At 45.2% G+C, this 144,179-nt stretch overlaps 5 protein-coding genes and 1 long non-coding RNA gene across 7 annotated transcripts; 2 read left to right on the forward strand and 4 right to left on the reverse strand.

Moving 5' to 3' along the window:
• Positions 1–13,898: 13,898 nt before the first annotated feature.
• Positions 13,899–17,027, reverse strand: LOC136964042 (uncharacterized). Its single transcript, XR_010879040.1, has 4 exons — positions 16,805–17,027; positions 15,121–15,212; positions 14,830–14,868; positions 13,899–13,974 (listed from the first exon to the last, which is right to left on the reverse strand). It is a non-coding gene; the product is annotated as an uncharacterized lncRNA (long non-coding RNA).
• A 44,659-nt stretch (positions 17,028–61,686) lies between these two features.
• On the reverse strand, positions 61,687–65,166 carry txnl1 (thioredoxin-like 1). The gene is made up of 8 exons (XM_067258187.1): positions 64,965–65,166; positions 64,298–64,394; positions 63,895–64,068; positions 63,637–63,759; positions 63,445–63,514; positions 62,539–62,711; positions 62,145–62,249; positions 61,687–61,931 (listed from the first exon to the last, which is right to left on the reverse strand). The coding sequence occupies exons 1-8, from the start codon at positions 65,060–65,062 to the stop codon at positions 61,902–61,904; spliced, it is 870 nt and encodes a 289-aa protein (XP_067114288.1). The 5' UTR covers positions 65,063–65,166; the 3' UTR covers positions 61,687–61,901.
• Positions 65,167–66,016: 850 nt separating this feature from the next.
• Positions 66,017–73,071, forward strand: nars1 (asparaginyl-tRNA synthetase 1). 2 transcript variants are annotated; one of them, XM_067258647.1, is made up of 15 exons: positions 66,017–66,201; positions 68,992–69,074; positions 69,197–69,262; positions 69,528–69,620; positions 69,723–69,812; positions 69,969–70,047; positions 70,244–70,314; positions 70,439–70,525; positions 70,665–70,886; positions 71,053–71,252; positions 71,497–71,632; positions 71,869–71,982; positions 72,186–72,317; positions 72,453–72,584; positions 72,744–73,071. In XM_067258647.1, the coding sequence occupies exons 1-15, from the start codon at positions 66,159–66,161 to the stop codon at positions 72,873–72,875; spliced, it is 1,680 nt and encodes a 559-aa protein (XP_067114748.1). In that variant the 5' UTR covers positions 66,017–66,158; the 3' UTR covers positions 72,876–73,071. The 2 variants fall into 2 exon arrangements, with proteins under 2 accessions (XP_067114748.1, XP_067114750.1); XM_067258649.1 differs by having other exon boundaries at positions 66,017–66,180.
• A 493-nt stretch (positions 73,072–73,564) lies between these two features.
• Positions 73,565–81,063, forward strand: fech (ferrochelatase). The gene is made up of 11 exons (XM_067258247.1): positions 73,565–73,719; positions 74,304–74,433; positions 74,652–74,771; positions 74,895–75,043; positions 75,437–75,575; positions 76,173–76,275; positions 77,067–77,165; positions 77,632–77,739; positions 78,152–78,316; positions 78,808–78,867; positions 79,825–81,063. The coding sequence occupies exons 1-11, from the start codon at positions 73,680–73,682 to the stop codon at positions 79,957–79,959; spliced, it is 1,248 nt and encodes a 415-aa protein (XP_067114348.1). The 5' UTR covers positions 73,565–73,679; the 3' UTR covers positions 79,960–81,063.
• A 10,421-nt stretch (positions 81,064–91,484) lies between these two features.
• onecut2 (one cut homeobox 2) lies at positions 91,485–102,355 on the reverse strand. Its single transcript, XM_067258500.1, has 2 exons — positions 101,233–102,355; positions 91,485–91,771 (listed from the first exon to the last, which is right to left on the reverse strand). The coding sequence occupies exons 1-2, from the start codon at positions 102,353–102,355 to the stop codon at positions 91,485–91,487; spliced, it is 1,410 nt and encodes a 469-aa protein (XP_067114601.1).
• Positions 102,356–112,317: 9,962 nt separating this feature from the next.
• Positions 112,318–116,210, reverse strand: st8sia3 (ST8 alpha-N-acetyl-neuraminide alpha-2,8-sialyltransferase 3). The gene is made up of 4 exons (XM_067258486.1): positions 116,041–116,210; positions 114,701–114,823; positions 113,884–114,441; positions 112,318–112,600 (listed from the first exon to the last, which is right to left on the reverse strand). Exons 1-4 carry the CDS (start codon positions 116,202–116,204, stop codon positions 112,318–112,320), a joined length of 1,128 nt encoding a protein of 375 aa, XP_067114587.1. The 5' UTR covers positions 116,205–116,210.
• Positions 116,211–144,179: the final 27,969 nt, after the last annotated feature.

Below are 144,179 nucleotides of genomic sequence, written 5' to 3' on the forward strand. Positions count from 1 at the left end.
CTGTTATTAATTAGCAGGCAAATAAAAACAGCCTTGAACATTTCTTCTCCTCCGTCTGCTGAGAGAGCTAATCCCTCCATCCATGGAAATAATGCAGGCGGTGGGGCCTTTGAAGATTCACTAGCCTTCTTACCTGCTTTTGTTGGCACGTTCTGCCAAAATGAAGTCTTGTCACAACACTGGCCCCATAACTCACGTTATGGCTGTGCCTACTATTTCACACTGGAGACTAACGCTGGAGGAAATGTGTTCTCCAGTCCAGTGGTGTGGGGTTGTGGACTAGACAAGATCCTGTCCTGCCTGTACTAGAGGCCAGGAAAGTCAAACAGGAGAGAAAGCCCATTTCAAAACCCAAAGGACTGCATGTGGAAAAAAGAATCATAACCATGTCCTCTAGCCTAGGCCAACTTCTAGACGACGTAAACACACGGTGAAATAAACTGTAAACAAAAGGTTTCAGTTGACAACGTGGAGGCATCAGTTAGTTAGCTCAATGGCTGAACAGTGGTGCCCTTCTTCCTGGTCCTGCCCGCAAACGAGGATGTTCCAGAAGCCTGATGACTTAACTCGAACAACAGGCTGCCTCTATGATATGATGTCATCCCGTCCGCTTGAACAGCACAGGACTGCCCTGACAGGACCAGCTCTGCCGAACTGAGGAGAAGGACCAGTATTTGGTCCAAATGTATCAGTAGGCCTACTTCTTCCACTCATCCAGAATGTTCCACTACCTCTATCTCCATCAATCCAGACTGTATGACTATCTCTATCCCAATGATTCCAGAATGTGACCGGCATCTCTTTATCTCAACCATTCTAGAGTGTACCAGTATCTCCATCCCAATCAAGCCAGAATGTACCAGTACCTCAATCCCAATCATTTCAGTTATCACAATAAGTAATACACCATGTTCTTGTTGTTGCATACAGCCTATATGCACGTCTTTGTTGCCGGTTCGTACCATGAAAGAGGAGATTTATGACGTGCTACTGTCGCTGTCGTTGTCGCAGGCTGCTAAAGCCTAAAGGCCAGCCATAGGCCCAAGCAACACACACAGTAAACCCTGGCTAATGAGAGGGTTACGGAACTGCTGGCACTCGCACAAAAGAATCTTCGAACATGGCTGCCAGCATACTCTCCTCGTCTCCCTCTGCCGAGGCACTCCCGTCTCTCCTTTGCTTGCTTTTATAGCCTCGTATGATCAAGTGCAAACACGACTGACTTTCACACAGGGTTCGCGAGGGTCGAGCCCATCGTTTCTCCCCCCCCCCCCCCCCCCCCCCCCCCCCAAGTCATTCGGCGCTCGATAGCGTCTCTTAGCAAACGGGGGCTAACGTGCGCGCGTGACATCACATCCCGCCCGCTGATATGTTAGCGAAGTCGCGGGGTGCTTCAGCTCAAGAACATGAGTGAATGGAAATGTGCACATTGTTCATTCACACGCAGCAAAGGGCCCAGTGTGTGAAACAGTCGCTGGGATGTGGAAGGAGTGGGGGGAGGGGGAGGAGAACAGAAATAGCTACATAACACAAGTGTTTGCACCTGCAAAGGAAGATGCTTGTTTTGCACAAAATAGCTTGCTTGGCGAGAAATTACAGAAGTGAAAGTGAGCAGCGATTGGCCAGTGGCTCAGGTGATTTCCATTTCCACGAACCATCCAAAAGCGAGAGCCCTCCGTCGGTGTGACCCTCCCTGGTTCAAACCACCCACTAATTTAGCTCAGCTACAAAGTATGCACAAGGCCTCGGTCTGGACTTAAACAATTTGCTTCAATGTAGCTTAAATGCTGAACTACAATGAAAGGTTGTGAGCCCTTGTAAAGGTTTGGGGCTGTGGGTACCTTCAATGACAACACTTCCATGGCCTGATCAAACGATCCACAGGCCCAGGCCCCCATTCAAGACTTGTCCATACCGATTACTGTACAATAGCGCACAAACAGCATTCACCCGCCCTCTCTCCTTCTCCAAGAATCGCTTACCGGCGTGAACAAAGTCATGGGAGGAGTGACACGTGAATGAGTGGTTATATAAATGGTATTCTCCCTCCGAGAAAGGTGCCCTCGGGCGTCGGGGATGGGAGGGAGGCGAAAAGAGATGTAAGAGAGGTACTAGAAACGCAAGAAAAACAAGACGAAGGCAGCTGCCAGGATTCCTGGGAATGGGCGTGGTCGCGAGGCCCGGGCCGGGGCAGGTTTGAAGTGCGGCGTGGCGTCGTGTCTAGCCCTAAATCCCCCCTGGTCATAAACGGGGACTAATCCCGGGGCTGACAGGAAGTTGCCTCAAACACAGCGTCAACTCACATCTGGAGGAGCCGCACGGGGAAACTTCAAAGGGACGTTCTTGAGCTCCAGAAAGCGGGAGAAGACACGAGGGCTAGCCCACACAGGTCCCGGTAGAGGTGGGCAGCATCTCCTTCTATATATTGATTCTCCTGGCTGGCCGTGACCAACAAGGTTGCGAGGCGCTTACTGTGTCGTAGCTTAAGTTGTTGAGTACTTGTTAACCCATGTTTCATGTGGAAAGAAACATGGGTAGAAACCTCCTTTGGTCTCTCTCCTCCGCAAGTCTCGACATGATCTCAGAGCCGAGCTGGGGATGATATCAGTGTGGTCCGCTTCCACATACCGGTACAGATGCTAGTTTGTTTGTGCAGCTAGTTAGTTGCAGCATCTCAGCTCAGGGACTAAGATCCATGTACACACACACACACACACACGTCGTCATTAGATTGTCAGTCATCATCTACGAGGCCAGGAGGGGGGATGAGATCTGAAGAAAGGAAACGCTAACAGGTCGTTAACTGCTTCTGGTATGAGGAATGAGATGCTTTTGAAAAAAGGGGATTTGAGATTTCTGATCAGACAGGTGTCTTTAGTCCGCCTTTTGCGAGAATCCTTGTCTATGTTTCTGCAGAAAAAAAAAGCAAACTCTCTCTCTTCTTCAACTCTCTCTCTCTCTTCTTCAACAACTCTCTCTCTCTTTCTTTACTCTCTCTTTGTGTTTGAAAGCAAAGCTCGAGTGAAGCTTTTCTGTTGTCACGTTCTATTCTCTGTCAGCAGGGATGTGCCATGATCTGGTTGCTTTCCTAAGGCACACTTGGTGCAGCAGAAACATTTGCTCTAATTGTGCCCACACTAAGACAACAGCACAACAAAGACATTGTGCCCCCCCCCCCCCACACACACACACACCATCCTTCCGCCCCTCTCTCCTCTCTCACCCTCAGAGTGAATCTAACTGAAGCTGAAACTAATGTTCCCCTGCGTTTGCCTTCACAAATTATTCAGGAGTGTGTCCATCGTCGGAGGACACACTCAAAAAATTCAAATAGACATGTTTGTTTTTACTCCTCCCTCTGAATATTGAAGACGGTCAAAGCCGAGAGAAGGCTCATCGTTTGGAAGTCTGTGTGACCCTCGTGATGAAGGGGCTGGCTACGCCAAACAGAAAGTGCCTGAGGTGTGGGGTAGGTTGGGGGTGGGGGGGGGGATTTAATGTTGCCTCTATGAGCAGATTCAGGATCAGCTTGTTATACCAAACCACTAAACCACCTGCGCTGTATTGACCACCCCCTGGAACCCCTGAAAATACGCAGACGACCAAACCCAGATTGCAACGCTGCCACACTTGCTCTGGGCCTTTCCAAAGCGGCATTTTCAGCTGGTTTCTCTCTCCCATCCTAAAAAAGAATCCGGCTATTGTCACACAGACCCCTTCCCCCGTCGCTGAACAGCGGGGGCGAGACGTTTTAGCGGCTACGTCGGGATGGCATGGTGGGATTGACACCCTGTTCCAGGGTGCCCAGTGAGAGTGAGAAAGCGCTAACAAGTTAGCAGCCTGCGCGGGTGCTAGCGGAGCAGGCGTTCCCAGGATCTGGCTGAGAGGAGAGAACGAGCCCCCCTCGGGGCGGGGCGAGCTGGACTCGACCCTGTTGAGGGGTCGACGTGGAGCCGCACAGGCGTAACAGGAGTAAGGGGCTCTCTGTCTATCGGTGTTCCCACGTCTCAGTTCTGCGCCAATTGTATCCAATGTCTTTCACTAACCACGTTAGAAAGCAATCACGGCTTAATGGCTGTCGAAATCCATTATCGGCGTTCATCTAACCTTTAAATATTTTAAGATAATACCTATTTAATTTCGGAAATGTAATGGACTGCCTGGAAGAGTGCATGTCTATTTAGCTTAGCTTCCTCCCCCCCCTTTCATTCACTCTCTCTTTCCTTTCAGTCCCTCCACCCTGCCTCTAAATCTCTCTTCCTTCGCGACTCGCCTCGATCCCTCCCCCCCCCCGATGCCGAGTGGCGTTGCCCTTGACAGGAACAGGCTCGTTGGAGTTGAACCGAGGCTGTTAAAAAGCCAGCCCCCGTAACAAACTACAGGAAGCACTTTACATTTTCCAAATGCAATGCGCGACACCGCCAATTTATGTTTGCGGGGGCCTCTTTTGACATAATAACATTTGTTTTATGGCCGAAGTCGTCTGGGGCGCCAGCCGTCCCTATCCATCCTCGACACTCACTAGCCGGCCCGCCACGGCCGAGTGAAGTGCTCCGATTCACAAACAGAGTGAGTGACAAATGGCTCGTCTAAAAGGAAGAGGGAAGCAAACATGACCCCCCCCCCAACCCCCTACCCCCCCCCCCCCCCCCTCCCCCTATAGACTACACTTCAGCCATCGTGAAGGGCCCTCTCTCTCTGAACGACGAGGTGCGGCACGTGGGTGAAGCCTCAGCTGTCGGGGAATAGCGAGGACCGGAGGGATGAGGAGGGGGAGGGGGGGAACAATCGCTTCTAATTAGAAGCGTCCCACATAAAGGCGGCAGAGACAGAGGGAATGACCTCACGTTTCGTAACGCCCCCCCCCCCCACGTCCTTAATCTTAGTCTTGAGGAGGAATCGATGCCACCCAAAGACATTCGGAATGAAACCCTGGGCTCAATCAAAAAAGAGGAACCGCAGGTATTGTGTATGCCACACATAGATAGTTCTACATGAGACACTGCCTGGACTTCCGTAATCCGTCCTAGCCACTTGAAGAACTGCTGCTGCTACGGATCGTACAGGCTTGCCACTGTCAGAGCCGTGTGATCTCCAGGATGAACACACTATTTCATGTCTGATACAGTATGAGAGGTTTGACAGGTTTTGTTTTTTTTTGGGGGGGGGGGGGGGGGGGGACACAAGCCTTCATTCCACTGACTCCCTTACAGGAAAAGTCTCCCACTTTCGACGCAAACATATGTCCCAAAAAAGAAACCTCCGCGACAACACGGGTGCACGGGGGATGTATGGACTCATTAGAAAGAATGCGCTGGCTGAGCACACCTCAGCCAGCGAGGGTGGGAGATGGCGAGGTGACATATGGATGAGACTGGGAACGGGGGGGGGGGGGGGGGGAACGGGGGGCCCTGCGCGTGCACCGCGTGAGAGTGTGACGGCGTGCGCGCGTGTGTGTGTGAAGAGAGAAGGAGCGGTAAATAGATAGGAGGAGAGGTGAAGAGAAGAGAGGTGACAAAGAGAGACAAAAAGGAGGCGAGAGGGAGAGAGAGAGAGAGAGAGAGAGAGAGAGAGAGAGAGAGAGAGAGAGAGAGACGGATGCTTGTGCATTAATAGCCCTCTGAACACGGCGACAGATGATGGGATCATCAACAAATTAAGTCGAGAGCGCCCATGCCAGCCCCGCGTACGTTATATAATGCATATAACATGTTAATCACCCTCTGCTGTCTCCACGAACTCTGCACATGATAACAAGCCCATAAGCTTGCTGTTGACATGGGCCGAGCTGACCGCCGAATCTGCCCTCAGAATAACACCAGCAAACAAACCTTTAAATGGGACCGGCTGAGATATACACATTAGTCTAGACTCATTATGAAGTCTATCTATAACAGAAAAGGACACACGATCCAAGCTCACCAACAAAGTTATGCTGGTGCTAGCAGACAAGGCTGAAGGAACTGAGCGTGACTAGGTATTGGTAGGATGCTCAGTTGATTGGATTGACTAATGCCTTGTTCCATATCTAACAGCACGCTGCCCTCAGTGGCTTGTTCTCACCGAAGTAGGACTGGGCCTTACGGAGTTAGACCTCGAATCAAAGCTAAAGCGTCTGGAGAAAAGGACTTATATATAGGCTGGCAAACAGCCGTCCCCACTGCCAAGTTCTACTGTTAGCCCTCACCGCTACACACCTTCACCCGAGACTCCCCTGGATCGCTGACACTGTGTTTTCTCGCCACCCTCCCAGTCTGGGAGTAGCGCACACCACAAGGACTACCATGCACTTCCCCTGCTTGTGTTTGTTAAAGACCACATCACAACAAGTGCGAGTGAGAAAGCAGTCGTTTAAGTAAACAGGTAAACATTTTACGCACTTTAATTTGCAGCAGCTTAGCCATCATGAAAGCAATTTATATTGTTGTACGAAGAGGGGGGGAGGGGGGGGGGGGGGAATCCTCATTGAACCGCAAATGAGGCTTGGAATATGCAGTTGAGACAACAACAGCCACACAATTAATTTACACTTTTCTGTAAAACGTGCTAAGGAGGTTTCACTTTTTTTTGTTTCACTTCATCCAATCAGTGTAAGGGTATCTCAAAGGGAGCTTTTGAAAGAAACAACATCTATCTAGTGTTTGTTCTGCCTGTGAAATCTGAAGCGAGGCACTCGGGCCCGCAGATCTTCGGCGCCACTCGGGCCCCATCACTTAAAGCCTGATCCAAAGTCTTTCCTGATCACTTCCTGACACTCGCTATTTAACCGATTGGCCGTTCCAATCAGATGGACAGAGAGGGTGTGACAAAGCACCCCCCCTCCCCTCCCCCCTGGAGGTACGGGGGAGCAGATGTGGCATTCTCGTCAGGGACTGAGCATGAAGCTTGACTGGAAACAGGCTGTGCTGGACTGGGTGCAGGGCTGGGGTCTGGGAGGGGGTGGAGTGAGGGGGGGGGGGGAGTGTGTGTGGGTGGGGTGGGGGGGAGGGCGGGGGGGGTGGGAGAGGGGATAGTTGAAGGATTGGGGGGGGGCTCACTCTTCTCCAATGATTGCCTAATACACTTCTTTTCTTTCGACCTCCCTCGCGCACTCTTTTTCTCTCTCCCTTTCTCTCTCTCTCGCTCATGCACACACGCGCACACGGGCCTACATCGGCGTCGTTTGTTTGGAGCGTACGGAGAACCCGTGTGGTTCGTGTTCGGACATGTTTTTCGGTGTTGTAAACACAGGAAGCCTTCACTTGTGTACAGGTTTACCCTGAAACCACTCTCCCCAACCTCAACCATGTATCACACCGAGGCAAATGAATAAACAAATGCGCCCCTGCGGACTGCGGAGTCATGAATTTAACAAAACCAAATCCAATGAAATTAGGTCCAATGACTTCAATTGTATGAGATGTGGTATAAATTGCATTTCATTCAACACTTGATTCTTAGAAATGCATCACCGCCTCTGCAGGCCTTTAGCCACGATATAACTGGCTGTGTGTTCGGGTGTGTGCGTGTGTATGCGTGTGTGTGTGTTTGTGTGTGGGGGGGGGGGGGAGGCGTTGTCCCTAAGGTCTGTCACAGCACATAACTCGAGGGTGGGAGTTTACACTGAGCAGATCTCTCCGTTCTGCTATTCACATTACCCCCTGAGCTCCACACTTCCGCCCAATCACAGACCTCCGCCCCATGAGGAGAGGGGAGCCCCCTCAGCACACACACACACACGCACACACACACACAGCAACCTTCCCCCCCCCCCCTCTCTCCTCAATCACTGCTGGAAAAAGAGCAAGGCCCTACCAACACAGAGAAGAGTATGGCTGGGGCTGGGGCGGAGGCTGGGGCGGAGGCTGGGGCTGGTGAGGGGGCTGGGGCAGAGGCTGGGGCCTGGGGTTGAAGCTGTGACTGGGGCGGTTCAGGCTAAAAGGCAAGGCTTGTTTTATTACTCAATGCTGAACACCTGCAAAGTTTGGAGGGGAAAATGGAGAGGGGGGGGGGCATGGGAGAAGGAAGAAAAAAAAACGTGGTGTTCTTACGCCGAGGCAAGACAAAGGGCTTTCATGTGTAGAACACTTCTGTGGGAATGGCTTGGCCAAAGCTCTGGTTACATTCCGCCGTCCTGGCCCAAGCTGCTGAATGAGTTGGGCTGTGCACTTGCACGTACACACACACACACACACACATACTTCACACTTGCAAAAAAAATCCCACATGCGCCCCATTCAAAACACTGAGGTTATCATACCAGAATATTTAAATGGGGAAGCCCGGGGTTACGATCTGACACCCTTTGACAGGTTCCTTCCAACACAGCTTTGTCAAAATCAAATCCCGTTTTTATTTGTGTATGAAAATTCCCTTTCACATGCAATGTACCCGAGGGCTTTACATGGATCCTCGTGGATATCGATACCCAACCGAAAGACTTAGAGAAGACCAGGAAAACTCCTTAGATAAGGGGGGGAAACGCTTTCATGGGGAGAGAAAAAAGGAAGGAACATTGGAAGTAATTCGGTAGAGCCCAAAAGACGGTTGGGTAAAAGCACCAGGTGTTGTCCATGGGTAGGCCAAACGTCCATCGTGGGTTTTTTTTTTACCGTCAACTCTCGAAAAAAGCCTTTATCACAGTGTGAGCCAATTCAAAAGCATTTCCTCAGAACACAAACGCACACAAACACACACACAGTGGTGCTGTAGACCTCAAGCATCGCCCCGCGCGCTCTCTCTTGGTAATTCACTGAACCAGTTTGCTTTTACCCTCGGTTTGTTGAAGTGTTTAAAGTCAACGGTGAGCCTCTTGATGCCTCTCCACACCAAACGCAACGGAGAACAACTTCATAAATGCATATTTATTGGATAATTGGTGCTTACATGGCTTCAAGCTGTTGAATGATGGATGTCAAATAGAAAACTGTCAGAACAATGTCCTCATTACAATGCTTCATACAAGGGCAACATACTCGTGGAGGGTCGAGTACCTTTTCATTAAAGCTGTTGCACATATGGTTGTTAAAACCCACACACAGCTAACTTTCTTTCCTCCCTTTTCTCACTTTGTGTGTGTGTGTGCGTGTGTGTCTGAGAGAGAGAGAGAGAGAGAGAGAGAGAGAGAGAGAGAGAGAGAGAGAGAGAGAGAGAGAGTCTGTTTAGAGTAAGGAGTGCTATTCGAAGCCCTGACAGTGTGGAATGTGAGACAGAGATCAATGTAGCATCACAGACACAGACACACACTCTCTCTCTCTCTCTTTCCCTCTCACACACACACACATATTAACACAGCAATTCAAGAAGCAGCCAGATGTTCAGCAGCCAATGAGAACAGCGGGCTGGTCTCTCCAGGTCAACCCACATGAGTCTCAGAGGCGATGCTAGGCAGCCCAAAGCCAAGAGGGCATAGCTAGCTTTCACACACACACACACACACACACGTAACACGCACATTGCCTGCACATGTCCCGCACACACACTAACACTAACCCAACAAACACACGTGCACAAACACTCACTAATCCTAGCCCATACATTCCCATAACAAACACACACACACAAATGCTGTCCTGCATTTGTGTGTGTGTGTGTTTGTTACTTACACAAACCATAGCAAGCACACAAACACATTCCCACTTCCGGTTCCATTTTCTACCCATAGATGTTCATCTCTCCAGGTGTCTGATATTTCACTGGCTTCGGTTACCAACCAATCGCTCCTAGGGTGACTGGGGTTACTGGCTATATAATCAAAAAAAGAAATCCTGTTCGATAAACAGCTCACTATAAATTGAACTAGTCATTGTCATTTTACAAGAACAAACACATACTATGTCACTGTGTGTATATCCTGTTTTCACATTTGATTGTTGGTTTGTCAAAATGCCACAAAAGAGAACCATCTTTGAAATGCTGTTGTTACTTGCGTCAATGGGAGAACTCTTTAAAATCAGTCCAAAAAAATATATATATAAGTGATTACGATCTGGACTAGAACCATGAAACACAAAGACTCTCTCACTCACTCACACACACACACACACACACACACACACACACTTAGTCTCAACCACCATTAACTCTTCCCTTCCTGGCCCGTGACTGCGGCAGATGGCATTGGGGATGTTCCAGCAGATTTACGAGCGGGGGGCAGAGGCGTTTCCAAGCCCGACACCCTGCGCCCCTCGCCAGCACCAGCCCCAGCGCCAGGGCCACAGGAATACAGGGCACAACACAAAGCCAGGCCACATCACACTCCCCCCCCCCCCCCTCCACCCCCCTCAAGCCCCACCCCCTAACCCCCCAAATACATGTCATGGTTTTATCCATCATTGGTCCGATGCTGTCTTCATACCAATGTGTAAGATAGTACCCCAATGTTCGGCAGATATGCATTTGCGTGGTCATGTAGAGAATCGACAATCAGACTTGGAATTAAGTAGCCTACTGTGCTTGTAACCAAGCAATGCTGAAATATTTGCATCTCAATACGAGGACATTCACACGCACACTTGAGGCCTGCGATCCGAGTTATCCGACAATGTAGCCGCTCGGACTATAATTCAAGAAGGGAGGGTGAACCAGGAATAGTTAACGACAAGGCTACAAATACGCAAACATGTCTCCCTTTTTTTCTCTCTCTCTCTCTCTGCGTAATCCCTGTCTGAGGACTGACTTGTGTCTGCGAACAGGCACGGCAGTGTTCAAGGCGTCAGAGGGGGAAGGCCATGAATAAAGTCTCTGTGCTCCAGCCCCTGGCAGCCAGCCTCAAGTGGCGCTAACCCTACCATGTTGTCGAAGCTCTCAAAAAAAAAAAAAAAATAAACGGCTCGCTACACAACTTCCTCACCTCGGGCACGGCCGCGCGGTCGACGGCGGAGGCGGGAACTTTTCGAGCTGGGATCCGCCCCTCTTAGCCGCGCGCTAACATTAGCTCCCCGACGCTTCTCAATTACCGTCGCCGTTTCCCGCCAGGCGACGTCTCCAGCCCTTTTTCTCGCGACGGCAAAGCTCCTTCACAACGAGTCGGCGCCTTTAATTAAAGTTCTCCGTTTCAGAGTGTGTCGTTCACCTAGGGTGTTAATTGCAAGGCAGGTTGAAATACTTTTGTGTCTTTATCTTTAAAGGACTAATTACACTTTGTGACTCCGCCAGTGGCTCCATATGAGCAGGTGCATGGATGAACATAAACAGAGATGTTAAGACACTATTGAGTGCACACTATTGAAAGGCTACTGCACACAGCAACATCGGACCGTAAACTCAAACGTCACAAAAAGCTAACAGTGGACAAACAGCCCGAAAAGAAAAAGGATGTTCGAAATCACACAGTAGGCACGTGTTACATGTTATTTGCCACTAAGAGATGGCCATAGACATGGCTGTACAAAACACAACAGAGGGGAGACTCGTGGTGAAGCGCCTGGGCAGGAAGTCGTGGACTTGGGCCCACACTCCCTGCAGCTGCTGGTGTGTTTGGAAGAGCACAGTAACTAGGAATGTAGCCTAACCTTAAGAACGCAGCTGTAAATCCTGAGGATTGCATTTGGCCAAACAAGTGCTGATTAAAAGCCCAATATGTGTTATTCGGGCCTAGCCTTTCTCAATGGGAAACACGAAACCAGGTGAAGTCTCTGTGGGTCACATTGCTCGGTAAACTATCCTCTGTCTCATGTCTCATGAACTCATGTTGTCATACTTGTAGATTGAGTTACCTTCGTAATGGAATGTAAGCATGCTGCACAAAAAGGTTCTACTGGTACAAGTCCTTCTAGTCGTTGGCTACAATGCCATAAATCCAAACCATGTCTAATTGGAGAAAATTTGGTCTAGCAGTCAAGGCTAAAGAGTATATCTATCTTTGAAGCTTGAGCAGAGATGAGACTCAGACACAACCTTGAAATGAGTGCCATTATTAGCAGAGTAATTATTAGTATTAGTAGCAAATTCTGCTAATAATATTGCCATTATAGCTAAAATGCCTATTAATTCCTAATCCGTTGAACAATTAGAGCATGGCTGTTTTTTTGTAGTCCTTCTTGCTTCCACGGAACAAGACAATTTAACACTCTCTGAGGCAAAAAAAAAAAAAAAGAAGAAGATAGTGGGAGGAGGGAAGAAATCGAGTATTAAGCGACTGGTTCCCTCGCTTCATCTTTATTTTGAATGCAATCCGTCCGTTTTGACTGACAAGCATGACCAAAGCAGATTTGAATGAATAGAGGCAGGGAACAGTCAGGCTTGCGTTGGAGCACTTTATCTGTCTGGGTACAAGTGCATCAAATGGGAGGCAGGATATTATTAAAACATTCTTACTCTGAACTGTGACTTAATAAGCTATGCCGATTAAGAGAACAAAAATATGGCATGCCATCAGGCCATATCTGCCTTCACCCAAATTTCTCAAATGCGGAACACTGGCACCGACAGGACTGAGCTACACTGCTTGTTTGTGCGCAGCTTTTCTCTTCACAAAGGGGAAAATAAACGCTACAGATGGATTTGGTGATCGCCTCCTGAGCTGATGTTTCAGCTTGAAAAGATAAATCAAATAAATATAGCACAGGCCTACACATATGAGATTTAAGGTTTGCTGCTTGCATTTTTTTTATTTTTTTTTGTCAATTCACACTTTATAAAACATTTCCTCCTTATCGCTGCCAACTGCAAGTTGCATGGCAACAGGGTAGAGCAGTTTGGTACCCCCCCACACACACACACCCCACCCCCTCTCTACCCTACAACACAATTCACGGGAAAAACACAGGATCTGAGAGGTTACAAGACGCAGAAAAACATGGCAATTGCCAAGATCGTAAATAGCCGAGTTGAACTTGAAAACAGCGACAGCGAGGGGAAGGATAGGGTATCAAGCCCGTGAAAGAATGATGTGCTCTGTCTCTCTTTGGGTGTTCCCAAAATATCTAATCATATTCCCTCGTCCAGTTCCTGGTTTGGGCCTGCAACTGCATGGGCTTAGCAGAATTGACTGAGCATGTCAACTGAACAACCATGCACAACATAAGAAACAACTTCATAATGGGAAAAGGAACGTCAACAAAAAGCTCTAACTCGTTCTAGATTTTATAAAAAATAAATGTTTGTTTTCCAGCATGTAGGGCCTATTCTCTAGAGGAAGAAAAGCATGGTCATTTTAAATAGCCTTCTGGAACACTTTGGCCTACATTGCATTCTAGCCTAAAACACACAGGAATAGACACTCTCTGTAACTACAGTAGGAAGAAAGGGTGTACAGGTCATATGTTGCGAAAGAGGATTCAAAACCATTGTGGCATAAGGAAGCAGACCTATTTTTGTGTACTATACAATGTACATTTAGGCGTTACGTTACAGAAAAAAATGTGATAGAAAACTGATTTTTTTTTAAGCACAATACCTAATCTCAAAATGGAGTTTCAGAATTGTCCAGACAAAAGCTAGCCAGGAAACCCCATGATGCAAAAGACAACAAGGCCACAACCGAAGAGACAAAGAAGACATTTCAGGAGCTCTCTCTTTCTACCAGCCTGCAAAACGTCACATTTTGCATTCACGCAATCAAGTCTTGACACAAAAAACATGAAGCTAACCCCATTTTGCATTCACACTGATGAGTAGGAGATCTATTCAATGTTAGCATAACCTGACTACATCACTTATCCCTGCATAAGTTGACCACTAATATCAAACTCCAAAAACATAAAGTTCACAAATAAGCTATGATAACATGTGATAGATACACTCTGCCTCTCCCCAGGTTTATCTCTGATGTACAAAGCAACAACAACAAAAAGGGTCAATATCATCCACACTGCCAAAAAGGAGAAATTTGAAAAACGAAAACAAATCCATTTCACCACTCATGTACATGCAACACACCACTGTCATTCTGCTATTAAAATGAGCTATGATTGACGTACTTGAGCCTGAGAAATGTCCACTGCTGAGAGAGGTGGGTCCGTTCTTTCCACTGGTAACAGGAGGGGAAAACATCTAAAAAAAAATGAACAAAATAGAAAAAATAAAAAGACAAGGAAAAAGAAGGAAGAAATCAAACTTCACCAGAAGGACTCATGAATGGGGAAAAAACAATGACCATGTCATGGAATAAATAACATTTTGTGTAATGTACTGGTACAAACTGTTGCTAAGAAAAATCTAATATATTGTCTTTTCCAATACTAACATTATCCTTAATGCCCTTCAGCTCAGTAAGGATATGTGGCCAGTGGGACCTATTTCCAATTGTAAGATTACACCCCAAAATCTGGCCAAACATCCAAAAACTTCAATGGATCTAAAAACAATGTGAAATGCTAAGGTTTAGCTATATTCTTCTCAGAACTTAGTACATAAGACAGAGAAATCATAACATACATTTTTGGCATATAATCTATGACAGAAACTAAGAAAATGTATAAAACATTTTTGGGGGATTTACACTGTGTTGTTTTAAAACAGGTGTTTCATTTTCACAGACAAACGTTGACCATGAATGAGTGCATTATTGGTTCAAGAAAACATGGCCGGGTAGAGGGCCATTTCCTGTCCAAACTTCCGAACACTCTACTACTTAGAGTATACAAAAGGCAATTTAGCCAACTATCAGCAGGTCAGAGAAAGGTTGAATTAAACGCTATTCAAAATATGACACACATATTGGAACAGTGTAAAAATCTCTTTGTGATAAATTGATGTCTATCATTTCTCCTGTATGCACTTGACTGTCAAATCTGCTGTCAACGCTGCCGCAGCAATAGTGAGTACGACAGGGGCAAACTAATACAACATTGTGTAGTCTAAAACAGAATGAAACAAGAAAAAAATACTTAAAATGGGATATACTACCATTGATGTTGGGAACATTTTCAAATCGCTGTTTCGCATCTATAAGACAACAAAATTACTATTGCAATATCATATTTTTCTGCACATGTTTTTGGAGAAAACACTCAATAGACACCACAATTGCTATAACTTTCTTCAGTCAAATTGTTTACGTGATGTTACAGACGTATAGTGAAAAAAAGCACTTTTCATGTGCCTCAATGATGGCAAATTATGAGGCTATGCATATCAAAATGTAAACAGTCGACGTTAGGTCGGTTTAGTCATTGCTATATAGTAACAAATGCTTACCGCACTGAAATCCAATAAGTCGCTTAGTTCTTTGTCTGTCCCTAAGGCAGCCATTCGCTGTTGGTGATGCATTTTAGCAAAATCACACAAACCTAAAAACATGGAAACAAATTGCGGTCAGAAGACGCCAGTTCTCTCAGTGATAGGACGGGAACCTAATCACTATTTCAGATCTTCCTCAAAATCCACAGATGACCGGAGTCGCAAGATTCCACTTTGCGTTTGAACCTATTCTTTCTCAGCTCATCATTATGCAACAGGGGTTTCACAAAATTGACCATTCCAGTGAAATATAATAGTTAGAAGAAAATTACGTGAATCTTGCCCAGGTCCAGCTCAGTGCATAACGCAGTTTAGCCGTGAGATCAAAAAGTGGCAATCCCGTGCAAAGAAAATAAATAAATAAGGCATAACGCATAAAAGACAGCAACAAAATTGTAATGAAGCTGACAGTTTGCAGACCAATCAGACAACTGTAGTATAACCGAATGTCTGTAAATATCATTTTATGTAATGTAATATTTAAGAGGACTTTTTATTAGTTTGCTGCTTACACAGTGCCTAGTCGGGGTAACCCATGTGCGTGGCACCGAACAGCTTATACCGTCTATAGACAGCCACCTAGCTACCCTTTATGTATATCGATTGCCACCATTAAAACAGAAGTCAGTGTTAGTAGGCTAACATTTACTATCCACCGCAAATAAATACTATTTTATATTAGTTGTTGATTATCTGTTTATTAGTTGATGTTCTTTATATACATAAACAACAACCAACACACCCTGCATACATAAGCATATAACGCCTTATTCCATGGATATGTTTTGTACAACTCTAGCGTACATTTCCTCACTTGTTTTTCAAAGCGTTTGCAAGTAACGCCAGCAAAAACCGAGGGGCCGGAGCTCTAGGCTATCAACCTACAAGGACTTATTTGATATCGAGTCTACATTAGCCATCAAATAGACAAGCAAACCGCGGTTATTTAAGCGCACACATAATATTTAGCCAAACAATGTAATCAAACTTGCACCGAATGTGCAGGAACCTTGTTGCGAAAGAGCAGCCTGCAAGGCTGCGTTTTAGCAGACGACATTTCGGACTGCCTTACTACAGCTGTTTGGCATGACATATATTTATTCTCCGTGATAATTCGCATGGTAGATAAAACAACGAATGCAAAATGGTATTTAACTGGTAAGCATGCCTGGCAGCTGGCACTAGGCTTTCTGGACAAGCTAACTTTTTGTCGCGTAATAAATGAAGCTTGTGCGTGTCTATTTGGGGGGACAACGGAATTCTTGGGGTTGCTGTGGACGTGAACTGAACTTCACATGTGCCAACTCCAAACTCAAGCAACTGTGTATGACAGCCCGTATTGATCTATTATAACTGGAGACATGATCATCCAAAAGTTTGCCATGGTCATGAAGATGCTTTGATCATTGCATCCCACTTTCGATGTATGAAAAGCATGTTTAAAACTATATCTTGCTATCTAAAAACAGTTAAGAATGTACACAAAATAATGAACTTGGGGAAATGCGGTGATTTGACTTGGTGGCTAACTTAGCTGCAATATACTTCCATGCACTTCAACACAGCCCTATCAACGTACTTCGTAGTAGCGATGTTCATGTTAGGAAGTTGCACCAACATTATAAAAATAAATGAAATTTACCTTTCTTTGTAGCTACTGTAATCCACAAATGTGTATGTCTTTTATTTGCTCAATAACTGTGTAATAACTAAGGTATAGCTGACGACTTTGACTGCTGCTAGCTGGGGCCAGCCAAAATCTATATCCGACAACGATGTTAGCGGCTACATTTGCTTGAAAATACCACAGGCGTTCCAGTTAATATCAACTTGCAGCAAAACGTAGATGTACATCCAGAAATCGCCTTATATGACACTGTTTCCCTTGTTTTCGGGTTCCAAGTAGTTAGCTACCAAGCTAGCTGGCCACTTTCCATTGCTTTAGTCTAGCTTGTCGCATGTGTCACCGAGGCGCATGCATCACTGTCCCTGGTTCCGTCCACATCCGGGGCATACGTCATCCTCGAAGCCAGGTGACGTCAACTAGAAGCAGAAGATTGGTCTTCAGGATCAGAGGCAGGAGATACTTTGCAGTAAATGTTCAAACGGTCTGTTCACAAGTTTTAGTTATTTTATAGGATATGTTTATTACACCTTCGGTAAAAGGTATAGCCAAGTGATTCTCTGTCCATCTTCAGCACTGTTTTATGAATTTCTTTTTTGTAGACATAACTAAGTTTATTCCTGATTACAACAATGACTGCTCACTGTATTAAGACAAATCTATAGATGTGTGCCCACAACATTTCACCTGCTGTAGACTCTTTAAAAACAAACGCCATATTTCTAACATCCAAGATGGTCCATGAATCAAATGCTCTTGTATAAGGATTATATTTGGATACAATGTACAGCTTGATAAAGAAATCCTTATCTGTACTTCAACATAATAAAAAAGAAGGGCTGCATGTAGGATATTGAATAGCCACATCTATTTATAGTTATGTTACAACAAATGTTAAAAAGCAATACCTTTCAGCTTTTTAATAAGGACATGCCAAAGACTCACACTAAGCCTTTAAGCCTGTGGCACAGAATCTTGACAGAAAGCGCTCCTCTGCAAAGAAGATTTCAGGTTTTCATCATCAGTGTTTTGATAGTTATACTTCATCATAAAGATGGGCGGTAAAAAAAAAAAAAAAAGTTTGGTGGTGACATGACATTGGGTCAATGCTATTGGTTTTTTGAGATTTGTGTCAAAGGCAGGGACAGGCGGTCATTTAAATTTGAGGTTGGGCTCCCATAACAGAGGCACTCGACTGATGTTTGTGTGTGTGTGTGTGTGTGTGTGCATGTGCATGTTGTGCGTGTCTTGTGTGGTTCTAGGGGGGGGCGTGGGGGGGAGAGGGCAGCGGCAAGGGGGGGGGGGGGTTGCGTGGCTGAAAGATTTAATCAAAGGCTACAACATTGAATCTGTGCTTATTAGAGTCTGTGTTGGGTCTTAGTGGGTCAGGGGTATTACATGGGTAACCTTAGGTTATTATACCACAATTAGTGGCCAAATAAGCACTGCCACTGAGCCGTCTCTGTAAAGTATTAGCGGTCACATGGCAAGACATAAAAGGGACAGATCTTTTATAAACATTGTAGTTTCACAGTGTTGGTTCAAGTAAATATCTGTTATTCCCCCATAATGTAAAATACAAGACCCCCTTGGGCACCAGTGCATTATGGCACACTAAATGCCTGTTTGATGAAAGCTAAAGACAAAACATTATTTGGTATGTGAGCTGAGATAGTAATATAAACAAGATGAAGAACAAGCTAGCCCTCGTGGTTTTGCAAACATGTGCACGGTTGGTCATGTTTTGTCTGTACTGAGCTGTGAAAGTGTATTTAATCAGTTTGACACAGAACATTCAGTTGTCTTTGACATATGGAAGCCACAACCCTTCCCAGCCTTACCTCTTATTTAGGCTTGATGTTAGAAGTAAGGATGTTGTTCGTCTCATTTCAGGATGTTCAACGAGCTGATGAAGAGAATACTAGACCGATAAATCAACGATTCACTATTTGCAAAACACAAAAAGTAACAAGCCTAGAGATATAAAGATGGAGAGAAAGGGAGAGAGGGGAGTGCATTTTTAAAAACTGGATATTGTGGTACTCAGGGTTGAGTCATTGGAATGAATTAATGATATAAACACATACAGCCCCTCTGCCTTCAAAACATTTGGTTTGCCAAACACCTGTGGAAGACCGCAGCTGTGGAGAGCAGTGGGAAAAGAAGAGGAACAGTAAAACAGGGCTAATACCCTTTGATAACGGCCAGGGACTGTGCTAGGGCCTGCACTCAGGGATAGAGTTACACCACATTCTTCCCCTAAGGTCCTCCCAGGGAGCACTGACCACAGGCATCTCCAGTCTAAGCAATGAAAGAAATGTGTCCTCTTCTACAGGCTTTGGTCATTCCAAAATGGTGGTCAGCAGCCCACAGCTTTTTCAAGACGTTTTCATCCCTACAAGGTGTTCTTGGGAACAGGATGCCAAGCAGATGGCACAGTGGTTTGTACAGGTATAGTGCTGTACCACTGAGGTCAGGAAATAGGTTCAATTCCAGGGCACACTTTTTTCTCTCAATAGTGCACTGGTCATGAAAAGGAAGTACTATTTTAGAGAAGGAGGAGTTGCATGAGGATGGAACAAATCTAGCCATGAATGAGTGAAAAACAGCTTTTAAAAGTCAGGGATTTAAATGAAATCTGTCGTGTTGCCGAATTGCCAACAAATGCAATATGTCGAGGTGTTAAAACCAATGAGTATCTTGCAAACTAATCCTAAGTATTTGGGGTTCAAATTCATTGCATTTGAAAACTACATAGTATGTTGGCAAGCACACACTCTCAAGTAATTTGTACAGTGAATGAATGAATAATTCCAGGTCAACTTTCCTTGTGATGCAAATTCTAGCATCCAGTAAAGTTCTTGTACTGTACAGTACCTTCACTTGAAGTTACCCCAGAATTGTTGTAAAGAGTTCTTTGACTGTGACCATTATGCTGAAGGGAAGTCTTGCTAGCTCAGCAGGGTCTGGCTCAAAATAACACTGGTGTGGAGAAATGCCACAGACCTCAGAAAGATCTGGAAGCGGATGAACAGGAGGCTATTCTGATGGATCCTCTGAAGAAGCTTTTATTCTGACCACATGCGATCCAATCGTGGGGTGTGTGGTCTTTTCTGATGTTCTATTAAAAGACAGTTTCCACTTCAAAGCAGGCTCTGGCACTCCTACGTTAGTGTGTCAGCTGACATAGGCGGTTGCGTTTTCTTCAGACCACAACTCCTTTAGAACTTTTTTTCAGATGGGGCGATGACTAAGATGACTTCAGAGGGGCTAATAGAGTTTGAACGTTATTTTGGTTTCGATGAAAAGATACCTTTCACGTTATAACAGCGTACACACTGTTACACCCAAGACATGTTACTTACGATGGAGTTGATATTTTGGACTCTCATAAAACAATGTGTTAGGAAAGCATGTGTACCTGCCACTCCTGGGTATATACTGTACACATAGCTACGGTAGCTGAGGGGAGAACCATCCAGGATGCTCTTTTGCTTCAGTGTTTTAGAGCAGGTGTGCTGTGCACCCCCTCTACTCTGTTCAAGTGGGAGGGCCTGTGAGGGAGGGAGGGAGGGGGGGCAGGCCAGTCGGAGTCCACCCAACCCTGAAGGACACACGTTCCCCGATACCTTCCAGGTTACTCCGACTGCAGTGAATGATCCAGCTCGATGAAGCGTTCAAACGCTGACTGACTGACTGCTAAATATTTATTTTTCGAGATGGTAAATGAATCTGAATGGATGTGACGCTCGGGCCTGCTGCTCGATTTGCCGACCCCTAGCATGTCCAGTTCTGTGATGAAAACGAACGTGCCGGCCACTCTAGACACAGAAGCATGGCTCATGGCACAGAAGACGCTCCGTTCCCCTCCACCTGTCTGTCTTTATGTCTCCCTGTCTGCCTGCATGTCTTCTCACCCTGTTTGCCTTTCTGTCTGTCTTCATCTCTCCTTGTCTGCTTGTCTGCCCGTTTCACCTCCCACGGCCTTGCCTGTCTTTGTGTCTCCTTGTCTGTCTGCCTGTCTGTCTTCAGCTCTCCCTGTGTGCCTGTCTTCATCTCTCCCTGTCTGCCTGCCTGTCTCTCTTCATCTCTCGCTGTCTGTCTGCCTGTCTGTCTTCAGCTCTCCCTGTCTGTCTGCCGGGTTTCTGCCTGTCTCGCTGTCTTTATTTGTCCCTGTCTGCCAGTCTTCATTTCTCTGTTTCTCCATTTTTCCCTAGAGGACTGTGCCGTGGGTTTTGAAATCCTTTGTGATATAAATAAATGTTTAAGGGAGATTTCACCGCAGTGCTCATAGTCGCACACGTCATTTTTTAAATTAACAGCTAAAATGTCTTACTTGTTTTAATGAATATGCATCATTAACTGTTGGATGCAAATGTATTATTTGGCACCACCGTCTAAGTACCTTCTGTGGGTTGATATAAACAAAAGGTCATTCATGGGGAGGAATTAGCGCCCAAATTTAATCAGCACCTTTAGTGAGCAGATTGTCGTAATCTCTGTCTGATCCTACATTGCATAACAAAAAACACCGCCCAGGAAAGAAATATCTCTTTACGGGGGTTTTGTCAACAATAAAGTTGTAGGAGCTGATGGCTGACATTTTTCGGGGTGTGTTTGATGAATCTGTAGAGTTCACCAGTCCTCTCCTTAGTGACTTCGGGGTAGGCTGCGGGTCTAGGTGGGTGGTTAACCCTTTGGTGGAGGAGGAGCTCAGCTGGGCCTTGCCCCGTAGGGTGTCTGCCCCCCTTCCTCTCCTGCTTCAGAGGGCAGCTTGGGGAATCGACCCAAACCAATTATCCCTCCTCCACAAACCCCAGAAGCCTGCTGCTAACTGTGGTCCCGCTGTAAAATTAGACACATCATAGTCAACATGGGTGACACCTGTGAAACCAACCGACACAGCCAGTGAACGGGCTCTGTGTTGTTCCTGCATGTTTTTCCAGGTCAGGGTGAGCAGCGAGGCCCCAAGGCCTTCTGACAGAGGAAACACGGAGGCCCCCGAGGTCCTTTGAGCACACAAACACCACAATCACAGATACAAGTCAACCCGTGGCAGGGAGGAGCAGAGGATTTTCACTGGACGACAAGAAGATTCCGGAAGTTCTTTTTCCTCCTTCTTTCCAGTTGGTTGCTCTGTTCGTTGACTTCCAAAGCGGGCGAGATCGAACTTGCGGCCTCGATCGAAATGCGGATGGAGAAATGCCTTCCTCGTTCCGTTCCTCGAATTACTGCCTCAATATTTGAAGGAAAAAAACTTTATTCGTAACATGTGTCAACATCAAAGAGAGAACGCCCCCATCACCCCATGGGGGGACCGTGCGTGTCTGGGTTCAATGTTTGCTGTTGTTTCTCAGGAGTGGGGCGAAGCTGTGACTGACTTCTTTTTAATGGAGTGAAGCATGAAGATGTTCGAATAGTGATAAATTGGAGATCCATTAGTGACACATCAAGCAAACCATGGGAGGCAAATCACTGATGAAATCGCACGCAAACACCAAGAGGGTGAGGGAGACTGGCTGTTCGGTGGTAAGGACGGAATGTCCCGATAGCGTCTTTCGATTTTGCACTGTAGTTCTTTCTTCATCTGACCAAGGTGAGATTCAAACCCTGGTCTCCCGTTTGGAAATGTACCATCAGCATGAGCTAAAACCTTGGTGAATGAGGCCAGTGCGTGTCTTCAAGCCTTATCCTTGTTATTATTACTAAAAAGATCAATGAATACATGAAGAAAGAGAAGAAAAAAGAGAGAGAGAGAGAGAGAGAGAGGGAAACTTTCCTCATTCAAATTTTTCATTCAAGTACAGTCCTCCAACCACCTCCATTGCACTTGCACCACTAGTGATCATGTGCCACCTTTCGGAAAGGAAGGTTGAGGTGGGGGGTTCCAATGAAGTCCTCGGAGCGTATCAGGTCTCTCAGACTACCTCTGCTTGTTTACTTTGGTCAAAGAAATACAGCACCGATGATCACACAGCAAGGTCATCTGAAAAACAAAAGCTGGAATATTTTAGATGGGGTGGGGGTGCGGGAGTGTGTGTGTGTGGGAGGGGGGTGGGGGGGGGGTAAGCTGTGAAAACAAGACAGGCTGTATCACATGGCATGTTTCGACAGTGAGATGTCGAGATGTCTTCCAACAGGAAGAAGCTCAAAACGGCTCGGCGAACTCTCTTGCTCCAAACAGCCGAAAGACCCAAAGTCAACACAGTCAACAAGAGATTTAATCTCACAGGGAAAAACAACAAAAGATAAATCCTCTCAGTGGTTGCGCCACTTCTATGTGTCAAATAAACTGTGTGAAATCATTTACATTTGATCTCCCTATGCAAATTATTTCTCTGAACAAATTGCCTAACGATCCATTGTGTGGCCCGTGACGCTTACTGGCAGGCTCTTGGTTGGTTGTTTGCCTGTCTTGGCACTCGCACCACATTTGCAGATGTTACCCTTATCCCTCTTCATCATTTGCACCTTCAGAGCGGAACAATCCTTTAATTACACACATTTAGGGTTCCCACATTTTTCTCCCGCTGCAGCAGAGCTGATATTGTGGTGTGGTCGCGATTGGCGTGGACCCGTGGCATCGTGGGGGAAACAGGGAGCCACCGGCTTCAACTCGGGGTCCCCTGGAGGCCACCGCCTGCGTCCTCCTCGAGACCGACGAGGCTCGACTCGAAAACCCGGAGAAACCGACGTCCAAAACCCTGAAGAGAGCCCGGGCCTTTCTCTCTGTTATTCAGCTGCGGGCTGGGGGGAAGGTTGTATAATTACAGGTCAGAATGCTTTTCCCCCGCTGCCGTCTTGACTATATCTGCCAAGGGCTGAGGGTGGAGCTGGCTACCCTCGCCCTCCCTCTCCACCCAGCTCTGGGCCGGTGCGGTAGAAACAGCCTTCCCTAAACAGCCCTGCAGGAGTAACCTTGAGAATGACACAGCTCCTCTCTGTTGTCTTTTGCTGGAGAGTCGCTCACCAGAACCCTGTTGTTGTGGTGAGAGACGGACATTTTAATTACCCACAGGCCTCTGCCAGGGTGACGTCATCTCATGGTTGGAATCAACCATGCAGGGACATGGTCACTGAGAGCTGGGTGATGGAGGGCAGTTGGGGATATCCTCAAATGGTCAAAGCGGGAGATATTTTGTGAACCCCTTCCACGCATGGTTCCTTACATGGGATGTGGTCATGTGTTTTAAACTCTCACCATTTTTTCATTCATGAACTTGACAGAAGTTTCCCCTCCCTCACAAGGTGGAGACGGCATCGGCCCCGCACCTCACAGACAGTTTGAGCCGGTTTGCATGCCTCGCTCAAGAGGCACGACTATTACACGCGGAGAAGGTGAAAGACTGTGAGAGAGATGAGCTCTGACAATCGAGTGGTGTAGCCTTCAGAGCCTCATAACAGATGCACTTCTGTCACTGTGGCCGTGTCATCCTGTCAGTCATAAAGGGGTTGACACAGGTGTGTGAGCACCGAGGCACTCCTGAGTGCCCCCCCCCCCCTTCCCTCCCCCCTTTAAACACTGACGAGCTGCTGAAATACCCCCGGGCTCCCCCCCCCCCCCCTCTCCTCCCGGAGATTTAATAACCAGGGATTACAGTGGTACTGTAGTTGTCAGGTGACGGGCCGCGGGGCCAGCGAGGCCCCCTCGACGCAGGTTTATCCAAGCGGTCCCGGGTGTGGCACAAGGCAGCGACACCGGCTCTGCAGGTTGCTAAAGCTGCGTTGGATTAGACGCTTAGCGTGAGAGAGAAGGGGGGGTTGAAAAAACCTCAGCGCTCCCTTGTTGGCGCATCACTGCTCGCAACCTGCAGCACTGACACATCTGTTAGTTTAAAGACCTTTTTTTTTTGCCTCCAAAGTCCAGAGACCAAAGCCACTTCCCAGAGAATGGAAACAGCTGCTGGGAAAATACCTTCACACACACTCATAAACATTATTAAAACCATTAGAGGCTCTGAAACAATGCACTCTGAGGGGGGCTGCGCTTGCGGCCATTGGCGTTTTTACAAGCGTTGGTTTAGAAGAGACACTCATTACAACCAATACTCCAAAGGTTAATAATGAACGTAAAGTGGCTGTTTTCTAGTTGTTTTAATGGGTGTGTTTGAACCCCTAAAAAGTGCTGAGGTACAAAAGATGGAAAGTCTCAACTGACTGGCGAGTGGGAGAGGGAGTAACGACTTTGGATCGATGGGATGGTTTTTCGTTTTTTTGGCACGGCAATGATTTTCTTCAGGACGACCTGATCCTAAGAAGGATCAACTCGTTTCTGGGTCGAAGGAACGGCGTGAGATGCAAAAAGGCCTGTGTGTTCTTTTTTTTTAAACATTTAGTCATTTAGCAGACGCTCTCATCCAGAGCGACTTACAGTAAGTACAGGGACATTCCCCCCGAGACAAGTAGGGTGAAGCGCCTTGCCCAAGGACACAACGTAATTTGCACGGCCAGGAATCGAACCAGCAACCTTCTGATTACTAGCCCGATTCCCTAACCGCTCAGCCACCTGACTCCGTTTTTACGTTACACAGACACCTCTTCCGGCATGTTTCACTCCTCATCAATTCCTGAAATCCTTGTTGTCATTAAAAGCAAACTTGGCAGAGCGACGCCTATTTGAAGAACGCCGTTCACAATACAAAGACCCTTAACACCAGCAGGAATAAGGTGCTAGCCTTCCCAGCTCTGCGGTATGGAAGACGATGGTGGATTGAAGGTGTGAGGATTGTCAACGGCAGACCCCCCTCTAGGGAAAATCTTCACTTGAGAATGATCAGGATATATATGTATATATATAACCTCAGAAGCATCCTGATACAAGACACATGTTGGGGGGGTTCAGAATGGGGGAGGGGCGCAGTCACTGTAAGTACATGAACATCCCTGTTTGCACGCGGACATAGTGGAGAGCGATTCCGGTGCTAGTCACCGTCCTCGAAGCCGACGTGAGTAACAACAACCTCTGATGAAACCAAACCTAATGGCAGTAGCTGACGGGCCATCTGCGGTCAGACTGCGAGTGCAGGAGAGGTGGGCTCCCGTCCACATGAGCTCTCTAATGGGCCTGTGACGGGATCAAAAGGCCAAGCCAGCCAATCGTGAGCGCTCTCCAAACCCACGCTCCCTCTCCTTCATCTGCGGCTCAGGACACTTCTGTGACTGTGTGTGTGTGTGTGTGTCTCGGTTGCTCACCAGGTGTAAACTACACACGCAGATTCTACCGCGTGACAACCAGGGGGGCTCCTCCTCTGACCATATCTCCGTTTTGGGCTCCTCCCACTGTCTGCCATGGTTACAGGTGGCACCTTTTGGCTCCTCCCACAGTGTGTGTGTCTGCAGGGTAGTACCCTCCCATCCAGCCCAGCTGGAGTCTGGCGGTGGACAGATGTGATCAGGTCTGTGTGCCAGACAGGGTCTACTCGGGTGCCCGGAACACCCAGCAGATGACTCCCTCTCACACGATGTAAAAAAAAAAAAAAAAAGATTACAAAACGGTGTAGCAGTCAAATGTTACGAATGTCGAAAATACAGACAAGATGTAGTACATACACTTCTGTGCCTTATGACGATAATAAAATACTCTTTTATAAAAAATGAAACAAATCTGCAGGCTTCAGGGTGGGCGTGTAAACATTGCAACGTCGAAGCGGAGTCAGTTGTGGACGTTTAACACACTTGTCTGTTTGTGGTTCTGGAGTTCCACTGGGGGTAAAAGGAGGAGAGGTAGTGCCACAGAGTGGTGGGGTTTAGTGTTGTTTTACAGCCTGGACCAGGAACACAACACAGTAACCCCTGACAAGCTGTGGAACACTGGGAAAATACTTCCAGGAAGTGAGTGATTTATTCAGCTGCTGCGGAGCAACAGAGAGGCTGGAACCATAAAACAGCAAACATGCTTGACACGTACAGTAATGTAAGGTGCGTTGTTAGTTTATGTTTTTCCATCCTGCAGCCTTTTTAACGCGCCAACATGACCCCTGGACGACTTCTAAACTTCCATTAGCGTTGTTATCATTTCAGTTCCCAGTGGGAACTGCTTCAGACAGCGAGGGGAGCTTTGAGGTCCTCTATTTCATCAACACTACTGTACATAACCTAACCTCTGCGCTAAACAGACAGGTGCGCAGTATTCTTACGTGGGTATTTTCCGTCCTAATCCTTTACAGCTACTCTGTTCACCTGTCTTTGGCATCAACAATGCAATGAGTGTTTAACAATTTTTTTTTTAAACAACAGTCCTTTTAAACAACAGTCCAGGTCCTTTTTAAATGGTTTGTGTGTTTATGTGTGTGTGTGTTTGTATACTGTACACGCCAGCTTGCTCCCTGCTGCTCCACATAGCGATTTTTCACCATATCGGCCAACTTACTTGTTCACAGGTGGCTGGCTGGAACCAGAGAAAGCGCTTATTTTAGATTCCTGTCAAGCTCTCCCCGGATTCCGAGCGCCGCGCGTCGCCACCACAAAGTCGGGCAGCACCTGCGGCAGGCGGCAAGGTTTTCCAGGAGAGCGCCCCCCCCCCCCTGCTGACCCCCGTCCCCCCCCCCCTTTCCCCCTCCACCCCGCCCGGGGGCCAGGGAGTCACGGGGTCTTGTGGCCTGGAGGGTTCTGACTGTGTCTGGTCGAGCGCACGACAACACAAAGAGCGGCTCTCCTGGTGTACGCCGTGCAGATGGGGACCAAAAGCCTCCGGTGGCGAGGGGGACGCCCGCATGCCGCGGTGCCCGGTGCAGTCCTTGGCACCCTGCGCTGCCCACAAGTTACAGTTAGGCCTTTGAAGGGCTTCAGCTGGGGTTTGGGGAGCAAGGGGGGGGGGGGGGAGGTGGCAATGGATGGGATGGTGGTGTGTGTGTGTGTCTGTGTGTGTGTGTGGGGGGGGGGGGCTGTGGGTTAGGGTAGGAACTGGGGCTTGTGTGTTTGAGAGAGATAAATAGATAAAGGAGAGAGAGAGAGGGAAAGCGAGGCAAAATAGGGACAAATAGAGGAAGCGACAGAGAGAGCAGAAAACCGGTCATTTTTTCTTCACGGCTGAAACTGAAAAATATACCTTCACAATGCTTCTACTGGTTACTACATTATAGAGTTGCTCTGTCTCCCCCCTTGCCTTCTCATTCACCTGCCTCTCCCTGTGCCCCATGGAGCGACTTGGGTTTAACCTTCAATGGAGGAAAGAAGTGTGTGTGTGTGTGAGAGAGAGAGAGAGTTTGTGATTAGTAAGAGAGGGAGATGGGGATGACTGTCACTGTCAGGAGTAAGGTTGTCCCTAATGCACAGTCCTCCGCCCCGCTTCTTCCTCCTCTCCCCTCCCCCCCTGCCCTCCATCTGCCAGGGTCCCTGTATTCCTTACAATATTAAACAGCGGATCCCTTCTCCTTCCTGCCCCAGAGAGCTGCCCTGGATTGGGGAGGGGCCCAGAGGGGACAGGGACCTTCTCTTTCCCCCCTACTCCTCCCAGGCCTCGACTGGAAAGGTTTATATACCGTGTGTGCCGTGTTTTTTCAAAAAAGCCGTGTGCGATGTGCGTGTGCGCTGGCGTGCGTGTACAAGTTGATTTACTTCCTCCTTTATGGTGTTAGTGGAAGCCCTTATGGAGGATAGGGTTAGGAAGTGGAGTCTGGAACAGTGAAGGACTAACACTGCCCCCTGGGGATGACTCACTCTCTCTCCGCTCCTCTCTTCTTCCCTCCTCTCCTCTCCTCTCACAAATGCACAAGAGGCTGAGGGAGAGAGTGGACAGCTGGCCGGAGAAAACACACCTGCATACATCTACAGAGGGGTAACATTCTTCGAAGCAACCCCCTCCCTCCTCTCTCTCTCGCTCTCTTTCTCTCTCTCTCTCTCTCCCTCTCCCGTGCACGCGTGTGTGCGTGCTGCACCTCTCATCCATATGCATGGTCAGGTACAGAGGACTGGGGGGCAGTCAAGCCTCTCTCCCTCAAATTGACACTGGCACCCTCCTAATAATACCCACCTGCTTTTTTTCACTTTCCCTTTTCACTGCAGCGCTGCCTCCATGACCCCTTTGATTAAATGTCAGTGGCTCGGCCGCCATTTTCACACCCGGGGGGGGGGGGGGGGAGAGACACCTCTGTAGCTCCCGCACAATCGGAAAGGCGAGAACATCGGAAATGGAGATGGAGAGAGGGGCACGGAGAGAGAGAAGGAGTCCGCATGAGAACACCAAAACTGGGAAGAGAGGAAGGGGAGAAAGGGGGTGTACAACAAAAAAGCCTTCCTTCCTAAATAAATTCCACTGGCATCTTGTAAATTTTTATTTTGTGCGTTTGGCTGGAGGCCCCATCTGCAGCCCAGCTGTTGGTAGAGGGAAATGCCGGCCCTTCTGCACTACAGAACAACAGTCAGTGGTAATTGCTAGTGGAAGAGATTAAATGTAGTCGATGAAAATGTTTACTGGCAATGAATATGCATAACGATGAGTAGGAAATGGCACCGCAAGATTAAAAAGAGAGGGGGCTTGTTTACCGGGGCTCGAGGAAAAGTGAGAGAGAAAATGGCGAGTGAGGGAGGTAAAGAGGGGGAGGGGGAGAGGGGAGGGTGTGAGAGAGAGAGAGAGAGAGAGAGAGAGAGAGAGAGAGAGAGAGAGAGAGAGAGAGAGAGAGAGAGAGAGAGAGAGAGAGAGAGAGAGAGAGAAAGGAAGAGGAATGTCAGTTGGCCCTGTGCCTGAAATAGGAAGGAGAAACCTTTGGGCAAGGCATTAGGGAGAAAAACAGATGGTTTGTGAACCTTTTATTAGGCAGAAAAAAACATTAATCAAACTGAGCCTGGAAATGGCAGGCTTTTTGTTGCACTGCAATTTTTCAGACTATTTGTTTGTTTTTTTGTGTTTTAAAGGTGTAATGGTTTATTTTTTTGTCACGGTTTTGGTAAACTCTCTTCATTTAGTTAAGCCCCTTCTCTAACGTCAGGGTGAATGTTTGCAGTAGACCTGTGCGGGGTTTGGCACAGGTTTCAAACAACAGCAGCATTGTGGTTCCTTTCTCAAAATGGTCCCCTATCCCCAAGGCTATCTCGCTTTGCCAAGGTAACAGCTATGTCTTATTATTACCAAGCATGAAAATAGGAACCAAATTCATTTCAACCCTTTCTGGGGCTGAGAGTAGACCAGCTGTGATTTTCTGCAGACAGAATGACAGCATTTTAGTCAAGAGTGTCCTGTATTTGCAGTAAAAAAAAATAAAAAAAAATAAAAAAGGAAGTATATGCTTCACACTGGGAATTAAAACAGTTTTTGCATTGGCAAAAACTCTGGCCTGGCTGGAGACCGTTGTTAAGGGTGACCTAGTTTAGAGAATGGACCCATTTGGAAAGAGAGCAGCTCCTGTCTGTGCGCTCTAGCGGGAAGCGAACACAGAGCCCAGTTGCCGAGGGTTCATCACGCCGGTGCTGGTTATGGGGCTCCTACTTGTTTTGCAGGCGTGTCAACTGATGAAGATTGGCCAACAAGCACATTTACAGAGACGCAGCGAGCCAGTAAACACACACGTCTGGGGATCTATACCCAATCATGAGAAGGTTGCCTGACTTTTACGCCAATTTCTTTCACGGGTTGCGTCACCCGTTTCGACTGGATCTTTTCCATCGTTTTTTGACGTTTCAATTGATTGATCATCGGTTCATAATCAATTCCTACATTTTGGGGGGGATTTGAAAAAAAGGTTTAAATGATCTTCTCACTGTAAGAGTTTCTCTCTGAGGAGAATCTGTCGTGATAATGTGAATGGAATGAGTGAACAAGCGAGGGAGCCTTCTGTTACCTGTAGCATCCAGACTTTCCTTTACCTTCTAGAATCCCAAGACAAGATGGGAAACAAACCTTTTTCCCTTTTTTTTTTGGAAAAACATAAGAAACAATTATTCCTAATTAAACATCACAGAGCATACTGGCATATTTGGATTTGAAAAATAGCTATTTAAGTTGCACTGAACCTTGGCATTGCTACAAAGTCTATTACAAATGAGGGTTCCGTTTACATTTGGCTGGCACCGCCTGGTCCATGCTGGCAGTGCCAGGTCTGCATTAGAACAGCGCCGCTGCTCGACGTCAGACGTTTCTTCATGGCACCAGATCTACTCTCCCCTCTCCTGTCCTGCTTTGAAGCGCTTCCCAAAATAATTTACCGTTAATCCACGCTTTCCATTGAGCCTTTTCTCAGGTGGTGTTACCACCCTGACATTGGATGCCACTCACCCATTATTCATGCATTGGAATGAGGAGGCCCAATATTATTGTTAACTCTGATCATTATCGTAACGTAGTCGCGTGTCAATATGCGTTTTGGACATGTGCGTGTGGAAATGCGTTTGTATGCATGCGTACGCGCGCGTGGCTATGAGCGTGAGTGTGTGTTCGGATACCCACGTGAGTTTGCGTGTCGACATGAGTATGCATGTGCAGTCGGTCGGGGCGGAAATGGCAGTGAACATTCCCTAGTTTGCCCACGTCCCTCAGCATGAAGCCTTCACCCAGGCTCTCAAGTTGCTTTTATAGGTGCTTTATGATCCCAGGCCTGCTGTTGGGCCCATAAACAGAACTCCCAGCTTTGTAATTAATCTGTAATAACACCAAGCGTGCGCCACTACCTTGTTGTCATTCTAGACAAGAGCATCTTTTGGCTCCCTGAAGCACCAGCAACTGGATCGTCAATGAGGTATGTGTATTTGTATGGCCAAATGTGCTTTTGCGAGCCACTCCTTGTCACGGTTAACTATAGACTATATGTCCGACATGCAACATTCTCTAGAGATTCCTTGGAGTCAACGTTTTACTATCTCCAGTGCGGCCACTCTAAATTCCTAACTCCCCATCACACCACCACTGATTCAGCGCTCGAGCGTACCTGACTGGAGTCCAACTGTGTCCACATGCACCAAAAAAAGACTTTCAGCAGGGAAATATTTACCTTTCGACTAAGATGGCTGTCATGTGAAGGCGGGATGAGGGTGAGAGTTCCCGTGTGCCAATCTGATCACGGTGTTTGTCTCAGGTGGCTTCAAACCCCTGCGAATCAGACGGATTATGCGATGCCCCTAAAGACAGCCGGGACCTCATGTGGTCTCTATTGGCAGCTTGTGAAATGAGGTGTCATCAAGCTCTTTTGCCACTTGGGATGGAGGCGTTACCCCCGGTGCACTCGGCTCTGCTGGAGGACACACACACCTGCAGATCCTGTGGACCATCTCAGTGCTCCACTCCCACACTGGAGAGCTTTCTGGAGTAATGACCCGTCAGTAATCACCCTCTCCAAGGTTCCGGCACAGAGGGGCACCTCACACCCTCCGCTGTAGCCTACCCCCCCCACCCCCCCTGCAAGACACCTCACACACTCGCTCTTCTCTCTCTCTCTGCTGACTCACACGCACACATATGCACATACATTGGTAGTAGTAGGTACAATTATTGATCCGTGAATTGGGGCACACGCAGCAGGGAGCTATATATCATCACAAGCTGCCATATGAATAAGTGGCAAGTTGGCAGTGGCAGCACAATATATTAAGTTCCTGTCAAGGCTTTTAAAATTTGGTTTGAACTGTTGTCCTTTTTACATGAGCATTTTTGAGCATTAAATAGGGCACGTTGATAAACTCTGAACAATGGACACCCATTTAACGTTTCTTTCTAATGGTAAACGGTCTTCTGAATGTCGAGCAATCTGAGCGTCAATGGCTCACGCGCCAACACATTTGTTTTCCTCCATCTGTAATGGTGTTGGCGTTGCTTCAATCAATAACAGGCAGACCTTGCTGTTTTGAAATGGGAGACTGCGCCATATACATTTTTGCGTGCTGTGTAATGCCTAGCTAATGGAACTCAATCGCGGGCGACCTTTCGACAGGTGCAGAGGGCGCTCGGCGAAAAACTGGGGGCGGCGTGGGAAAGGCAATTTCCTGTTTTCGCAAAGTGGGCTGCTGTTAGCAAGCCAGCCAATTGCACGCTTTAGCTGGGCAGGGCGAAGACTTTAAGGGCAACTATCAGCTCCTGCCAAAAAGGTAATTAACATGACTGATTTATAAACAGTCATCGCCATGGCCAGTGTTCCCTGCATTTGCACTCGCCCCTGTGTTTAAATAGAAGTATTAGTTGAAAGGTTAATTACTAATGCAAGACTAAGCATTTTGGGATAATCGCTGCCTATTACATCGCTACTCGTAGCATTCTAATTAAGAGATTCACAAAACAGCGCTGTATGTTTTCAGTCTTAACTTTCTGAATGTTTTTTTTTGTGTGTCAGTCCATTTGAAGTTCATTTAGTTACATCGAGAGGAATGAGATTGTCACTCTTGTCTTGGGGCGAGAAAAGGCCCACCTCATTTACAACACCTGGAAAACGGAGGAAGGTTGATCACACATATGGAGCCATTGGGTTCCTTCCTCTCGTTGTTCAGAAGACATGTCTGTTTTGACTAGTCAGACGTGTCGAATTACATTTTTATATCTACAGTATATCTCACGACTCAGCATGACAGCCTACAACCGACTCAGCGACAATCATCAATAAATAGATCTCAATCTGTTACTGAATCCTGTGCCCGACAATGTGGTAATTAAAAAAATATACAATCTATAGTGCATCGAATATTTTTGTTTATATTGTTTCTAAAATATGTTTTTGCATGTAACATGTCATTGTAACAGTATTCTTTGTCTGATCGTTAGTAGTTTGTGTAACTCATTTAAATAGGGGACGGGTTATAAACGTTGCACACCCCACAATAGTTTGCATTGACTTAGTCAAACAGATCTTACAGTAGACTTTTCTGGATCAACTAATTATGCTGCTGTTTAAGGATTCACGCGGGGTGGAGGTGGGGGTGGTGCGGCGGGAGTTCTAAAGGTGAGCCGCTTCATCAAAGCGACTCGCGGCCTCTCCTGTGCCTGTGTGTCCTGGACATCTTCCAAACGCCACCGCCAACATTCCGTCAGGCCTTGATGTCGGGGAGCAGCTCCACGACATTATAAACTGCATTCGCCCAGTTACCGCACCCAACCAAATTAGCATTACCTTCAAGTGTGTGTGTACGTGCGTGCGTGCGCGTGCGCGCGGCGTGTGTGGCTCTCACCCTCTCTCTTCCTGGATTATTATTCATTAGGCTGAGAGGGCTGTGAGAGAGTGCTGACATGTTTCCCTCATGCTCTTCGGAGGGTCACAGCGCCCTGGTCCCAATGGAAGCCAGGTGGAAACAAGCGGGCCATCTGTGTATCAAAGGCGGAAATATTGCCACATATTAAAATATCCTCAGACAGCAGCAGATCATGGGGGGAACCTCTGGACCCCCCCCCCCCACCCCACCCCAAACAATGTATCAGTGGGACTATGTGTGTGTTTGTGTGTGTTTGTGTCTGTCTATGTGTGTCTGTGTGTGCCAGAAATAGAGGGATTTAATCTGGTAACATTCTCACCACTATATGATTATAACGCCACGATCAAGGTTCATTCGTTTATTAATCATTCATCTGATTTAATCAGAGGCTTTCTCCCTCACCGCTTTATATAACCCATTCGGTGGCCATATTTTTTACCAAAGTTATATTAAGAACATAATCACACTTGAGTATTAAAGTACTCTCTCATGGTTCATTTGATTGAGCTTTATTAATTTGTTGACAACAAAAACCACTAGGGCACAGAATCTTCTAAGGAAAACGTCTATGTCTAATTCATTGACATCACTAATGAGTGGCACTCCGAGCGCATCGCTTTCTTTACTTTTTACGTTGTGTTAGCTTTTGAATATGTTATCACGTGATTGAAGCACAGAGGTGTGTGTTTGTGTGTGTATGCGTGTGTGTGCGTATATGTGTGCGGACCAATCATTTTTCCTGATAATCTGCTGTCCATTTTTTTCCGATGCCCACTAATCAGATCAAGCTCCTAATTAACTGATTGGCAAATGAATGATTGCAACTATCCAGTAATAACAATAATGGAGTAACAGCAGCTTTGGAGTGAAAGTCTCATTGCAACTCGACAAAGAATTTAACACTATCATCTAATCTGGGAAGGCGTGTCGTGAATAGGTCATTAAGACTCCTTCTTCAGTGATCTGTTAGATGAACGCTAGTGAGAAGATCTTACAGTAAGTGATAGACAGAGAGGTGTGACTGTTACCTGTATTTCTAAGTCTCCGTACCAGGAAATTGACTTCTAAGATTAGTCTTCCTAATTACATCTTCAGGGAGTGTGACCTTACATGTGGCTTTCATACCTAGACATAGATCACAAGAAGTTTTCGCAATGGGGGTTTATGTACTATAAATATCTAGAAATCCAACTTTTGACAACTTTGGAAAGGCTTCGCAATAATGGAGATTCAGTTTATAACCGTTTAGTGGCAGTGTGTGTGTGTGTGTGTCTAAAGCCCCTGCTCTAAGCAGGATAAAAGGATGAATAGGCCCCTGGAGAACAGAACTGGAGGGGGAGAGGGAAGGGGTCACACGGGGCCAGCTCTCTGATTGAAACACACGGGTTCTTAACATCTAATACTTTAATGAAATATTAATCGAGTCAATTGTAATTACATTAAAAGGATAAGTGACAAAAAAAGATTACCGGACATGTTTCCGTCGCTCAACGAACAAGCCGAGAGATAACCCCCCAAATTAATAGGAGCAGAGAGCGTACTGCATTAGCAAGTCACTCAACATTTAATGCTCAAATGACAAGGGGAGGGACGGAGAAAAAACTAGGTTCTAGGGATTTTGAGGTGCATGGTTAGTATTTGCCGCTAATCAAAATGGGTATTAGTGTATAATCATAACTAGTCCAAATACAAAGGCCCAAAACATCAGTAATATCACAATATTGGGTAAGCACTGTTAATACTATATTAAAGGTCCAATTATGCAGCACAATCTGATCTGCAATTACCAGTTTGACCGTGTGGCCCTCCGCTCATCTCCCCGTGTTTCACTTTCTGGGTGTTTGTGTGCTGTGTCTGAAAGATGAGAGGATGAGGGGGACAGATGAAAAGAGTGAGATGGTCCATTTGCTTGGATAAAATAATCATAATTAATAACATAATTGTAACATTTATGTTATTGCTATTACCATAATCATCGGCACCGCCATTTGTGTTGCTGTAAAACTGGCATTGTTGTTGCCGTCATTATGAAAATAATTGTCATTATAATGATCACTAATAGCTTCTAATCTTTTCCAACTCACTTTTCAGTGTTGGGATGTCTGTTTGGAATTAAGATGTAGCTGTGGCCTTATTTACATGGATAGATTAAACTTTTATAGATTTGACTTTAAATTAAAGCTCATTGTGGATCATCTCCAGATTGACATGTAGAATAATCTAGTCAATATGGACCGCTCCATCCCAAATCTCCTCTCCACCCATCCATCCACCACCAAAATGAAGGTGGCTGCACACACTCCAGAAAAGCCCATTTTTAAGCTCTCCCCAGAGATAGCAATATCCGGATTTGGCACCTGCATTTATCAAACACCAAATCAAAATAATGGGGATATTTTTTGGCCGCTTCATGCCGTGGGTCAGTGGGACGAAGAGTAATCCAGCAAAGCTTCCAAACTGCCTTAGAATGGCAAAAAAATATTGTAAAAAAAACCCACCAGAGTTTGCAGTCTGTTTGGCTAGAGGACATACATACTTGTTTGGTTATTACGGTGGAGGAGGGCACTATGGGGCCCGTTTGAACTGCAATCCAGCGATACCGGCTGTACCTGGAGAACTGATCCTCACCTGTCATGTCAGTGAAGCCCCCCCTCCCCTTTCAGCTACCAACATCCCCAAAACTTTCCCAAAGCCACCAAACAAGCCCCTTTCACCGGCCTAATTAATGTCACTGTGCTGGAAGGGAAGCGAAACATCCTCCGTCGTCACTGCCAAATGAAATTAAGGCCCAATTATTGATAAATGAAGAGTGTTTTTTTTTTTTTTTTTTTTTTGCTGGAGCCTAGCCTGGAGAGGACTTCAGCATCTGTCACACGGACTCCAGGACTCACTCATGTGTGACACAGCATCCTGTGCATTCATCATGCATCTGTAGGGCCCCGCCTTTCTGTGAACATGGGCAGGTTTTTTTTGCTCTCTTGAAGAGTGGGTGTTTGTCTGTCTAGTGTCGGAATTTGGCGAGAGTAAGTCTCGAGTCGTTCCATCGCGCGTTTAAGTCTGCGGTTTAATTTTGTGAACTTCATTGGGTGTTAAATGAAACATTGCTAGACATTTGGAAGTCTTTGGATTCTCCGCAGACAAAACACGTTTTCGCATACATGGTGTGGTTGAGACAGCAGGCTTGTGCCATAGATGTGGGTGGCTTGGTGGCTTGTGGGCTGCAGGAGGAGACAGAGGAGAGAATAGACCCCCCGCTGGTCTGACTGGGTCAGGAGACTGTCACACCCTGCTGCCTGTGTTAATTGAATGTGAAGGGAGATGTCTTCACAGTGCGGTGGTGTGGATCCTAGGTGTTCCTCCATGCTTTGTTGTGCTCCAAGCTGTTTTCTTTGACAAAGTAACAAACACAGCACAACTGAGAAAAGCTTTTCCGACGCTCAACGCTTGGAACATTTTCACTTTGACAGTGTTACAATATTCTATGTTGATCCAATCTTTGCGTTGATTTACTATTTTCTGTTGCTAAGTACATTTTTTCTATTTTTTTCTGAACAAAAACAACTACTGTGAAATAGTTCTTGTTGTTGGGGGTTTTACACAGCAGTTGCTTAACAACTTCTAAATACCTAAATAAATATAATAATAAAATAAATACCTTACATAAAATCCTTATGTAAGTTATTTGTGAGAGTAAAATCGCGTTGTCATTCCCTGCTCCAAATTTGAATACATTCGCGTTTCTCTCAAATGATTTCCACGGCTTGCACACGGCTTGAATAGATAGGTGGTGGTGGAGATAGCTGCAGCTGTATGCCTGATCAGTCGGTGTAAGCTAATCCACTGTCAGAAGCTGCAGAGAGAGCCAGTCAAGCCTGAAAGAATCTGCCATATCACTGTCAACTGACAGAACCATGTCACTATCTCCCGCTTCCTTCTATCAGGTGACGGCATGGTATTGTAATCTGTTGGTGTGTGCCGTTTACGCAGTGTAACACACACAGAGTGAAAGGTAGCTGTGGCGCACGGTATGAATATATGAATACAATTTGGGAGGGAATTGAACCCGTGCACCATTCCTATAAATAGGATACCCACTGATAACATAATTTGATGAATTAATAGAGTGCATTATTATTGCAAGCGTTAATAATCATTTGGACTGTGTGAACTGGAGGACATAAGTTGTTTTCCTGCAAATAGTTTTGTAATTACATCTGCAAGGGAAAACTTGTTATCTGCCAAGAGACCCAACGGCAAGTGCTTTGAAATATGAGCGACTCTATGGCAGGGAATTTCAAAATACTGGTAATAACACAGATAAAGCTACTGCAATTTCATCTATTTGCATTTTAAATAATACCATGACAAATAAATGTGTTTACAATACACACTATCCAATGACGGCTTGATGTCCGTAAATTGACCGACTCACAAGTGGCCAGAAGAGATGTGCAGTCTTCTGCACAGTGGGAACTGTTACATGCTTTCTGCACGGCAGGCCAACTTTCTTAAGAATGAGTCCGTTGACTTGTCCTAATGACAGAGTGACAGCGTCACTCCATTTTCTACTGAGCAGCCAGGCTAGCCTCACCCTGTGCTGCCAAAGAGTCCCCTAATCACGGCTGACAATAACACTGGGTGCCTCATATTTGTACAGCTGTTTTATTCATAACTTCCCCAGTGTGCCGTGGCTGCCCCTGCTTCCCTGCAGATGGATGAGGAGACTGACTTGTTCAGACACCACCGCCTGGGCCCCCAGGAAACAAGGATTCTGGGTACTCCAAAAGAGGAAGTCGAATAACAAATAAATGAGGAAAAACAAGATGGAAAATACGGTGTTTGTGTAACAATGTCCCTTGAACACCCTCTCTCTCTCTCTTCCTCTCAGATGTTCGACGTTTGACAAGGAGCGCGGAATTAATTAATATCCTAACATATTCTTGCACTTGTGCTAGTCTCCCACTGTTCCTGCCATTAATCAGAGGTATTTTTTGCCGGTGTAAAAACTGTGATGCAACAACGCAGGTGTGAATCTACGGGGCTCACGGAGAATGATGCATGGTGATACAAGGAAGACTGTGATCTGGGCATGCAATGATCATCCATCAAAATCAAGTCAGTATGCAAAGGAAGCTATTCCCACAAACCCAATTTATGACTGCTTTGTCCAAACAAGGGGAAAGTTATGAACAAACAACAAATATGAGGTGGTTGTTGTGAACAAAGGTTTTTTTTTGGGAGGCGGAGGGGGGGGGGGTCGTATCTCCCCTTAAATTATGGCACAAACCCAACACAAATACGAAAATTAGTCCTCAACTGGTAAGAAAACGCCCGCATAATATTCCCTAAATTATTCCCCCGAAAAAACAACAAACAGCTCTAGCATGTTCGGCACACTGCCCTTTACCATACCCTTAAGTTGGAGTGGCTCCGTCACGTATGTGAGTGTGTGTTTGTAGCAGCAGCGGCAGCGGAGGCAGCAGCAGGCGCGATGAGCCGAGTGGGCTGTAGTTCATTAGCGGGGGTCCTTGTCATGAAAGGCCCAGGGAGCAGCGGCAGCGGGGTCTTCAGGGGCCCTCTGTGTGGCCTGACAGCATCTGGGGCCCTTCTGCCGCCGAGCCCCTGTCACTCTGGAGAGGGGACGTCTCCAGTCGGCACCTTCCACCCTTGCACCGGTCTGTTGTCTCGCGGAGCCTCTTCACACTCCCCTTAGACATGATAGCTCTTCTGAGGGGGCCGCTTTGAACCTCCCCTCTCCTGTCCTAATGGGCTTTGTGAAGTGCCCGGTTAAGACGTGCGCAAGGATGCTATTCCGCTCCTCCTTACGCCTCGTCGAATCCTTTATTCAGAGTCCAACAAGCCTGACCAAAGACTCTTGAGCACACAGTGGAGGAAATGGGACAGAAATGTGGAGAAAAAAAAGAATGAATGAATGAACCATAGAATGTATTGGGGTTTTATCTGAATATACGCCGCTGTCTGAATGAACAGGCCTAAGAAGGGTGTCCTGGACGCGTAGTGATAATAACCAACTGCAGTTGTTGCTTCTAATCCGTGGCGCTCGTTTTGTACCCCCAAACCCCCCTGCCAGTTTGCCACCGCAGCGCAGGGGTGAGGGGTGAGTGTCCTGGCACCTCCTGAGCTGCAGAGGTGCTGTTATACCATCTTCTTGTTGAGCTCACATCTGTTTCCAGGTGAGAGACAGGTGGGCTGTGGGGTGGGGGTGTCAGTCTACAGCACAGCCACAGGGTCGGAGGGGAAGGCCCCTCCGGCACCCCCTAGAATGCTGCAGTCGGCTGGGCTGTTTCGAGTTGTCTTTCAAGCACTTCCAAAGCCATAGCCAGGCTATAGAAGGCCGGGCGGGAGCACCGACAGAACTGGTCCGAACTGCAGTAAAACCACCGAAACAAAACAAACAATTAATGCAGAGTACACATTAAAATGGAAAAGAAGGGAAGAGAAATATCAGTCCGTTAGTCCAGGAGCCCTGTGAAGCCCAGTGCCAGACCAGATCCAGCTCCTGCACCATCTGCTGCTGTGTGTGTCACACCTGGGGCTTATTAGCCTGAGCGTGGAGAACACAGAGTGACCCCTGACCTGGCTCTGCCCAGGCAGGAGGAGTACCATGCCGTAGAGCAACACGAAGCAGGCCCTGACTGGCTCAAGTCCTGTAGGCTGAGAAGAAGAAAAAAAAAAAAAAAACCCTGCATACAAATAATGTTCACTGTCAACTCACCTGGTAGAGAATGTTTTAATCACAAGGGAATTATTCCATTGTAATTCCAATGTAGTGTAAATGTTTTGGGCCGGGTCATTTGCTCGTGTGGAAGTGGCCTTCGCGCGAAGCAGGTTTCCTACGACATAGACCCGTATGAGACGTGTGGCTAGACGAAAGATGTGTGTACTGCCACACACACACGCGTGGCTCGTCCTCACAACACATCTCTGTTTCTGAGTAGGAGTCCTGGAGGCTGTGGCTTCCCTCAAAGACGTCCTTTATCACTCTTATCAGCCATGAATTAAACATGGAGGACGAGGACAGGGGGTGGGGGGGTGGGGGGGGGGGAGAAGAAAGATTGTTTCTCATCCCAAAGTGGTGAAATTCTTCTGACAGCCATCAAAGAGCAGATCTCCAGAGGGGGATAACCTAGGCTGCCCCCACCCCCTTCTCCTCACACACACACACACCCCTCCTCACCTCCCCAGTGCGGCCGTCATGGCCCCTGTTCCACCGGCTCGGGAGGGAGTCTCTCCGCCCACAGCTCCGTCTGAAGCGGCACGCTTCGATCTAGACCGGCGTGAATGCGAAGGACGCTCTGTGATTAGGGGGAGGGGAGGGGTATGGAGGGCAGGGTGGGAATCATATCTAATATTGTTTTCCTCTCAGCCTATGAAAGATGCTCTGACACAGCCAGGTGACTGCATGAAGCTCTGTCAGGACGCGCCGGGGAAGCGCTGGAGAAAAAATAATAAACAACAACAACATTCTAAAGCGAACGGGCGCATTCGAATCCATTCCGTACATCCCAGGGAAAAGGGTTGATTGGCATCACCTTTGCTCCGAGAAGAACAGATTATACGCCTCATGTCTGGATCTGACCTTGTTTTACGTTTTCACCCCCCACCTCCCACCTCCCCTTCCCACCTCCACCATCCGCCCCCCCCCCGCTTTGCCGTCGCCATTCCGCCCCCCCCCCAAACCTGTCAATAGCCATGGAGGATTAGCTGTCGATAGCGTATGTGCAGTGAAAAGGGGGTTAAAGCCGTGACAAGCCCGGTGGGACCTGTTCACCTCTCACACCATCTGTCTTCTGTTTGGATGGTGATCATCTCTGAAAGCAAATGTTATTCTCAGGAAAAGGAATTCATAAAGCAAACCCACTGATCTCTGGCGGTCTCCTCCCCTGACTGTCAAACAGACCCACCAGCACTGCTGCTGATAATCACTTTTTAGGGGATGGTTTTTCGATTCCGACGGAGGTTTGTGAAAGACAGGATTATCAGATGCACTTTTCATTTGATCGGAATATCCGTTTCATGGTTCAAGCTTCAAGATGAACCCGCAGTTGGTATGTAGTCTGATAATATACAAACAAAACAACATCCGATTTGGTGACATTACTAAATTAATTTGGACATATTGACATAACCAAGTCCTGTATGGGATTTTAGTATTAAAGATCACTATATGTAGATTGACAAACGCACACGCACTGGTCCCTTGAATTTATACTTACTTAGAAGTCGGTCCATCTATTGTATGTTCTTCTGTTCTCCATGCTGATGTATGCTCGCGGCCGCAGAGTAAAAAAGATGACAGTTATAAAAAATGTAATGTCTCCAATCAGAACTGTTCAGCATTGCAAGCCCCACCCTCGAAGTTGTAAAAGAAAATATATATACAACGTTCTTTCTTTTTGCTACCTTAAAACTAAGTTTAGACGCTAGTTCCTGTGGTGGCGACACGATGCATTCCGGGGGAAAGTTCTCGCTGTGGAAGTGCAGCCATACACACACACGCACATGCACACACACACACAGATCTCTCTGATGTGCCACTCTTTTTTTTATCCCATCATCATCTCTGACTTCACCTCCCATGCATGGGGTATTAAATATAACCACTTAGCGCCCTGTCATAGAGGCCCTCGGTGACACGTACAGGAGCCCGCTCTTCTGACGCCTATTCAGTACCACTCTTAAGGGGGACGTGTTGGCAGACGGCGCGGCGCGCGCCTCGCCAGGTGTTTGAGGGGCTGACGTGACCTGTCGTCGAGTGTCTCATTCCTTCTCACCCCTCCGCCCCGCCGCCATCCCCTCACATACGCACGTGCACACACACACACGCGCCTTCCTTTTTCACCAGGTGAGCAGACATCTTCACACATTCCCCCCCCGAGAGATTAGATGTTACAGTAAAGCTTAAAGGTATTTCATCATAGTGGGTGGGAGTGTGTTTAAACTCTTAGTCAGGAACTAGAACATTCCCCATACCAGCAGATACTTGGTGTATCGTTTGTTTGTGTGTGTGTGTGTGTGTGCAGGCGTGTGTGTGCTGCAGGATTGTACTGTACATCACTCCTGTCATGGACCTTGTCTTGTTGACCCCTGGTGAAGTCCTCTCCTTCCCAGCCAGCCTACAGCTTCCGGCCTCCCCTTCCTTGACCCTCTCCCCCTTAGCACTCACTAACTCCCTCCCTTTCCCCTCCCCCATCTCTAGATCTCACGCTCTCCCTCCACACACACAGACACACACACACATGTCCACTAGACTGCAGGTGCACTCAATCCTGATCCTGCTGCGGCCCCGGCCTGACCCCCCTCCCCCCAAACACACACACACACACCGTGACCCTCTCTCTCACACACACATGCACAAACTCACACGCGTGGGATTTACGGCCTCCTCCTGCAATTAGGAATATCCAGACAGACCACAGTCTGTTAGTTTACAGGTTAGACACGTTCAACCTGAATAAACACGGCTGACACATCGAGTCCGTTACTCTCTTTGTTCCAGGAAGTGTTTGAGTGTAGACTCCTTATCCATAGTCTTCATGTTGTTTTGCTAATCTTTTGTTCAGCTCTTCTTCTACATTGTGGCTAAATATTGTCTCTGGATTTTCCTTGCACTGCAGACTGTAGGTATAAATCTAGGCATACTTTTGCCCTCGTGGTGAACCATTGTCCACAACAGCTTGGCACTGCAGCCACCCAGACCTCACAGATCTACAATAATAGCACGTGTTCCAGTTCTGGACAGACACAGTGGTGTCGAGGTGAAGTGAGCAAGTCTCCACAGTGAGGTCATGCAGCTGTCCCGGGCCTGTCCCGACCAGCATCCCATTAACGTTCCTGTCAGACGATGGCCATGTTGCTACTCCGAAAACGGCCCGATGAACTTCCCAGCTTCAAATATTTACCCCGTTGCCATGTCAGCGCTCATTTGTCCATTTTGAAATGACGTTCTGAAAACCTTTTGATATCAGGTACAATCCCAACCACAGACCGACTGGCCCCTTATTCCAGACTTTTCTTCCAAACTACCTCTGCGAGGGATTCAGCGGTGTTGTTGTCTACTGTGGAACCCAAACTGGAGCCAGGAGAACAGCTGGTAGGACATTCAGCAGTCCAGCTAAGACGGTAAAATCACATCCTAAACTTCTCCGATTCCTCATCTACTGTAAAGTCTTTTATCGGTTATTAGAAGTCCACCTTCAGTCTCTCTGGTGGTTGATGAATCCCCGACACCACCTGTCGTTAATACGCCGCAGGTTTTCACAGCTTTTCAGACCCCTCGATGATGAAGCAGTTCCGTAAGCAGCCATTTTGCAGCGAGAACAAATGGCAGGTAAAAAAAAAAAAAAGAGGAGATGACTCGATGAGGAGAGCTGCCTTTGATGATGAGGTTGGGTGTCTTGAGGTGGTCTTTGAATAGCCCTGCCTCTCCCGTCTTTGAGAGCCCGATAATTAGCAGGCATCACATAAAGCTGATGGTTAATCTTGCTGGAGACGTTGCCGCCTGTGAAGAATGGAGCCAGTTCAATTGGTTTCATTAGAGGAAATATAATGGACTAATAACATTTATAAGGTACAAAATGTAGTCGCTAATTAGTGGGACATGATTGATATATCTGGACCCTGTTTTTTTTTTGATCAGGTAACAAATGCGTCTCCTTGTTAAGAGGCTTTTTAATTGATGCACATAGAGGTGTTAGATGATGGTGAAAATAATTACTCCAAAATTATTCATGCGTTCAGCCGAACATAACGAATGAAGTTTGGGCCGCAAATCTGGCAGAGTGGACGCACGCAAATTGATAAAGAAAGGGAAGGGGATGGGAGGAGAAGAGGAGATGAGGAGAGGACAGGGGGAGGAAAACAAACAACATCCTGTAGATTTAACCCTGTGCTGTCCAGATGACAGGTAAATGATGACAGCTCATAATTGCTCTGTCAGTGTCCAGTCAATCAGCCTGCCAAAAGTCTGGATCTCGCTCACTCTCTCGCTCAGTCACTCCCTTGCTTACTCGCTCACTCGCTCACTCGCACACTCGTCACTCGCACCAAAAAATACTTGTCACATGACCCTACAGAGGAAAACATTGTGTGTGTTTAAATCCACACCGCTGCCTCTGTGACAACACAGGCAGCTGCAGAGAGAGAGAGGGATAGAGAAAGACAGAGAGAGAGAGAGAGAGAGAGAGAGGGGGGTGCGGAAGAGGGTACCGCTTTAATTACTTCTGATATGAACTCTATTCCCTGTATTATACAATTACACTTTAATCGCATGTATCATTGTACAATAATTGCATTCAAAGAAACAATATGTATCAAAAACATAATTAGATGAGAGCGAAACAAAGCACAGGTCAGTAAATAGAACAATTAATTACCTGCACACAAGCCATTTGCAGCTGTCTGAGCTGTAGTAGCAGTCGAAACAGATGTGACGACTGTGAAAATAGGCTCACAGGTTGAAGAAGTCCACAGATGCCACTCTGCCTTCTGCTTGGAGCGCAGACTCGGGGTCGGGCCATGGACCACCCTGGACAAAGCCCCTCTCCAGTGTCCTGTTTCAGCTTATCGGATCGTTTGAAGAAAACCTTGAATAAATACACAGATAGGATTTCCGTTTGAGTCCGTTTGGAGTTGCGAGTAAATATGTTTGTTGAAATCTTCAGGCGCGTGGGCCGAATCTGGTTAATATAAGGGTTAGAGAAAAGGTTGAAAAACATTTGGGTTGTAAGTAAATATGACATTTTCACAAAAGTACAACAGTCACTGGAATATGAAATTAATCTCCAATAAAAGTAGGCATGGGACGGCTACATTTAATTCCTAATTTCATTAGAAGGTCAGTTTAAGTCATCCTCTGTGTGACCTGAGTGATTGTTTGGGGTCATAGCCGGCTCACCACTGGCCAGTTATTACATTACATTCACAAATCAGCAAGCTTATGCTCATTAGTTAAATGTTGCAAAGCCCTCTTTGACTCAATGAAAGCAGCCACAGCTTGACCTGCCGCACTAGGAATGATTAGGAAAGATTTGCTCATTTTTTCCATCCCCTCAATTCATGCTATTAAAAGCCTCAGTACAAACTGGCTTTCGTCATGATACTCAGAAAAAGGCCTGACGATACGTTGTCTACGGTAGCATCTATTAACCACAGACTGGAAATCTGTAACATGCGTGACCCCCGTGACCTTATGTGTGTCGAACACAACAGTCACCGAGTTGGACTCGCCGTAGGCGACTGGACAAACAAGCAGACCGGAAACCAGACTGGAGACTCCCTTCCCGAAGGTGAAGAGTGGCTTCCAGAGCTAGTTACCTGAGGTGCTTCGGTGAGAGGGAGAGAGGGAGAGAGGGAGAGAGGAGAGAGGGAGAGAGGGAGAGAGGGAGAGAGGGAAAGAGGGAGAGAGGGAGAGAGGGAGAGAGGGTCACATGACAGACTGTGACAGACGCTGTGTTGTCTCTGTAATGATATTCACACAGCCGCACGGTGGGTTTCTTATTTGAACTCGTGCCAGCGTCTCCTCATTTGGAGCAGTTTGGGATGAAATATTGCCCCACAGAGACCCCTCCAGGTGTAAAATGTATTCCTTTATGAAATCCAATTTTTGTTTATATCGCCATATGTCTGGTGAGGCCAGATCACTCTAATCTGACTACTCCAAGCACTATTCGCTTGGTTTTTATTGCATATTTGGATTGGATGCTGAAAATAATTTGACTGAATTCGTAGAGTTTGCCGAAAATTGTATTAAAAATCCGATGTGGTTTATTTTGAGTCTCTTGATTTATCGTGACTTAGATATTGTTTTATGTTAAACCACACAGCAAGACTGTTGTAGTCTGACCTGGTAGTGCAATGCAATAAGTGTGTGTGCATGTGTGTGCGTTTGTGTGCACATAAATGTGTGTGTGTGCGTGTTATTTGACGTGTGCAGGCATGTATATTGTGTGCATGTGTGCATGTATGTGTTTGGATGTGTCCATTAGCAGGAACTGTTCAGGCTAATTAAAGCTCAGGCTAAAGGCTACTCACCCACTGCCTGTGCTCTGATTGGTCCAGCGGACCTGTGTCAATAGACCACCAGGAGAGAGGGAGAGGGAGTGACCACAGCTGCGGAGCCCAGGCAGATGTCTTTATGCTGGGCAGGTAGCAGCAGTCGGCAGGGGCATGTAGACAACCACACTACTGGGAGAGCAAAGTCACTGTTAACTTTACAGCTATACAAGGATTCAATTAAATCAGGATTAAATAACAAACAAACAAAAAAATTATATTGAAATTGACTTCGGAATTTAAATGTTCAAGATATTTTGTTGAATCATTTTTTGATTAAATTGTTGTTCAAATTAAATCTGAATTCCAATCACCAAGAATAAAATGGTGATATGTTCAAAAATAACATGTAAATGTATTAATAGCACCATGAGGGTGATGGAATTAAAACACAGACGCACGCGTATATCCTCATACCCTCACACACACACACACAGACGCATTCTTGAACTGCAGCACAGGTTTTCCAAAGGCAAAAATTAGCGGTGCGATGAAGAGTGCAGAAATCCGCGGCTTTTCCTCTTTCACATGTCAAAAGCATTTTACTGGATGATTAATCGCTGTCTCTGTGGCCGGCCCAGTGGTCAGGCTTGGGGGCTCGCCCCGGCCCATGCACCTGCCACTCTGTGCCCCGGCGCGGGGAGAGGACGCCTCAACCCCGCGCCCAGCTGTTCCTCTCCGCCATAAGTAAAGGCAGCCCTGCCGTGGAGGCCTGCGTGGCTGGCCGCAGGGAGTCCTCGCCCGGAAAACGCTTGTCCACTAACCTTAATTAACTTGAGGAGGGAGCTGAGTGGCTCTTCAGACGGGGTCGAATTAGATCTGCTTCCGATCGGCTGCCTCTTTTGCTGCTCTCAGCTCCCCACCCTCCCCCCCCCCCCCCCCCGTTCTAGACTGCTCCAGTGTAGCTGGACACCTTTCCTGACTACTGTCCCCTCCACACAGCTCCTTCCTTCCAGCTCCCCCCCTACCCCCAACCCTCGAGTCCCCATCCCCTTGCTCCTACCGGACATCCTACGACTTACGCCCCCCCCCTCCCTTTCACATACCTCCAGCCCTCCAGCCCATCAGCCTCCACCCCCTAGCCCCCAGCCCCTACCTCTTACCCCCTGGCCCCTAGCCCCTAGCCCCTGGCTCGAGGGCCCTAGACGCTAGCCCCTGCTTCTGAGACGGCATGTCCCTTGTGACCGTGCCAGCGCCACTGTGCCACGATCTGCCGCACCACTCTCCTAAGCTTCTGATCTCGCCGGCACCTTTCTCTACAGCTGTGTTCCGTCCTCCTCAGGTGTGTGTTTACACACACACGCCGACAAACAAACACACACACACTGAATGCTTTTTGGAGGAGTCTATTATTTTGCCTTTCCCAGGCCTGCCGCTCCATAGGGCAAACACTTTTAGACCTTCAGCCACGGGGACATGTGTGTGTGTGTTTGTGTGTGTGCGCATGAGTTCGGCCACGCGTGCACGCGCGCGTGCGTATGATATCGCAGCGCGACAGGATATGCACTCGCCACCTGAGATGGAGAGAGGAGCATGTGTCTCAGGCCCACTCTACAGCTGTTCAGCTTCCACTGCTGGGCTGGCTGGGGCTTGGGCAGATGCCATCTCCTCCGCAATCTGCAGCTGGATATCGACACCCTCTGGGACCCGTCGGCGGCACACGTACAAGGGAAACAAATGGTACCTGGTGGTGGGAGAGTTGACTACCTGTGCCCAATACCCAGACAGCTGCATGGTGGGACACCTAATTCCATCCAACAGGCTATCCCCAGGAATAAAGGCTATTATTCATGTTAATACGTGTGCCTGGGTTTCTTTCAAGGCATACGGACATGTTATGGGCTCGTCTGTGCAAGTTAGATCTTCGACGAGAAGTTCCTTTCGCGGTCTTCGGTCATAACAAAGTGTCCGGCGAAACTCCCAGACAGATACGTTTTATTTCTTTCGGGTTTCAGCTGAAAGCTTTTAGCCGAGGTCGGGAGTTCTAGGGGCAGAGAGAACACGTGTAAATGAGTACAGGTCACATGTAAATTAGGCCTTTGCCGAGCACCAAATAACATCAGAGTGCATGAGCGCTCTCTATTCAGAGACAGGGGCAAGCCTGTGGCCAGTTCACTGCCATTCACCTTACTAGCCTGGAGAGGGTTAGGCAGCTCCATATGTCTCCCTATCTCTCGGATTATCTTATCCTCCTCAATTAGGATGGTTCTCCCACAGGCAAATTGCTCTGCTTTGCAGCTCAGCTTACGTGGAAGAAAAGATGAACACCAACGAAAGAAAGACAGAGAGTTGGAGAAAGGGGGGGGATTATTTCCAAAAGTAACTTGACGAAACAATGCTTATTCAATTAACCAGTGCAGAAGGAGATGTGTGCACAATGACACCCATGGGTGAGTGCAGAGCAGAGTCAGTGTTTCGTTAATTAAACCCTCAAGTGCCTATGCACTGAGGCGGAAGTCAGACCCCTGGGTTGACCTCGGTGTGGGCGACGTCATCGCTCGGAGCAGAGGACACTTCCTGGAACGCCTCCTCCAATCGGATTGAAAGCCCTGGGACAGTCCAGTTCCTTTTTATAAGGGATGTAACTGTAGCTGTAATGCAAAACAAATTCGCTGTTCAACAGCACACGTCAACCTGCCCAGATTCTCTCAGGTCCAAATCTGTTTTCCCCCTTTTTTTTTATTCTTTTTTTTTTTAAACCTCAGCAAAGCTCTAGTGATGCATAGTAGCAATGGGTGTGTGGTGTGCGTCATGTTGATTCAAGTATGAGGCTCCTGCTTTGGACGCATGTTAGTGGGAAGTCTCCATTTTCGAATCGAGTGAGAAAAAAACTCCTTGAACAGGCACACGTTTACCCTGAGGTGGTGGAGGAGAAGCAGTCGGAAAACAGGGCCATCCTCTGAATCACTGGCAGCGAGATGATTCCTATCTCACCCATTTCTTACACAGGGTCATTGCATAATTTAGTAATCAACTAAATTAAGGTATGGCAAAATGCACTTTTGCTTGTGAGCATTTATGTCAAGTTCATCGACTTCACAACAGGGATAACTCCAACAGCCGTGCTTAATGAATTTCAAACTGCTTCAGATTTCCATCTTTGGCAATAAAGAATTGTAGAGGATCTACAGGAAACAAGCACCATTTGGCGTTTATGTAAATTTGGAAACAAAATGGCTGTCTGCCAAATCCTGTCAGTAAACAAAGCTTGTTTCTCTGATGGGAGAAAAATATTAAGGTGGTCTATTGCAAGCTGAGGATTCCTGCGCATGTTACATTGAGCAGGCTACCTTAAACAAACTGCTTGTGACCATATAAAAGATCTATTAACTTCTGATCCATTGTGTTGTCTGTTGGTCTGCATCCCTAATCCACTGCATTGTTCCATGTCCTTTCCTACAGGGACTAAGTGTAGCCATGGCAGCCATGCCATCCCCTGCCAACCAGAGCATTTTTTTCTCCAAACTCGAACCCACTAATTAACATGGATCGAGTTGGATGTGACATAGGGGTAGAACTTGGAAAGCGTTTCATCACATTTGAACAAATTAGCCTAACTAATTTATAGCAGATATGATTTGAGTCCCACTGAAGCAATCTGTGGCATGTGGAAGTCATCGGAAAGAAAATTCAAAGCTGGCTTGGAATTGAAGGAGAATGTTGCAGCGTCTAAACACAAAGCCGTCAATGGTCAAAGAAGAGGAGAAAAATGTGGAGCAAAAAACATTTCGAATCAAAGGACTCAAATCGATGTTTAGGATGCATTTGAAAGAAAGCCTGTTCCGACTATTAACATGAACATCATTTCACTTTCAGTCGCGTGAGCCGCAACATGCTGTAGTCATCCAACACCAGTTAAGATTACATATAGGGGGGGGGGGGGGGGGGGGGTCACAACATTGGAGCAGCCTGTGGATGTGTAAAAGGGATTATTCTCAGGGTTGACCCATCTGTGAGAATGAGTCATACATTACAGCGGAGCGGAGCCATAATTACAACAAAGAGGAGAAGGTTAGAATATCGCTGGTCTAAGCCAGCGGGAAGTTCTCCACAACCGAGGGAAAAGCTCCCTTCTAAGTATTCATTAGTACGCTCCTGATAAATGGCCATCATCTGATCCAGGGAGATAGAGTGGCCAGTCTGTTAATTACACTGGTCATTATTTACAGGCAAAAGGGGGGTGGGGGGGGGGGGGGGTGGAGGTGGAGGGGGTGGGGGCGGGTCTTGGTAAGTGTAAAACTGTGGCAAGTTTAATAATGCATTATATTGGAAGGGGCATTTCATCTTGAGGAGTAAGATAAGTGTTTGGTACTTTCCTGCAAATAAAGAAAATATTCATTACCGGTGTAAGATTAATTGATGTAATTGAGAACAATATATTTAGCCCTTGTACCTTTGTACAGCTTGTGCAGAGTCTAATGGCTCTACTAACTGAACGTGGAATAAATTGGATGTTGTTTTCTGGGTTTTCTCTTTCTCTATATCAGCCATTTTATCTCAGATGATGTGGCAGCATGGACAACATTTAGAAATCAGTGTCTGTAAAGAATGGGTCCGAACAAATTGTTTGCATTCGTTGCCAGTAACTTCGAATCAAGGTCCCTAAAAATGTTTACATGGTTGCCACTTCTACCAACGTCTTGCTCTCTTTTTCCTCATCCTTCTAGCTTCTCGTTCTCCTTCTGAAGAGTGCTTAAATTGTACAGCACCCCAGAGAAGGTGATAGCAGATTCTTGTTTGGGTTTACAAAATGGAAAACTGATAATTAGGAAATGGGGAGTCTATTAATTTCACAAACTTACTCAGGCAAGGCCCACAGTGCTGCATTGCTATTTGCTTACCTTGTCATTATGCACAAAAAAAAATATACTAGCTAATTATTTTGAATAATGCAATTAAGATATGCATATTTAGCATAAATTCCACAATGGAAGTGTAGCAGTCAGCAGTTAGCATGGCTGTGTGTGTGTGTGTGTGTGTGTGTGTGTGTGTGTGTGTGTGTGTGTGTGTGTGTGTGTGTGTGTGTGTGTGTGCAGCACATGGCAAGGTATGGGTAGTCTCTGGTGGCAGCATGGCACAAGTAAAGAAGAGTGGGCTCCTGGGCTGGGTCCACTGACAGCATTAATCTCAAGCTGTGCCAGCGGTCAGAATGACATCGGTAAAAGAGCAGGACTGTTTGTGTATCTGTGTGTGTGTGTCTGTGTGTGTGTGTGTGTGTGTGTGTCAAAGAACAGAATTGCACAAAAATACAATGAACAGATTACAACCTTTGCCATAGGAAGTCAGGTGGCTGAGCGGTTAGGGAGTCGGGCTACTAATCTGAAGGTTACCGGTTCGATTCCCAGCTCTGCCAAATGACGTTGTGTCCTTGGGCAAGGCACTTCACCCTACTTGCCTCGGGGGGAATGTCCCTGTACTTACTGTAAGTCACTCTGGGTAAGAGCGTCGACTAAATGTTAATGTAAATATGGATAATCCTTTCTTATTGGACTAAAAATTTAAGAAAGGTGGGTCGATTCTTTTCTTTTTTTGAAACCTACCTTTTTCACAAACCTACTGGTAATCAAACAAATGCATAAAACATTTCAAGCAAAATAAATGGGGAGTGGGTTCTGTGGTCAGCACATTTGTTTTACAGTCTCTATGGTTCCTTAGGCCAGATGTGCCAACCTAACTTACTACCTTTTCCTCAGAGCGGGCACCTTTGTGAGCGGTGGGCGGATATACCATCCATACTTGCCACCCTAATGATCTGCAGCTGTCTGTAGCAATGACAGTAGGGCACCGCTGAGGAGAGGAGAGAGGAAAGGAGATGTGCTTCAATGCACCAAACAAAGACAACGTTTCCTCAGAATGTAGCATTAGACTTGATTGTATGTGCACCCCTCCTTGCCAGCCCCAGCTCCAGCCCCACCACCCCACCTCTACTGTTTCCAGCCCAGCCAAGCCCCCCCAGACACTAGGTTGATAAATCTGAGTCAAATCCTGAGATTCAATCCTCCTCTCCAGGCTTTGAATGCAATACAGCCATGTGGAGAGACAAGAGGAAGGCTTGGGAGTCAGGGAAAGGAGATGGGAGGGAGAGGGGAGGTAGAAGAGGAGGGGAGGGGAGGGAAAGAGGGGGTAGAGGGGGTAAGCTGACGCTTGAGGCTATGGGGGGAGTATGGGCTTGGTGTTGTGGTGGGGTGTTCGTCTAGGTCTCAGCTGGCGAAAGAACTCATACAGCATAATGTATCGAGCCCAACATAGAAATGGAATAATCAGAACGCACACAAACACAAATTGAAAAGTTACATTGGCTGTGAATGCCCCACAGCTTAGAACTGCTTAGTTGGATGTGTGGGTTTAAATGAACTCGTCCACCTAAATCACTACTTCTTTCCTCTGAGTTTTAACACTAATCAGAGAACCCCCCAGAAATCGACCAAATTGCAGGTGCCCGTTCTTTAGCAACCCCATCTTTGAGCAGGTCCATCCATGCTATTGTCTCTTAAAAAACGGTCATAATCAGTTTCAATGTAAAAAAAAATCATCTTGGATCCTTGGTTCTCAACGCACCAGAGTAAAAGATGAGAAACCCTTTAGTAGAGCACAGAAGGATGTGACTAGACAATGTCACAAAACCAAATAACCTGATGTTCTCCCACGGGGGAGGGAGGGGTGGTAGGGCGAGGGGGGGGGGTGTTGGTGTTGGAGGGTGTTAAAGCCCCAAGGGGTGGCCCGCTCCTTCTTCCACAGCTGCCCACCCCCACCCAGAGCCTCAGTGGAGGGGAGGCGTGCGGCCCTGATCCCATTCCGCGTGGCTTCGCCGCGGAAACGGAGCTCGGGCTTATCCGGGCCTGCCAGAGCCCGCATCGCCCCAGTGCAGCATGACCGCCCTTAAAAATAACTACAGATTAGGAGATGAAGCATGTTTAATGTAATTACACATCCACTTCTTGTGATGTACAAGCATGTGAGGCATTACTAATCCCTAAACAGATACCTGCGGGGAGGACTATCAAGAACAGCTGTTTGGACAACAAGAAATGAACCATGTGAACTTGCTACACTACAGCCATTTACAGCACAGAAGCGAAGCAGTGGAGCTTATGGGTCTTGTACACACTGCAGCATATAGCATTTAGCGGGGGTGGGGTGTGTGTGTCTGTGGGGGGGGGGGGACTCCAAAATAGGAGGTCAACAATCTTACTCCCCATGAACGAACCTCCCGCTGAGTCAAACACAGTAAGTGGCGCTTCCCCCTGGATGTGAGATTCACTGATATGACACAAATGTAAATACAGATAAAGAGTCATAAAAATGACAGTATAATGAAGTGAACATTGATGTGGTTAACTGTAACACTGGGCTCCTGATAACAATTAACATCACAATCAAGAGTGGAAAACTATTCTGAGAATTTCTTCACAGTGTCATTTGATCATAATCTTATATTCAATAGCAATGAACGTTTCCGCGACGATTTGCAAGGAAATGCGCAAAGCATTGTAAGCGCAATTAAAGTTTCCAAGAGGCTGGGAGCACTTGGCATTGTTTGAATTCATCTTTGCATGTGGAAAGTGAATGGCACAAATCAGAGGAAGCAGCATATGCCAGACTTGACTGATGATATGTGTTCCTTAGATGAAAGACATCCCTAGACCAAGATTATTTGTTCAAATAGCCGATACTACCACTAAAAACCTGTAACAGAAGATACTTTCACATTAGAACAAACAGCCTTTTTCTGTTTCTGATGGGATGTAAAATAGCCAGTTTGTCAGAATAAGTTAGTTTGATTTTGACAAGAAAACATAAAATAAACATTGTGGAATTAAAAAATACAGTATTGAGACAGTATTCAATTAAGCTGACTATCTCATAAATACTCTTTTTTTTCTAAATCACAGTGTATATCTTTTCTCAGCAATCAATCCCCTTCCTAACACTGAAACACCGGAGTCCAGTTCCATGCATAATTATCACATTTTCAACTATGTTACAACTTTACATAATTCATTTCCAAATGAAATTGTGTTGTCCACATTGTACATTCAGGGAAGAAGACTAGTTGAGAGAGAAAATTCAGCAGTTGGTCTAAAAAAGGGTGATGTGTCCTGATGCTCTTGTTGCAAGCAAAGCTAAAGTCAAATCTGTGTATAAATAAGAAGCAGGTCACCATGGTGATAAATGACACTTCCAAAGTGGGATGTCCTGTGGCAAAGTTAGAAGCTGATTCCCTCCAGCTTCCTCTCTCAACTCTCTCTTTGTCCATCTTACTATATCTCACTCTTCTCCCAAATATTCTTCTTATCTTAAAAAAAAACATACAAAATGGTCAAGACCAGTGTTAATTAAGAGCCCTCTTGCTATGTGGGGTTTGCAGTAGGCTACATGATTTCTGATCATCCAATTTCCTTATCACTTTGTTCTTTCTCCCCTGTGGACTGAGCCGTATCAAAACTTTCAACTGCGTCGACGTAGGAAATCAGTAAGAGCTCTTGAACCAGGTGTCTGTGATTTCTGTCAAATGTCATGCCAATTCAGATTTTCTAAAGAAACATTTGTGATGCAGGGATTTTTTCCTGCTTTTAAGTGTGCTGAGACCTCAAGGGATAATGCATTATTCATCCCAAATTACATTTCATTTGCACAAAAAGAACCTTAACAGCATCGGAGGGAATATCTTCAAAATCAATTAGATTTATGCCCTCCAACGATATACTACATCAGGGTCATCGGTGCGGGAGCACTGGCAAATCATTAGCCTTCGCTCGTTCTTTTGATTTCCTGTTTGGTTACAGAGAGGTACGAAATAAACAAGAGAGCAGCACTTTAAAGGCGTCAGTTTGGACTTTCAGGGTCGTCATAAATTGATAATGCTTTGGCTGCGGATTGCATTGAGGTGCTAACGCTACACAGGTTTAGCCCCTGCTGGGCTAGCAGAGGCCAGAGCACGGGGGGCCTCAGAGGACTGCCGTGCTTCATGTTCACAAAACATTTAACACTGGCTGATCAGACGAGGGCTGCTTGAAATACGTGAACACAATCGATGAATACAAATTGTGTATCGCTCACAGGTACCAGGTTACTAAAGAAGGTCTTGTATTTCCACTTCGCCGACTCTGCTCAGAAACATTTTAGCAGCAAACGGTTCAACCCTCTTACCCAAGAAGCAGTGGGTGTGAAAGTTAAAACTTAAATGATAACGAGTTTAAGGCTCAGCATTAATGTTACTGTTTGTTTCATGAAAGATTCATACGACTTCACTAAATCATTCACTAAGAAAATGATTGCCGTAAACATGAAGTGCCATCCCACATTGTGTATTGAAAAATTAATGGTTTTTAAGTCATAAATTATGACATGACGTTCTTTCTGCCAAGGGGTCTATCTCACGACTTACTTCCTTCTTCTATGGAAGTGATTTTCAGAGAGTGAAAACCTCTCATGGAGTAACACTGCCAGGAGTGGTCTCCCTAAGCATAGACAGTGGTCTTAAAATAATAGTTTCCCTAAACTTTCCCATTTCAATCTATTTTGAAAATAAAGTAATTGCAGAGGTCACAACATAAGGATAAACATCTAATTGAGAATGCATTTGTATCAGTTCAGATACCGATCAGAGCCCTTTGCTTTTATATCTCCATTGCATTTCCGGATAGTGGCTTGAAAGCCATTTGGGGGATTTTTTTTGCTAGGATTGGGGATGACTGTACTTGAATAGATACAGCTGTTAAGTCCTAGCATGAAGAAAAATAGTCAGGAAATAAGAAGCATGAGCTCTGGGTCCACCACAACACCAGTCCTTTGAGCACAATATTATGTCATCCTTTTGTGCATGTTTGAACTAACAAGAGAAAATAAAAAACCAAAAGCAGTTTGGGAAAATCAACAAGAAGGCATCTGTTCACCCTCTTCTGTCTTGTGTCTGAACATCATCCAGACTCTTACTACTGATCCACGGGCAGACTCTCACGAAACCATGAAAAATAAAAAAAATATTCCCTTAATCATTAATGATGAATAAAGATTGAGAATGATAGTCCTATGGAATGGAGAAGCAGCTGGTGCTGAGGGTTAGGCCATATGTGTCCAGGCGGCAATGGCTGGACCAAGCCCCGTTTGGTTGTTGATCCTACATTTTCAACAACACCGTCCACACACTCCCTTTGCCAGGTCTGTGATTTTAGAGAGAGAGAGAGGGATGTGATCCTGGGTGTGCCGTATTCACCTCGCTCACGGGGGGCGATCCTCTTACTGTAATGCCATTGCCTAATCTCAGACCCGTATCAGAGAGGGCTCAGAGGGCTATTAAGGCTTTCCGTTAATAGGTTCACCGAAATAGGATCTATTCAAACCCCAATCCCTTACGGTGAATATGGGCCTCGTTATGCACTGTTTTGAACTGTACACAGAGGCCGCTCTCCCTCGTTAAGCTAGTCTGGTCCGTCTCCTGACTTTGAAGAGATTAGCATACGACGGGGTCGCGCGGTCGCTTTAGTGCGGGCATCTCTCCAATGGCGGACGCGTCCAAGGTGGGTCTAACCCTTTCACGCGAGGACCCTTTTGTTCGAACATGGCTCTCGAGTAGGACCATCGCTATCTCTCTGACCAACAGTGTTGGGCCTGCGCTGTCACATCCTAACATCGCTATCTCCCCCGTGTCTCTAATTAACGATGTTTGGCTTGTGAGCGGCGACACTACCTCTCCTCCGCAGGAACGCCGTCTCAACGTGCCCCACCTCCAACCTGACAGTCGGCTTGAATATCACACTGAGACTAATTATTGGAGAAGGTCTATCTCTGTGTGGAGAGACACGCATTCTCTCTCACACACACGCACGCACACATACACACTCACACATACACACACACTCTCCTGACAGGAGTTGCAGATCGGTGACCTACTTGCAGGCCCAGGCTGAGCCAGCAAGCCGAGCCACTCCCCTGCAGGAACAATGGGAGAGCCTGACCACAGCTGTCCGTCTCTATCTCCTGAGTATCAGTCCACCAGCTCCTGCTGAAATCTACACAGTCCCCTCGCTATGTTTCCTTCCTTTCAACAGTGACTATCCAGTCTCTTATCTACAGCCACTTCAATTATGTCGTCAAAGCAAATAGTCTTTCTTTGTTCTGTGTCATTCGATTGCATGACATGTTTCCCCTTCCAGTGCAACTGTTGAACTAGGATGCTGTAAAGGCACAGTTGTTATTCAACTCACACAACTACTGTATTCGACCTCTCGGTAAACGTTATAACAGTCTCGTTCCATTGCTTCACACGGAGGGCGCGTAATGGCTCGTTGTATCCAAGGTGCCAAAGTCATCCCTTGATTCTTACCATACAATGTTCCTTGACTTCTTTATCTAATTGCCATTCCCTGTGTTCATGTTTCAGGCCAAACACACATGAATAAAACAGAAGCCTTGTCTCTTGGGCCTTCAATGACTCCCAGGCACATGAAAAAGAACTACAGAGTCCAATTAGACAAAGAAATCTGATAAGATTAAGCAGCCTATTGAAGGGGTTAATACCTTGTGAATGAATTTTGTTCCATATGATTTGTTTGTAAATGTGTTGGATTATTTGGATTATAAATATCCCTGTCAAATAACAAACATTAATTCCGATGTAACCCAAAAGAACCTGTCCCATATGGTTGGAAACCCTTCACTGTGTAATGTATAACACTATGTATTGGAACTGTACTTACAAAGAAATCTGGTAAAAGTTCAGTTCAGTCATTTACAAACACGACGAGAAGACAATGTTGGAGCATACGTAAGCGAAAGACATAAAGAGCAGCGATGAATGCAGAAGAAAACAACAACATTCAAACAGCTGAAGGCAAGCTGCTCTGTTCCGAGATATCTCGCCTGATCCAATCGGAGAGCTCGGTTGTGGTGTAACTGTGACATGAGTCAGTCATGAACGTGTCCATATGGCCACTGTCCACAAACTGTCCGTGTCCAACGCAGGCCACGGGATGAGTTGTCCGGGTTACGCCCTCGGCCATACCTCTGCCAATCACTGTGCTAGGGAGCAGGAGCTCTGGGAAGGCAACACGACTGACAGGTAGGCAGAGAGTCGCTTCCTCCACTCTCACTCCCGTTCACTTCATTGAGGAAGAGTCATGGGCAAACTTGGCTCCGAGCCGGCCACTACAGCACCAAATGGTCGGGCGCGAGTCACTGCCTGTGATGACGAATCCCTGTTTCAACCTGGACAGAGGACAGAGCCAGCTCGAACTGGAAAGCTTGGAAGAGCCTCTGAAAGGCTTGACTGTACAGCATCGTCGTCGGACGCTGAAACAAAAGGAATCAGGTGAATTCCTGATCTCCGCGGCGTATATGGAAAGATACCGAGGTGCATTATGGAGATGCTGCTTGTCGGAGCCAGCTGTCTTTACACCCAGGCCTCTGTTGAGGGAGGGGGTGATATCTCGTGGACACATTCCAGTGGAGTCCAGGCACTGAGGGGGGAGCAGGGATGCGCAAAGAGAAGACATGCTCTGCCAAAGCAGCCATGTTCTCAGAGTAACACACAGCTCCAGAGAGAGACAGCGGTGGAATGGTGGCAGTGAGACAGTGTTGTAGCACGGGCTTAACCTCAGTGTGGGCCAACCTGGGGAGAAGTGCTGCCAACCAAGTCGGACATTTTGTTGTGAAGCATCAGCACTATGACTAGGAGAACGCAGAATGGGCTCCTTGTTTGATGTCAGAGCTCAGAGCTGAACTTCGTGGTCACATGGTTTAATGCAGGAACATGATTATAATTTACAATATGACAATATAAAAACTCTCAATGACACCACCTACTTTGAAATGCATTATCAACACGTTCTTAAAACATGTGTATCCATACAATACAGACAATAGACATATCTAAAGGGTCAATATTACTAATACTAATAATAACTAGAGATACACACGATAAAAAAGGATGAGTTCCATTCGCCAATATGATGACTAAGGATGATGATGACGACTAGGTCTACAGAGCAATACAGCCTTTTGTGTTCAAAAGCATTCAAGTTCTTTTTTCCATGGTTCACGAAAAACGATATTCATAGACAACACTTCTGGGTTATTAAGAATGTCTGTCAAGTATTTTGTTTAGCTCATAGAACACGCTGTGTGCTACATTCAAATTATATAATTATTCTTCACTCTAAGCCATGCTGCCTGAAGGGCATAGCCCACTAATATCAACATAGCTTGCTGTCAGCAGATGCATTTCTTATCTATTAAACAATAAGTAGAAATGGAAGATGCAAATAGCTATAATCGTACTAGAGCATGTCAGCGTCTACATTTTCCGTGAGACCACTTGTGGAGTAAAGTATACTGTGGAAAGGTCAGAGCAGGCTGAGGTGGTGCTCGCTCTACACGCTCGTAATGCAGCCTGTCCTTCCATGATTGGTTCCCCCAAAGTAAAGGATCCCGTGTATATTACGTATTCACTCCAAATAGATAAGTGTTCAGAATGGAATATTTATGATTGAATTTGAGGAATTGTATTCATGTGTATTAATGACCCCCCTCCACCACTGTCCTCTCTATTTCGATACCTTCTTTTCTCCGTTCCACATCTCCATCCTCCCTGCTCTCTCTTATGCACTGTCCTCCTCACCCAAATGATCTTCATTCAGTACAAGCAAAAAAACAGATATCGCTTTAAGGGCATCATTTCCAACATCCATAAAAAGGTTGAATACAACGCATTCATCAGGCCAGACTACAACTTAATAGTCCCATGATCAAAAGCGTTTTTTTTTTTTTTATCCCAGCACGAGGCAATTAAACGGACCAGCATGTTTTCGACGAAGCCCACATACATGTGAGAGTTCCAGGGCAGCTGAACATCTCATCAGAGCTGCCGTTAAGTTGATGGCTGTCCTCCAACAGCACCCTCAGACCCATTTCACTGTGGCCTCTGTCCCTGAAGTATGTCTTTGATCCAGGACCCACAGACGTGAACCCTAACACAGGCCTCTCAGTCCTCTTCGTGAACTTAGACAGGAGGTCGTTAAGAGGGACGGGGGACATCGGCGAGCATTCATTTTCCTAATGCTGTGGTTGACCCATGGAACTATATGCTCCAACGTGTGCCTCCGCTGACTGAGTGTCCAGAGGAAATGATTTGGTACATTTAGCCCTTATGGACGTGATAAACAGCAAACTTATTTTGTTTTGTCCATTTAAATTCACAAAAGAACGCAGGTGGCTGAACTGTCTTCCGCATACACTGTATTTGTGTTGACCCTTGGAAAGACAATTCAAAACAATGGTATTATATTTAAGATCCTGCAAAGGACATTCGCTGGAAAGGCCAATGTCAGATATTTAGCAAAACTAGGGTGCATAGAAAGGCCTTTGGTGACACCATGTGGCCACATGTGGTCATTAAGAATTGTGTCAACCTTATTTTGCTTTTTTGGTGCTTGCTTCATTACAGAAGGACTATTTTTGGAAAAGGAAAATATGTTAATGAATCATCTGAACCTTCAGTAGTGGAGTACAGTTTTGTGCACACAGTGTTACCTGAACCCTTGAATTTCCTTAGGGATCAATTTAGTGATTTCAGTATAGCTAGGTATCACATCATAATTACAAAGCGGATTAAATCCGCTGACAATATGGAGATCTAAATATTGCATGGACAGCAGAGTGTACGTATCACTGTTCAGTTACATTGACTCCACTGTTCATCCAAGTCAAGAGACAGCCCCAACATGCCTTTGAAAAAGGATTCCGTTTATTTACAGTGTTTCCTGAATTACAATAAAAATGTTCAGAATTAGACGCCTCTTCTGGTGCCATCACTTCGAAAATATGGAGGACAGTTTGGGACAAGTTTTGTCTGTTATGTGTTACATCGGAGCTAAGTTGGCAGCTTTGGCAGAGGGAGGTCTGGAGGGATCTGCAGCAATACGGCTCGTTGCCTTCCTTCTCAGTGACTCTCCCCTTTCTTGCCCACCACCTAGATTTAATACAAATAAAATACATTAAAATAGAGACTAAAAATGTATGCATATTCCACATTTCTCCAAACGTTTGACCAACTTAAACATGCAAGGGTGTAGACATTTAAGCACGTTTCCATCAAAGGAAATTGGTTTATAGTCCAACTAACAAATACATAGTATGTTTCTGGTGAATTCAAAAACCCAGTGATGGTGACGGTAGGTCTTACCCTTTTGAAGTCGTTCATGTTTGTCGCTTGTACAGGGGTCCCGATGAACGTCAGGTAATTGATTTTTGTTGTCTCCTCATCTCCTTGGTTTGACTTGATGAATAACTATTAAAACACACAAAAAAAAAGTCGTTATCTTTATACGCAGGCCAACCCACCAGAGCTTGGTTAGAAGCTGCTACGCCCATATTTCACCACTAGGTGGTGATCTTGTATCACAGGTACCTGACGGGGAAAACCTGCTGCTTCGTTTAATACAAATGCCCCCCATAAACCATTGTTACTTGAACTAAACACCATCTTTTGTGGAGAAAAATAGAACTTCTAAAAGGGGGTGTTGAAGACAAAAGGCAGGAAAGCCAAAGGTGGAGCTGGTAGATGGACGGCGTCTTACGGTCACGCTCTGGACGTTCTGGAACTTGACGTAGCGCAGGGGAATCAGGCAGTCCTCCTTGCAGTCCTCCTCGGCCAGCTCCAGGGTCTGGGTGGCCTCGCTCCTCTCCGCGTCGTCAAAGTCCATGGAGCGAGGCAGGTTGATGAAGATCTTCACGCACTTTGGTGCCTGTGCTGTGCTCCGCAGGTTAGAAGTCGAGCAAGAGAGAGAGCAAAAGAAGAGGTGAAAACAAGACGTCAGCTGGGTTCCCCTCTTGTTACTTCTAGTAACTTTTTACATTAAATTTCCATTGTATTCATTTATTTGATGGTTTTATCAAAAGTAACACACAAATTGTGCATATAGAGCATCTAAAACGTACAGCAGAAGATCAAGAATCAGAAGTGAATAATTCTAATAGTACTTTGGTGGTCCGAGTCAAACCGCCAATTTTTACAAACTGCATCTCAGTTACCAGACAGAGTGAAACTACAGTGCAACAATAACATCTCAATTACTTTACTACAGTGTAACATCTCAATTTCAGTAGTAGCTCGTTTAGTGCAGCAAGTGGATGCAGTCTCTTGCCAGACAGCGGAACAAAAGGGTCTGTTATATGCTACTTATATGCTATGTTATATGCTTATATCCTATAAGATGTATAACCAAATATGGAAGACCTTGGCAAAAGCAAGACTTCTGTGTGAGAATGTACTGGGTATAAGCAGAAGTACTTGCATGCTTAGTGTACCAATTCTGCTTCCAAAGGATTCACCGTGTTCACAATGCACCTTAGGGATTGAGCTGGTGTGGTGTAACTCTACTGCAGTGCAGTGTGCTAATGTATCTGCTGTGATGCGACTGATTTTTCTTTTGTACGTCCCAACGGGAAAGTCCATGGACATCGTGCAAGGCAGCAGGACTCACCGAAGTCAGAGGACTGAAGCTTCATCGAGAACAGCTTCACGGGCTGATTGAAGGCCATTGTAATGAGGAGCTGAGGGTGAGAATTTACATTTAGAGGGACGCGTATATGAAACTCATTTCAAACGCATCTCACAATCCCATCTAAGCTAATATGCAGAATAATTGCTATGTTGTGGGGGTCTGCGAACTCACCTGTTCATCACAGTCTGACTCCAAGTAAGTGGTGTCCTTGATTAAGCAGTTGTCAAAGCCACAGTCATCGCTCTCATTGAGGCATTCACATCCAGCTTTGCTCACGAACGGCATGAGGTCCATCTAGACAGGCACGGAACGGCGAGATGTGGAAATAAAGTGACAGGTGAGAGCAACATCTCGTCACATATTATCTAAGCCCTACAAGTGTACAGGGTCAAATCGACCAAAAGGCCAGGGTAAGCGTAGCCAACTCACATATCCCTTTGGAATGTCGGAGTCCTCGTTGCTTCCAGGGTCATTTTCTACATGCTGTTTTATTTTGTCCTCTAACCCGGAGGCATCTGCGCCTTGATACTGATCGATACGCACTCTGTTCCGGAAGAACAAAAATGTTGGCGTTGCCGAAATGTTGTTGGCGGCAGCCGTTGCCTGTAAGACAAGAAAATCCATCAAGCTGAAATGTCTGCATGCAGATCGATGAGAACAATTCCCACCCCCTCTTAATACAATTACAGCCCCAAAACAATTAGTTCCTGGTCAGAATAATTATGTATTAGTATAACATGACCGTTCCTTTCCACTGCTTGTGTATAATGAGATGACGGCATTAGCGCCACATTAATTTATCAACATCACTCCATTTATTAACATCACTCACCTGACAGACGTGCACGTCTACTTCAAGAAAAACAACTTGTGGGTACTTGTTACTCAACATGTTGAAGGCAGGGGCTATTCTGACACATGGCCGACACCTCAAGAGGAAACAAGACACGTTAAGGTAACAGGTGTTTGTAGAAAGCGTGTACCAGGCCATTCATTTACCAGTAAATTGCTTCAGCGAGTTGTGTCTATAAATTAGTAGCTACCTGCACTAGTAGGAACTCGACCAAGTACTTCGCATACACGAGTGCATTAGAAAGCTAACTGGGGAGAAGGACAATCCATGGATTCTTTAACTAAACAAACAGGTTTAGACGAATGACTATAGTAATAGCCGAGTCCTATAGTTCGCGGTGGATGGTTAGCTAGCTTGCTACCTTTAAGAATCCAAGTCTGTGATATTGCTATGTCATAGTTAGCTAGGCTAACTTGCTAAAAGACGATACAGTAGCTAGCTAGCAATCGCCCCGGCACAGCTTATAGAAAGATACCAGATGCATTTTTATTTAATACGTGCTGCAGAAAGAAGGGGATAACATGTTGTACACATTTCTCCTCGACGCTTTTTCATAGATAGCTACTTTATGAAAATGAAGTAACTAATTAGCTGTAACTAGCTAGCTAGAAAAGCCATGGGCCTGTGTCAAGATTTTGAGCCTTACCCTGCCATTGTGAACTTCACTACGGCTAGCCTTGAGCCAGCAGCTGCAAGCTCCGGTTGGAATTCTGCATCATTTCCAATTACTTTCACCCCAACCATGTTACAGATCACAGCTTTAACTGTAATGTATCGTACTTATGATAAAGCTATGGTACAATAACACCAACTCCGACACCTTACCAACGTTTGCTAACTAACTCTCCACATCGATTACAGCTTCCGGTACAACTCGACCAATGGTGTGCTTCAGCCAATCAAAGAAGTGTAAGGCGTGGACCAAATCTCAACATGGCTCTGGCGTGGACTAGTAGTCGACTCGGATGGCCTCCAGCAGCTGAAATAAAATAAAATGTATTGACGTCTAACATAGGCCTACATATATTTTCCAGTTGTACGATGAGGTGCATCCAGACAATGGCTGAGACTGTGCTGTATGGAATTTTTCATCAATCTTGGTTGACCGTTAGAAGCGTCAGCTACATTCATTTAAAGGGATATTGAATAGTAAAATAAAAACAATCTTACACTTAGTTTTAAGGTTCAATAAAATCTACAAAGGGATTTACGTAGATTTTATTGAAAACATTATGAGAAACCGAGGAAAATCTAGACAGAGTTTGACATAACACCAGTCCTTATGCCAGTAATGTGAAAGCTTCACATTTATTAATATACATTCGTCCGGATAAATTCTAAAATGTAACTTATCACAGAACATTTTACATTTCATCAAAGAAAATGTTTACATATGTCACACCTTGTATCAGAAGTGAATTAAACCAATTCATGCTTTCCTTTTTTATTCAGGATACCTATTCAGACAGTATAACAAAGAAGTAAACATCGTTATTTTGTTCCATGTGTCTGTGACCATGCTGAGGGATAAATGTCCTGCGATTTCATCAGCAACCTGTTTCAGGGCGGAACTAGCTGGCTTCATTGAATGACACGGTGAAGACAAATCCACGCGTAGTTTACTGCTGTCGGAAATGGATTTCGTCCAATGGGTGTTGTGGACTCGAAGCTGACGAGCAACCTAACCGTACGTCGGAAACCCATCATTGACACTAGAAGCATGCACTTCAGGACTAAGCTATAGCAAGCAAGAATAACCACGTTGTCATCATTCTTCAAGATCCAACAGTTTAGAAGATTACCTCTGTTAATTTGTACTACATTTTAGTCTGTATCGGCAATGTCGGAGGAAGTAACGAAAGGTGCGGACCAACTATCCGTAGGTATGGCGATAATGCATGCTACAATACCGTCGTAGCTAGCCCAGTATTGCCTGGATGCCAGAAGCTAACATCGGTCCTCCTAGTTGACCCCCCTTGGCCTTGCCTAGAAAACAGACAAATCTGCGAACTCATGTTTTATTTGCTCCGGGACCCTGGTTAGAGTATGTGGAAAGTGTTGCATCACATGATAGCTAACAAGGCTATCTCAGTCTTGTTCCGCATTAGGTATCTGTAGCTAGAACTACTAGCTTGAGTGCTGTATAGCCGCGCCATTAGCATTACATCTTAGATTCAGTGCTGCCAAAATGTAAGCTATTAGGATTGGCTCTGGCCTGGGGGGATGCGAATTTATATGACAACACGTAAACACAATTACAGTTATGTTGCTGCTGCCATAGAATGTCTAATAAGAGGAGAACGTCCACTCTCGGCAAACTTCCGGCGTCTGACCTGTAAGAAATCGAAAGGACATAAATTCTCGTTCATTCAACTTTCGACCGATAATCCATGTTGAACTTCCAAAAACTAAAATCAAATCTAAATGTGCTTTCACACCTGACATGTTTGATCCGTTTCAATCGGACCATGGTCCGTTTTCTCTGAAAGCCCGGTTCGTTTGGATAGGTGAGAACACGCATTCGAACTCTGGTACGGACCAAATAACCGAAACGTTCACTTGGAACCGAACCGGTTCCAAGTGAACCATGGTTCGGTTCGCTTTGGGTGTAAACCTAATCGGACGTATTAGTGACCTATTCCAGGAAGCAAACCAAAATGTAGTGCATTGTGGGTTGACACTTGGCAGAGACAGAAAACGTGGGGGACTGATGAAGGAAGGCTCTTCTGCAAATATGGGCTGATGATCATATTGCAGAGATACTTGTGGAGACATAAGAATAGCGAGGTATTTAAATTATTTAGTGATATACTCAGGGGCGTCTTAATAGCACTTGAGGCCCCTGGGCTATGGACTTTTTTCTTCATTTTTTGAGGCCCCCCACACGCTAATCGCACGATCGCACGAGTTGCTTGTATTGTTATTTACATTCCGTTTTACGGTTTAGGCTGAAATTCAGTTTTTGTGGCAAAAAGTGCCTTGTGTCAACGAAGGGAACTCAGTCAGTGCTAGCCTACGTCACAACGTCAGCAACGTCAGCAACGACGCATGGATACAACGTGCATTGCTGTTGCACAGCAAGTATCATGCCGGTGAACTAGCAGCATTATACATTAAAGCAATTCAAGACTTGCATGTACAGTAAGTCATGTCACAATAAATTATGTATTTAAACTCAAGCTTGTGTTGTGCGTCGCTGTATTCAATGCCACAGCCTAAACTTTATGTCAAAAGAAACGTTTTTAATTTCTGGCGCATTCAAACACGCTAAGTGAAGTTTGGCTAGCAACAGCAGCTAGGCTAGCTTGCTCGTAGCACAATTAAACTTCTCCACGCAGGGCTCTAGACTGAGACCAAAAAGTCGCGTTTGAGGGCATATTTTCAGTTAGCAGATGGTACAGTACTGTTTGAATCGCGATTCCATCTGAAAAATACTGCCGATGACAACGTTGTTAGAATAGCTTGTCTCAAAGGGGGTTCAGCTTGTTTCATATTAAATTGACCCATCTGCATCCGACGCAAGCAAGCACACCCTACAAATTGTACCCTCTAGTTTTTGTTTCATTTTGTTTAGATAAGGGGGAGGGGGGGGCCTCCCCTCCCTCCACATACACCACCAGATGCCACTGTAGAGCAGAGTAATGACACCGCGAATACGGACGTTTATCGTCATTATTATTTTGTATTATTATTAAGAGGCCCCTGATTGGTCGAGGCCCCGGGTTTAAGCCCAGGTAAACCGGTGCTTTAAGGCGCCACTGGATATACTGAAAGAAAGGGTTATTATTGCACAGTGGACCAATGTCGTCTGAAAGTTAAAAAACGTAGGCAGCAATACATAAAAGTGCGTGAGAAAAATGGTAGCTCGTCGGACGAAAAAAAAATTATTGCCATGGTTTGATGACCTGGATATAATCCTGAGTAAAAGACCAACGAGCAAGCCAAAAAACTTGGTCATAACAAAGATAGTATTGCAATCTCAATACGCTGCTGTTGCTCCATTGTTGTTCGTGACAAGGAAGTGATTTCCCCACAATCATTTTCTGTCCAATAGATTTAACAACCTGTATGACCGCTGTCATTGTTTTTTACAAACGTCATTGTATTTTTACAAACGTTGGGTCGCTTAAAAACAGGACCGTGTGAACACTAACCGGACCTAATGAAAAATGCAACAAAGTAGCAACTCATCCACTGATTCGGACCAAGCAAACGAACTAATAGGTGTGAAAGCACCCTAAGATTTCTCAACGAAAATCAGGCGAAAGACTCCCATTCATTTTGCACTGGCCTGCAATCACCCCCAGTGGAACTCTGGTAGAACTGAAACCAAATTCGGATTTGTCACCAGATTAGATATCGTCAGTAGGGAAGGTGATGCATCGCTAAATCTAGCAACACTGTCGCTAAATTGGCAACACCGCTGAGATTACACAATGGTCAGTAGACGAGCTATAACCAGCTGCACGTGAATGAGAGTGGGTATTCAATATCGTTTTTTACCATGCAGTCAACGTGCATGTCCTCTCATGTCATGGTAAACACAACACCTTGCTACTGACGACGGTTGCAGGGATACGCAACCCTCATCGTCCCAGGAGGCAGAGAGAATTAGTATCTTTTATTAATTTGATTGAATGTTCAACTTGAAATAGTTCTTCCAATTTTGTCAGGTGAGCTGTATGTGTCTGACAAAAAAGGAAGTGATCAGGATGGTGACGGATCAGAACAGAAACCATTTAAAACTCCTTTAAAGGTAAGATTAAACAGTAATTTATTAAACCTGACCGCAGACATTGATGCAGATTATGCTCCTGTATTCTCAAAAATCCAAGTGTATAAAAATGTTCTTGTGGTTATAAATGTTCTGTTGCACAGGCGTTGTCATCTGTGGGAAAGGAGCCCTTCCCAACTATATATGTGGATTCTCAGAAGGAGGGAGAGGTAGGATGCAAGCATATTTCTCTCTAACATCATGTTTGATCAAATAATAGTTATTTATTAAAGCTGCAATAGATAACATTATAAAATATATTCAAATAGGAGAATTAGCACCCCGCATTTAGCTTTCTGTGATGCTAAACAACTCGGAGGGCCTCGTTAACTTACACAACATGTTTGTAGGGGACAGACATTTATCTTTTTTACAGAAAAGAAAACAAATCATACCTATTGTACCTTTTCAAATGTTTTGTTTATTACACTCTAGCTTTGGGCAGTGATCTCAAAGACTCAGATGAAGAATGCAAAGAAGCAATGGAACAGGGAGCAGGTGAAGAAGGATGCCAAAGACAAAAATGAGGTATAAAAGTCTGTAACCAGACTAATGTCAACTGCAGGTTGTTCCTGAGAAATCAGTACCAACTAAGTGTTGACTAGTGGTTAAAGTCTTGTTAAATTGTAGGCAGAAGACAATGACAGAAGAGAAAAAAACATGGAGGAAGCAAAGAAGATCATCATCGAGAAAGACCTAAGCCTTCCCGAGCCTAAAACGGTGAGGTTCCATTGACGGCAGTTATAGTGTATCTTAAGTACTTATCTTAAGTACATTTCTACTCATACTTTGAAGTCCTCCTCACAAATGATACACCGTGGGATCTTCTGTCGCCTTTCTTAGTCTGTGTCCCTTTTTTTGTTTTTTCCCCCTCAGGCTAAGATTCATCATCTTGAGCCACTGAGGGAGCAGAGGGTGAAAGTGTTTGGTTGGGTGCACCGCCTGAGGAGGCAAGGTGAGGACGGCACAAGATGGTGGGGATGAAACTTGGGAACCGCTGTTAGCATGTTGATCTGTTACTGTTCCGTTTTAAACAGGGTTGGCAAGGTTTGAATTGGCACATTAATCCATGGGAATCATTTAAAGGCTGTTGTTTTTTTTTTGGTTTGTTTTTTTAAAGGCTGTATGGCTTATTGTATCTATTTCTTTAGGAAAAAATCTTCTCTTCATTGTCCTGAGGGATGGGACTGGTTACCTGCAGTGTGTTCTTACGGATAAGTTGGTAAAAAGAAAATGATAATAATTACATTTTGCTACGACTCCTAACACCTCTTTGTAAATGCCACTTGAATAATTCCCTGTGTATTTGGTTCTCACATTGTTTTGTACCAACCCTCTACTTGCAGTGTCAGTGCTACAATGCCCTTGTCCTGTCGACTGAGAGCACTGTTGCTTTGTATGGGACGGTGAAGCCAGTGCCAGAGGGTAAACAGGTAAACATTCAGTCCTAAATTTAACGCCATTGATTTTGATAGTACTCCTTTGGGGGATGTTTCTGTGTACCGTTTGATTTGATCTGATACTGTGATAAGCTCCCATACAAAGCCACAATGTTGATTTCCGTTCATCCAGGCCCCCGGTGGCCACGAGCTGCACTGCGATTTCTGGGAGCTGGTGGGCCTGGCCCCGGCTGGTGGCGCTGACAACCTTCTGAACGAGGAGTCGGACGTGGACGTCCAGCTCAACAACCGACACATGCTGATCCGTGGGGAGAACGTCTCCAAGATCCTTCGGGTTCGCTCCACCGTCACACAGTGCTTCAGGGACCATTTCTTCAACCGTGGATACTACGAGGTGAGGACGCCCTCCGTGTTGGAGGATTTTGAAGCTTTAAACACCATTTTTAAGTGTGATACCTTTCCTGGATTGACAGGCATTGACCCTTGAATACACGCAAGTTGCGGACGTGAAATCGTGTTGATCCCGGCAACTATTTCGACCTTTCTCGCTGTTCTCCTAGATCACACCTCCCACCCTAGTGCAGACCCAGGTCGAGGGAGGCTCCACCCTCTTCAACCTGAACTACTTTGGTGAGGAGGCATACCTCACCCAGTCCTCCCAGCTGTACCTGGAGACCTGCATCCCAGCCTTGGGAGACACCTTCTGCATCGCCCAGTCCTACCGTGCTGAGCAGTCCCGCACACGCAGGCACCTGTCTGAGTGAGTACCTTTTGGATAAGCCAATCAGAATGTGGTTTATTCGCCCTAAAAGGAGTTTACTCTGGCAGGAAGGTGCATACAATAAACATATATGTTCAATAACAAAGTAGAAATGTACAATAGTCTAACTAAGTCTAAACAAGTAAACAATATGTAAAATATAAAATAGATGTGACAGGAGATGGTAAAAAGGTATTTTTACCAACTGTGAACTGTGACCAACTGTTTGACTTGTGTTCTGCAGGTACACTCACATAGAGGCAGAGTGTCCCTTCATGACCTATGAGGACCTTCTGACCCGCCTGGAGGACCTGGTGTGTGACGTGGTGGATCGTGTTCTGAAATCTCCGGCTGCTCCTCTCCTCTATGAAGTCAACCCTGTATGTCTGGCACATATATTACAACACTCTGCCCTAGTCTTTTTTTTAAATAGTTTGGTAGACAGAGGGGTTCTCAAAACCATCCATGACAAGACCTAAAACTTATTTCATAATTAACTAAACAAATGTCATTCAACTTGGGGGGGGGGGGGGGGACACAAAGACTAAATAACAGTATTATATTAATCAGGGTCAGTGGTAGATTAAATGTAATCTGAATAATTCCGACACCACAGAACTTCAAGCCCCCAAAGAGGCCCTTCAAGAGGATGAACTACAGCGAGGCAATTGACTGGCTAAAAGAACATGACATCAAGAAGGATGATGGCACCTACTATGAGTTTGGAGAGGTACATGTGGAAGAAGTGGTCATTATTTATTATTTCCTAATTTTACATGGGCTACATGTAATTGTAGTTCCGTGTAATTGTTAGTAGATCCTTTGCTTGTAGAGCGTTGCCTGATACACATAGTTTTCTAACTTGTGTTGGGGTGTCTTAATTGCATGTGTGTGTGGCGTATTAGCTTTACCCCTGTCACCTGTGTGTCTCAGGACATCCCTGAAGCCCCGGAGAGGCTGATGACCGACAGCATCAACGAGACCATCCTGCTGTGCCGCTTCCCTGCGGAGATCAAGTCCTTCTACATGCAGCGCTGCCCCGAGGACCGGCGTCTCACCGAGTCGGTACGATGAACGCAGACGAAACCGCGGCCTCGTCTCGTTTGATCCCGTTTCGACGCGTCATTGGTTAGCCATTAGCTTTGGTGACAAACGGTTAGCTGTGAATGAGCGAATGTTCTGCTTTTGTGCATCTACCAGGTTGATGTGCTGATGCCTAATGTTGGAGAGATTGTGGGAGGGTCCATGCGTATCTGGGATGCTGAGGAGCTACTGGAGGGGTACAAGAGGGAAGGCATTGACCCAACCCCCTACTACTGGTACACTGACCAGGTACGTCTTCAGAGCAGGATGCCGGCACTGAAAAGGCTGAAAACATTGACTGCAGTTGTATGTCTCTGTTACTCCATTAAGGCATTGTTCGTGTGCGTTGAGACTTTACTAAATACAGTTGATTTGGTCCCTGACAAGTGTCAAATATGTGTCTTTTAGAGGAAGTACGGAACCTGTCCCCACGGTGGCTACGGCCTGGGCCTGGAGCGCTTCCTCACCTGGCTTCTGAACAGGCATCACATCAGGGATGTGTGTCTCTACCCCCGCTTCATCCAGCGCTGTCGACCCTGAGCTACTTAAACAGAGCACTAAACACGCACCAAGTACGAGAATAAAGGCACACTTAATGACCCCTGGAATATTCTGCCGCTCTCTACAAAGTAAAAAAATAAATAATATAATGGCATGTAATGTATGATGCAGCTACATTTCCCACCACTCACATATTCTTGCTGTCAAGTCTGCCAATAAAGAATGATATGCTCAATGTCGGTGTGTTTGTCGTCAATAATAAGGAAAGGCTGCTTGACTGTCCCATTTGTCAAAATACCAGCAATGAATGCATTTTGAGGTTATACTTCCTGCATAGCTTGCCTACTAGCCACATTATGCTACTAATGGCTGAATCCTGACTAACTTGTCTGTCAAGGAAGTACATTTTAGGCATGCTGACAGTTTCGTTAGGCATGCAAACAGTGTCGGAAACTAACCCTCGGAAATTGGACGATAAGGTTTTCTACTATTATATGTACTATTACTTAGTCAGAACACCTAGGGGCTACAATATGCAACATTTTCATTTAGGTAGAACCACCAGAGCCATTGCTATGGATAGAAGTATTAATATTTTTCTATGGCTCTGGGTGGAACGCTGCGATCTAGGGCTCTACTGGGCGGAGTCTAGATGCTGCTAGTGGCGTCATCAACTATGTCAGTGAAAGCACGCATGACAACACTGCTTAAAGAGAGAGTAGAGGCTAGAAGGGACACTGAAAGCCAGCTGAAGTAATCTAAGGAACTACCTATTGGATAGACCTTTCTGCCAAGAGGAGCTACTTAAAGAGGAGAAAGGGACAGCACAAACCACTCAATACCATGATGGCTGTGTTGGGCAGTGCGAGTCGGCTGGTCCAATGTGAGTTAAGAATGGCATGCCTAGTTAGCATAACCTTCACTGACAGGTTGTGAATGAGAAAGTTAGCTAGCTACGAGTCACATGCCAAGACCATGCAGGCTATGATCTGAAAATAACGTTTTCCTAAATCCTTACTTACAGTTGATCAGCTATTTAGCTCTTACGCAATTGTAATACCAAGCTTACGTCAGATTTGTAGCTAACTAGCTTCTTGCTAGTCCAGCTAGCGTTAGCCAGTTCGCTACTTACTGACTGGCTGTCTTACCACATACTGTAGTGCTAGCATTCTAGCTAATATTTATGTCTCGAAATGGTTTTTTATTAATATCAATAAGTTATTATTGTATGTCTTTCAAAATATTTTTGGTGGATATTTTCTCCGTGGAAAAGTTTTGTAAAGAGGATAAATTTGCAGTTACACAAGTCACATTTTTTGAACTTGCATAACCCTGCGCCGCCAAGTGTACACTAAATAGAACAACATCCTATTCAACTATCGGTCATGGTAGTGCCTAAATAATATTACTTGCATAACTGCACTGTACTTATGTGAAGGTTGTTTCTTTTATTATATTTTTCCTCAGTTGCCAGAAGCAGCCATGCCATAACCCTGTGTGTAAGTACATCTCTCAGAACAAGAAGGCAGTCAACTGCAGCTGCTGCAGCCTTTGTGCAACCAGCTTCTGCTGTATCCACAGAAACCCTCGAGAACAGGTAAGTAATGCCTTTTCTTTCCAACTATTATTAAAGTTTAGTCTCGCAAATGCTTCAGAGACATACTTGTACATAGGAAAATGTGTGTGTTAGAGAGTGAGGGAGTGTCCTGGATGCTCATCTTCCTACATGGAGCAGCTCTCTGGATAGTAATTTAGATGTCTTTGATATATAACTACAAACGTCCACAATAATTGCCGTATTTTGTCTCAATGCAGAAAACCTAAAACTGGGATTCTTATGCTGAACATGGGAGGTCCTGAAAAACTCACAGACGTTCATGACTTCCTATTGCGGCTCTTCCTGGACACCGACTTGATGAAACTTCCTGTTCAGAAGTAAGAAAAGGCCCGCTCGCAGACCTCCCACAACGAGGTGGAAGATGTTTGTGCAAGATCCTTTTTGTTCACCTCTCTTGACACCTCCTAAAGTCAACGTTGTGACATCTCTGCCTTCCACAGCACACTGGGGCCATTCATAGCAAAGCGCCGCACGCCTAAGATCCAGGAGCAATACAGCAAGATTGGAGGGGGCTCGCCCATCAAGGCCTGGACCACCATGCAAGGAGAGGGCATGGTCAAGCTGCTGGATGAAATGTGCCCAGAGACAGGTGAGACCAGGGAACCCTTCTACCCTGTTAGCAATAACGGGAGGGCTGTTTTAGGACTAGTCGTCTGCTTATCTTGCTCCGGAGCCGAGTTGGAGTGTGGGGAGGAGATAGTAAAGAGTTGTTGCGCCACACCCCACACCACACCTTAGTGATAAGAGGTTGGCTTTCTCCTGCCGGGTCATTTCTTACTCTCTCTAAGAACTCAGCACAAGGGTTGTGGATGATGCAGTATATCGGTCTACAAAATGTCAAAAGTATCCGCTTCCGGGGCCGATTCGTTTCATATAAAAGGGTTTCTTCTTGCTGTGTATATACACACATCCAAGCGGTGGAAATAAACAAGATTCCCTCGTGTGACTTTTTATCGTTTTTCGAATGTTCCCTGTTTGCTAGCTCCTCACAAGTTTTACATCGGCTTCCGCTACGTGCACCCGCTGACCGAGGAGGCCATCGAGGAGATGGAGAAGGACGGGGTGGACCGAGCCGTGGCCTTCACGCAGTACCCTCAGTACAGCTGCTCCACCACAGGCAGGTGGCCTTCTCAGCCCTCCCCTGGCTGGCGCTACTCCAGGAGGGAGTCTTTGTCCCCAAAGAAGTTTCATCTGAATGTATATTTATGGGGAAAAAAAACTTTGAACAACTGAAATGTTTTTTTTTTTTTTTTTACAAAAGAAGATTTTTAGAGTAGACCTAATCTGTGGGAGACACCAACCCTTTCCAGGGTTTGGGCTTGTGAATGACAAATATCTGGACATTTGGGTTATCTAACAGAAGGTTGTGGAAGCACCCTGTGCCTGTCACCCCACCCTGCCTCCTGTATGTATTGCCAAGGCTAGATAACTATAGAGGGGTTCGTCCCACCAGCTGCTCCTTCTAGACACACTTCTCTGTCACTGCGAGAGAAGATTCAATATCATAGAGAGAGGGAGGGAGGGGGGGGGGAGTGAGACCTGAAGAGGAACTGCTTGAGAAATGTATTTCATTGTAGCCAACCAGCAATGTTGTGACTCATCACTGTGACATTCTGACCGCTGCGTTACGTTTCCTCCTTTCCTTTGTGTGACATAGAGCACAGACGATGGCATTGTTGTTCTCGCTCCACTCATCTCCCATCTCCCTACACAGGAAGCAGTTTGAACGCCATCTACCGTTACTACAGCAACAGAGCGGACCGGCCCAAGATGAGGTGGAGCGTCATCGACCGCTGGCCCACACATCCGCTGCTGGTGGAGGTGAGAACTCTTCGTGCGGTGGTGCTGTTGACGTAGCACGACTGGTCCTAACTCCCTGGTGCCCCATCAGCACGGAAGACTAGATCATCAGTGACTAGATGAGCCTGGGAGACAGACAAAGCTGCGAACCCGTGTTTTATTTGCTCTGGCGGGTGGATCTGGCCCCTCCCCTAACCCCCTCCACTGACACGTGGGCGGGCCAATCACAACAGTTTATCTGATATGGGGCGGGTTGAAAACGATGACTGTACCGTTGAGGAATTTTCGTAAACGACCGAGATTGACTTTTGGTCGCTCCGATTGGTTGGATCTATCCAAATGCATCCGGACTGCACTCTCTTTGATCGTTTCCCTTTTAGAAATCGAAAATGACCTGAGAGAATACGCACTCGCGAATGGGTCTGGTGATGCCAGGCTGGTTCGGAGTCGCATTGAGGTTCTTCAAGTATTCAGCTAGATGCTCCTTTGGCTCCCTGTGCTCCTTTGTGCTGGTTGCTATGGGGATTGGCACCAAACTCCCAGCTGGGTTCGTCAGGGTTGTTGACCTAGGATGAACCGTTCCCATGTGCAAAGTGTAGACTCCGGCCTGCTCGACCCTCTCAGGCCCTCGATTCGAAGTTCCGCAGTGACGGAAACTCGATACGCGTCGTGTTCTGTTTCCAAGCACAGAGAAACCTAAAGCACTGGTACGCCCGAGTACCTCTGTGTATGTTTGTATATAGAAAGGTGTGAAAATGTGGTGTGGCCTCGGACGGGCCTTAACGGGCCCCCTCTCCCTGTGGCCTTTGCAGTGCTTCGCGGAGCACGTCCTTAACGAGCTGCAGAAGTTCCCCCCGGAGAAGAGGGACGACGTGGTGATCCTGTTCTCGGCACATTCCCTCCCCATGGCCGTGAGTACTCCTCCGTTCACCCGGCCCTCCACACCACCGTGTGTGTGTGTGTGTGTGTGTGTGTGTGTGTGTGTGTGTGTGTGTGTGTGTGTGTGTGTGTGTGTGTGTGTGTGTGTGTGTGTGTGTGTGTGTGTGTGTGTGTGTGTGTGTGTGTGTGTGTGTGTGTGTGTGTGTGTGTGTGTGTGTGTGTGTGTGTGTGTGTGTGTGTGTGTGTGTGTGTGTGTGTGTGTGTGTGTGTGTGTGTGTGTGTGTGTGTGTGTGTGTGTGTGTGTGTGTGTGTGTGTGTGTGTGTGTGTGTTTCCGATGCCTAGATATTACCCACTGGTCGGATGTGCTCTGTGTCTTTTTCTTTAGTCTTTCCGCCAGACGCCGAGTTGAACCTGGCCGAGCCTGTGGGATGTCAAACGTACAAGGAGTGTTACTACGTTCACCGGTTTTAGTAACTGTGTGTGTGTCCCATGTCTAGGTGGTGAACCGGGGAGACCCCTATCCTCAAGAAGTGGGAGCCACAGTGCAGAGGGTGATGGAGAGGCTGGGTCACTGCAACCCTTACCGCTTAGTCTGGCAGTCCAGGGTAAACACACAGTCACACACTCAGGGAGGGAGTCGATGGTACTCCGCTATGGGGAGAAATTCCAAAGGTTCTTGCTTATGTATGGAGTAATCTGAGTAAGGAGTAATCTTCAAAAGCCCTACTGAATTTCATGAAGCACGCTTCAGATTTATAATTGACCCAAAAGCACCACCTAGTGGTTATGAATGGACCATGCACCCCGATGGGATCACTTTAGTTTCAGTTAAGCGCCACACATTTGAAGTCATTTGTGTATACATAAAAACTTTTTTTAATTATTAATTTGATATAGATCAAATGAACAGCACATAACCAGTAATGACCAGTTTGAAGTGAATTCCGACACCACACCAACACACCTGGCCTCCCTCCCTCCCTCCCCTCCCACGTGTGTCTCCTCCCCCTTCCCCAGGTGGGGCCCATGCAGTGGCTGGGCCCCCAGACGGACGACGTCATCAAGGGCCTGTGCGAGCGCGGCAAGAAGAACCTGCTCCTCGTGCCCATCGCCTTCACCAGCGACCACATCGAGACGCTGCACGAACTGGACATCGAGTACTCCCAAGTCCTGGGGGAGGAGGTGAGGAGCCACACACGCACGCACACACAACGCCCACCTTGGTAGAGCAGCAGAGAGCCTTTACCCTGTTGTATGTGTGGATACTGTACATGCATGGGGAGTCAGGTGGCTGAGCGGTTAGGGAATCAGGCTAGTAATCTGAAGGTTGCCGGTTTGATTTCCGGCCGTGCAAAATGACGTTGTGTCCTTGGGCAAGGCGCTTCACCCTACTTGCTTCGGGGGAATGTCCCTGTACTTTCTGTAAGTCTGCTAAATGACTAAATGTAATATTGCTGGGGAGGATATATGTATGAGAAACACCGGTGACCATACAGCTAAGGCGCATGTAATAGATTAGTATGCAGTCTCCCCCTCCCCCCTCAACATTCCCCTCACGGCAGGGGGAACCAGCGGTCACGCCGAACACCCAGATAAGAGTGTAGGAGGGTTAGACTGTCATGCTAAGTTGACGGTGCCGAGGTAATGTGTGGATGTGTGCGTCTGTTCCTCAGTGCGGCGTGGAGAACATCAGACGCGCCGAGTCCTTGAACGGGAACCCGCTGTTCTTCAAGGTACGTTTCCAGCGTGGTGTCAGGGACGCCCCAAGGTGCACTTCCTTGAGATTTCACAAACGCACGGTGCCAAGCCCGAACAAACGAAATACCTTTCCTTTTTAATATCAAGGTTCTTTAAAATAAAAAAATAAAATAAAAAAACGACAACAAAAAACGATCTCTGGCCTTCATTCCTCGTGATTCGAGAAACGATGGATTTTCTCGAGACGGCGTCCTTGCCGAATTGCCGCTTGTAGCGGAAAGAAACGGGCAAAGTACTGGCTTGTGTGCTGCTTAGGTACTGCGGCGTCGTAGACCCCCACCTCGTTGTGGAGTGACTGGGTCTTATGCCGGTGCCAGGATCAAAAGATGCACAGGCAGAGCTTTTGAAGCGGCATTGGCCCCTCCCAGAGTTGACCCCCGATCCCCCCCGATTTCTCTCGGCTGGGGTAATTTGTCGAGGGATAGGCACCATGGGTAGCACTGCTCAGCCCATGAGCTGGGAGGAAAGCTCCAGGGAGCAACTGGTCAATAAAGGGATTGACCGACCCGACCTCCCCCCCCCCCCCACCCTCTCATTCTCTTACAACCATCCCTCCATCCCTCGCTCCTCGCAGCCACGCTCGAGCAAGGTGGCCTCCCTGGAAGTTGTGCAGGTTGTGTGTAAAAGTAACAGGCAGCTTTTGAGAGGGTTTATTAGAGGGAGCAGCCGAAATCAATCGGCGAGCCTTTTGAGTTCACTTGCAGTGGCACTACCTGGCGCTGATCCCCACAGTCGGAGCCCTAACCAGCCTTCTGCAGACCCACAAGCGGCTCCACCATCAGCAGACAGAGGCCTACAAATGGTTCAAAGGGTTCCTTGTGATTTTGTCCTTTTCTCTGTGTGTGTGTTGTTGGTCAGTGAGACCAGCCCGGTTTTGATGTGCTCAGCCCAGCTCACTCTCCTCTTCCCCCCCCCTCCTCCTCCTCCCTCAGGCCCTGGCCGACCTGGTACGGTCTCACCTCAAGTCCGACGAGCCGTGCTCCCGCCAGCTGACTCTGCGCTGCCCGCTTTGCGTCAACCCCACCTGTGGAGAAACCAAGGCCTTCTTCGCCAACCAGAAGTCCTAACTTCCCTCCCTCCCTCCCGCTCTCACACACACACGCTTATACGCTCTTAAACCGTAGACCCCCCCCTCCCCCGCCGTCCATCCTCCTCCTTGCTGTCAATCTGGAACGAACACGAAAGCCAAATATAACCCCAAAAAACAGTCACTCTTCACAAATCGCCCCCCCCCCATCCACATCACATAGCATCGAAGACACAGATTGGAGATGTTTTTATTTATTTTATTTTTTACATTCCATCTGGTTGGTGTTCTCTCTCCGGCACATTCTCGGTGGAATTGACCTGGACGTCATTCATATTAGGATTTTTGGGGGAATGATTGAAATAGTTGATGCTGGATAAAGTCCATTCTTGTGCTCTTCTCTCCCTCTGCTATATTCATTGCTGAGGTCCACACTGTACAAACCGACTGTGCCACAGCTCCACAGTCAAAAGTAACCACTGACCTCACACTGACCTGCCTACCGCGGTGGAAGATGGCGCTAGTATGTCGTCTTGCTCGAATTCAGCTTTCTGTACCGCAAACACACCAGTCCTTCCTAGTCTTCAGTGCCCTCTGTGGTAAGCTGTGAAATGTAGCGTGACAGACACAGACACTGGCCCTGTCTGGCTTCTGTCATGCTTCTGTCCTTGACCCCGAGGGGCATGAATCGAGGGTCGGCTTCTCCCGCGACCTCATTCTAACCGTAGGTAACCACGGGAGCAGCTTCCTGTCGCCATCGCTGCTGCGCCCGACTCGTGCCTTTTCATTCATTCACTTCTCAAAGACGGAAGATCTGACTGTTTTTATGCACATTTTCACCGGTGATCTGGTAACACCTGGTTCTAATGAATTGAATTACTCTGTACATCATGTTGAAGATCCCTGAGAAAGTGTGTGTGTGTGTGTGTGTGTGTGTGTGTTTTGAGTCAGTGTACAGTTATGTACTGTACTACAGGTATGTGTATATAGCAAGAGAAACCAGTTCAGTCACAGTTCAGACATTTATTTATTGAAGTTAAAACGTCATCAGCTTGTTCCATACCATGTACCTTTTTATATTATGAACGTTATACGAAGATATATAAACATAAATTAAAGATGCTTGGTGTAAGATTCTCCACAATATCTCACCCTTCCTTGGTATATTGTTTTGCACATATTCTTAAATGACACCCTGCAATTCAGTGTTCATTCCGACAAGGAAAAAAAAGACTTATTTTACTAAAATTTTACTAAAATATTAATCAAATGATTAACCTCGCGCTAGATTAATTTCCCGTTTGTATTTAGATTTTTTTTTTGGGGCTCCCTGTGTAGACATGTACTACACAGGGAGCCCCAAAAAAAAAATCTAAATTCCTGGATATTAACAAATATAATGCCAGGCCTTTTTAAAGTCTCCCATCAAAGTAAATATCACCAACAGAAAGATGTGTATCCACATCAAGGCCAACGGCCTATCTGTACTGTTCTTGTGCTGTCTCCCAACCTCCTCCTGTCTCCCAACCTCCATCTTTTCTTTCTTCCCTGTTCTCCCCCCTCCCTCCCTCACCCTACCTTCCTTCTACTCCACCCACCCACCACCATCCCATTCCCTCCCCCATCATCCATCTACTCTCCTCTTTCCCACCTTCCCCCAGTCTTGCGCACCCCCCCCCCCCTCCCCGCCCCATCTTTCCCATCCTCCCCCACCGTGTCCCAATCACCTCCAGTGCTGTTGATTAAGCTGAGAGAGATTGGCTGTCCAGGACCCAATAACCCCTCAGAGTTTGGGCCCTGTGCTCCGTGCCACTGCTCTCCTCTCCTGGCTAGCCAGCATAGTGTGTGTGTGTGTGTGTTGATGGGAGGGAGGCGGGGGGGGGGGGGGGGAGAGAAGTGGTGAGATCCCGCTTGCTGCAACAGCGGGAGCCTCCTGGTAATTGAAAAGCCGGGGACGCCGGCCGCTCTCTCACCGTGTGACCTCTAATTGAGAGTCCTCCGATTGATTTCTTGAGCGTGAGAGAGGGGGAAAAAAAGAGTTGAGGGGGAGGCAGGAGGTAGATGGTCCAAAAGGGTTCGGCGGCGGGGGCATATGGCGGGGCTGCGGAGAGGCAGCGTGAAATGAGGGAACGAATGAGCGTCCGACCCAGGGCGGACGGGCTGAAGGTGGCGTCTGTGTGAACCGGCGGGAAGGCCGAGGGCAAAGAGGAGGAGGAGAGGGTCGCTGGAGAGAGGAGGAGGAAGAGGAGGAGAATGGTGGGAGGAGCCGGGTGTTTACTTGATTCGCCAGCCACGTTATTCAAACGTGTCAGCTTCTTTCCTTTCGTAAAAGTATCCTTGGAATGTGTTCCAAGGTCCAATAGGATGATCTCAGAAGACGTTTCCCATGCAACCAGTTTCTACGCAGCCACTTTGATCTTTGATGGGTACTGATATGAACACAACGACATGACTGTACAGGCTTCCAATTTGATAACTGAATAACTTAAATCTTTTTTTTTCTTTCATGCTAAACATTGTCTATGTACTTCGATCTGTCTTTGGAAATGTCTTTTGTGGTCACACCAATCGGATAGCTTTGTGAAGAAGCAAGAAGGTTGTAGTCATTACACTGAAAGACTTGAACGATGTGTTACAAACTCTGAATCTGAATATTTTGTAGTTGTACATATGCAAAAGTTCATTGAAATGTATTCTGTTTGAAAATGAATGTGTGATGCAAATGTGTTTGTTTCTGTGTCATTATTACTACAGTGTATCAGGTAGGGTGAGAGCAGTTGGCCCATTGCAGCTAATTCTTCAGTACCGGTCATCCACACCACTTGACCACTGACTGCTAACATTCTCTTGACTGTGTGTCTGGATTTAACTGAGTCTGGTCCACAAAGACATGATTTCCGTGGCACACCTTATCTCAGATCTGATTATCGGGTAATAGAAAGACAATGTCAACAGATAAGTTGAATGATAGATTTTGGCCAGGCAACCAAAAATAAAAAGGTATAGAAGGATATATATATATTTTTTTTTTATGTATGAAGTTGTTCCAGTTTTGGACTGACTGAAATATTGCTGGATTCGGTTGGTTAGTCTGAGGGATTAAAAAGTGGGGTTTGCCAGAGGCAAGACTTGCATTGTCAGATACAGAAGGTTGAACGACACAACAAAGCCTACTGACCTACCTATTGTCATACATTACATATTGTAAATAACACCTGGGCACAAGCATGTGTTGAGATGTCATTCAATTCGGGCGCAGAACTCCCCCGCACACTGGGCCGTGGTTTAAAATGTCCTCTTCTTTCCTTTGTCTACATCCTCAAAGGAAGACAGGAGGCAGAAGCTGTATGTGAATGAATCAAAGCCGTTTATTTGATATTAATAGCAGAATATACAGCACTACCATTTGATGATAGTGGGAATAAAAATCAAAACAGAGGTACCGGATCAAATGGAAGCATGATGCAGACAAAACACTAATGCGCGCAATGTAAAGCTTTTATGTTGAAACAGCAAATATAAACAGCACACACACACACAACTGAATCATCTTGAGATAGGACTGGGATGGCCTGCGAAGGTTTTAAAGTGCCCAATACATCAACAACTTGAACAATATTAAAAGCTCCAATGTATGCAGTCGTTGAAACATGAAACACTGATATAGATAGTTGTTATTTCGTTACCGTAACGTTTTTTTTTTTTACCTTTTCTTTTTTTTACACAGCTAATAATATTGCACAGATGAGAGGAGCAAATACTATTTTGAAGTCCTACCTGTTTGTAAGGTTCAAAGACAGTGCTTTAGGAGGAATCCAAACCCAATATGCATCAGGGCTTTTTTTCAAATTGAAATTAAACTACTGAAAGACATGCAAACATATATATGCAGTTATAATGAGCCATATCTCAGTTGTGTATTTATCAAACGAAAACCCCGTTGGGAAGGTTCTGTATCAGTGAACTTATAACCAGTCAAAGGAGCAAGAATATTAATATTTGATCTGTCACTGTATTGATTGTGATGTAAGCAACTATCAATGGAAAGACAACATAGTTTGATCTTGGAGACAGGCGTCCATCGACTAATGAGTGTTAAGGACTTTTTGTATGCTATCAGTGGCTCAATAAATGACAATGTGCCATATCTTTGTTTATGGCATGTTGTTGTCATTGTTGGTTTGTCACTATCTTTGACCTCTGCTTCCATTGACAGAAAGAATGATTCTCACATTACTCAATGACACAAACGTACAGTGAAAACGGGACCCAGAATCATAACAGCACATTAGAATGACAGTTACAGTGATGTTGGTGTGAGCTGTTGTTCTGTAGTAGATGTCTTAAGACCGACGACATTCTTGCCATGTCTTTTGGTCAAAAGGCTCAAATAAAACAAAGTCAAAATAAATGACTTCCTTCGAATGGTCTCCTCCTGTCTTCAACAAATATTAGCAGACAGTGCAAAATGACCAGAAGTCAAAATGTACATGACAAAAATGAAGCTCTGAAATACATTTTTTGGTGTTCAAGTCATGAAGACAAATCATATGAATAAAACCATGGTGATTCCTTTATTTTCCTGTACACATAGGGTGGCACAACAATAAATCAGTACCTCCTTAATTTTGTTCATTTAACTGCTTATTAACTGATTTCACAGCACAATGTATCAACTAGTTCCCCTTTGTGTTCCAACCAATGAAAATAAATGATTTTGGGGAAAAACATGTTTAAAAACGAACACAAAAAAAAAGGAGCTGGAAAATGTAATGAGCATCCTGGCTTCTTTGGTTAAACTTGATCTTTGGAGGACAGCTTTTGCGTAGAATATGAAACTAATCCCACAAACTCGGCTGTCACCTTGTCTTTGGCGCAAACAGTCCTTACAGTGAGCACATTTGGTTCAGTTTGGAGAACAGGAGAGGGTGAGATTGCAATTGCTCTGAAACTTAACTGTTCGGTGTTCTTACTTTTCGACTGTACTGAAAACGGAGCCCATGTGATTATCTACGTCGATGAACCGTTAACATAGCACACAACATGGGCATGCCGGTGTGAATGCGCAACTGACATGTTGCTTCTTTTCATGCAGTGTGCTAGAGCAGATATTGGGACACATCTTTCTCCTTTGACGGTGTATTTCAATTTGCAATCTGAGAGCAGAATCCCGTCACTCTAATCGTAACGGTGTTTTCAGACACAGGTTACTGTCACATGGTCAGTTTTATTTCCCAATCAGGTTGAGTGAAGATAAAAGAGGCATTGATTGTCAGGCACAGTACATTCTGTGACATCATCAATTTGAGGCTATTCTGTACTCACTAGAAAGGATATTGCGGTATTTCATGTCTGTGATAGGATTGACTTGGTCTACTGTGGTAGTTTGTTCACAGCTGTTATCAAACTAGACCACTTGAAAAGACCTCAAAACAAGTTTGAATATGTTCTGACGTCAATACGTTTTGTCACACTTTGAAACCAAAGACAGGAGCCCAAGGCTTGTGTCGACCACAAGCATAAACCCTGAACATTAACTTCTTAGCCAGTGTGTTATCTTTGTGTATAGCCAATGAGGGGGCAAATATATACAGACTCACAGAAACAATATCAGGCTGTCATGCAGAAACTAAGTCCATAGAGTGGAACGGATTCTGAAATTAAAGGTCATAATCACTCAGCATTACACGGCTAGCTAACTGTAAATATACTCATGCATAAAAATCTGGGCTCTATTACTGCTTGGCAGTTGTTCATTGAAATGCTACACCTTAACACAGAAATATGCAGGACAAAGATGAGGGGTAATTAATAAACATGGTTGGAAACTTAACAGAAGAACAGGTCTTTTTTCCACTGTCTGTAACATGTAAACTTTGGGCTCAATTTGCCACGATTCCCAATCCCAGTACCGTGAGGAACAGGAGCCCTCCAACAAAACCAGAGAAATAAAAACCTCAAACCACAAGAGATGAAATAAAATGGTTTACATTAACAAGAGAGCATAAGACAAGCATTTGTTTTTGGTAAGCGCACCTCTTCAACTATTACAAAAATCACAACTTAAAATGTATAAAGCTTTTTTTGTTTGTCTCGTAAAGTCACAGTTACCAAAAAAGAAGAGAAAGTGAATAATTTATTACATACGCTATAATAACATTACCCTAAACACTATTATCTATGAGGTATATCTGCGAAAATTTTGGTAAGGAAAGCACGGTCTGCGCTGCTGACATGCCACAATTTGTTCGTATTTTGTTTTTCTTATTTTTCTTATTTCGTTTAAAGCTTTGAAACCTTATGGTGGAGGGAGACTGTAAAGTAAAACAGCAATGGAAAAGCCTTTGGTATAACTCTTTGTTCTTTGCTTGATTGCATTGCAAAGCACCACAGAGCCAGACCCTAAACGTCCACTCGACATGGCGGCCGGCTAGACGCTGAGGTATTCACAGGAATAAAAAGTACAGAGAGGTCTAGACTTCGCTTTGGTTCAAGCAAGGCACTCGTCCCATGGTTATCTCATACTTTGCAACAAAAGCGCTCTCTACGTCTTTGTTTGAGCAGCCCCTTTTGGAAAAGCAATATAGGTCTAAGGCTGTCAAGGAATGGGGAGGTTCTGCTGTATTTTCATAACATTCCATGAGGCACACATCAATTGCAGCCACACTCACTTTCAAGTCTTATTTGCATATATTGATTTGTTGTAATATATGCTACATTGTACAGACTGCATGCATGAATGTGGCGACATTTAATGCCCTAGGTGCCTTGCTCTAGTTGACAGTAGGTTTAATATTCCCTCACTTCAGCACATATTACTTTTCCAAATAGGGGAGAATGATTAGTATAAGTTCCAAGGAGTATTCTAAAATCACTGTTTTAGTCAGTTTTGTCCCAATAATGCCATTTCCGGGGTTAATTGTGTTTCAGAGTTGAACCTCACCAGTCACTTTGATTTCTCTTGAGGTTTCTTTGGTTTGGTCTGCACAACTTTGCACTGAAACTTTTAGGCAGGAGTTGCAGGTTAAAATATACACAGTCCACATACTGTGTCGAAAGCCAATATTTGTGAATGCCCAAACTTCAGCAAGCCTGTAATCAAGCTAATAAGTGTTAATACCTGGTTAATTTTGGTTCAATCATTTATTTCACAATTTGCCTGGTTATGTTGCGTTACGTCCTGTGCTTATACAATGCTACTTGTATTGCCATCGGTCAATTGGCAAGTATTACATTAAAACAAATTGGAAAATGAAAATACATTTTTATATTCATATAAATGTTTCAATCAGTTTGGATTGACGTCACCAGCCCTTGTGCTGCTTTGAGGGTTTTAGTGCAAAGCAGTGTCATATCAGGGTTAAGGGGGGGTTGTGTGTCAACACTGTGTGTCAGCACACTTCTACCGTGATCTGGTGAGGGGCTTTCTGAAACACATGGCATTTAGCATCCATCCCAACATACCCCCTCTTCCCCCTTACACTTATTATCTGAGGGGAGGAGAGGGTGTCTCATTGAGAGAGGAAGAGGAAGAGAAAGAGAGAGAAAGGAGGGGAAAGAAGAAAAGAGATATTAAAATGACAGCATGGGCAAAGCGCAGACCGTACTAGAGAAAAAAATCTTTGGTATCTTTGGTTTCATCAACACGATTAAAATTACAAATGGAAAAGTCAGTGAGGTAGCCTCTTTGGTTCTCACTATAGAAATAGAAAGATTTTTTTTACACACACACAAGTCAGTCTCGGAAGCAGCTAGTTTTAAGGGAATCCTCTGTTTTCCTTCTACCAGTGAAACAATGACCAGCCTCTCAACGTTCCAGTTATCTTTGGTGAGTCTGCAACAATCTATATCAACGTGTGGCCCTTTCCAATCAAGTGTCACAAACATTAGTCTGAAATTCATTGCTTGTCCATTATGGGAAGCAGAATGCAAAGGTCTTGCAAAGAAAAACAAAAACAAAACGATAAATTAATAAATCACTGAAAAACAGATGCAGTGCTCATAATTTTTTCATAAACAGATTGTTTTCATTGGAAAGAATGTAGATGAAAAGAAAAGCATTGTAGGTAAGACAACTAGATTAGTTAGTATAGCGGCAACATTCAAATTACAACTTATCTGACAATTCTACATTTTGAAAACTTTGCTTTGTCAATAAATCTAGACAATTAAATACAACATTGGTTGCTTTTTAAAGTAAAGCTAACTAATAATAAATTAAACGGGACATAAGCACTGCATCTTTGATGCGCTAACATTTTTAAATACCCATAAATATTCATAAAAACAATTACATCTAATTAAATAGCATTAAATAATTAAGTAAAAAACTATGCTGTACGTGTTCTAACACACCTTATAAATAAATACATTTGACAGTAAGGAAAACAATGTAAACTTTGGCAAGCTAATCAGGGTAAAAGGGTTTGGAGGGAGATTTGGCAATTTAAATTAATTCTCAATTAAAACAAATATAAATTACATAAATAAAAATCATATATTGCAAAAAACCTAGCAAGGACAACTTAATTGTACATAGGCATTGGCAAACTTAAGTACTAAGACAAGCAATGAAAACCTCTTTGGATTTGATTTCATACCCACACATGTTCCTCAAGACCAGACTGCAGTGAGAATGGAAGTGGCCCCGACCTCCAACCCTCCACACCTGGGGCGGCAGGAGGGCTGGCCTGGTGGAGGATCTTTGGACTAGAAGTTTCCTCAGAGAGAAAACTAAAGGATAAAGCTATTCGACCGATATTTGAGCAGTTTCTCTTAACAGATGAACTTCTGTATCTGTTTTATTTTTGGTTTTGCTTACTGTGTATATGTGAAGTGGTGGTTTCCCCCCCAAAAGGACTGAAGTCATGTTGATGTGACTACAAACACCCAACCCCTTTGTTCCTAATGTGCACTCTCTCAAACATGGCAGCCATGATGACTCAGCTATGTGTCAGAGGAGCAGAGAAAATGTGATGACAGAGAGAGAAAGAGAGACAGGGGAGGATGGAGAAAGAGGGGGAGCGAGAGAGAAATAAACAAAGAGCGGTACAAGAGAGAGAAAGAGAGAGGCGTTAAGAGAAAGGTGAGGAGAGGGGCAAAGGTAAATGGAGGAAGAGAGAGGAGGATTAGCGTCACACATGATTTTCTTAGACACACATGAGGCTTAGGAAAGTGGCGGAGGGGATGTGCTATAGGACAATTATCTTTGGTATGTACTCAACTGTCACATGGTGTCAGAAAGTCGTATGCCATGTGTCAGGACCACAAGTATTATCTGGCATATATTCCTAAATGGAGAGTATGGAAAACTGAGGCAATCCATGTCCAGAAAAAAAATGGAGAAAGGTTTTGACTGAGCCACATGCTGCCATGATTGACACAGAGCTAACCCTTACAGTCATAGACGTGGGCACGACACATGCATATATACTGAACAGACGTTAAAACAGGGCCAGTATGGACATATGTAAATGTACTACACTGTATGGTGGTGTAATTGGGTGGGAAAAACGAAACTTGAGAGGGGCAAACTGCTGTTGGAATAATTATGAATCTTTGGTTTTGTAGCTGATGAGGTTTTCGTTGTTCTTTTCCATTTTCTTGAAAAACTGCATAGGCACACGTTAAAGACACTCTTCAACTTTGAGAGACACATTATTCTGCCTTAGGAAAGCAGCGGCCATTACGGCTCCGCCCCCACACGTGTTTAAACCCTTTTTCAGTCCCCAACCTGCTTCCCCTTAAAATGTCCTGACGCGTCAGACGGAGCAAAGCTACTTCTCCCGTTCCCCCCCCCCCGGAAGTCCTTTGCTCCGCCTTCCTCTTCCTCTTCTTTGCTCCACACTTTTTATAATTATCTTCCTCTTTAGAACAGTTTCAGTTGTAGAACAGTTAGGTGCAGAAAAAGTTTCTTTGGTTTCGATTTGTCAATAAATAGAAAAAGTCTCAAGTGTCCATTTATCATTCGTAAAGCCTTTGGCTCGCTTCTATATCATGAAAACCTGTGTTTCGAGGAGAAGGAGCTGCTTACTGGCATGTTTGCTTTGGTTTGGTTGCTTTGATCGCAGGATGCAATGATTCAATTCTGCTGACCTATGGCGTTAACTAGGGCGGGAGGGGGGGGTGTATATTGTATTTACATAATGAATAGTTGATGATTGCTGTTGTTTTCAATGGAATCAAGGACACAGTCGTGTATAAGCGATGGTGTACCATGTGAACGGGTGCTCCACAGCTGACGGGACACATGCAGAGCCCTCCTGGTCGTTAGCCAGGCAGGGTTGCGTGACGCCTGGGATGCAGGAAACCCATTTCTCGTATTGGCCTTTGAACCTTGGGAAGAGATGGAACTGACAGGCATCATCTTTGAGATTGTCCTCTTTTTCTATTACAAAGGCCCTGATCGGCCATGCCAGTTCATCTCCCATGGGATTCAATACAGCCGCTGGCTAAGGATTCCTACTATAATAGGAAAGCCAAGTTGAGTCTAGAATGGAGCTGTCAGTTCTAAAATAGAGCTAATCGCATGAATAAAGCTAGGTTAATACCTTTGGTTTTGTCCGAAACTCAGTTATACAAAAGATCTGTTGGGAGATGACTCTGAGGGTGCAGAGGACCTGTAGGGTGCGTGTGTGTGCTGGTTGTGTACGTGTAAAGGTGTGTGTGTGTTTTGCTGTAATTGACGGATTATACTACTGTGTGTGTGAGTGAGTATGTTAGTGGGTGTTCTTCAACCGCTTTTTAGAAATGGCATCCTGAGTTTTCTAATGTGTGAAGAACGTTCCGTGTGGTGCAGACCAAAGTTCTATTGCAAAGAAAATGTGCTTTAAGATTGTGCTCACATACTTAGCAGACCTCTAATTTTGAGAAGATTCTATTTGTAGTAGTCCATCTTGCACTGTAAAGAATCAATGTATGTGTGTGCGGATGTGGGTCTGTTGAGAATGTGTATGTGTGCAGAGTATGTATGTCTCGGTATGTGTGCTTGTGCTTGCATATTTGCCATTTCCCGGCTGTGATTCACTGTCACTTTCCCTTCTTAAAAAACTGTTGAATTGTTGAGGTCATCCCTAAAGGGTTGATCCCTATCTACACTACACTCTTGGAAATATATTTAGGAGCCAAATACATTTTTGAATAACTAAATTACTCTAGGAGATACTGGGTCATTCTATGCTTTCCATAATCAATTTGGTCAAATATTGCATATCTTAGGTCTTTGGGTTTATCTTTGCTTGTGGTGGGCACCTCAAAGTGGAGGGTCATTGAGGCAGTGTACAGACAGGGGATAGCCTTAAGCTTCATCAACGCATGGTTTCTAATGGACTTGATATCATTTTGCTATACAGTATGTTTGCCAGTAAACAACCCCCTTTCCTTTTCTCATCCTCAAAAAGTAAAATGTAAAAAGTTTGGTTTTCCAGTGGCGCGCCCCACCTGGGTACACTGACCGTCGCCCCCCCCCCCCCCCCCCCTAACCCTAGTCCCCCACCCATATGTCCCTACACCACCCCTTCCCACCCATCCCCCCCCAACCCCCCCCCCCCCCCCCCCCCCCCCCCATCACGCTTTGGTACAAGTGCTGGAGGATGAGGAGCCCCCTCCGGGACTTCCCTCATCCATCCATTTGTCCAGGCTGCGCCTGCGGGCGTTCATGAAGAAATTGCTAACAGTGGTGAGTTCCAGTCCCAGCTGCTGGGAGATGGTCAGCTGCATCTCCTTGGACGGACGCTTGTTCTCCTTGAAGATGGCCAGCAGGGTGCGACGCTGCAGGTCAGTAAAAACCAGGCGGGATTTCTTTGGTGTATTGCTCCTTTCCTTGCTTGGGTCTTGTTCTTTTCTTTTGCACGCTTCGGAGGCGGGGATGGATGGACGCGGAGAAGGAAGGGAGACATGAAAACAAGGGAATAGGTTAGCAGATACACTTTGAAGTCGTCTCAGACAGAGGATGCAAGAGGATGTGCAAAGGCAGTGTTCGACATTTAGCACATTTTGACTGACAAGGAATGGACTTAACTCAAAGGATGGATAGTGTCAATAAAATATTGCTTTTGAAGACGGTAGTCTTTTGTGCAATCAATTGGTGTCAATTCGATAAACAATGTTGTTGCATACATTTATCTTGGTTTTTGTATGAGTGTGTTTTATCTCTTTGTATCATGTGTCAAATGCATGGTTTTGTCAACATTTATCAAACGTTCCATCAAGATCAGTTTAACTGACTTACCATCAGAAGGCCAAACATTAAATGAACTTCCCTGGTAAAACTATGGTTAGATGTAAAAACTAATAAATATAAACAATTGCTTTGTCACTAGCCTATAATTAAGAAAACATATATTTAACCAGTTTTTGCCCCTATCACTTCCACCTGTGTCCAGATAACAGATTGTTTGTAGTTTGGAGTCTGAAGAATGCCTTAAACGATATCTTCAATATGATAGTTTCTGTGTTCAGTTAATTTGTTTTAAACTATTAGGCCTATATGTCAGCCATTTTGTGAGTGCACATCTGCGTAGAATTCTGGTAGGGTTGTGAGCGCCTTTAATAAGAGAACAGATATGCTGACCACAGTGGATGTTGTCAATAATAAACATATTGAATCTTTAGCAAAAAAAACGTCTGCCATGCATTTTTGACCTTTGGCAAGCAAACACATGCACACCAAACCCCCCCCTTCAAGTGAACAAACCTTGAAAAAAACTAAACAAATACAAACTACGTTTAGCCGCTCACCACAGAAAACGTAGTTTGACTTTAATCTATATCTTTTAATCTATATCTCTATATGAACAAAATAATAAACGAAACCCATACAAGCTGAAAGAAAAGTTAAATATATATATAAAAAAGAAGAAAGCTTGGACGTGTTTGGCGCAGCACCTATTGCACTCAACATGGGCCAGGGCGGAGGTTTGATTTGATTACCTCCCTGAATTAAGTATGCACAACTGAGACCCGGGGAGATCGATATGAATCAGGTTAAGAACTCCATTGAGTACCAAACTATTATGTAAGGGGAAACTATCCAAGAGAATGAGTGTAAATAAACACAACGGTTTGTATCCCACGATCTCCTTTCTGTATAGCGATACAACACGCGGCAATAGTACAACGAACCCAAGTGAGTAAGAGTAGAGAGTTGTTTTCTCATGCGAACTGAAACATATCACATAGGCCACACATCATAAGTCGACATGGGTTTCTCCTCAGGAACAGCGGGAGGAAATGTCATCCCTTTTAATAAATGCATATCGTCACAGGGAACCATTCAGTATCACCCACAGCTCCTGCATGTCTGAAAATATTGGACCCGATATTTGGACCCGCGGAAGACTCGAGTCAGATGTGGGATAGGTCTGTTTATCCCTTGTAGCTACCTTTCGGGGATGCTAAAACCGGTGTGCAGACGCCCATGTGCAAGCAAATGTCCACGTTCGGCCATTATGTAATTTATGAGGCTGATACATGATGATGAGCCATGCTGTTCATGCAATGCAATTAGTGGCCTTGAACTGAGAATATTGAGACCCAGTGACAATAAATGCCATACGTTCATATAGACGTCACTCTACAGGACAATACGCTACAAAGAAAACCACAATAATTTCAAAACCAAAGCTTTGACAAAGGACTGATACACACACCCATCCATCACAACATGGGCTTGTCTGAGAAGATTAAATTGATCACCAGTTTTTGTACCAGAAGGTGGCAGTGTTCGCTGACAAAAAAACATTGTAAATCCTAGCTCGTCTTGTCTGCATTGAACAACTGACCTCACCCAAACCGACCACTTACGATTATAAATACCCCGAGTAAAAATATTTTATTTAATATTAGCCTAGATGATTTCTCTTAACATTAATAATTTAGAAGTGATAGTGTAGGCCTATATGCATATAGGATCAATAAACAATATATTTTGTAGTGATTGTAAAATGTAAAAACAAAATATGGTGGACGATAAACCTTCTAGCTAACGGAGTTACTAAAAACACAGTATGAGATAGGCCTATGACACTTTGTGAGGTTGGAGTTAGTCAAGTAAAATATAGACTTGACAGGTGTTCTGTCGATTTGTTCCAAATACATAAATGGAAATTGGCCTGCTAAACTCCCTGTTGCAACATTGTTTATCCACAACACATGCCATTTACAGGCGTGAAATGTTTTGCCATAAATGTTTTTACAATGATATTCCACAACTAAATAAGAATAACCTAGGCAATAGTCCTAGTTATCCTATTATAACTATGCAAAATTAATAATTTCACAATTATCTTTCCATTTTATCAACGGAATGTTGAATTGTAGCCCATACCATTTACAGTCCTAAACTAACCGAGGCCTAAGATATGTGATTAAAGATGTAGTTTGTAAACTAACATCTTAAATTAAAAAGCGGACGACAGCAATTTTTTCTCCAAATGGCCTATACAGGCCTAATGTATAATGTAATGCTTTTTCAACAGTAGCCAAAAGAAATGGGTTAGCAACTGACGCGACCAAAAAGTGCATACACGTAGGCTATAAGGAGAAATCTACCCCGTCAATACAAACCCACGCTCGAGTGATTCAATCAAAGTTTTTTACACAGTAGGATCAGAAACGCAATTACATTATTCAAATGGGCCTACCGTTTCCAGTAGAGTGGGAAAGGGGAGTTAACTTTGGGGATTTCTTGAAGGATAAGGTTCAATCAATTGGATCGATAAGGTAGGCTTCCCTAGTCTTTCATCAAGCGGATAACAACTCCTCCTCATGGTGGTTTATCGTTCCTATTTGGCACATGTAACCTATCAATGTGTTGTGCGTCTCCCATAACCGCACACAGTAAGATGAGCACATTGGGAGGTTCATCTGAACGCATGAGCTGTCATCGTTGTCAGATTTGACGGTCCCGGTTTTTAGCTTATTAGACCAGACTTGAATTTGATCAATTTATTTTTCTCGGTGTTGCATATCAAGAAGTAGCTATACCATAGTTTATAATTATAGCTCGGCCACGGAACGCCCGTCCTCATCTCAATTCTGCATGTCACACTGACTTGTCAACCCAAGAGAAATAGTTTATTTCGAAATCAAAATATCTGATGCCCTTTCCTGTATATTTTATTTAATAATATTCGCTTTATAATTTGTTTTCTGTAACTTTATATGCTTGTCCGTGTACATTATTTATTCGTGATGAGTTTCTTGTTTTATGAAAAGGGTTGGTTTTCTCAGTGATTTACAGAATGCCGACATAACATTGATTCGAGTTTGACAGTGTCGCAACATAACTTCATAGAAAAACTAAAATCACACAAAATAAAGAAGAATCACACGGCAAATTCGTTTAAATGCCAGGGAATATTTTCTGGAAACATTCAGTGGGAAATTCCAAATATAAATAGGCCTACACAAGAAACTGCATGCTAAATTAAATTTTGAAATCATAGTAACTGATAGGCCTCATGGTCTAAAGTATTACATTTCTACAAATTAGACATGGTCTTATTTCACTGTAAAAAGACAACAATCCTCGTGATATCTATGCAACATTTGCAACATTACTTTAGGAGTGCATCACTGAAACCTATATGCTAGTAACTTACATTGGAACATTTTGGAGTTGCATTGTTAACATTGTGTTGCATGTTGCAGGAGATTGAAGAAACCGAAGACAGACTGCAGCGCGCAGCCTCAAATCGCATCTAACATACTAGATTCCTATGTCAGTATTCGATCCAAGATTTTCGCAGCACACAGAATCTATTAACAAATGTATTTGCAACTCAAACAGGAAATAAAGAGTCTATACACTCCTTTTGTTAATCCTTACTTTTTTTAAACTTGTAAATGCAAGTGATAAAGAAAGGACATGCATTCAACTGTTTACACCCTTGTAAACATGCTGTTTAAAGCAAAACAGGTCTAAGGAGTGGTGCTCTGTAGGAGAGAGAAAAGCGTGTCTCCTCTGCTTGCTCTCCACTTCAAATGGTTTCACTTTACCTAGCATTAAGAGAGCCCTGGTCAGCAAAGTGATTATAGGCTATCATGGCTGGCCAAGTGGAGAGAAATGAGCCCTAACCACTCTTTCAGCCTTACTGACCATCATACATTTGACCTTGCATTGCTGAAGTTACTTCAAAACGACCATCATAGCTTTGTATCTTTCACTGATATATACGAATAGAAAATGTGTTTTGATTGTTCTCAGATAAACTGAAAGGTTGGGGCGAGACATGAGTGACGCGAGGGCAGGGCTTTGTAGAGATCAATACTTCTCTAAACTCAAGCTGTAATGAAACTCCCCCTTTTCTCACAGACGTGTATGCCAGCCAGTTAGTCAGCCAAACATATTTCTACATTATACAGTATACCTTTTACTAAGGGATTGACAATCACACACGACTATGAGACCGAATCCACAGCTCTATCTCTTCAGGGTGCAGGTTGTGTGCAGAATGCTTCTTTACACAAAGAGCTCTCTGGCTTTGCAGATATCTGTGTGTTGCTCTGCATGCCTTTGAAAAAGTGTTGGTGCGATACAGGAGGTGTAAAACAAGATATTATGCTTTGTGTCTGTAGTCAGCTAATGTAAGTGTCTGAGGCCCAAATCACTTCTACAACCAATCCCAAACATGCTAACATCTTTTGTTAGTTCTTTTTCTTTCTTTAGTTACTCTGACATCGTTGCATCTTTATCCACATCTAGACACAGACCTGATAGACTGCATCCCTCTCTCTTTCTGTCTCTCTCTCTCTCCCTCTCTCTATGTTTCTCAAACAGCACACACACACAAAGAAATAAAGAACGCTACATAGATAAAAAGATAGGTATAAAGATAAATAGATAGATATTGTCCTCTAATCACACGTGACAGTGGGAGCATGGCTGGGCTATCTGGGAATCACAGTATCCACAGTAGTGATGACATCAGGTGTCCAAAGGTTTGTCTGTAGCCAGACTTCTTTATCAGACCTGCCAAACGACCAATCAGAGCTTTCGTTGACTTAGTCATGTCACCTTGTTAATGAGAATACTGCCTCTGAGGGGTTTGATTCAATAATATTCCATCTTAAATGATTCTATATGCTCAACTTAAAGCCTCATGGGCATAATGGGAAAACAAAGACAAAATCAATCCATTATTTTCATAAACTGTAAAAAACATGTTCCGCTCTGCCTGACAAGTCAGAAAAACAACAACTAGACTGAACAGTTTAAAGAATGGACTGATTTGATATACAGTACATCAAACATTATACAACTCTTACTACAAATCCCTGTATAGTAGTTTGGGTTTAATGTTTCTGCTTCTCTAATGGAGACTGTGGCGATTGTAGGTGTTTTGGGGTTTTGAAAAAGAAAGGATCTTTGCCCTTTACTCTAGCTAGTATTGACAGTAACCTGCATGACAAGATGAGTCAGAGATTATGTGTTTGGTCAGGCCAGCGAGATAATCTTACTGGGAGTGTTTCAACTCAGAGAAATTACATTCTTTCTGTTGTTATCTTTGCATGCTTTGAGAAACACCAGTGAACAAAGCCTGCCGATGTAAATACTTTGTAAAAACAGGTCCCAATGACAAATCTAAGGGATGATTCTCAAGAAACTGTCCATATTAAATCACGCATAAAAATCTGTCTCCAGAGCCTAGATTATGTTTTCTACAATCTCCTTCAAGCACTTTGCCTTCCACAGACTTTAAATCCCTATTTGTTAAAGACGTTCTTCCTAAATTTAATTTTTTTAATCCAATACTAAATTTAATCCAATATTTGACATATTATCTATCTAATAAATCCAATTATCCAGGACAAACAATTAAGGGAGGACTGCCACACTGGTCTCGTGGCGTTTCTATATGCAACGACACCTATGTTTAAAAACATAATGCATCACAAAATATTTTGACACACCATATTAGGTCCCTGGTGTGCACAGTCTGTGTGACTCTCAATGTGTGACACTCAATGGCACGACATTCATGACATGATCTAGCTCATGAATAAAGGCAGGCTTACTTAAAAGGATTCTCCTCTATTTTAGGTCACAACAATATTACAATTGCATGTTAAGCTTTACTAGGGAGGCAACCGGTTCTGACACAGAAGCAATTGTGTGTGTATTGATATGTCTCTTTATATCAACATATATGCACAAACTCCATTTATGTCCCTGTCTGACCAAGTTCTCTGATACTTATGTAAATGTCATGTGCAAGCCTAAAGTGTATGCACATTAATGAACATGGAAATGTGGTAGTTTGTATGTCTTGAGAAGATGGTTTCTTTCTCCCTGTTTCTCTTCTAGCCTATCATTCTTTCTCTCTCTCTCTCTCTCTCTCTCTCTCTCTCTCTCTCTCTCTCTCTCTCTCTCTCTCTCTCTCTCTCTCTCTCTCACTCTCTCTCTCTCTCTCTCTCTGCACTGTCAGTGGCAAGAGAAACAGAAATGTCCCAGAATAGGTTTGACACGGGCTTTGTTGTGAAGCTCAGTGCTGGGAAGATATCTCCGCCGTCAGCTTTCCTGGAACAAGCCAGGATCGGGTTCCAAATCAATGCGATCTGGGTCCACACGTTTATGTTATTGTTGCAAGCATTAATGCCCTTTTAATCTTCAAGAGATTATCGCCATCGATCCACATCCATACTGCTTCACACAGATTTGTTTGAAAAAGTGACATAACCACACGACTGAAAGACAGGAGACAATAAACAAATCGTGTTTCCCGTGTGTTCACTGTACAATCCCTGCCCGGAGTGCTACTTTTTAAGAATTCCCTGTGTTTGTGCGTTTGTACAAATTTACTGTTAACCTATTTCAAACACGCTAACTCTAATTGTATAATTATTCTATTCTATAATCTATTCAATAAGTGTAATTCTATACACACCAAATAACCTCATTTTGAATCTTTGTCATATTCTCAGGCGTATTTGTAGGCGTCATTTCGAAGTTAAACCACATTATCCAGTGAACCATACCACAGAAATTAACACACCCACCTGAGCGAAGGGTGCGTTCATTTGTTGTCATGAAGTGAGTCTGTTCTTGGTTTACCGACATTTTGAATTAGTTTGGGTTTACATACTGGTGGCATCCAGGACTATGCTTACCAGTTGTAGGCTATTATTCAGTCTAATTGTGGCGCCATGCTTGTCCCCGCTTATTATATATTTGATTATTTCAGCTGATGTGAGCCGCATATGAATTATTTGGTGTAATGGGGAATGCACTCAGACCCTGAGGTGGCAGGTCAGTCTGATTGCATGCAGTGATGGTGCAGGTGGAATAACCTTAAGTCAAGCGTCACGTTTGATTTGACCAGACTAATAAAGACGAGACAAGGCCATTTTCCCATTTCAAACCGTGCAGAAAAAGGGACCAATTTTCACAGGGCCACATTGCAAGAATAACATAATACGCAGTCTAGATAACCTAGGCTACATGATTACAATCTGAGAGTCCGCAATTCTACACTCTACATGTTGGAAATGTAATTTAGGGGAGTGATATAATAAAAAAATATTCATGTTATCTATTTTTCCCTAGTTTACAAATGTTTTCCGCGGACTTAAACGACGAACAAATGCCTGCTGCACATTTTGCCTGGTTAACCCAAGACAAGGTGACGTTTTGTGCCCGAGCCTGTCGGTCACGCCGAGATTTTCTATCAATAATTCATTGAGCCGCTGCAGCTTCTGTTCTTCTTTTCGATTCCCCTGCCTCGAGCAGATCACATAATACCTCTCCCCCACCCCCCACCCCCAACCCCTGGCCTCAGAGTTTACCGCCATCTGTAAACCAGTGGTGCTGCGGGGAAGTCTGTAACGCCTTTCTTTCGAATGGTAGGCTACACTCCGTTTTCATTCATAGATAGCCTATGTTGAAAAAACGTTGTTGACAATAGTTCCACAACAAAACGTTAATAAGCACATAAAGATGGCTGTGTACGTTCGTCAGTCCTGAAATTCTACTGCTCAGTAAAGACGCTGACCACAAGACTTGACTCCTTGCAATAGGCCTACAGTCCCACATAACCCTTTCAACTGAATAATTTAAATGTAATTTTCAAATAACATATCAAATTGAAGCCCCAAAAATCAATAGGTCTCAATACAAAATCTATGATCAATGATAATATAGCCTATATAGTCTATAGGCTACCTTACTATTTTCATTTAGAAAATGTTTTATGTTCCTTAGGCAAAAGAAAATTAGGTTTAAAAAATTGACAAAAAAGTAAATCTCCATAATTTTCTAAATTAATTTAGCCACAATATTTCGCCACCTACAATACCTCTGATTTAGTTCGTTGAATGCTACGTTTAATATATCTACTAATGAGTCATCGAAATGTCTAGGCTGTCTAGGCTATTAAATAGCATCAATAGGCCTATATTTACATGCTAGCCTATATGGAGTCAGTTGCCCATTTTAAACGGCACTTTTCTGGATTGTTTGAATGGCAACTGAAAGACTAGAGGGCAAAAAATGACAGAATTCACGAGCAAAATCAACCCACAAAGGCAGTAAACTACAGCGAGGTTATTTTTTTCCTTTGCCGAACAATAGAAAGCTGGTCATGGCTTAAATACATGTTATCGCTAGAGGGGGCAACAGCCTCAGTAAAGGGCGCGCACAGCCTACATGCCGCCTGTTTATCTCGTTTTCAATGCATCTCATGCTTTGAAATGTTCATGCTCATCACAACAACGACCCCGAATTCATTGCAGCCAAAGTGTTTATTTGTCTCAAATTCAACCCACACGCGGCTATAAGTCTCGCATCCAATAGTCTTCCTTACATGCAGCTGTGTAGTAACCAGCAACGTTCCATTCATTTGTTTCTGAAACCTAATAATAACATCCACTGAAAAACAATAATTCTATGTTCGTGAACTATTTCAGAGGCGGATCAAACAGAGGAACCATGCTCTTTCAATCATTTTTAAGAAGGCATTACACATGCTTAAAAAAGTGAAAATACATAGCCGCACTGGACATTTCACAACAACTTGCTCTTCACTAAAAGGGTGTTCCGATTTAAATGGATTTAAAATAGGCAGTTGTGCACAAATAATAATAACATATGTCACTACAGAATAATGAAATGGGTTGGAGAGGAAAATCCTTTGACCTTGTCATTGATATTGATCGTAATTATTGATCAATAATAATACTACTGTAATTCAAAATAAATTTCACTCATCTCGATCCGAGCGTGTGATGTAGGATAATGAACTCTGTTTTAGTGGAGAGTATTCGAGCAGAGGCAACCAGCAGAGGAGTATTTTTTATTGAAGATACCTTGTCTTACCTGCAAGCCGTAGGGCCGACATCCTCTGAAACTCGGGTTCCTGCAGCCATTTCCACATCCTCCTAAAGGTCTCCCGTCCAGATTTAAGTTTACTCCAAGGTTTGGGGTTCCTTAATAGGTCAGAAAGGGTACCTTGCGAACGACACAGCACCCTCTGAGCGAATATAGCCTGTGGGATGCTATACCGCTTCAATTCAGCCGTGATTCTTTGTGCCACTTCTTTGGTGTTGATCTCTTCAAGCTGCCCCGAGTTGTTACCTTGTGTTCCAGAGGAGGAGGGCGGTCTTTCTCGGTTGGAAGCCAACACAGGCCCGTGGGATTGAGGGTGGCCCGGGTGTCCAGTGTGGTGCATCCCGTTTAAATGTGGCATCATACCTGCCGTGGGGCCACCGAGGCCTCGAGAGAGGTGTTGATCCCCTCTGGCCAGCATGGCAGTGTGGGCATCAAAGTTGGAACTAAGCATCTTGTCATGCCCATGTGTGCCATAGTTGTGGAGGCTCTGCTGGGTGTTATGAATGGAGCCCAAACCATTGCCAAGGGGGCTGCTGGCCAGGGGGGATAAACTTTGACCCATCCCGGTCATGTCCTTATGATAGGGATTGTAGAGGTTGTTCATTGCTGGTAACCCTCTTTCGTCCCGCATCAGCGTAAAACTCCCGCTTACGTTCCCAGAGAGACGTTGGTGGTGGTGATGGTGGTGATGGTGGTGCGGATGGTGGAATTTGTCCGAAACCGTTGAGATGGGGGGTAAGGGTTGAAGTGGAGTTAAAGTGGTGTATGTGCCGCTCATGCCCATCCCGGGTGGGGATGTATCGCACGGCATGCTCATTGCGTGATGGAGCGGGAGAGACAATTCTGGTCGGTACTCCCCGGCTCCATCCAGAATCGTTGCCATGCTGGACACCATCGCGGAACGCGACGATGCCGCAGCCAAATCCTGATGTATCCGCAAAGAAGCCCCTGTGTTCCGATTGTGATGGGGGCTATGACTGTTCATCAAATCCTGGTCATGGCTTACTCCGCCATGCAGATTGCCAATGTTGTCCATTGTCATCTCTGGGTTCATGGCGTAAGCATCCAGATCCTTGGCCAGGCATCGATAGGCGTTATAGGCAGTCTTCATTCAGTCCATTGATCTATTTAATGTTTTGTGCCGGGGTGGGTATTTCCTTTGGTTTTCTAAGGCCTCTCGGGTTTTTTTTTTTATAAAAAAATTTACCGATCTCTATCAGACGGGCCAGTGCTGATTCTCCCCATGTCCGAGCCCTCTCCTCCTCCTACGTATTCTGTTTAGGCAGCTGGAGCTGTCCAGGGTGGGCTTGCTGAACGGTCACCCTAACTCACTGGCAGGGGCGTGGACTACTCTGTCACGAGCGTTCGATCTGACCACTCACGTTCGGTCTTTGGCTGGGAGGATCAGGATTGATTGGCTGGTATCCTTAACCGTGTTTACTGGTTCGAGAACCCATGAGTTTAAATGTTTGGTTGAGATTTATACGCATCTCTTTCATCTGGAGTGTAGCCTATGTCAGAAAGTCTGTATCTCTTCTTAACTCTTTGTAACCCTTTACTATCCTGAAACTTAGGTTTTTGTTGCATTTAAGGTTGTATACCTCCAATTGGTATTCACAGTCCAACCAAATACATACTACCCTGTACAACTAAACATTTAATAGTGACATTTTATTATATAGATACGTTGGCTAACCACATTTTAATTTAATGACATTAGGTCTAAATAATATTTGGAAGATATATCTCTCTCTATTTCTCTCTCTGTTTCTCTGTCTCTCATTTGTATTTTCACTCTCTTTATCTCTCTGTTTTTTACTTCACAGACTATTCTCATGCCCGAATGCACGCACCCCCCCCCCCCCCACACTCATGTTAACATGACTGTTATCAAATCACATGCCCCATCTTTCTCCCTGTTTAGGCTACTATATATCGCTCGCTCTCTCTCTCTCTCTCTCTCTCTCTCTCTCTCTCTCTCTCTCTCTCTCTCTCTCTCTCTCTCTCTCTCTCTCTCTCTCTCTCTCTCTCTCTCTTACACACACATACACACACACACACACATGTTGTAATAGTTTGATTTGTTTACCATTAATCAGCCCCCCCCCCCCCCCACCACCACCACCACCACCCCTTGTTTTGGTGCATACAAAGATCGAGTTTTAGTGGGCAGTGAGTCCAATCGTAAAACAAATAGTATTTGAGGAAATCAGACTTTAAACTTGTAGCCCCCATCATGGTAATTGTGTCGTCGATGCAAGGCAAGCAAAGATGAAGCCCAGCAGGTACAATATACTGTTCATTCCAATTTGTGGTCTCGTCTGCTGCCAGCTGAAAGTTTTGGAAGAGGCCCTTGCTATAAGGGACCCCCCGCTCCTCCTTTGACAGCTGATCAAAAGAAAAATAGGTCACGCTTTTCAGACTTCTGTCCCTTCGTCCTTAATTACAGTGTCTTTAAACAAAAGCAACATCTGCGCAACCTCCGAACAAAATAGCCTCCAAAAGCAACTGGCATCCCAGAAATCTGTTACCTAAAGCTGTTTAAACCAAATGTGACCAATTATGTTTCTTTTTGTCTCATCTTAATCCAATAAGAATGTCTCATCTCTCCAACTCCTACGTTCCTAACTATTTACAAAGGTACTCATAGTATAATAGACTTTTAATATATTTTCATATAGATGACAGGAACTATTTGAAACGGAGCTATGTTGGCATATCAATTTACAAATCGGTCGGAAATAAGTTTACCTGAATACGTTACTGTTTTTAACAGTGCATAGCCTTTCATATTTCATAAAGAAAAACCGAAGGATAATTCAAATAGAAAATAAATATCTATTAGCCTCGTCATTTTTTTCCAATGAAGAGGTTTAGATTTGGAGTCAAACTCTTGTGAGGTAGCCTATAAAGGCAAGCAAGGACGGTGTGTGCAGGGCAGAAAGATAGTTAAATCTGTCACAGGACAATTGTTGCTAGATAGACATCACGTGTATTCATGTCCATCTACCATCAGCCTTTTAACCTGTTTCTCTATAGCTAACGTTATTTTCTGCTTTAAACAAAGAATAGCATGCAACAACATACCAATCTGAAAGTTTCTCTGTGGTATAGTTCTAATGAAAAGAAAAGCTAATGTCTGACGACAGGCCTGAATAACTCTGGGTCGATTGGGAATTTTTTTCTTCCTTTTCTTCTTTCATTGCTGTCCTCTCTCGAGCCATCTGCTATGTAAGTGCAGGGTTATTGATTAGAATCATTGTGCTGCAGACCCCATGCTAATCTATACCGTTACTGGCAATCAGTTTGCGCTTTGCTTTGCATCTGTCCCTACACCGCGATCTCCATGACCTAGCAGATTTTGGCTATATTCTGTATTTTGGAGCGTTTGGTAAGTATTCGAAATCCCTCTGTTATATATTATATTGTAGCCTATCGCATTCATGGTTTTAAAACGTAATGAACCGCTTATGGATATGTTTCAAAGCAAGTAAGCTCTCTGTGAACGCGGTGGGCCGGGCTCGAGTCCGTTCAGCTTGCATGTTGCTAACGTTTGACAGGAAGCAGGCGAATACACATGCAGCTACTTTTTTTACATCCACATGTGGCTGCATGCAGGCAATATGATTTGTCAAGTTCACATTGTTATAGTTGATACCTCAGTGGATACTTTGAGTTGTATAATGTCATTTAGTCTCAATATGAGTAGACCTATTGTGATAATGTTAGAAGAATTGTAGTTGTTTTGCCTGTGTTTAGGCACAAAATGTGTAGGCCTATTGATCATAAGATATATGTGACAAACATTATGCAGCCTACCATGTATAGGCCTATCTATGGTAGTGCACGATTTTCAAAATGTATGTATGAACAGAATCACAATATCAACAATACATAATTATTATTGGTAGTATCAGCCTTCTAATATTATCATTAATTTCATTATTGAAATGATTGTATTATCCAACTGGCCATGATGCTCCCCAGCCCTCACTTCTACACACACACAAACACACACACACACCTCTCTCTTTTCAAACTTACAAACTTGTATTTCTTTCTAATGATATGCTTGAAACCGGTTTAGATTGGAACATAGAATGTTTTCCTGATCAGTGCTCAAAATAGATAAGCCTTTTATGTAGGCTACATTTTAAATTTGCATGGATACAAATTTAGGAATTTACAGAGATCCATTTCGATATTTTAAAATAAATGGCTCCTTGTTTTCTTGATTAGAATAAGATTGTTTCGACAAAGGAACGCATGGAAGGCTTTAACGCGAATCATTAAGGACAAAGTTGACAGCCACTTAGCTGAATTGTAGAAAAGTTTTAAAGAATGTTTTTAAAGGATTTGACAATGAAGAACGTGGAAGTTTGCCAAGTCACACATTTCCCTTAAATTCAAATTTATCTGTAGCCTAATGTGTCTATTTCTAAAATAATTTTGGTCAATTTAGGATGAACTTCAACTTTGAAGTCCTTTTTATCAACACTCAAAAACAATTCACTCAACTTATGATAAAGGCAGGGAGGTCTATTCGTAAAGTGCAAAGACACATACAGCCGTAATTATTAACACGGAGGGAAAAGGCTTGTCCCATCAACTCACCATGATTATTTAATGTCCTTGTCTGCGGTATTTTAATCATAACATTTAATGTATTGATTGATCAAAGACAGCGACAGTCAGTGTTGGTTCCTCTTTAACAATAAATCATGCCTGTCATAACATTATTATACATTTCTGAAGAAATAAATGTAAGAGGAAATGTCACCAAAAGAACCCCAAATAAATTGTCTATTAGTTAAAGGCTTCAAAGGCTTCAAATAAACGTTTAGTTTTCCTCTGCAATACTGCAGGTTTACGCCAAGTTTTAGCATGGACAGAGTAGCAGTTAAATATTGAACATAACGATATTTTAGATTTCTGTCCACTATGGTCACTTCCGGAGGTTTTTGATGCTTTGAAGGCCATTCTGCTTTACAAGCTCGTGACATTAGAGCAGAAGAATAGGGGTCACCCAGGATCAGAGGTCATGCCTTGGCTCGAGCCATCTGACCTTTGACGCTTGCATAGCTTACTTACTTTGGTCGTTTTTTTGTTTGTTTATAACAAACGATGATTTATAACAAATTATGATTAAATACGAGGATCGAAATTTAGCTCTGCATTAAAACAAACAAACATCCATGTCAGCCTATATTCACTTGACATCAGTAAATTTGTTTTTAAAAATACAATATATATATTTTTTAATTGAATTTGGATACTTTATCGTTCCTATTTTTCGTCATAATCTTCCTGTTATTATAATAATAATAATAATTAATAGCAGTAGGCTAATGGCAGTATTACCATGAATCTAGAATAAACAATCGTTTGAGATTTGAACATTCTTTTTTACCGAGCACTGGGCTATATTGATTATTCGCAGCCTTTCCCGACAAACTGTAAATCTACATGAGAAAGCAGCCATTTTAGGCTGAGTTGATGCTTCTTTGTTATGAATATTCGCTCTTGTGAAGCTTTTATCTTTACCTTGCTTGTGTGTACTCATAACAAACAAAACTGTTAAAGTAATCTTTCCGTTTACAATTTAATAATCTATTCCAGGTAGGCTTCTCAATTTCAGTGTCCCACTTTCGTTCCATGATTCTCAGCATGGACATAAAAACACCGTTCTTCATTTCTTGTGCCCTTTGATCCTTGGCCTTTCACCCCTGCTATCACTGAGAGAGAGACCACCGCACATGCAGCTGACCAGCAGCATACTGGAAAGTGACTACATTGCCTTTAGGCCTCAGATAGTAAAAAAAGGCAACAGCAACAGTTACTACATCAATGAGAATCATGAAATACATTTGGCATAAGAATTGTCAGAGGTCCCAAAGATTGAGATACAGTCATACAAATCAAGACATATTCAGGAAATAGTCATAGGCTCGTGTCCCACACTCCAATGTTGTTTACTTCTGACTTCTTTGCGTAATTGTAATTTCATTTAGGAAATCATCAAGAAATGGGATGTTATATGCAGCACAGTTCAAGAAAGAAGGTTATGAAACTTTATGGAGACAATTCTATACATTAATAAATATGAACAGTGATAAATATGAAAATGTACATGATCATAAGAAATAAATACAATGAATATCAACATCTTAGTCTTTTGTCATCACTATTGCCTGATCCGTTTTAGCTGAAAACAGTATTAATAATAACCCATTTTGATTGAGGTGGATGTGCTTGACATGCTTTACATTTGCCTACAATGCTTATCATATGTTTGATGCAAAAACATGGAATTTGGCACCATAATGCAATTTGTGGAGATCATATATTAGATGTATTTATTTTCTACTGTTGAGTTGCAGTATGTGACCCTCTGTGACTATATTAACAACCCCATTACCCTTAGTATAGTTAGTCCACATATTTAAATTTTAGGTATATGTTTATTGTATGCACCTTCCTGCCAAAGCAAATTCCTTGTCTGTGCAAACTTTCATGGCGAATAAATCCCTTTCTGATTCTGATTCTGATTCATTAGACAAAAATTGCTGTTATCTGGTCAGCAACCTTTATGTGTAAGCATTAAAGGTGGCAAAACCTCACATTGAACCTGGTTGTTTGTCTGTTTCTTAAAGAGTGAGTGAGTCTGATTTTACAGTTGAAAACACACAACAGTGACCCATCCCTATTCATATTTCTCTCACTCAACGTGGAAGGTTGCACTTTCTCCTCGACCCCTTTCTCATCCTCAGCAGGCTTTATTGATTGGCCAGTCTGCTTTGCATAATTTCTGTTTACATTATGCACAGGGAAGGAAAAAAACTGTATCCCCTTTAGTTAATTGTGCTGTCAGGGTTGGGACCGAAATGAAGTTTCTCAGGTTTTAAATGAACACGTTGGCAGAGTCCCTGTAATTACTACATCCACCTCACTGTGTTTGCATAATACATAAGGTCTTCCTCTGCAGGACAACCTAACTGGGTCTGTTGGCTAAGATAATGCGGTTTTATTTGGTTGCTGTTCTACAGTAGGTCCATTCCGCTCCTCCAGGAGAGGAAAACCAAACCATTGTTCTGAATGAAACCAAAGAAGATTAATAGGAGGCAACAAGTATTATCATCAGTTGATGTGAGAAATGTTAAAGTCACTAGAGTTGATCTGGATCGGCACTGACCAGGCTTCAGCAGCGAATCCTCACGAATTATCTCTAGCTGGCAATGCAAGAGGAAGTCTCATTTGGCTGCACACCACAAGCCAGGGACACCGTTAGGTCATGACGGAAGTGATTCAAGGATTTGAACAGTTACTGATGATTGAATGTTCCAAAATTTGGACTGATACTGCAGCAGTACTTTATGTACTGTTAATGTTAATGTACAGCATGATACAGTTATGAAAAAACAAGTGAGGGGACAGAAAATGTAGTGGTTTCCTTTCCAGTTGAAAGAATATAGGCTACCATACTGTAACTATAAACATATTCCATCATAAATGAATCTAAATGGTTTTAATAATTGTTTTGTGAATACAGAAGAAGTAAAAGGACATACAAAATGGTTGACAAGGATGCTGCATTTCAGGAGCTGAACAGTCGGGCCATATTATGCATGTGCCCCTCCCAACTCCCTGAGGGAGTTAAAGGCCAAAGGTGATTTCATGTGAATAAGCCAGTCATTTTACGTGTACAGGTTTAGGTTGTCAAACCTACAGGTTTGTGAGTGGATGTGTTAATGAAAAACACAGCTGTGTGTTTTAAGGAACTGTTCTGAATCTATGTAAGTAGATCCAACAAAATAAAACAGATTAAAGACAGTATGCTTAAATGATAAACCTGAAATTTATTTGACACAAATCTGTGCACCAGAGGACTCCTGGTGTACAGTAAAGGAATCAGAAAGTGCATTTACATTCACAAGACTTTGAGGGAGGGCAAATGTGAAGATATGTTCTCCACAACTATTAGAACGTCACATTCAGAAAACCGGCATTCAGAACATGGTCGGTCATTAGTTTGTACCTCAACATTCAAGGAATTAGACATTAACAGACCATGTACTTCAGACTGACACCATCAACACTTTAGACGTATTATTCCCAAACATCTAATACAAAGATGCAAACATAAACTTGTACAACACATTTGATATTTCATAAACGATGAACAAATTAAAATCTGATACTGAAATTATCACAGAAGGGGAACTCAGACTTCTACTGAACTGAAAAATGAATGACATTTTACAGGACAAAAGAACAATAGGGTAAAAGTGTGATACTACAAATACACAGTACAAATAATTCATTCAACATTGGCTTGCTCTAAGTTCCTGGTGCAAAATCAAATATTGCATGAAATAGTCTGATAAAGGAAAATAAGTATTTGAAAATGCCATTTCAATACACTCCATTTTACCAAGGATTTCAGTGATGTCCAGTGTACTAGACGTGATACATGGGTATATTCTGCCGTCTTAACCTTTTTGTTTTCAGCCAGCCGAGAGAATAAGAGTCATTGCAGAAAACGACAGAACACAAAAAGAAAAGAGTCCACAAGCAGGGGAGCTTCTGAGTCTGTAGGGCTAAACTAAAACATCTTTAGTCAAGGGCTGGAAGACAGAGGGAATATAAAAGGATTGATTCTGGAGGCAGGTCAATGAAGCAGGCTTTAATGATTGTGGGTGTTAGAGTCGACTGAAGCCATGTGGAGAGGCGAGTCAGAGGGGAACTGGCTAGTGAATAAAAAAAAAAAACACCCAAAAGATCTTGCTTATACTCGGTGTTGTGCGGGGGTTTGAATATACACATGTGCCACTCTTATCAATACGGAGGAGGCTACTCCAGTGTACTGGACCCCCCGCCCGAGTTAAAATCACTTCTCTCTTTTCACTGAGCCGCTAGACTCAGACTCTGCCGGCGCTGCATGAGATGCCTCCTTTTCTTCTCGATTCCCACAGAAACGACAGGGCTTAGGCGTCTTAACAGTGGCTCAGTGTATTAAACTGTATTTGCAGGGACAGTAGGGAGCGGAACAGCACCACAGTACTGTCACGCCAATCTGGCGCTATCAGGTTTACATCTGGCATTTCAACGATTAAAATGTCAGAATTTCTGTTTCCTTTACATAGGCCTTTTTTTTTTTTTTGGCTGGATGGATTGATGGTTGTTCTGCAATGAATCTATACTCTTTGGTTGACTAAGTATGGCGGTAACAGTTACCACTTACTATTTGCCACATACAGTATGCTAGCAAATGCACATGTAAATAACCATTCTAAACTGTTTTTAAAAAGCTGTATGTGGCTCAGGAATGATATATGTTGTATGTTGATAATATGTATTCTTAGCATGAGCTTTCTACTATGCCAGACGGGTAAGAGCCTCTGACACTGCAGAATCCCGAAAGTCACTATGCAAATCAATAGACAGAAAAGTAACATTCAATTCAAAACTTGTGATTAATTAGATAAAATGTGCTTTCAAAATGGACATTGAGTTATCAGGAAACGCCACTAACAATCATCCAATGTAGTCAAATTATGTATTTTTTGTATTTTTGGCATCATTTCTGTGTTAGTTATCCTTAAATCAAGATTAGAACAATATATTCAAGTATAGAATACATAAATAGATATGTATGACTATACAGGTAGGATATCTGAATATTCTTACTAAAATCAGCTTCATGAAGAAACAAAGTATAACAAGGACAACCAAACAACACTTCAACTCTGAAACAGGACAAGAAAAATAGCTTTTTGAAATCAGCTTGATTACAAAAATAGTATATTTCTTTCATAGACGCCTACCTTCCTTGATGTGAAATCTGAAACGGCTGACTTGAACTTCACCCGAATTTCACTTACGGTATATGACATGGCGCTTGTTATGTCAATAACAAGCGCCATTATGGCTGGCACCATAATGGATAGCTGCATGTTCCCAAAGTTAGACTTGATTTACATACAGCACAGCTGGTTGAACGCTCCTTCTAGACAGCCCCAGCGCCATCCCTGAGGGCATCATCACATGTACTAATGAGACAGCACACTGTGCATTACAAGAGCACACATACCGATGAGCTAAGACCCCTATGTAATATACACGCACATATGGACTCTAGACTTTTATAATGTAGGTTATTCAATGTGAAGCACGCAAGTCACACACACATACACAGGCTTTGAGATATAGGAAGTCATTCAATTCTAAAAAGAGGGAGTTGGTGGCAACAGACTGCCTTACTTTCTCTGAATAGAAAGAAAACATCTGGATTCGAAGATTTGTCATCTCGGATGGTCGGTTATGCATATAATTGAGAGCAAAGATCCAGGAATAAATCTGCCAAGCTGCTGGAAGATGTGGCGGAAAGGTTTGTTTAACTTCATACAATCCTCCTACCACCTGAGTATGGGAACCGCAAATTCATGAACTCTCTCTCTCTCTCTCTCTTTTTCTGTCCCTGTCAAGCACATGAGAATTCATTCATACACTGCGTTTACCATCTGCATACTAAGTCATGTCCAGCTGATTTTCTACTTGCATGCCATTTGGTCCCACAGCTACTGTAGGTATCTTTAAGGTGACCTGTTGTTTTTCTTGTGCTTGTTGAATGATATTTGAATTATTTACTGATATTGTTTGAGAATGTGAAAACCCACACCAACTGAAACCTCCTGAGAAAAACCAAATGGAGCCCAATACCCTTTTCTCATCACTACAGACAACCAGCCGGCTCCAACCCACAAAGACAGGGAATAAAAACCTCTACAGCCCAAAGCTCTGGTAAGAGTAAAAAAACTGCGAGTTCACTTATAGATGTACATCTAACTGAATACCATCGCTGCAGTTGTGCTGTAGCGGGTTGAAAAGCGCGAGAGAGGCAGCAATATAGCCAGCCAAAGGTCACAGCCACGAACCCCCCTCCCAGGACCTTGGGATCCCAATGGCAAAGAAGCTAGGGGTGGCCTGGTGCAGCGGGCTGGGCTGGGCAGATGCATCCAACGCACTCCAACCTCCCCCCCCCCCCCACCCGCCCCTACTCATAGCCGGAGCGTCTCAGGCACAGTGCGACAGCGTCAGCTTCAGGAGGCCCTCCGTATGCATCTTGTAGAGGAGCTTGAATTCGGCGGGCAGCTGGTGGGACTCCTGCCACTTGGTGGTGAACTTGGTGCCTTTCTTGTCGTAGTAGTGGTAAGGCAGCTCCTTGCCCGTGTTAGGGTCCCAGCCGAAGGGCCAGAAGCCGTACAGGTGGATCTCGTCGCACATCGACGACGCCAGGGTGTACATGAGGATGCCTGTGCTCAGCCGTTTGGGGGACAGCTGCTTGGTCTTCCAGTACCTGGACACACAGACAAGGAGAAAGGCCTTGTGAGAACGCCAGACATGTTCGAACAATTTAGCAATACAGTTGTGTTTGTATTGTTTATTTACAGCCGCTATTGAAAGCTATATTTCTTCATGGTCCTTCACATCAATTATTTCCGCAGGGAATTATAAAAAAGCATAAGGTGTCTGTGTTAGGCTTAGTTGGCTGATATATTTTGTTTTATGAGCTCATCTCTTTACAGGCGGTTGTTGTGGTTTCGTACTTTGTACATTTGCTTGTTAGCTTTTCATTCTGGGGAAATCTATGGCTTTTTATTAGGGTCCACCCAAATGAAATACATACATTTATAAAACAGAGGGTATACATTTTCTGAAGCCTGTGTGATAAATGTATTTCAATTCCCTGTAAGGAAAAATAATGACATTTACTTTAGGGGCCTCCATCTAAATTTCAGGATGACAAAATGACAACATGCTCCTTTTTATATACTGGTGCATAAACACAATACAAACAATGAGTTATATGATTGTAAAGTTTAAAACCATGTTTTTGTAATCATGTATCCCTCACTTCAGGCTAAAATGTCACACTGGGATCACAAGGGTGTTTTCTTGGTCTAATGGTCCATTACCTGGCTTTGGCTGTCTAGCTGGGCTCATATCTGTATTACGTTGAGAACCAATTTGTCTGTTGAAGCTGTGTCACATCTACTGACATAAAAATGAAAATCGCTCTTAACAATACACACTCAAGGTGTCTTAAGGTAGACTGAGCCTCTTAAATAGAGTAATTCTGTCCGAGCAGGTCGCTTTAATGGGATTGAGGGAGATTACAGTGCATTCAGTTGCTTCTGCAGGCAACAGTGAACAGTAAGTTAAGCTCCTCTTCACATGTCTCGGCGCCATACCATTCCCAAATATCCTCCGTTTTATAATCCCTGTCTCACCCTCGAAATCTCTCCCTCTCCATACAACACAGCTCAATGAAAACCTGGACACAGCCAGGGAGTCATGTCAGCATTCTATTCTAGTCACTAACAGGAAGTATCATAAACCAGGAGTCCTTGTTGTCCATCTGTTGTCTATGTTTGATATTGTGGATGCCCATGTGAAATAAGTCAACACATTTGAACTATTATTGGCAGGGGGTATGGAGCAATCATACAGGCTCTCAAGACAATGCTTGCATAGATTTGAAGTATTATTATTATGCATGCTGCATCATTTTTTCTATCGTTATTATTATGCTGGTTAAATAAGTCGACGCAGACATAAAGGGGAGACGATCAGACTCACTTGTTGACGTACTGCATGATGTTGCCCGGCCACGCCAGCTGCACCTTCAGCTGCCCCCGGTGCTCCACGAAGAAGTCGACGAGCGTGCGCGTCACGGTCGCAGACGTGTGGAAGAAGAAGGCGGGGATCCACAGGATTGCGCCGTCCAGCTTCTTCAGGCTGAGGAAGAAGTTGTTGCGGTCCTGGATGGTCAGAAGGTTGTTGTAGTACTTCTCCAGGATGCTGGGGTTGAAGGTCGTCATGTTGGTCCTCCGCCCGACGTCCCTGCGGAAGATTTCGGTGGGCGCAAAGTTGCAGCGGAAGACAAAGTCGAACTTCTCGATCTCGGCGCCGCACCGGCTGCCCGTGAGGATGCCGCTGTTGCCCACCACGGCGCACACGTTGTAGTGTTTGTTGAGGACGGGCGAGGCCTCGGGGAGCAGGGACTTGAAGTTCTCGCCGATGGAGAACACGTACTTGTGGCTGGAGTAGTCGTAGTGCATCAGCTGGCCCACGCGCACGCCACCGCGGGTCAGGGTGAAGTTGTGCGCCACGTCGATGTACTGGGAAATCTCCTTCCTGGAAGAGGCAGAGAGGGACGTTAAATGGCAAAACGGACTTTTCCACCCGTGCACCGTTAGTTGCCTCTGCTAGAGGCTTTGTCGCATCTTACCATTTGTTGAATATTACACCCTTCATTCGATTTCTGCAAGGATCGTCCATGTTCTCTCCGCACACAGCATATGACTAGAATCCTAGAATGTTCTAGAATGACTAGAATGTTCTTCTACAGTGACTCATGGTGTCATGGCGCTTCGTTGACCCTGCGGTCCCTCACCTCTGCTCCACAAAGGCGGATCGGTTGTAGCGCCACTTGGAGGCATTCTCCTGGAGGCCCTCGTTCAAGGCGTTAGTCAGGGGGGTGAAGGCTGGGTCCAGGTACTTCATAGCCAACTGAGACCTGAGGGGAAGACAGTGAGGTTAAGGTTAGGGATCAGGTTAAGAATTCAGTGTTGTACCGGGAATAACATATCTATTGGTTCTAGAAGGTGTCTGAATCCAGGTCTCCTTCGGTGATCCTGGTATCTAGCCTTAGACCAGCAGGAAAGCTCTTTGGTCCAAGGGTGGCCTTGTTAGCCAAGTCCAAAGATCTTGGCTGTATCTGTGTTTAGAGCTAGTAACATGTTTTTGACCCAGCATTCCTCGCTCAGTGGCACTGCTGCCAGCTTTGGGCAATGCCAACCCAGCAGGCACTCTTCAGACCACACTGAGAACCGGCTGCTCAAAGCCATCCTGCTTAGTTACAACTTCCCTGTCAGGGTGGAAGTGTTGGAAAGGAGCAAAAGGCTTTGATCTGGGCGGTTGCCATTTCCAATGTCTCCATGATTTGTGTGTTTCTGTGGGGACAACGGTGATCATGTTTATGATTAATTAAAAATATAAAAAGTTCTTAATATTCCGTTGTTTTCACCCTTCTTCATGTGTAGACAAAACCTTGGTTGTTAGTCTAATATCTGGCCTAAAAAGCGAAACAGTTAATAACAGATGGAGGCATTGGTTAGGAACTGGCCAGATAGTAGGCTCCGCAAAATGGCTCCTTCCACATAACCTTGGCTGCAGCAACAAAGGGGGAATGATTACAGGGAGGAAATGAATCTAGCACTCGTGTAAATCAGAACCAAGGACAGCTCCCTCGAGCAGTCAGTGACCATGGCGTCAGAGCGGCGCGTTCACGACCTCAGCATATGGCCTCGGAAAGAGCACAAGTCAGAACATGCGCTCTGCTTGTTTTCATGTCGGGGATTAAATGATGCCCTCTTTCCACAGGGTGGGCTGGTTTGCTATTCACACAGCAGTGCTAGGATTTCAATTAAAACAACCCGAAAACGCAGTGTTCTTGCCTATAACCCAATTAAAAAATTGACAATAGTAGGCTAGCTTACTGGTTTAATGAGACTTATAACCCTGATGTATGATTGAAGATATCGACAGAGCTTTCAAATGTGTAGGCTTCTGTACAAGTGAAGGCCTTTGATTTGTGGCGCACAATATCACCCTCAGTCCATTGAGAAACACTATTTTAACTATTATGTCAGAAATACGTAATAAAACACAATATGGGCTAGGCTACATTTCAAAAATGCATGTTCAAAGATACAATCTACAAAAAACACTTACCTAAATCCTGCATGGAACATGTACATCCGTGGTCCCCCCGAATTTGCATATTTGGGGGTAGTGAAGAGAAAATCTTTTTTTATTGACACGTAGCTTATCAGTGACAATATGAGCAAGGCAACACTGAACATTATCAGACCCAGCGCGCTTGCTATGCGGACCATCTTGCCGTGCTGTTGACATTCCCGGCTGTAGTGAGACGACAAGAAAGGCTATGCATTCATCAGAGGAGGCGACATGTTTAGGAGGAGGGTGTCCGTTGGCATCACATATCACATTTCACAAGCAGAGAAGCGACCGGCTGTGGCTGAAATGGCTAGTATGGTTTGTTTCTGATCGCGTGGATTCTCAATCTCTCTCCCCGCAGCTCCGGCCATTCCGTATCCCCACCGAGAAGACGGATGCGATTGGAATCATGCCACGGCAAGATGCACGCATTTCGAATCTAATTAATTAACTCCATCGGATGCTTAAAGGAGACCTCACCTATCGACCAAATCAAATAAATAAACATCCGGTGTTGAGGTGGAGCCTTTTTGTCTCGAAAGGTTTTACGGGTTTTTTCTGCAGCCGGGAATAGATGGCATGTTGTGCATATAAGCCTCCAGCTTTATTGCGTTGTTTTGGTGTTTAACACTGGCACAGTATTTCAGGGATTAGGTACAGTCACGGAGTTTACAACCTGGCATCTCAAAGACATGCAACTTTACATTACCTAAGTTGTCTATTATTATGTGAACATTGTTATGTTTACTGCAAGCTATAGCTCAAATGCTCACATGTCTGGTTGTTCAATGCAGGATGCCTTAAGTTGACCAGTAGTCACTTGGTGCTTGTGTTGCTTTTTGTGCCCTCCCCCAACATAAACACACACCACACACATACACAAACGTGTCACCTGACAAACAAGGTGTTTCACACAAGCCCATCTCCATTTCTCACCCCCTTGAAATGCTGTGGAGAGGCAGTACATATTCCTCTGGGCTTCATCTGTTACGCATCTTAGCTGATTCTGGAGACAGACACGGTACAACAAAGTGGCCCTTTATACTCAGTCTGAAATGGCCAGTGACATTTTAGAGATGACCTTTCCAGTCGTGTCAGTTCCCCGAGGTCGTGTCACCCTCATTCCAGAAGGTTCTAGGGAGCTTCTGTCTCAGAACCATGTTCAACCCCAAGCATGTTACACCCCGCCAACCCCTTCCCCCACCAACCCCTTCACTCCCTGTCGATCACACTCCCAAACCCTGAATGACAACCCCCAGTTTCATTGGAAGTGGTCCCATGGTTCTTTCTACAGTCAAACAGGGGGGAAATGGCTCTGTCGCAGACAAGACGCCTGGTGAAACCCTGTCTCCACGTCCTCCGCCGACGGACGGACCACATCGTTAGATAAGAGTGACGGAGAGAGAGAGGAGGGGTGGTGCCATGGTAACCGGGAGACGGGTCGAAAAGTGATACTCGCAATGTTCTGGAAGCCAGAAGTGAGATCTGGTATGCTGATAGAAGCAGATCGGGTTCAACAGGGCTGTAGATACCGGCACAGCAAGGATAGCTTGATCTCAGGTGACATCACCTTTGGGGAAATTCCAACACGCTAGCTCATTAAAGAAAGAGGTGGAGATTGAATTGGCAGGTCAGTTCAGCAGTCTTATGAGCTGTTTGCGGCGGAAGGGTTAGCGCCAGCGCAGTCCGCTTTCCCTCCCGCCTCTCTCTCGTTCCCTTGCTCTCTCTGTCGGACTCCGTTCTTCTCTCGTTCTCTCTGTCTGTCTCTATCTTCCGCCCTCACCGCTCTCTGTCTGTCTTTCACTCTCACGTGTTTTCTCGGTCTTTCTCCCTCTTTCTCTCTCTCAGCATGGACAGGCGAGGCCTACAGGGAAGCAGGGCCCGAGCTGCATTCAGGCCATCCACACTTTTACCTCACCTCCCCTCTCCAATATCTCCCTCTACCCATTGCTCTCCCTACCCCCCCCCCCCCCCTCTCTCTCTCTCTCTCTCTTTCTGTCTCTCAGCATAGACAGATGAGGCCTATGGGGAGGCTGGTCCAGAGCTGCATTAGAGCCATCCACGCTCCATGGCATATGTCAGATAGGTTCTGTGCTCAATGGGCCAGAAGAAGAGGTTGCAATCAAATTGCCGTGAATCGTCCATTAGCCGATTTGGGTTAATGACCTGGCCAAACTGCTTCATGGCCAAATTGGAGACAAACAAATTCTAAATGTGTTTTCACTCCTGTCAACAACATGGAGCAAAACAAAGCTACAGGTCGCTCAAAGCGTGTGTTTCTACTTAACGTGTGAAATCTGTGTTACGTTAGTGCTCACCTTTCTCAAACTGTCAAATAGCTTCTCTTTTTTTTCATGGTTTAATGGCTTGTACACGGCATAAGCATTAGCTGGAACGCTGCCTTCACCAGAGACGACAAGAGCCAAACAAACGTATGTGAGGCCTGAGTGGCGCGAAATTGATCATCATCTTTTCCTAATCATTCACATTGTTCCGTAGCATAGGAAAAAGAAGACAGCTTTAAATCTGCACACCGCTCGTGAAAAGACAATTAATAATCAATCGCCTGTCTGTCGATGGCAGGCCAGCAGTAGATGAACAGCAACGCACTGGGTTTCATAATTGTGGAATGGGCAGCGTTGCCTTTGTCTCAATCAAGAAGCGTGAAATTGCAGTTCTTGTACTTAGCGTAGCCCACTGTACAAAGGCCGTGCCGTCGGCTGCCGAGTGCCAATGAAGAATTTCTAATACACTGTTCATTGTTTACGGCATTTGATAATTCCTCCAGCAAGGTCACATTGAAGAGCAAAGATCACACAACATCCTGTGGATTCTGGCTAAATTGAGTTCCTGCAGTGCTTTGTTATTTCAGGGGTAGAGCCGCGGTATCGAATATGAGACGAAAGATACCGAGAAAGGGCATCTGTCATGGTTTGAAGGAGACAGGTCAAATGAACTGGGCTATGGAGCCGGAGAGTGGATGGACAGGGCCTTGAAGCACTGGTTCCTGGACTAAAGGCTGGCTATTTTTGATGGAACAAGGGGGAAGATGAATGGGGACATTAGGTGTGTGGAGATGGTCCTGCTACCATACTCTCCTACACTCCCCCCCCTCCCCCAACTCCCTCCCTCCTTCCCCAAACCCTTCCGCCCCTCCCTCCACAGTGATATATGACTGAGGGGGGTCAGTCACCGTGAGACCACTGGGGGAGGGGGGTTATGAGGGGGTCTGGGTGGTGGGGGCAGTGCAAGAGGGGGACAGTGGACGCACCGGCTGGCCGCTGAGAGTGGTGGTTGCTAGGCAACGGGGCTGACCAGGGAGCGGTGCCCCTGATTGCAGTCACTCCGGATCAATTTCCGCGTGCGTGGAGCTGACCAGTATCAATCACCCTGACACGGAGGGGAAAAACTCATTCATTAAATGAGTTTGGGGGCCGGTGGAGGACAGAGAGACTGAGAGAGAGAGAGATAGGGAGAGAGAAAGAGAGAGAGAGACAGACAGAGATAGAGAGAAAAAGAGAGATAGGGAGAGAGAGAGAGAGAGAGAGAGAGAGAGAGAGAGAGAGAGAGAGAGAGAGAGAGAGAGAGAGAGAGAGAGAGAGAGAGAGAGAAGAGAGAGAGAGAGAGAGAGAGAGAGAGAGAGAGAGAGAGAGAGAGAGAGAGAGAGAGAGAGAGAGAGAGACTGATGGAGGCGAACGAGAGAAAGATAGAGAGAAAAGGAGAGAAAGGGACAAAGAAGAAGTTCACAACACAGTCATAGTTAAAAACAAGTCAAAGGACACATAAATCTCCCGGGACACACTTTTAAATTTTGTTGTTGACGGTGTCAATGAGTTTGAGAACAAGACTGATGGACGTGAAAAAGGCTGTTGAAGTACTTTTGTATCCAACGATTATTCTGAGTGCACGTCAAAGGGGTCAGTCAGGAACTCTCTCGCACAGGAGGGCACAAACTGACACACACGTACACACATACTCATTCATACGCAAACAAGCACAAAAACAATGTACATTTCAGCCAGATCTTGAAACGGCTCTCACCAGATGAAACTACAAATCAGCTTGTGATGCTTCCAGCTGAGATCTTGGAGCCCCCTGGACCCCCAGTCCCCAGACGTTCTCTGACAGCCCCGCATCATGTCAGGCACCACACGCATGCGAGCGGTACAGGCATCCCATCAGGCCTCAGCCCTGAACGGTATTGAACAGACCTTCTGCAACGAAGAAAAAGAGCCCCGTCTCATCAATTAGAATGAATAAGGACTACATTCAGAACGAGCGGCAGAGACGAAATGAGAAATTACGTGGCATTGACTGGTTCTGCACTTCATTTCTGAAATGTAATCTCATTTTTTATGAGTAGGGGAGATGGAGAGGAAGGCCCCTGGTGTACAGTGGAACCAGGTTTGACGAGGAGCATGCCTTCAGAGCCAATCCCCGACGATCGCCAAGAATTACATTTCGGAGCAGGTGGGAAGGAAGGTTAGGAATAGGTTGCTCTGAGGTTTACAGCCTGTTTCGCTTCACCGGAGTTTAATGTGCCTAACCGGAATAAATTAGTGTACTTGTTCAAATCCCACACTGTATGAAGAAGAGTCACTCTGAGTCAATCCCTCTCCAAGCCCCCCCCCCCCCTCTCTCTCTCTCTCTCTCTCTCTCTCTCTGTCTCTCTCTCTCTTTCTCTCTCTCTCTCTCTCTCTCTCTCTCTCTCTCTCTCAGACTCTCTCTTTTGTCTCTCTCAGCCTCTCTCTCTTTCCCACTCTCTCTGTCTGTCTCTCTCCATTCAAACATATATAGCTTTATGACAGAACACCCTCCCTCCTCCAGCAGGTATAGGAGACACACAGCCCTGTGCTTTACTGCGGGGCTATTAAGGTTATTAATAACCTTAGAACCATTAGTGTCTGGCTGAGCTGACATTGATTGGACAAGTACCCCAGATGAAGTATTGTATCAGTGTGTTGTGATAGCTGTAACGAGAGCAGCGCCAAAGCCTTACTTTGTGACATAGAGGGATACATCTGTGGACAGCAAAACCCTCAGCCCTCCTACAGATGGGTTATTAAAACGAAATAAACCGTTGTAAAATGTTTTTTTAATAACGGATTTGTTATTTTTCTTCTTTAACTTTCGAATGATTTTATTGGATTTTTTTCAACTTCCTTTCCTGGCTTGATGGCCTGGCCTTTGTTGTTGTTTTTTCCAAACGTTTTATTAATTGATGATTTGTCTTAAGAGATATGAGAGGCGGGCGCCACAGACATCTCATTCTGTAGCTGTAGAAAAAAGAACAGATGGGCCTTTGCATAACTAACCTCCTCCAAAATTGTCTTACCATTCATGAAACAGAAAGTCGCCATTCAAGGAAATTGAATTTATAAAAAGATGATAGTCAATATCCCTCCAGAAATGAGCTCAGACATGGGCTCACTGCGCTTTAGCCTTTTGAGTTTGCGGCCGGTTTATCCATTGACTAAGCTACTGTTGGTATCAGTTCTCCTGTCACTTGGTCCCATTAGTTAACAATGGCCAATGGCTGATGTATTTACGATCCCTCTGTGTGCCTTTCCTTTCTTTGATGAGTACGTTATCACATTCCAACAAACCCCACCCACCCATATCCACGTCCCCCACCCCACCCACACCTTCCTCTGTGATAAGGCCACAGCGTTCGTCTCAGAGCTATGAGCAGCTCGATAACACGAGGAGAGTGGTGAAATGGCTGACTCAGACTCTTTGGGTAAACAGGTGAGATGTGAGTGAGCGCTCGTATGGCGCTAGCCTTATCTGGGTGTCACTGGAAAACACACGCAGGCACACACGCTCGCACACACACGAAGACACGGTGACATGGTCACACAGAGACACAGAAACACAGAGACACACACACGTGGATACCGAGACACACCCGTGGATACAGAAACACAGAGACATATATATATATATGTAACAGACGTGGTCTTGCAAGCTCCGTCAGAGGTATCGGGCCTATGTTCGTCCCGCACTGGGTTAGAACCTGCCACCTCTGGCTTCCCAAGTGCCACCACTACCAACTACGCCAACGAAAAGCTAGCAATTCGTTGACGCGGGTGGCCTGTTACATACCTGAGGAGTGAGTTTCACCACACACCGGCTACATATATACTCGCAGACACTCAAGAATACTGACGTTGAAAAACAGACGACATGAACTGTGAGGAACTAGCTTTCTGAAGGTTTAACTTAGGTCTTAACACCCAGGAATCACACCAAGTTCTATTGTGTGAATACAAATCCCAAATAAAGCAATATGGGTAATTGATCACTTCATTGATGTGCCTTATTTTAATATATTTTAGTCTGACTGTATATTTATATATTTTTCTCTCTTTTTAGTGTTTTTTTTATTGTAATTATGTGGAAGGAGGACATTGCGCTATAAGAATTTCATTGTACGGACTAACTTTGTTAAACCGTATACATGACAATAAATATGGTGAATCTTGAATATGGGTAAGATAAGGTAGCTCCGGTAAGGTAACTTCTCCAAAATATCTTACTACCCAGAATGTCAAGACAATTTTGGCTTAACAATGCTGGCCAAACAATAACACACACTTGTTATTTACAAGAAAACACAGTGTTATCTCTTACTCACTGTCGTACAAGGCATCAAGTGGATATGTCTCTGGTGTTTGGTGAGTTACAATGGCACAGTGAATTCCATTGCCGATTCCATTGATAGCGAAACAAGAACTTCTGATTGAGCCTTTAGATCAGAAGGAGCCCTCACACTCATCCTGCCTCCTCACCTCCTGAGCTCCTCACCTCCTCACCTCCTCAGCTCCTCACCTCCTCACCTCCTCAGCTCCTCACCTCCTCAGCTCCTCACCTCCTCAGCTCCTCACCTCCTCACCACCTCACCCCCTCAACTCCTCACCTCCTCACCTCCTCAGCTCCTCACCTCCTCACCTCCTCACCTCCTCACCACCTCACCCCCTCAACTCCTCACCTCCTCACCTACTCACCTCCTCACCTCCTCAGCTCCTCACCTCCTCACCTCCTCAGCTACTCACCACCTCACCTCCTCAGCTCCTCACCTCCTCAGCTCCTCACCACCTCACCTCCTTAGCTCCTCAGCTCCTCACCTCCTCAGCTCCTCACCACCTCACCTCCTTAGCTCCTCAGCTCCTCACCTCCTCACCTCCTCAGCTCCTCAGCTCTTCACCTCCTCACCTCCTCAGCTCCTCACCTCCTCACCTCCTTAGCTCCTCACCTCCTCACCTCCTCAGCTCCTCACCTCCTCAGCTCCTCACCTCCTCACCTCCTCAGCTCCTCAGCTCCTCACCTCCTCAGCTCCTCACCTCCTCAGCTCCTCACCTCTCAGGCTGACAGTGTGAAGGGGAAAGCCTGGCGTGAAGTCTGTTTCGCTCCCTCACAAGGACATGCGAATGTGCCTTTGCGTGAGGAAGATGGTGTGTGTGTGCGTGTGTGACAGGTAACCTCGAGTGCGTACATGCGTGCAGACACCTTGCCACAGCCGCATCCTCTGAAATATCACCCCCCCCACCCTCCCACACCCTCCCACACCCCCATCCCCTCTGCATCCCCTTCGCTTCTGACCCGACTCAGAGTAATGTGAAAAGATGATAAAGTATTGATTTCTTCAGGTTTTTTTCCCCTTTCTGAATATTTGACAAGTAGACACCGGGCTGTCAAGGGGTAGACATTGCCATCCTGACCGCGAGTAATTAGCAATTGAATTATACGTGCACCCATGTGGCTCAGTCCTGGCCGTTACCCGCTGACGAAAGTGAGCGCTCCTATTAACCTCCCCGAAGGCCGGGAGTGGCCCCTGCCAGGCCCCGCTCACAGCTGATCACTTCCTCCCCATAAGGCTTCCTTCTAGCTCCTTCTTCTGGTTGAAAGATGGAGCCTCTGGGTTCCCCTCATCATTTTTTTTCTGTAACCTCGAACATTAATGTACATTTCTAATGTGTGGAACGAGATCTTGGGTAATTGAAATCCATAAATAAGTAATATGTGAAGCCCATACAAGGAGAGAGAGATAAAGGTCTGGATGTTCTCGTTCACGTGGTTAGAAATAATAGGTCTTTCTGCTTTTCCCTACTCGTAAAGACACAGTTCCAGAGGTTTTGTTGAAGCTTCTATAGTGCCACAGAGTGCTCAGTGTGGTTCTTGGAAGGTGGTGTTTTTTTTTTGGCATTTGTGGGTTTGGGGTTGGGGGTGGAAGGCGGTGGAGGTTAGGATAGTGGGGGTCAGGAACTGGTCATGTGACGCCTGTCAGATCTAACCATGTCTTCATGCCTAAGATAAAGCTCTGCTTAGAAGGACATTTCGAAAAGAGAGCAAATAAACTTTTGACTTGTCCGAACCCCTAATCGGTAGGTTGGATGATGATTAACCAGTGCAAGGCACCAAGCCTGTATTCACGGATTCAGGAGGGCTCCATCTCCTCCACACTGACATGTTGACTCACATTTTTCCAGGCATGAAAGAGAGCAGACCTGAGTGGCATGTATGTTTGCTGCGTTCACACATCTCATTGTCTGGTTGGCTGGCATGTACAGTACATGTTGACTCGCACTGAATCAATCAGGCCCTCTCTTCAGATAATCGCTGAATACCTTAAGGGCAGACTACAGCATTAGTCAAGAGTGTGCCCGTGGCCTTTTTGCATACAGTGACCCCGTTCACTCAGATCCCTCATTTCAGCACCAGGAACACTGGCGGCCATTTTGTGACCGTCACGCGGATACGAACGCCGGCTAAAGAATTGTGAAATTGATGATGATTGGTTGGACCCCCATGGTCAGAACTGTCTGCAGGTGGGGTCTTGCCACCCTGGCCCGGATCAGCGAGTGACAGCTGTCACACGCTTTTATGACACGGCTTAGCATTTTGAAAGTGGAAGAATTAAAAGAGTTCATGTTTTTCGCTGATCTCAGGCGCTTATCTCACTGTGTAAATATTGTTGCTTCTCCTTGCTAAGCCGTCTCCAGTAATCCTCCCCGCAGCTCAAAGGGCTGGTGACGAGGCAGGGACGCTGACACACGGGTCAACGTGACTGTCTGGCCTGCCTCAGACGGTGCTCGCACACCTACGGACATGTCATCTTATCTTTCTTACCCCACATCCCCCCTCCCCCGGATATCTCTGATACAGGGTGTGGAAATGTCATGCTCTCCTCTCTAGCCAACCCCTCCCTTTTCACCCTTTCCCCATTGTTGCTGGTCAACACAGCAACAACAAATGATTGGGAGTAGATTCAATCACTGTGATTGGATGTTTGGCATTTGGGGCCTCTGGGATAGATGTTTAGAAGGTTGAACCGTGTAACCGGCCTCATAACATTCAAACAAAAAATCCAACATTTTGATAAGGCACTCGATGGAGTACTTAATCGGAATATAGTAACGTTTCGTTAGAAACCGTTGACAAACGACAATACAACCAACAGTTTACAAGTACAACTTGAGCAGTGACTCAAATATCTCTTTTCTTGCCTCACGTCTCAAAGAACCGCCGCATTCCCGGCCACAGCAGCCTATGTAGATCACAGAGCGGCCGGCGCAACCCACCGTGTGGTGCCTGTCATTAGAGGTGCCTGAGGGACACTCTCACACTCTGTGTGTGAGTCGGACAGACAGACACACCCCACCATCCCCTCAGTGTAGTCTCTGAAGTGTTATGATATATGTTTTCCTGCTTGGCGGCAGGCTCTGGCTAGCCTCATGTTGCTGCCCTTCAAAGAGGATGTTGATGGCGGCGTGTTTCATTAATAAGTAATTGTGTGTTGTGGTCGGGATCTCCACGAGGAGATTAATAAGTGCATGCTGCTAATATAGGGGGGAGGAAGTCACACAGCCAAACAGGTTTTTACCCTGGCGGAAATTAAAGGGGCGCTACTCTTTTTTTTGCTGTGGTGAAAAATGAAATAGATTACTAATGCTTTATGCAGACGTTTTGCCATTAAAAATTAATAGTGTAAGCATCCATGTTTTTTTATTTTATTTTCTTCTCAGGCCAACTCCTCCAGGACTGTATACACACTAGCAGCTCACGAGCTACGGCTAACATCAAGCTTACACAAGGCCCAGTACAGCCCGTGTCTGTCTCTCCACACCTCCGTGGAGGGGGCTGTGTTCGGCCACCTCTCCGCTGTCCTCTCCCCCACCTCCGCGGTGTCGGACGTGGGGGTCCAGCCCCCCGGAGACCCCTCTCCTCATGCTGGAGATAGATGGTCCCAGCCCAGCGTGGATCCCATGTCCCCTCCAGAGGCCAGAGGTAGCGGGAGGAATAGTTAACCCCCATGTCCACAGCCGAGGCGGCCCGCTGGAACCTTCATTAACCCCCATGCAGGTGAACCATACATCTCCAGCGGCTGCTTATTGCCAGCAATAAAGGGGGCCAGCCCCGTACGCCAGTGCACCCCCGCTTACTTTTTCAATTAAAAAAGGAACAGTGCTCCATTAACCCTCTGTCTGCTCCCGCCATTTTTCCAGCCTAACGATGTTTGGACGACGTCTTGCGCGGCGTTTAAGGAAGCCGTATATTACAACAAACTGTCTCTAAGTTGTCTTGCCCTGACAGAAAGCTAACCATCTGCCGTGAAATATGGGTCCCCTTGTTCAGGGACCGAATCATATTTTGTAACTTCGTTTAATAACCAATATGTGAAGCCACTTAGAAGGAAAATGAGGTGCCAGCGAGGACTGATACATGAAGTTGGGGTTCGGCTCGGAGACCCTTGGCTTTTGGACGTGGAACTGTCCTCTCCCGCAGTGGAGTCTTGTTACTGCTGTCCTTCCTGTGTCAAGGCGTCGGTCGGGATATAAGCCAAACAGCAAGACTTTCAGTGTTTCTAAGCTGAGGCGGAGACGCTACTGACGTCTGCACAAACTCCTTGTCTGAAAGACGTGACCATGACTCACTGTGTCTTTCTCTTTCTGCTCTGAGTTTGTGCTTTTCAGTTTTTCTGGTTTTCTGTTTTTTCCTTCTGATAGAAGTCCTTAAAAAGCTTGAAAAGTTTGACAAGTGCCATGCTTTTGTCAAAGCGACTGTCCTGGAAGCAATCAAGGAAGGAAACAGCGATTACTCATCATTATGAGGCTATATCTCTTGTTTTCCAGAAATCACAGCACACAGCTCACTATTGCGCCAGATTCTTTATTGTCCCTGCCGTTCCAATCCCATCATGCATCCGCACTCTGTTGTCAGGGTGTCCAGCAGTGTGCAAATAGAGTAATTATTATTTTCATCATAACAAACAACACAAAGTCCTCACTACGGGCACAACATGGCACACTTTGTTGCCCCACACCGTGCCAGCGTCGATTGTTGATGGCAACAATGGAAGACAACTAACAACAGAAAGCAGCGTGTAGCGTACAACCTGCACCCCCCCCCCCCCCCGCCAAACACACACACACACTCTCAAACACTGCCCCCAACCCTCGGCCCCCTCTGTCCTGATTGGCAGGAAGGACTGCTATTGATCTGAGAATCAGTTTCGAGAGTTGATTCTACTTTGCCAAAGGGGGAGGGGGTGGGGTGTGTGTGGGGGGGGGGGGGGTGGGGGGGGGCAGTAGAAGGCATCACTTATGTGTCCCTGCTATTGTAAGCACCATAAACATGTCGCCAGTGATTCAGTGTGTGGAGTGTGGTAGCAGGGAAAACGACAACAAACAAACATAAATGTCTGGAAAACAGACACAATGGTCTGGACTGTCAGCCAGGAGGTTGCCCACTCCTTGGACAGGGTGGTGGAGGTGGGAGTGAGGAGGGTGAGGCAAGGGGGGGAAGGCTGGGTGGGTGGAGGGCTACGGGTTGATTGGAGGTATTGGAGGTGGTTTTGCTGTGTCATCGAATAAACAACTGGCCCAGGTCAGCCCAGTCCAGTCCTAACCCAGTCTAGTCCAGGCCATCCCAGCCCAGTCCAGCCTAACTGTTCCCCTAACCCCACTGGAGTCACGGGGAGCAGGAAGCACATGTCCCGGCTTCTCCTGCACCGTGCGCTAGCTCGGCCTCCCCTCACCAAGCCTCTCCCATCAGTCGATCCGACCAGCCAGCTAGCTAGAGCTCTTCAAAAAGCGCCCAGTGCACAATTACAACGTTCCCCCCCTCCAGGCCCCAAGCTCCCATTCACCTTCTCCTTAATGTGGCAAAAAAAAAAATACAGAGATCAATACGACCCCATGTTGAAAGCTGTTGTGATGGTGGTTCTCATGGTCGTGGTCTTAATTGCTTGGCTGTACGCGAGAGATAGATGTGTGCGTGGCCAGTCACACAGAGCAGGGGGCAAAAGATAGAGAGTGAGTGTGAGTGTGAGCGTGTGTGTGTGTGAGTGGAACAGTCAGGGCCAGGATCAATAGGACTCACATCACAACACTGTTTGTTTGGTTGGCCTGATTATCAAGGAGGCCCTGCCTTCCTGTGTCTATCTATAGCTAGTGTTAGGCTGATTGACAGGGACTTCATCTGCTCTCACGTATCAAAAGGGTTTATTGCACTTCTTTGAAATTCTTTTCTATTTTGATAATGACTTTAATAGCATGTTATGGTGATGGCGTCGTGGGGTTCACGGCAACACGCTTGGAGCATGGTACAGGCTCTAGAACCCTAATTTGTGAAATGTTTGAGGTGTGTTTGCCTACTGGTCATTCAGGCTGTCAACCGGCCGCCCGCTGTGCACTTGATTGTGCGTTTGCTTCCTGTCAGGCTCCTCACGCAATGTTTGAAACTGTTTAGAGAATCGGAACTCCAACCCCGTCGGAGAGAGAGAATAAGAGAGGAAAGGATGGAGAGAAAGAGAAAGCGAAAGAGAGAGAGAGAGCACATGCCATCCAGCAAGCGTTGGAAATAGAGCATGAGGCGTTCCTGCACGGGGGGGGGGGGGGGGGGGCGGGGGGGGGGGGGAGAGTGGGCCCACGATGATGTGCTTCCAGGGTGAAAGGGAGTGAATGGGGGGGAGGCGGGGGGGGGGGGGGGGGTGAAAAAAAACACAAAACAAAGCTCGTACAGTAATGGCCTGCCTGCGTCTGTGAGGTGGGAATTGGCCGATTCGCAGCAGCTCGCTGCTCATTGTGCCATGTGGAGATGGGGTGAGCTGTGGATCAATAGGTTTACTATGGCCCCTGGCCAGTGGCTGTTTCACTGGCTTGATGCTGCCTCCCAGCCTCAACTCTGCACTCATCAATACATTCATTCCAGCAGCCTCCGGGCCCCACGGCAGCAACAGTAATCAGATTTATTTTTAGAGGTCTAACACTCTCCCTGGCAAGGTTATAGTGCTGGCCTGGCCCGGCCTGGCCTGGCCCAGGGTAGCCAGCGCTATTAGTGTTATTGTGGTGTAAACAGACAGGGCCAACTGATGGGGCCTCAAAATGAGGTGGTGCGGGTAAGCCAGGCAGTAAGAGCAACACACACACACACCCTCCCCACACACACATATACACATGTAAAAATAAAACATTTGTTCCCCCCCCCACACACCCACACACACACACACACACACATGGCCTGCACCTCTCTGTATCTCTGATTGAGGAGGGGATCCCTCACTCAGGTTTCATTCATTTTTCACTATGTTTTTCACGTCTGAAGTTTTTCCTTGTCTTCCTTGAGGGTTTAGGTTGGTTTAGGTGCAATTATATGGGCGCGTGAAAAGCCTACTACATTTACATTAATGCATATAGCAGACGCTTTTATCCAAAGCGACTTCCAAGAGAGAGTTTTACAAAAGTGCATAGGTCACTGATCATAACAACGAGATAGCCCCAAACATTGCGGGTAGCCAAAACATGAAGCATACATTGTGGAAAACCAAATAAGTCCCACAGGGAAGAACAATAAGAGCATGCAGTTAGACAAGTTACAATTAAACAGCAAGAACCTCAAAAGTACTTCTGTGACATTGCTTGGAAAAAGGAATGAACAAATACAATTTTCTTTTATTTTGATTTGACACATGTCCCCCCCTTCCCACATACACACACACACACAGAAACACACTCTGTCAGGAAATAACGGTCTTAACACACTCCACAGCTAGGGAGTCTGTTGGCTGAGCGGTTAGGGAATCAGGCTAGTAATCCGAAGGTTGCCAGTTCGATTCCCGGTCATGCAAACTGATGTTGTGTCCTTGGGCAAGGCACTTCACCCAACTTGCCTCGGGGTAATGTCCCTGTACTTACTGTAAGTTGCTCTGGATAAGAGCGTCTGCTAAATGACTAAATGTAAATGTCTTGGTTAGTAGAGTGATTCAGGTGACCTAAACACGTTTCAGTAAAGACCAACAGTCTGTAACACACATGCAGTGAGAATACATATTATTTCCATCATTATCATTAGGACCATTCTGACAATCAATGTATCAAATGTATTGGAAATGGTCTAGGCAGGTCCCTAAATAGGAATTTCCAAAATTAAGATAATGCCTAATTATTAATCAATGAAAACTGCCTGACAACTGACTCAGGATATCCTGTATTTCTATCGAATCGAGCACTTGGAACAAAGCAGAAATAGAATGACAAGGCTGGTTCCCAGAAGTTTGTGTGAGTGTGATGAAAGCCATCATGGAATAATGAAATCCATACAAACATGTCTACTGTACAGAAGCACCACGTCCTGCTGGGGTCCATTAAAGAGGCCTGTGTGCTGCTGAGCAGGAAGTATTATGAGGGGCATAATATGGATTTCTCTTAATTCAACACATTTTCTGGCTCATGCAGTCAGATTCACACACACACACACACACACACACACACACTCTCTCTCTTTCTCTCTCTTTCACTCTCTCTTTCTCTCCCTCTCACACACACTTTCACAAACACACGCACACACTCTCTCTTTCTCTCTCTTACACACACCCATCCACAACCCCCCCCCCCCACGTACACACACACAGAACCAGGTTCAGTGTGCCTATGTTCCACAGAGTCCCTGCAGGACTGCTCCAGATCCATTGATCAGAGTTGAGAGAGCGTTGGGGCCAGCTGCAACACCGATAAGAGCCCAGGCCAGTGCCCACATGTCCCCAAGCTGCCTGGATGGGGCTCTCTAATCTGTACATGACACCTTCCCACGTCCTGATCCACCATCCGGCACCTCCTGCAAATATGGCATCCGTCCGTCCGTCCCCCGTCCCCCCCATTTCCCGATGGTTGCCATGGAAACTGAGTAGCGATGAAGGTACGTTTCCACGTAAATCGGGTGAACGGGTTGGGAGGTGATTCGTTATTACACACCTTTTTTTCCCCCCCTTCTTCTCTGTCGGGACAACAGAGACACAGAGGGCAGCTCGTTTGGAAACATTTCGTCTGACCGCTACATCGTTCAAAGTCCATTTGTGTCCCGGGTGTCCAGACAGTAAACTATCCACAGTCTCCCAACGGGAGGAACGACAGGGGACCCCTTTGAAAAGGTTAGCGTGCGCAACACGGACACAGGTCTGGGGAATAACACATTGTAAATAGTGCCACTGTGTCAAATGTGCAACGACCAAATGTGTTCTTTCGAAAAAACGGCTGAGTGATCTCCATAGGCAGAAAAACCTTCGGAATCCATGTCACCGTTCAATAGATATGATTGTGTGTGCACCTGCATATTTCATGGCTATTTAAACGATGGCCTCAAAACCATGAACAGATCCATCTCGTTCAAATTAAGATTCCTTTCCGGGCTTTGCCCCAAAGCACATCCACAGCCCCTCTGCTCTGCCTAGTCTGAAGCCGAAGAGGCCGAGCAGAGAGATTATTAATTTATTGGTGACAACATGTCAGATGCATCCAACTGATGACTGGGCCTTGGGTCAATGGAGGCAGAGTCCATAAACGGATTTGAAGAGCACACTCGAGTTGCGCAATCCGAGATGGAATGCCACAGATGGAAGACTTTTTTCCTCCTTGAATATAAGGGATAAAAAAAAAAAAATCATGGCTCACTTCCCTGTGTTTTAAAGAGGAATCCATAATCTAATCCCGGGCCGAGATTCAGATCCTAAAGCCGATCTTACCGCTCACGTTTAGCTGTAAGAAAGGGAGTGATGGAGAGGGAGAGTGGCAAGGAGGGAGGGGGTTGGAGGAAGACGGGGGGGAGGTGAAGACGGTGGGGGAGGTATATTGAGGATACGCAAAGGGAGGGAGGGAGGGAGGGAGGGAGGGAGGGAGGGAGGGAGGGAGAGAGGGAGGGAGGGAGGGAGGGAGGGAGGAAAGGGGCAGAAAGTCGGAGGAATCCCCAGAACATATTCCTCATAATTAATAAATGAAAAATGTTACTGCAGCTAATCAATAGAGTTGTTAGAGGGAATTGATCGGGCTGGGAATCTCTATTTTGCGGGTACAATTTTCACCCATTCAGAACAAAAGACTCTCCAGAGTGCCATCTGACTGATAGACACTTAGTAGTCTGACACCCCCGCCCCCCCCCCCCCCACCTTAAAATAAGGTAGAGGGAGGGGGAGAGGGAGAGGGAGAGAGACAGAGGGATAGAGAGAGAGAGGCAAAGAGAGAGAGAGTGAGAAAGAAAGTGAAGGAGGAGGAATAGCAGAAGTAATTAATTATCATCAGCATCCGAATGATCGGTTGTACAGCCTCCATTAGAGGCAAGTCAACATCCTACACCCCTTTCCCTCCCTTATTCCCTCCCTTTCCCCCTCACACCCCCCCCTCTCTCTCTCTCTGAGGAGCTCTATTCAGCACTCTAGTTTCAAAGTGTGAAAGAAAGATGGAGAGGGGGGAGAGCGCTGGGGAAAGAGAAAGAGAGAGATAGGCACACATGTACGCCCAGACACAGACGCAGACAGAGACACCAAGGTCGGCCTTGCCCATGGGTAGTGAGCCACAGAAATGAGATGTGACTGAGAGCAGCTGTTCCTCAAAGAGGAAAGCGGTAGGGAAGGGGAGGCGGGGGGGGGAGCGGGGAGAGGGGGGGAGGAGGACAGAAGCACTGAGGTGTCCTGGGCAGAGAGTGGCCCTGGGTAAGCTATTCCCCCCCACCTCCTCGTTTTTCCTCCCTCCTCTGGCTACCCCCCATTCTTTCCTTCCTCTCACCCCCTTTTCCTCATACCCCCCCCCACCAAGCCCCACAGGCTCAACAAAAAAGGACGGGAGGTGACATGACATGATCTGAAATGACAGGAGGCACTTGATCCCTGCCACCGCCAAATGTCACCTCTCCTCGGAAACAGAGCAAGCGCCACCACATCCACCTGACTCTGCCTCCGCATGTCTCCCTCTCTTTCTGCCTCGGCCTGTCTCCCTCTCTTTATGCCTCCGCCTGTCTCCCTCTCTTTCTGCCTCCGCCTGTCTGCCTCTCTTTCTGCCTCCGCCTGCCAGCCTCTACCTGTCTACTTTGCCTCTCCACCTGCCTCTCTTCCTGACTTCGCCGGTGTGATACAGTGGCGAGAGAACCACAGGCAGACAAACTTCAATACACGCAGCAGTGTGCCTGCCTCTTCAACTGTGAGAAACAGGACACACATACACCAACACCAACCCCCCTCTCTTCACACACACACACACACACACACATAGAGACACACAGCATAGACATGCATGCACCGACACCGTGCCCACATCCTTGGTATGGTAGGAAGCCACCTTTCCTGTCTGCAGCTGCCTGTGTGTCCATTAGCAGTAATAGCCAAGACGTCAGCTCCGACTCTCCATTAAGTCTAATGGAGCTTCCCTCCGCACAGCCACAATGTCTGGCTCACTATTAATTCGCTCTCATCCCCACATGAAAATTTGCCATGCAACATTAAAACCACCTCTCCCATCTCACCCCGTCCAAATGGCCCCTCCGGAAAATAAGAGAGGGTGAAGGAAGAAGTGTTTCCCATGGCGACCGCCACTTGGCCCGCTAGCTAGGCAGGAGAGAGGTGAGATAAACACCGTATGAAATAAACATGGAGGTAGAGCGAGTGGCCCTGGGAATTCAAAGTGCCTTTTGACCATATTAATCGGCTCGCCACCTCCCTGTCCGGTTTTTAACCTTGCCTATTCCCTGATTTTTTTGTTGTTGTTTTTTTTCTCTCCAAACAAAACACTGAAGCTGAAAGCGTTTGGAACGAAACTCATCTTCAGGTCCGTGTCTTTGTGAAATTACCGTTTCAAAGGTGAGCTTTTCTTATACGAAGAGAACGTACGTGTTTACAGGGTGATGTATGAGATTGTCTGGTGAGTGGCGAGTACCAAACTGCTTTGTAGCCTACCTCTACCTACTTGCCCACACTGCCATAGGCTATTGCCATACGCATTGACAAATCAAAACAACGTAGATCTATATCCTGTCGTACGTACAGAATGAAATTAGTAGGCTATTGCACAGATACCTGCCAAAAATGAAACATACAATTTGTAATAAAATGATTATGTTTAATATGACACATGACCGTCTGTGTAAATAGGCAGGACAGTTGAGAAAGCTTTCGGGCACAGAATGTGTTATGGGTATGCTGTGTATGCAGATGGGTATTGAAAAACTCAAGCCAATAAGTTCATCATAGTTTGACACGGGGGGGGGGGGTGGGGGGGGGGTGGGGGGGGGAGCAATGTGGTCAGAGAGAAAAGTCAACCCAGCATCCAATCTGCCCTCCATCTGCCCCATTCCCAACGTAAACCTGCCCGCATGGATGCACCCCTTCTCCTTTCCCAGATTACCCCTCCCCACCCCCCACACACCCCTGGAAGTCCTTCAACTGACATCCTTGCCCTCCCTCTTATCCGCTTCGGAGGCAAACAAACCAGTGCCCCCTGAAAGGAATGGATGTAGTCAAATAACAACATAGACAGGTGTACCTTTTTCACACGTTGACAAGGAAGCAGGGGGCATGGGGGGCATGGGGGGCAGGGGGGGGGGGGGCGCCTGGGGAGATGCTGGGGGGGGGGGGGGGGTAGGGTAGGGTAACACACACACACACACAGTAAGGATACACCATACCATGCACTCCACAGCATGTAGTCTTTATCCATTCAGAGCCATGATAGCAGAATGCATTGAGAGGGATGTGTGTGTGTGTGTGTGTGTGTGTGTACACGTGTGTGACGGAGCGTCGTGAGGTAATCCCTTTGAGAAGATTGCAGTGGGGCTTTTTTCGGGGGTCTTTTCTCCCTCAGTCTTGAGGACCAAGAGTAGATGACTAATTTTGATCAACATCTATAGTCCTCCTTCAGATCCCCCCCTCCCACCTTCCTAATCCCATGAAACTCTCTTTAGTCTATAGTGTCCATCCCTGAAATCTCTCCCCAGGTCCCCTCTGCTAGCACCCCCGCCCCACCCACCCACCACACCCCCACCCCCTGGCCACTCTGAACCAGCTGCCAGCCAGCCCTCCCCAAGGTCCCTTGTGCCTCCTTGGCAGCACAATAGTCCACAAGCTCCTATAAAAACAGAGGACCACACGCCTGGCTTCCTATCGGCCTGTGCCCATCTGTGTATCCCTGCCAGTCTATCTGTCCTTCTGTCTGTCCCTCCATCCCCTCCAGCCTCGCTCCCTCCATTTCCTGTCTGTCTGTCTGCCTGCCTGTCTGTCTATCTGCAGGCACCCTGAACCATCAAGCAGCCCGGTCACCTATTTCAGTAGGTATTGATCGAGTGAATCACACCAATCTGGTCTTAAACACTCAATGTTGTGTCCAGTCACACCGCACTGTTAGCTGAGCCAGTGAAATGTCCCCTCAGTGGAGAGGCCTTAATGGACTTGGAGAATGCAGGTGGAGCACATTTACTCACATCCGGAAAGGATTCCTCACAAATTGGGTAAAGCCACTTGGCAATCTCCTCTGTTGTGATTACTGGCCCCTTTGACACGAGGCTAGGTTATGTTCAATTCATTTCCTATCACCTTTTTTGGTAAGTAATCCATCAATAGCAATCCACAGACATGTTTGATCCAAATGAGATCCCCCTTGTGTTATTCTGGTTCAAAAGACTACATATTAAGAAGTACTTTATTGACATGCCCGCGATGAAATATTTATCAAACACCCTTCATTTAAAAAATCGGATCAATCTCGCAGCTCAAGAGAAATACATGATGTGTTTGACTTAATACTCTACAATGAGGAACATCTCTCATTGAAGATATGCAATAAACATATATGTTGGAAATATCTAGACTATTATTCCAGGAATCTCTGTGTGTCTTTGCACATTTAGTGGGATTTTTGTGGAACGATTAGCTTGAGAACGGGGCACTGTGCAACGTTGTAATTTTGCAGGTGTCCATCTCAGGACCCAAGGACGTGCGGTGCATCGCTTTGGATGAGCGCTTCAAAACATGCCAAAAAGGATACATGTGTGTTGCATGATGGGTACTTAATGCACAAATAAGGAGGATACTGATTGGATGATGAGACGAAAAAGGCTACTGATTGGAAGAGGATGAGCCAGACTCCACACCCCTAAAATTTTACGAATGAAAATGGAAAATGGAAGTTTACAACTGTTGCTGTGAAGACTACACAAAAAACTCCCGGTTTAGCCTATAAGATAACAGGGGTTACATTTCCATTGCTTTGTTACACTCGGCACCATCAATGAATGATGTGCATACAACAAGAACAAAGTTCTTACGAATGAAGCCTCCTCCGTCGGTTGTCAGTGTCTTATTTATATCAACGTGACACCGAAAAGACTATTTACAGCACTGCATAGCACAAAGGAAAAAACACAAATTGAACATGTACATGCAGCGCTGTATGGTGAATTAGGCCACAATTATGACAACTGGCTCAATCATTTAGCATGTTACGACTTATGTAATGAGCTAAATGTCGAGATGTTTGCGGGGATACGATTGCGACGCGTGTGTGCTTGCGAGCATGAGTGTTTGTAGGCATGTGTTGCTACGTGTGAGTGAGCGCATGTGTGTGTGAGCAAGGCACTCAAGCGAGTCTCGGCTGTTAAGCCTGACTCTGTAGGAGCCTTCTGGAGATGCAGCAGGACAAGATTCTCCCATCGACCCGGCAGGAGCAGCCAAGCGCCCCCCCCCCCCCCCTCTCTCTCTCTGCCTCTCTCTCTCTCGCCCTCTTGTTCTCTGGCCTTCTCCTTCTCTCCATCCTCCTTCAATCTCCTCTTTTCACATTCTCACTAATCAGCATCACTGCCAGAAAAATCCTTACAGCCCATACAATCCTCTCTTTTCATGCCACCTTCTAAAACAGAACCAGTCATTGACAATTTTAGGATAATATTCCTGGTAGGCTACTGAGAGAAAATCTGTAAGTTTGGAGAATCCAGCCACTCGTTACACTGTAACATTCATTTTTCTCAGGCACAGTTTTTGATCGACTATACAAGACAAGCCAAAGTGAGTTTTGAACAGAAAGGAATAGAACACAGGAAGTGAGCAGCGCAAACAACGGAAGATGAGTTTCCAAAAGACTTAATAGCTCTCGGGTCAGATTTAGGCAATCCTAGGAAATTCGACAAAGCTGCTGGTAACTTCTCAGGCTTGGTGTTGGTCTCTCATGTGCTTTTTTTAAGTGGAGCCTATCTAGAACACTCTCGTCAATATTCCTTGAGTAGTCGAGCAGCATACTGAACTTGGACAAAGACGAAGATGTCTGCCAAGTTTAAGAGGAAAGTCCCATTTAATCAATGTAATCACCCGCCTAAAGTAAGTAATGGAAGGATCAAATAACTTTAGTATGTGTGTTTAGTTCTGACACGAGCCTGCGTCTTTCCAACTTTAAGACGGGGAGACATTTTTTCGATTGAGAGAGACAAGAGAGTACGGGGCTGACACTTCTCAGCGGGTGAGGGGTATCGACACACGGGGATCTCCCCGCGCGCACTAGGCTTCCCTCAGGTAGGCATTAAAGCTGAGGGAGATGGTTCGGGGGGAGGTTGGAGCGCCAAGCGAAGGGGCTTTGATTCACTGGGGTTCTCACACTGGCTGCTCAAGCTCAGCGGCGTTGTGGGACGACGTCTTAAGCGCGAGCCTGTCGAAAATTAATCACCGACGCTTACTTTTTAATTATAAATTCTGTTTCCCCAGAATAAAAGCTTAGAGTGGGCTTAAGCTTACTAAAAGATGTTAAGACGGGGTTTTCCAGTGATTTAATCAAGGGAAAGGGGAACGTATGTGTGTTGTATTCTAACGAAGTACGCTTGTGGAAAGACCGAAGAGTAGTACATCATTCAAACACAGTTGAACTTTCTTCCACTGTTCAGCGGATGAAAGGTGAAGAAACACTCAATGAGGAAAAACTTTCTAATGTTGCATATTGATCAAAAATTACTTATGCAGCAACTTTGGGCGTTTTTCCCCCCCTTCCTTAAGCCTTTCATCTTTCACTGTGAAACTCATTGAATGAACAACCCCATCATGGAATAGTATTGCATTCAGCTCATGTAATGAGAGTTGAAATTCCCTTGTTGAAAGTGCAGTTTCCAGTTTTCATTGGTCTCTTCTCACTAAGTTGGGGGGAAAAGTCAGTCTAGGCTAGCTCATGTCTGTAAGACCCTAGCCTCTTTTCTCTCCAACAAGACGTAGCACACTTTGCATCTTTTGGAAACAATGGCAGCATATGTTTGTGCTGATCACTGGGGTGAGACCCCTTGTGAAGTCCGAACCACACCCGACGGAAGCTCCTCAGAGCCGGGGTAGGAGAGCGCGGAGAGTCCCCAGGGCATGGAGCTCTTGTCAATGCTTTATGCTTTATTAATGACTGCCTCTGATCATCCACCCGCTCAGCCCTTTAGATTTTCATATTTCAATACACATTTGAATTTATTTCATTAGTAAATGATCACAGGCCTTTTGGCCCCGGTGCCAGCCATTGATCTTCCCTGTACCGATCAACCTGCTCCTCTTTGATAAGATAAAGCTCCACACAATCAGGGAGAGGAAGAGAAACCAAGTTATTGAATAGACACTGAATAATATACAAGCTGCATCTGTCTAATGTCAGAGGGCAGGGCACATTTTCTTTGGGGGAAAATGTGTTACAGTACAGTTGGGATGTGGTCAACATTATTTGGGGAGTAGGTCATTTAGCACATTTCAGCCAGTAAGTGTACTCTACGTCTAGCTGTTGAATGTCACATTTAGGGAAGGGAACCCACTCTTGAGGCATGAACAAATCGTTATTTCCTAAACAATCGATCCCGATTTTTAGACGAGTAGCATGCTTCTGCAGGCTCTATAATTCTCCTGTCCAGTAGTACTTACTGTCGAGTCCTAAAAGGGTTCGGTTCTGCCGTTACAGGGATGCGTGAGTACAGTAAGTAGCATCTGGAGGGTAGAAACGCGTGCCCACTCTCTGTGTCGCGGCGGCCTGCTTTTGTCTGACACGGACAAATGACCAGGGCCCAAATTTAACACGTTTCTGCCCTGTCAGCAAAAAAAAAAAGCTTTCCTGGTAGCCGGCACCTCCACTACTTCACCCCGATGGATAGTTTGCTGCATCACAGCTTTTCTGGTAATTTTCTTGTTAAGAAACCATGAGGAGGGAAGGGGGGTTGGGGGGGGGGGTGCAGCAGCTGTGGGATATAACCATACACCGCTCTCTACAGCCATGTAACTGTACAAAATAGAAAATACGACAACAACAAAAAACAAACAAAAAGGACTGCATGTACAATATTCTTCCGTGCACGGCGTTATGACACGGCTGTAAAGCGTGGCCATCTGTAGGAGCGCGGAGACAGAAACACTAGATGCGACACTCCACTGGCTGACAAACCGGCTGCGGTGCTATACATTCACAGGAATAGGAGTAGCCCTCTATCCAAACACTTCCCTTTGACCTAAACAGATTTTCCACTGTCTACAGCCGCATTTCCATTTGGTGACTAATGCTCCAGTGACTCTAGATCAATGTTAGTACACCCACAGCCCAAAGGATGCATTGAGGGTGTATTCCCTATTTCAGCCAATCCCTGCGCAGAGTCCGGGCCAGCCAGCCAGCTACGGGAGAGGAACGGGATACCTCAGGCTAGCACACAGACACACGATCGATCACCACAGAGACACCACACATCACACACGGCTGGAAACAGGCGTCTCTCTCTCACACACACACACACATTGCTCCACACCACAGACAGACACACATGACCCACATGAAAACACATGCATGCAATACTGCATGTTCACACAACAATGTGCAACCAACAGGGACATGATGTGTTTTTTTCATGACAGGTTTGAAATATGTCTAGGTCTCTCTCCTGCAACTGTCCACCGCCAGCACTGTAAAACCACAAGAGCTACAACACGCCACCTCGAAATGCAGATATGGAGCTTGCAGACAATCAGGCGGAGGGCTAACAAGGGTAGTGGTGGAAGGGAGTGCAGTCTTAATTGCAGACCAAGCAGGGTGCCCCAGGGGGGGGGGGGGGGGGGGGTGGGGGGTCCACTCCTCCATTAATTGGTGGAGACCTGGGGCTGGTTGCCCGCTCCAATAGAACTTCCACTTTCAGCTTGATTTCTTTTACATCACTTCCTGCTGGACTCTCGACAGTGTCTGCAGTTCCTCTAAATACTTTAGTAATTAAAAGAGAGAGGGACAGACTGCGACTAAGACGGATAAAGGGAAAGAGGGGGAGAAAAAGAGAAAGTGAAATGAAAAATCCCCAAATAAATATAATAAAGGGAGCCGGAGCATAAAAATGTCCAAGATGAAAATAATCATCTCGATTCCAATCTAATCTCTGCCTTGCATTGTTTTCTTTTGTTCTATTGGCTTTTTAAAAGGTTGTGGCTCCTTCACCCTGCGATGAATATATCAAGGTGGAGACAATAAAATCATTGCAATGCAGAAGTACGGACTACATGGCACGAGCAGTAACTCGTCACCTACAGCAGCAGAAGCAAAAGTTATCTAAAAGCTTACGGTAGTTTCTGGAAACAAACGAAATATACGAACCACCATAAAAACACAATTTGTTAGAAAAACGAACAAACAAAAAAAGCGTGAAATTCGATATAACAACAACAAATGTTCAATGTTCGACACATGTATGATGTTCCCATGCATATTCCCATCCTACGCTGGTCCCATGTTGGTGGCTAAATACGCAAAGGCTCATGGGTGCTCAATCGACTTGTCTTAAGCTTCCTATTCAACCCAGCCTTCACCCAGGAAGTGGTTACCTATGACAACCCTCCACTTCCCTGTGGGAGCCTGTAATAAAGATCACTTTAGAGGTCATAACAGTGAGGTGATCAAGAGGTTATAGGAGAGTGTAATAGGCTCCTTCTAAATGGTGCAGATTCCCATCCCCAACCCCCACACTACAACCTAGCTGACCCCGGACCTCTGCACTTTGACCTCCCTCTGCCTGCTTATGGATGAGGTGGGAGAGAGCAGCCAGGAGGATCGGAGGAGAGGATGGAGGGGTTATCTCACTCATTTAGATGTTGACATTAAACAGTTTGCACAAACAATACAATATTTACGGAAACTATATATTCCTGGCTTAGTAAAAAAAAAAAAAAAAAGTGCGACTAGATATATACTAGATACTTATTTTTTCCTCACAGTTTTTATCTGGAGAGAGCTGTAGGAATTGTGTACCCAGATTGTGTCTAGAAGAGCCTGCCCCCCAGATGCAGAGCTGACCACTCAAAGGGGGCAAGGGGAGGAGCCCGCTCTATGCTAATTCTGATGACCTCGCCACGTGTGGGTCATGCTCCACTGCCAGCTGAATAGGGACGACACAATAATAGTTACACAAGGTCGGAAACAGCAGAGGGCAAAGCCTTTTACTGCTCTGGTGTGTGAGATGTCGAGGGATCAAATTATACTGGTTTTCAGATGTGTTAGATAGGTTTAAATATTTTGTAATCTAATGTAGGATTTATTATATTTTTAGATAAATCTGGTGTGATATTATATTACATATAATCCTGTTTAATATAATTACTATATTGGATTGAATGGGGATTTCCCTTTGCCAGAGACAATAAGATTGAAGCTCCATCACAAATGTTTCGTTTGATCAAAGAACTCAAATGCATTTTAGAAGCATTTAGAAACACGCAGACATGCATATCAATCAAGCAATAGGTCACCTCTCTGATGAAAATGTCCCTTGTTAAAAGTGATGTCCGATCAGTTATTACCCAATAATGTGGGGGAGGTCATTGATATCGGATGATATGAATCTCAGATGTGTGATCAGAAGTAATACCCCTGAGATTGTGTGTGTGCAGCTGTAACTCAGAACATTACTAAAGATGGGCTGTATACAGTATATGCATGGTTTATGCATGGTTCAGCATTCATTAACAGTATTTACAAAGATACAACAAATTCCTGTGTATGTGTAGCAATTTTTTCCCCGTTTTTTTAAATATATATAACTTTCCAAATCGTTTCTGGATACCAAGCACAGACATCTGAGAGAATCTGCCCAGCACCCATCTGGTCACAGAGTGCCCACTCTCTTGTCACACCCCTCACCTCTGGGCTTGGGGGGCAGATGGCATGGCAGGCCTCCGAGGTCTAGGTCCAGCCCACTTCCCTCCTACGACCACATTTTAATCATACAGAGAGCTGGCCGCATAGGGAGGGACAACACTAAAAATAGTGACCATCAAGCCTCCGGCCGTAGCATCTGACCCCCAGGGGTCAGGACCTCTGACCCCTTGCTGCCCACCACTGGCTCCCCTCATAAATCTAGGGCTGGGTGCTAGCTCTGGTTAATGACCACTTCATAACATCCAGCTCCATTGATCCCTCCCACCATCCGTCCCATTTCACGTTGGCATTCTAATGAATGTGTGGCGTTAAAGATGCTGTGTCACGGCATGGAGACTGAGCGTGGTCACCTGGGGGGCAGGATGCTAACCGCTGCTCAGAACCGACAGGAGAAGAGGAGGAGAATCATGGCTCAGTGCTGAAGAGCAGTGAAACAAGCAGAGAATTTGCTTGGCAGAGAAGAAGGATGGGATAATGATAGATCAATAGTTGCAGGTTACTGTACTGATAGCCTAGTGATAGACTAAATCAGACAGTGGTATGAATGCATTGTTGGTTGAAACTAGAACTATATATATATATAAAGCATTTTAAATTGAATGATGCGCAATTACATCTTTACCAATGTATAAAAACTATAACTATAATTTTGTACTGTGTTTTATCTCTTAATTAAAAAAATATTGCATATTGCAAAGTATATTTGTTTCTATTAATATGCAAACAGGCAAATTGATCCCATACAGTGTAAAACTATTTCAATATAGAATATTGGTTAACATGCATCTTACCTGACTGTACAAAAAAGGATACAATTAGAAAATGTAATTGTAGAATAAAACCATAGCACTATAAAAATTGAAATATTGGGATTATTATCATTCTTTTATAATTTTTATAATATAAATAATATAGATACAAATATAAACAATTTATAGTCATTTAATCTTTATACTAGTCTACTTAATTTTGATGCTGGAATAACACGTTGAACAGTAGGGAAATTAAAGTAATAACTAATACCAAACACACATTTTTGCACACAGTTTCTTCATCCATCTAGAGTTAACAAATATATTTTTCTATATTTCAGAAAGGACTAAAAAACTCAGAAAACAAACAAAAATCCAGCTTTCTTGGACGTTTTGCCAAGAGTTTAATTAATAAATAAAACGACAAGCTGTCGGACTTTTACTATTTTCTATGCGTGTTCACCTCGTTAAAGATCCTTTCAGAGGAGAAATAGGATTAAAGGATGTCTTAAAATGAGGGCTAACATCTGCCAGTTTTAAACACACCAACCTGTCATTGAACATCGCGGCTCTCTGCTGCTGATCAGGAGAGAGAAAATGTAGAGGCAACTATTCTAATAAACAGGAACTGCAGTTTATATCGTGTGGTGGCGATAGACCTTTACGATTTCATAATAATTTGACGATATAAAATAAATGCGTGTCAGATATACTACAGACTTTTAGCCAGCTTTGGCATAATATAGTACTATATTATGCTTACCAAGAAATAATTCGTAATATAAATCAAATTTCAACTGTATTGCTATTTGACGTTACATTGTGTATACAACCCATCCTTGTAAAATACACGATATAGAACAATTATTTCAATAAGTTTCAGTAACGTTCCCGCTCTGTGTCAAATAACTAAAGGCCTTCAGTAGGCATGCGTTTACAATAT

This window comes from Osmerus mordax, chromosome 20 (assembly GCF_038355195.1).
Source record: "Osmerus mordax isolate fOsmMor3 chromosome 20, fOsmMor3.pri, whole genome shotgun sequence".
Taxonomy (NCBI): domain Eukaryota; kingdom Metazoa; phylum Chordata; class Actinopteri; order Osmeriformes; family Osmeridae; genus Osmerus; species Osmerus mordax.

Excerpts from the sequence above, each read along its gene's own strand:
- onecut2 (XM_067258500.1), bottom strand. The coding sequence starts at position 102,355 with ATGAAGACTGCCTATAACGCCTATCGATGCCTGGCCAAGGATCTGGAT. Across the intron at positions 91,772-101,232 it reads GTCGGCCCTACGGCTTGCAG|CGTGCAAAAGAAAAGAACAA; the intron begins GTAAGACAAGGT and ends CCGCCTCCGAAG.
- txnl1 (XM_067258187.1), bottom strand. The coding sequence starts at position 65,062 with ATGGTTGGGGTGAAAGTAATTGGAAATGATGCAGAATTCCAACCGGAG. Across the intron at positions 63,515-63,636 it reads AGTCAGACTGTGATGAACAG|CTCCTCATTACAATGGCCTT; the intron begins GTGAGTTCGCAG and ends TCTCACCCTCAG. Across the intron at positions 62,712-63,444 it reads GCTTCAGTCCTCTGACTTCG|CACAGGCACCAAAGTGCGTG; the intron begins GTGAGTCCTGCT and ends TGCGGAGCACAG.
- st8sia3 (XM_067258486.1), bottom strand. The coding sequence starts at position 116,204 with ATGGTCCGCATAGCAAGCGCGCTGGGTCTGATAATGTTCAGTGTTGCC. Across the intron at positions 114,824-116,040 it reads ATGTTCCATGCAGGATTTAG|GTCTCAGTTGGCTATGAAGT; the intron begins GTAAGTGTTTTT and ends TCTTCCCCTCAG. Across the intron at positions 114,442-114,700 it reads TCCGCCTTTGTGGAGCAGAG|GAAGGAGATTTCCCAGTACA; the intron begins GTGAGGGACCGC and ends TGCCTCTTCCAG.
- nars1 (XM_067258647.1), top strand. The coding sequence starts at position 66,159 with ATGTCGGAGGAAGTAACGAAAGGTGCGGACCAACTATCCGTAG. Across the intron at positions 69,263-69,527 it reads ATTCTCAGAAGGAGGGAGAG|CTTTGGGCAGTGATCTCAAA; the intron begins GTAGGATGCAAG and ends ATTACACTCTAG. Across the intron at positions 72,585-72,743 it reads ACTACTGGTACACTGACCAG|AGGAAGTACGGAACCTGTCC; the intron begins GTACGTCTTCAG and ends TGTGTCTTTTAG.
- fech (XM_067258247.1), top strand. The coding sequence starts at position 73,680 with ATGATGGCTGTGTTGGGCAGTGCGAGTCGGCTGGTCCAAT. Across the intron at positions 74,772-74,894 it reads ATGAAACTTCCTGTTCAGAA|CACACTGGGGCCATTCATAG; the intron begins GTAAGAAAAGGC and ends TGCCTTCCACAG. Across the intron at positions 77,740-78,151 it reads GCTTAGTCTGGCAGTCCAGG|GTGGGGCCCATGCAGTGGCT; the intron begins GTAAACACACAG and ends CCCCTTCCCCAG.